The sequence below is a fragment of the Lactuca virosa genome, chromosome 4, assembly GCF_052849685.1.
Source record: "Lactuca virosa cultivar CGN04683 chromosome 4, Lactuca_virosa_CGN04683_v6, whole genome shotgun sequence".
Classification (NCBI taxonomy): Eukaryota; Viridiplantae; Streptophyta; class Magnoliopsida; order Asterales; family Asteraceae; genus Lactuca; species Lactuca virosa.
The window spans coordinates 282,490,331-282,634,509 of record NC_136429.1 but is presented as its reverse complement, the minus strand read 5'-3'; the positions used below and the strand labels follow the sequence as shown (position 1 = coordinate 282,634,509).

Here is a 144,179-nt window from a genome sequence, read left to right as displayed (position 1 = left end):
TGTGAGTAAGCTTTTTGTTGTTGGATTTGACGACGACGACGAAAACACACAGTGAGCCTAGAAAGAGCGCAAGAAAGAAGACATGGAGTGGTACATATTAACTTAGATCATATAATATACATTAGTTTAAAGGAAATCTTTAGAAAATTCTCAATATTTTGGTTATTGGTAAAAAAAATTAATGAAAAATCCTCAAAATTTTGATCAATTAATGAAAAAGCCCATAAATCTATGAAACCGGCAACAAAGGATTATTCCGAAGTTTTAGCCGGTAATCCGTCTTTTTTTGTAAACAAATATTATTTTGAGATTAAACTGGAAAATAGTCTAAAATATTGGAACTTTATTTTCCTTATATAAAAAATGAAAATGGTATAATTTTAGACCACAAATTGATCATCATGAATCAGTATCCACTACTTAGGGATTGACGATATCTTTGAATTCCAAATAAAAATAATAATGTAGTTTAAAAGAAACAAAAAAACTAGAAAACTTGTAAAACTAACAATCAAATAATTATAACCTATGAATCATTTTCCAATGGAAAGAGTTTTAATAACATTATGAGAAAAATCTTATAAAGTAATACCGAAAGATTTGAATATCCAAATAAGGATTATAAATCGGAATAAAGAGTTTCTTATAAAGTTGTTATGTCTTATTCAAGTTAGTAACCCAAAATAAAAAGAAAATTTACCAAAATCGAACCAAATAAAATTTTATTTATTAGGTTAACCGAACCAAATTACACGAAAATCAAGTAACCTAAACCAAATAACGAAAACCTTATTAGTTGAGTGGGTGTTCGGTTTCCGTTTTTATCAATGTTTTAAAAACCGGTTTGAACCGGTTGGACTGGGAACCGGAGAAGGAAACAGTTTAACTAACACCGGTTTTATGTCTATTTCTAAACTAGAATGAAACGGCCGATTTTTACAAAAATCCGGTTGAACCGGTTAAATTAAACATGTTGAACCAGTTAAATTAAATATATAATATGGACATGAATCATTTCGCATAGCAAACTTTGATGTTTTTTTTTTGACATCTATTTAGATTTGTTTGAATAAAACCCATGATAAATGTTATGAAACTTTTTAATGCGTTTGTATCCATCTAATTTGTATTTTATTTTCTTTTTGATGTACGTATATTGATGTAAAACTTATGGTTATGTGTCTTTTAATATATTTAGATTGATCTACAACTTGTATTTATGTGTATTTTTTAAGTTTAAACTTATGGATGTCTGTGTGTGTAGAAAAATAAGAAAAAATATGAAAATTATAGAAAGCAATTATACCGGCATCCAACCGGTTAAACCGGTTGAATCGGAAACCGATTATCATATCGGTTCAACTAAAAAATGTTTTTATGACATAAAGCATAATATGTAACTTTTGTAAAGCTCAAGGAGTATTAATGCAAATTAATCTCTCAAAATTAAAAATAACTCCATTTCCGGTTAGTCGTTGAAAGTGGATGTTTTTTTTTTCAAAGGGCCATAGAAGTCCAACATACACGGATTAAATTTTCGAAAATCCCTTTATATTCGTAGATGCTATGAACAGACTTCGTACAAAATTCTCTGATACATTCATTCGATTCTACGTCCTTTAATCTGCAGCATTTTCTCTCTGTCTCTCTCTCAACCATCATGTCATCAATTGCGTTGATTATTCTTGGATTTGCAATTTTCACTGGTGTGAAGATTGCTATATTCTGCGCATTTACATATCTTCGCTGAATCCATTAAAATGAGGTGATATATTTGTTCTTTCAGCTTATTATATATGTTATATGAATGGAACTAGTAAGCTTTATCTGAATAGTTATGATGTACGTTATTCAATTTTGTTGCAGACGATAGGCAAATGGCAATATCGGGTATTTTCCTTTTAAATTTGTTGTTTATAGATAGAGCTTGAGCCTGGTTCGTTTTCCGAATTCATCTTCGAATAAACATGTTAAATACTAGAGCTATTAATTGTAGAAATTCTTAGGATTGAAAAGTTAACATTTGTAACAAAATGTATTGCCAACATTAGCTATGGATCGATGTTGATTTTATTTTCTCCTTTGTTGCATATTATGGTGAAATGAATTAGAGATATTCTACAAAATTTATCACTTTTGATGTTATCAAGAAACAAGTGATATGTTTGTGATCCTAAATTGCTTCCATCCTTAAAATTACCACGAACTCCTATATCAAAACTCATGGATACATACCATGCGTCCACTATTAAGTTTGCCGTGATTACGAATAAATTAATTGTATATTTATTGTTTTTTAATGATAACTAGGTTATAACCCATGAAACCACGGTCGATATATTTAAAAATTGTATATAGATAAAAAAATAATAAATGTAGAAAAAAGAACCAAGATATTGTCAACTATAAGTAAATTATGAATTAATTTGTTAAGCAAAATAAACATAATAATGTTATTAAGATATGATTTTGTATTTTCAAATGTTAAATTGAATTTGATTTGTTACCAAAAAAATGAAATAATAAAAATCATTGAAAATGCCACGTGTCAAAAAGACATTCTAAAAAATTGACACGTGTTATTTTTAGGTTTCATTTATTAGAAGAGGTGGATGTTATGAATGTTGTTTGATATTTGAATCTATATTTACGTTTGCGGATCTATGTATAATTAATTTTTCTAACCTAAAAGTAGTTATAAAAAACATTCGTGGCTTGAGTTATAAAACGTAAATATGAATAATTTCCTAAATATCTAAAAAAATTAAGGTTCTAAAAAGTTTTTCATAATTTCAAGGCTTATATTAGCTTTAACAAAATGTGTTCTTAAGTCATATATTTATATAAAAATGAATAGTAGTAGAGAATATATATATATATATATATATATATATATATATATATATATATATATATATAAAATTGTCACCTTATGTCAAGCCTTACAAACTCGAAAACTTGATGTTTGATATTGTCGTTGGGTCACGCTTTTTAGAACCTTGAAAAAAGTTTTTTGAAGGGAGAAAATAATATTTGTTATTATTTATAGTAGCCAAAATTTCACGATTGGTCCTTGTGGTTTCTAAAAAGTGGCAATTTATGGACAACGTTAGACAATATTACACCATTGATCCTCGTGGTTTTATATTGTCACATGGTTGACCATTTGGGTGTTAAATCAAACTTTTAAACTGTTATTTTTTTAAATGATGAAATTACCGTTAGACTAAATCTCAAAAAAACAAAAGCACTAAAAGAACCATTGCTATAATTTATTCATTTAAATTATTTTAGAACAACATAAATTTTTTATTATACCAAGTAAAGGAAACAAGGAGATTGAGATGTCGATTACAAATTTAAAGCTCAATAATATTTTCTCAAACCAAAAACAATCATCCAATTATGTAACAAAATTCAAGAAAAAAATGACAAAAAAAAAACCTTTCAACCTTAAGCAAAAAGGTCAACGACACCCATTCTTGAAATGGCATTGAGCCCATACATCTACCAAGATGCAACAACCAAAACTTGACCGGTAGATAGGTAAGGGCCCCGTTTGATAGTTGCTGATTGAGAAAATGCTGACTGGAAAAAGTCTGTCTGGGTAAAAAATCATGTTGTTTGATTGTACATCTAACTGAATGTGCTGACTGATGAAAATGACAATTTTACCCTGCTGTTATATATAGTGATGGATGAAATTGCCGAATAATTATAAAAACATACAGATTGTCATACAAAATGTAAATTACACACAAGTCATTTAAAAATCCAAATAAAAATTGTCATACGAAATGTAAATTAAACATAAATCATAATATCTAAATAAAAACATAATGAAATTTAAAATAAACTAATAATTGAATGTAAAGTAGGTGAATTCATTTGCAATCTGATCATGCAAAACTCGCATATATTGAACGACTTATGGACCCTATTCTATGCCTTGTATGTAACGCCCCGACTCGCAGATATAAACTTTCAGTCTTATATTTCCAATTTTTAAGGTCGACTCGATGAGTTGGATGCCCTGACTCCTCGAGTAGGCACGGTTCTAGTCGCGGGTTTTAAGTGGCCAACTCGACGAGTCGGAGGACAGACTCGACGAGTTGGAGCTGGAGGATGAAACTCTAATTTCCGGGGTTTTGCACCCTATTTAAAGGGTCATTAACCCCCCTTAGCCTCCCTTACAGCCCCTTGTGAGTCCAGAAACCCTAAATCGCTGTTTTTCTCTCTTTTGTGTGATATTAAGCCTTGTGGTGAATTGTGGAAGGAATATCTTGAAGTACTCAAGCTTGGAATAAGAGGAAGGCTGTAGATCCGAGTTCTTCTTCATCTTATCACCGTTTTTGAGGTAACAAGTTGTTACCTTGACCTTCTTCTATCTAGATCTATGCATGTGTGAGATTAGGGCCACTTTGGCAATGTTGATATGTTATTTTGGGTATTAGGCGTGATCTGAAGTTGCAACTTCAGATCTAGGCTTATCTTGGTCTGTAAGATCATAAAGTTTCAGCCTTGAGTGAGTTAATACCTTCTTCATCCCTTAGAACCTCTCTTTAGCTTGATTTGGGCCATTATCACCTTGCATGTACGTAAAGTTTGCAACTTTACGTAAGAAGTATGACTTAAGAGCTTAGATCTGCATTATGGAGCTGTAAAGTGGCTTAAAAATCGTCTGGATGGAGAAAGGACTGAAGGGACTCGACGAGTTGCATGGTCAACTCAGCGAGTCTGATGAAGATCGTCGTGCAAGGATTTCTGCATGGACTCGGCGAGTCAGTAGAGTAACTCGGCGAGTCAGCTAGGGTTTTCCCGATATTTGTACATGCATGAACTCGGCGAGTTGCAGGGAAACTCGACGAGTCAACCAGGGATTTCACGACTTCTCGAGTTCAAGAAGGGCTCGACGAGTCGGTGAACTGCACTCAACGAGTACGGTCAACATGGACTGTTGACCTTGACTTTGACCAAGGATTGACTAGTTGACTTCTGGGGGTATTTTGGTAATTTGGAAATTTATGGAAATGGTCTTATGGTAACTATAGGTGGTGGAGTTAGTTGCGGTGGTTCGAGAGTTTGAGCTTATCATTTCAGTTCGACAGTTGTGAGGTGAGTTTTCCTCACTATGCTCAAGGGTCTAAGGCACCAAGGCCAGCACTTTTTTATTGTGACTCTGATATGTTATGCTAGTATGATCTTTTAGATTAGCATCCTGGTAGAGAGGATGGTATTATGTTGTTATGATCTGTAGATCAGTATTCTGGTAGATATGATGATGTTATGCTAGTATGATCAGTTAGATCAGTTTGTATGTCTATAGACTATTATGTGTGTTAGGTTTAGGTATACTACAACATCCTATGGTGCACATACAACCCTAAATGCCTTGGATCTATGTTTTCTCTAATTATACATGTAATGGTGTTTCCAAAGCATTAAGCCTATAACTAGCATGCAATTGACATAACAATATATAATACTAGTTAGGATGGCATACCTTTTATATAGCTTGAAACCTTGTTGTATTTGGCCTTAAGAGCTTAGCACCAACAATATGAAATGCCTCAAATGGATCACAACACACCTAGGACAAAGGTGGATCTTGAAAGAGAATTCCTTCCACACCAAAATCAACTCCATGAGCTCCAAGAACTGCAAGTGGTGATTTTGGCTATGGAGTAACCTATATATGTAGGATTCCAAGGGTCATGGGTATAACCCAAATCCATACCCATGGGTTTTATGATCCATGGTTCATGTGGCCCAACTCTTTATGTATCCATACATAAACTTGGTCCAACATTGATCATAAGCCCAACACATATAAATATAACTAATTACCATAATTAGTCCCCATAGATTTAATTAGTCTCTTTTGATCACTAAATTAATTTCAAACTAATTCTTGATCAATACTAGTTAAATCATATGATTTCATATTAATATATTAGCACTTATAATATATTTATAAACCATAAATAACCTTTTCTCAATAGTCCATCCTAACAAATTGTCCTGATGATATGCAACCTAAATGGACCATGCTACTCTCGGGTCAAGTACATACCAATTATAGTTATGGGCTTAGACACTTAATCCAACAGTCTCCCACTTGGATAAGTCTAATAACTATTATTGCAAGTACGACTCCAAAATCCCGACTAGCAATCGTAGCTCTTAAAACCGCTGTCGAACTCTGATCTAGTCAATGACGTGTCCATTAGATAAGGGATCATATATTCCTCCATTCTAGATATCATATGGACTGAGACATGGATTATAATCATTCTCGCTGTCCAACAGTTGTTTCCCGATATCCGATTTATGACGACCGACTAATTGAACAAATCAAATCAGTCCAGGCCCGACCGAGTACTTAGGGTTGTCATCACCAAATCATCGAGGGGCCCACATATATCGCTTTTATCCACATGGGGTAAAAGGAATGGATAAACTTCGACTCATATGCTTGCTCTATCTACTCATCAAATCACACACAACAATGTGTTTTATAACACCAAGTTACTGGTGCGTTTTCACATTATCAATGTGCAACCGACTTGTAGACTGCAACTCATATCTCTCTGTTTGAAGAATATAAGATATTATCGTCTCATGATCACTCGTGATAAAATCCATGAAGTGATTCAAATGAGCGTGGTTTTAGTCCAATACTCGAATCTTATTCCAGGAGTACTCATGAATACTGCAGCTATGTCTAAAACACCTAGACAAACTACAGACCCATTCATGACAGTCTTGCCTCAATACCTACTTCCAAAGTATGATCGACTGTGGATGGTTTTGAATAACCTAGTTATTCGGGAAGTCAAAACATGCAAAGTGAAACACAAGAATAATACTAATCCTATATGGCCCCAAAACTTTTGACTGTAAATAAAACACCTTTTATTTAATCACCATATTGATTACACATTATTCATTGTATAATGTTTCGAATAATCAACTTAATACTTGAATTAAAACAATAGTTATTCCATGCTCCAAGCATGAACACTATGTTTACCTATGGTCCTCTCTTTGTGAAATAGATCAATTGACAACATTTCAATGATGCTCATTTCACAATTCCAAATCCTTACAATAAATGTAAGATTACCAAATTCTTGCCATTTACTGTAATCTATTAGATTCTAAACTTATATGCAATGATCCTCTTGTAATGACTATGCACAAAAGTCACAAAGACTTGGCAACAGACATTACAAAGTATTCCAATGGAGAGCAATTCCATAGAAATGAAGTCTCACATTCAAAGTACATTCGTTTGAACATCCTTCTTGCATTAAGTTTTCTAACCTTACACAGATTTAAAGAATAACTTCCACCTATGGTAACATTTCCATATTCCCATTTTGACTATCACTTATGAACAAGAGTTGCCTCTTTTCAGAATATGTCAATATGGTCTTTCCAAAATTTACACTATACTTCCAACTGTCCATGAGCAGCCAATCTTTGGTAAACCTCAGATTGTCCTCAACAATTGCTTAATCATTTTAGTCATATACAGTTCTGGTCCTTTTTCCCTCTTAATGCCCTAGGCATTGGAAAATTCAGAACGGATGAATATCATATCACATGTAATCGATCCTATATCTGAAGCATATGGGACGCGATTCATGATTTCTCACATAAAGACATGATACTAGACCAGTCTTTTGCTATAATATTTTTCTATTTGCCATGTTCTCATAATTCGAATTATGAAAAGGGATGCCGTAATCATAATCGAATTTTAGAACGCCAATAATATTTCCATATAAAGAATTTCCTTGTGTTTAACAATTTCAACATAACATCCATATATATACTTGACTAAATTTGATTAAAATCTCAATCTAAGCTTTTAGAATTGGAATGAAGTATAATTTCTTCTCCCTTAATTATAGCAAAACAATTTTTCAAAACCTACAACTTTGCAAATTGAAAATTTTGTTTTCTATAATTAACATTGCTAACTTGCAACATAATAATCATGCTCCCACTAACATGATAATTATATTCTTATCAGCATAACACTTATGCTCCCACTAGTTTTGACATGTATCCAGAAATCAGTTGGACTTCTAGAAATCAATACTTTATTGACTTTCATTACTAAAGTTCATGTTTCTGATACGAGATGCTTCGATAAGACTTTATCTAAGCTTCCCAAAATCATACACCTTTCCTTAGATAGCTCACATGTGTGTCTAAACAATTTTAGAACTATGAAGAAGGATGTCGTAATCATAGTCTCAAATGTTTAGACCTTTGTCAGTGCTCACAATTCGAACTATGAAGAGGGATGCTGTAATCATAATCGAATTTGAGAATGCAAATACCACAATTGCTATCTCCATAAAATCTACTTAGTGAAACCGTTTCCTCACCATCATTTTCATGAATCGAAGAGAAACCTTATGACACTTAGATTTTATGGTGTATGTGTTCCTATCCATGTGAATTGTCAAACCATAATCAAAAGACAAGGTTAGTGAAAAATCCAAACTCATATGGATTGAACTAGTTTAATGTTAATTTCTTGCCACCTGCCACCACAAGGGCCTACCATTGCTTCCAGGTTGTTATGCAAACAATTGAGAACTCATAGAACTCACATGCATAGTCAACTTCAACTGGAATGGGCACAGAAATGAGAATATGTCAACACGATAGGCTATAAACCTCAAGTCGTGTGCTAGTGCTTAACAATATCCTTGATTAGTTCTTGAAACTTTTCAAGATCTTTAAGACTCCCACTGACCTCTTGACATATAAGATTCTCTTGTTAAGAGCCATTCCTTGATAAACAAATATTCAAGAGTTAGTGCGGATTCTAATCAAGACAAACACTTCACACAATTGGCCTTAGTTGGTCTTTGTTTTATCCAAAACATCACAACTTACCAATTTCAAATGTACAAGAGTAGAAAACATTTTACTCTACATTTGATAAGTGTCTTAAACCTTCTTAACACTATGTCACTCAAGGCTCGATCTTGGAGTGTTACTCTAAGACTCAATTTTGGAACGAAGTAAGATTCATCTTTTGATTTAACCATTTCAACAATTCACGATTCCTCTTCTTAGTCAAACAAATGCACTAAGATGTCCTTAGAGGATCAATTGTGATATGGTTTTTCATAATCATTAAGATGATCATAAAACATGATACTTAAGTACTCTCCCATCTTTTCAGATTGGAGAAACTTTTATCTTTCTGCCTAATTTGATTCTACTCATTCGTCTTGTCATACATTGACACTTTTCTAATGTTTCAGAATTACACTTAAACTTGTAAGCATAACCATATTTACTAAACTTTAGTAAATCATGACGAATAGCCTTATCGTTCTTTGTGGTGCACCTGATCAACGCACAACCTAGTGTACCCGATCTCCTAGTCCTTCACTTGATTCACATATACATGTGAACAAGGAATTAGTCTTAATTTCCCACAGATGAAAATTCTCATTCATCATACAATACAGGTTGCATGATTCCAAGTTTCAATCAAATTGAAACTTGGGTGATGAAAATCTTTCCTTATTTGGTAAATTATGACACTACCACAAACGAAAGAATCAAATCCATTTTCCAATAAACAACAATTTTCACAAATTCCATTGTGAGGATACTTAAAATAAATAAAATCAAAAATTTTCCTTTTATTTTAAAATTGCGGAAAGACTTATCCTTACAATGAAAATACAAATGAAAACTATGTTGTTATCCATTCCTAAGCAATTTATCATAACTCTCAGCAGCTCAAAATTCTGATCTTCAGATCATACCATTGAAATCCATCTCTTCACGATCAGAATTAGCTTATTCTTCCTTTAAGCTTCCTTTCTTTTCTTCGATTCTACAAAACATCAAAATGCGACCTAGTCACATCATGTAATAAAAATAGGAACTTAATAGAGTTAGATAGTGGACTTTACCTGAAGCATAGTCAAATTTTTGACTTTTACCATCCTAGTGAACTTCCAGGTAAACAGGCAGGTTCGCAACCAATGGTCGTTCCTTTGGCAATAGAAACATATGGACTCTTTGGTAATGGTACATGAGACTATCTCAGACTTAGCCCTTCTCTTTACCATTTGGTCAACCGGGTTGACTATGGCCCATCCCTTTCCATTGGGAAGAGAAGACTTTTCTGGACTTCCAATGTTTCCATTGTCAATGTCCATGTAAGTTTGGGAAGTAGATCTTCCAATCAAATTTGCTTTACCAGTGACCCAAATCATTGCTGATTCAGCAACAATAAGTAAATAGGTAAGATCGACAAGGGCCATGTCGTGGTCTGTCACATAGTAGTCCTTAATGAACTTACTATATGACTCAGAAAGTGATTGAAGAATCCAGTCAACAGTCAAATTCCTTGAGACTTCGACACCCAACTCTCCCAGCTTGTCAATATGTGACTTCATCTCCAAGATGTGAGCACATATGGACATTGCTTGCCAATAGGGATTGAGTGACCTTGAACTATTCAAGAACTTGTGGGTTAGGGAGAAAAGTTGGAGGAGGTAGAGGAAGTGAAGCATGATTTCCAGTCCCCTTAATTCACGATAAAGGGATTAATCTTTCACCTTAATCGCCATTTGGTATATCATCTTCATTAGGATAGCTTTATCCAAAAAGATAAAGAAGACCATAGATGTCATAATTAGACATATATGATGGAGAAATTCAAGTTTTGTTTATTTAAGTCCTTAATATAACACCCAATATGAAATTTTAAGGCTAGAACCCAACACAATATTTTATAACTTGGAAGAGGGATGCTGTAATCCAAGCTACAAAATATTTGAAGGTAGGTAAATGACGATTTACCAATTTCCACCATAAAAAATGAAATTTAACATTAGGTTTTAAAAGAATTGAAATTCCTAGATCTTTTGAGATTCATTGAACTATTCAATAGCATGTTTAAATCTCGATTGTGCCCTTCAAGTTTGTGACTGGGATGCCGAGGATCACAAACAATGAGTGAATAACCATGCAAATTAACTTGGTACACTTAATGTTACAACCACCCAATCAATGTGCCGGTTAACCACACATGCTCCATTGATCTATGATTAACATCAAGCTACCCTTTGCCACACATTGTCAGTCCCAGATTAGTGCCGGTTAACCACACACGCTCCACTAATGACTTAACAAGGTGCAAAGTGCAATTTCATGGGTTAGCACCAAATTCACATTTTCCTAAGTAACTAAGATTGGGAATTTATAAGAGTTTAGTTAATTAGTATTTATCATTATACTTTTAATGAAGGTAGAATTAATTTCATGTCCTACCCGTTCGGTTAACGACCCTACACCAGTCAAGGAAGCGGTGGGTGAGAGTGGACACCCATTAAACTGCCATTTTATAGACAGTAACCTTATACCCCCCTTATAGACCGACTTCGTGAATGAGGCCTACTAACGGTAAGACTAACTTACTCTTATACATATATATAAATATTAAACCTATAATATTATAATAGTATAAGGGTTGAATTTTAAACTTTTAAAATTCTAAGGGTTTAATTTGGAATTAAAGTATTCATGTGGGGAAACTTTAAAAATTCCAAAACTTGAGGGCAAGTTTTAAAAAATTCAAAAACTCTTAGTTTCCATAACTTATGAGTTTAATATGGTTTTTATGGAAGACTTTTCAAGTTCCATAACTTGAGGACAAGTTATGGAAGACAAAAAAACATTTTATGATGACATTAAAAATAGAGACTCTTCCATTTTCATAACCTATGAGACTTAATGTGCCTTTAAATGAAAAACTCTTCATTTTCCATAACTTGAGGACAAGTTTTGGAATTCACAAAAAAAACATTAAGATCAATTATTTCAATTAACACAATAATCAAATAATTTTCTATGAACAAGATTAAACTCATAAGCAAAGATAATTCACATCAACAATTTTCAAGAACTTAGCTAATCACATAAACTAACACAAATCTTGAAACTTTGACAATTATCCTTTATTCGGATGATTATAATAATTACCATGGCATCAAAATCAAATTTTATGAACTAAAACATTTTGTGGTAATGATCCAAATCTAAAACAGGCCAAAAAAAACTCGAAAATCGGCTGTCAGAGACTCCAACTCGTCGAGTGCAAGAACAAAATCGGCGAGTTGGATGAATTTGTTCTTGGACTCGGCGAGTCCCCCAGTGGACTCGGCGACTCCACTGTCCAGAACAGCAGAAAATCGATTTTTTTGCTCCGAAAACCAATAATAACATCAAATATAATAGAAAACAACCCATGGCTTTGATACCACTGTTAGTTTTAGGTATACTACAACATCCTATGGTGCACATACAACCCTAAATGCCTTGGGTATATGTTTTCTCTAATTATACATGTAATGGTGTTTCCAAAGCATTAAGCCTATAACTAGCATGCAATTGACATAAACAATATATAATACTAGTTAGGATGACATACCTTTTATATAGCTTGAAACCTTGTTGTATTTGGCCTTAAGAGCTTAGCACCAATAGTATGAAATGCCTCAAATGGCTCACAACACACCTAGGAAAAAGGTGGCTCTTGAGAGAGAATTCCTTCCATACCAAAATCAACTCCATGAGCTCCAAGAAGTACAAGTGGTGATTTTGGCTATGGAGTAACCTATTTATATGTAGGATTCCAAGGGTCATGGGCCCAAATCGATACCCATGGGTTTTATGATCCATGGTTCATGTGGCCTAACTCTTTATGTATCCATACATAAACTTGGTCCAACATGGATCATAAGCCCAACACATATATATATATATATATATATATATATATATATATATATATATATATATATATATATATATATATATATATATATATATATATATATATATATATATATATAACTAATTACCATAATTAGTCCCCATAGATTTAAGTAGTCTCTTTTGATCACTAAATTAATTCCAAACTAATTCTTGATCAATACTAATTAAATCATATGATTTCATATTAATATATTAGAACTTATAATATATTAATAAACCATAAATAACCTATTCTCAAAAGTCCATCCTAACAAATTGTCCTGATGATATGCAACCCAAATGGACCATGCTACTCTCGGGTCAAGTACACACCAATTATAGTTATGGGCTTAGACACCTAATCCAACAATGTGATTATCTGATATATGTACACATGTTGATTGGTTGTTGAGGCTCCTCTGCTTTATGCGAGAGCCAACAGACCTGGGCATTCCAACCCGATGGTTGTGGGCCGTGAGTATTCCATACCAAAGATGATTGGACTCGTAGTATGATGGCATTCCAACCCGATGGTTGTGGGTCTGGGTTATTCCATCCCGAGGATGACTGGACCTATAGTATGAGTGGCATTCCAACCCGATGGTTGAGGGCCTGGGGTATTCCAACCCGATGGTTGATTGGACCCATAGTATGCTGTTTGTGATTATATATGTATTGTTGTATATGTGTATTTTATGGGAACTCACTAAGCTTCGGGCTTACAGTTTCAGTTTTGGTTTCAGGTACCTCAGATGATCGCGGGAAGGCAAAGGCGTGATCGTACAGCTCCTCACATTTTATGACTATGTTTCTGGGATACTCTGATGTGGAACTATTTTGAAAACAAATTTGTAATAACTATTGGTTTCTAAATGTTTAAAAAAAAGTTTAAATTTTGCTTGATTTTTATGGGTGTTACAAGTTGGTATCAGAGCCTTGGTTTGAGTGAATCGGAGGAACACTCGTGTGAATCCAGTCTCAAACTAAGAAAAATATCTCTAAATGATTTTAAATGGTTTTCAAAATGAGAAAAGGAGGATGCAAGTGTACGATCAGCCGGAGCCAGTAAGTAAACCCCAAAATACCATGCAGTTATTTGATTATGTGATATGTTAGAACAACATTCTAGTACTAGGCTAGGGATCTTCAGGAATTGCATGATAGAATTGCCTGATTGTATGATGCATGGTAGCCTAGGGTTTTCATTATATGAAATTGACATCATTACTGTAGTTGCTTAGTGTATGCATCATGGTTGTACATAATTAAGATCTTATAACCTGGGAATGTTTGGTTTGGCCTTAGTTCATGTTCTTGTTTGATGAAGGGATTAGGTTAGGATCAGGTATTCAAAAGTCTATAGAGCCCAGCGTTATGTATGACTAGCATACACTAGTGCTAGAGGGTTGGTGGAAGTTTCATGGATGGTTGAGTCGTATGAGGTCAGTAGACCAGTTATGAGATAGTTAGCTTCCCTCTAGGAGAGAGGATTAAGCGATCACCATGCATATGTATACTGTTAGGGCGTTGTGATGATACTTGAGACAAATATGGGTAGGTATGGAAGGTAGTATGGTCACGTACTACTAAAAGCACAAGACCCATACGCATAGCAAGGAAGTCACAATCCCTAGGGTTTAGTCGGGAGTTGGTTCCCTGTTGTTTATGCGAATTATCTGATATCTTCCTGGTATATTTTCAGTATGGTGGTTACGAGGCGTTTCGTGACAGGATCCAGATCGGGATCAGGACATGGTGATCAGGGCGCTCCGACAGAGCCCGAGGTAATCGGCCAGGGTGGGCCAGTATTGACAGAGGATCATGTCAGGGAGATTATCCGCGAGGAGGTGGTCGGGATTGTCCGGGATCAAATTCTGGAGATGTTTGGGTCTATTAAGACCGCTATGATGGAGTACTTTGATGACAGATATGCAGCCCTTGCTGAGACAGCTGCCGCAGCAACTACAACGGCTGTAACAACGGCATGGGGAGGAGCTGGCAGAGCTTTTCAATATCAGGACTTCGATAACACGAAGCCCCCGACATTTGATGGTACTCAGGATCTGATCAGAGCCATGAGGTGGCTGTCTGACGTGGAGGGTTGTTTCTTCATGTGCTCATGTCCTACTGACCAGAAGGTCAAATGTGCCCTGAACCTGCTGAGGTCCGGGGAAAAGGACTGGTGGAGACTGATGACTGGGTCTTATTCAGATAATCAGAGAGCTACTGTTACTTGGGAGCAGTTCAGGGATATGTTTCAAGCTCGCTACATCCCACGGGTGGAGCGGGAACGGCTGGCACAAGAGTTTTTGGACTTGAGACAGGATGGCGAGACAGTGGCGGAGATTACCCGCATGTTTACTGAGAGGGTGATGTTATGCCCGAAGTTTGCTTCTGAGCAGGCTCAGATGACACGTTATCTGAGCATGCTTAAGACGGATATATGACAGTTTGTGGTGACCCAGCGTTGTGATACGCTTCTGGATCTACAGGAGGCCGCTAGGAGGCGTGAGTTGGAGATTGAGTTGCAGTTGAGGGAGCAGCGGCAGGCCCCGACACAGTCACAGCCGGCGACAAAGCGGTCTAAGACCGCCGATACTAGGACTGGAGGACAGTCGGGTCGCACTTATGGGAAGTGTGGAAAGGCTCACTCGGAGGTTTGCCATTCGGGGAGCGGGTGCCATAAATGTGGCAAGTAGGGCCACATTGCTAGGGATTGTAGGCACCAGACTCCAGCTCCTGGGGTTAGATTATGTTATCATTGTGAGCAGATGGGCCATATGAAGGCCCAATGTCCCTTATGTTGGGTTTTGAGCATTCTAACACTCCTATGGTGTACATGCAACCCTATAAACCTTGGATCTATGTTTTCTCTAAAATACATGCAAATAAGAATTTCCAAGGTTTACATTCTAACTAGCATGGCATGGGGAACTTGAATCATAAAATTACTAGTAGAATGACATACCTTTTAGTGGTGGTTGATTGCTTGGAGTTTGAGAGCCTAGCACCAATAGTTTGGATGCCTCAAATGGAAATCACAAATCACCACAAACTTTGGAAAACTCTTGAGAGAATAATTCACACTCATGAAATCGGCCACCACTCTTGTTCACACACAACTAGTGCCAAAGACTCCTTTATATAGTGTGGAGGATTAGGGTTACATCCATGTAAACCCTAATACCCATGACTCTTCCTTTCCAAGGATCCATGGGTTAAAAGCTCCATGGACCATCCATGGACTCCCATGCAAGCCTAGTTCATACTCAATAGGTATTAGCCCACACTAAATAAATACAAGAGCCCAAATTTAATTAGTCACCTTTTATATCACTAAATTAATTCTCAATTAATTTAAGATTAATACTAATAAAATAATATGATTTCATATTAATATATTATACCTTATAATATATTAATAAATCATAAACATACTATTCTCAAAAGATTATCCATACAAATTGTTCGGGTGAAGTGCAACCCAAATGGACCATGCCGGGTCGGGTCAAGTGCATCTCAAATATTGTTATGGACTTAGACACCTTATCCAATAGTCTCCCACTTGGATAAGTCTAATAACTATATTTGCAGATATGACTTCAGGAACCAACCAACAATCGTAGCTCTCAAAACTCTGTTGAACTATGAAGCACCATTTTAGATAAGTGATCATATAATCCTCTGTTCTCAAGATATCAGCCGGACAAATACATGGAACAACGTCGTACTTATTGTCCAGCAGTTTGTTTCCCGATTTCCGATTTGTTTGACATAGAACTAAATTGAACACATCAATTAGGTTCTGACCGGGCCCGGTACATAGGTCAAAACAAAATCATCGAGGGGCCCAGATATCGCTTCTAATCCTCCAAGGACTAAAAGGAACAGATAAACTTCGACTCATATGCTTGTTCTACTACTTGTTGAATTATACACAAAGGCACGTTTTATAACATCAAGTTACTGATGCGTTTTCGTGCAATCAATGTACAACCAACTCATAGGTAACAACTCATATCTCTAGGTTTGAAGACTTATATGATATTACCGTCTCACGATCACTCGAGATAAATTCCATGAAGTGATGCAAGTGAGCCTGGGTTTATTCCAATACTCAGAACTTATGAGCACTCATGAATGTTGTAGCAACCATTGCTATGGCTAAACACCTTTGGTCATCTACAAACGCAATTCATGACAGTCTTAATTCATACCTACTTCCGACGTATGACCGACTGTGGAAGTTTGAATAACTTAGTCATTCGGAAAGAATAACCTAGTTATTATGGAAGTCAAAACATGCAAAATGAAACACAAGAATAATTGAATCCAATATGGTCTCAGCACTTATGAGTATAAATAAAACACCTTTTATTCATCACCATATTGATTACACATTATTCTGTTTCGATTTATCAACTTAACACTTGAAGTAAAACAATACTTGTCCCATGCTCCAAGCATGTACACTATGTTTTCTAAACAATAGTCATGCCATACTCCAAGTATGCAAACTATGTTTGTCTATGAACATGATTCCAATGATGCCCATTTCACAATCCTAAATCCTTACCGTAAATGTAAGAATACCAAATTCTTGTCATTTACTATAGTCTGTTAGATTTTAAACTCATATGCATTGATCCTCTTGCAATGATTATGCACAAAAGTCACAAAAACCCGACAAAAGACATTACAAACTATTCCAGTGGAGATCAATTCCATGGAAATGAAGTCTCACATTCAAAGTACATTCCTTTGAATATCCTTATTGCATAAAAGTTTCTAACTTTCTCATAGATTCTTAAAATCCAACTACCAATATGGAAAACATTTCCATATTCCCATTTTGACTATCACTTCTGAACAAGAGTTACCTCTTTTCAGAATATGTCAATATGGTTCCTCTCCAAAATTTAACACTATACTTCCAACTGTCCATAAGAAACCAATATTAGGTAAACCTCAGATTATCCTCGACAATTGCTTAATCATTTCAGTCATATCCGGTTCTATTCCTTTTTCCCTCTTAATGCTGTAAGCATTTTGAAAATTTAGAACGTATAAATATTATAGCACATGTGATCGATCCTATACCCGAAGTATATGGGACATGATTCATGATGTCTCACATAAAGACATGATGCTAGATCAGTCTTTTGCTACAATATTTTTTATTTGCCATGTTTTAAAAAAAATCGACTATGAAGAGGAATGTCGTAATCATAATCGAATTTTGAGAACGCAATATATATAGAATTCCCTTATGTTGAACCATTCCAACATAAAATTCATATACATATATTCTTGACTAAAGATGATTAAAATCTCAATCCAAACTTTTAGGATTTGAAATGAAGTATAATCTCCTCTCCCTTAATTATAGCAAAACAACCTTTCCCAAGCGAAACTTTTGTTTTCTATAATTAACAATACTTATCATAATTGATTATGCTCCCACTATCATAATAATTATTTAGCACAACAATTATGCTCCCACTAGCTTTGACATATACTCAGAAATCGACTTCTAGAACTCAATACTTTATTGACTTTCATCACCAAAGTTCAGACTTCTAATACGATATGCTTCGACAAAACTTTATCTAAGCTTCTCAGACTCATACATATTTCCTTAGATAGCTCACATGTGTGTCTAAACAATTATGAAGAGGGATGCCGCAATCATAATGTTTAGCCTTTTTGCCATTTCTCACAAGTCCATGTTAGTGTGCCGGTTAACCACACACGCTCCACTAACGACTTTGAGAATGCAAATATCACAATTGCTATCTACTTAAAATCTACTTAGAGAAAGCGTTTCCTCGCCATCATTTTCATGAATCGGAAAGAAACCTTATGACACTTAGATTTTATGGTGTATGTGTTCCTATCCATGTGAATTTGTCAAAACCATAATCACAAGACAAGGTTAGTGACAAACTCAAACTCATATGAATTGAACTTTTTCAATCTTGATTTCTTGCCTCTTGGTAGCACAAGGCCCACCATTGTTTCCAAGTTGTTATGCACACAATTGAGAACTCACAGAACTCACATACATAGTCAACTTTACCGGAATAGGCACAGAAACAAGAATTATGTCAACACGATAGGTTACAAACCTTAAGTCGTGTGCTAGCGATAAACTATAGGTTTTATCCTTGATTAACTCTTGAAACTTTCAAGACCTTTAAGACTCCCACTGTCCTCTTGACATATAAGTTTCTCTTTGTCAAGAACCATTCCTTGACAACCAAACAAATATTCAAGAGTCAGTGCGGATTCTTATCAAGATAAACACTTCACACAATTGGTCTTAGTGTGTCTTTTTTTATCCAAGACAGCACAACTTACCAATTTCAAATGTTCAAGAGTAGAAAACATTTTACTCTACATTTGATAAGTGTTTTAAACCTTTCTTTTTGTCACTCAAGGTTACCATCTTGGAGTATAACTCCAAGAATTGTTTTGGAATGGAGTATGATTCATCTTCTTGATTTTAACCATTTCAACAATTCATGAATCCTCTTCTTAGCCATACAAATGCACTAAGATGTCCTTAGAGAATCAAATTGTAATATGGTTCCATAATCATTAAGATGATCATAAAACATGATACTAAAGTACTCTCCCATCTTTTCAGATTTGAGAAACTTTTATCTTTCTGTCTAATTTGATTCTTCCCATTCGCCCTGCCATACATTGAAACTTTTTCCAATGTTTCAGAATTGTACTTAAACTTGTAGGTACAACCATATTTACTAAACTTTAGTAAATCATGACGAATAGTCTTATCGATCTTTGTGGTGGACTTTGACCTGCACACACCCAGTGTACCCGATCCTTTAGTCTTTCACCTGACTCACATAAACATGTGGTCAGGGAATTAGTCTTAACTTTCCAAAAATGAAAATTCTCATTCGTCACGCAATACAACCTGCATGATTCCAAGTTTCGGTCCAATTGAAACTTGGGTGATGAGAATCTTTCCTTATTTGGTAAATTTAGACACTACCACAGATGAAAGAATCAAATTCATTATTGCTAGAAAAATACAAACATTAACTTTCCATAAATGTCATTGCAAGGAGATATAAAATAAAGTAAAACAAACATTTTATTTATTTATAAAATGCGAAAAAAACTTTTTCCTTACAATGCAACTTTAAATGGAAACTATGATATTACATATTTCCTAGCAATCTATCATAACTCCTAAGTAGTAGCTCAAGAATCTGATCTTCGAACCATGCGATTGAAATCCATCTTCGCGATCAGATTCAGCACACTCTTCTTTTAAATTTCCTTCCCTTCGCTTGATCATGCAAAACATTAAAATGCAACCCAGTCACATCATGTATTAAGAATCAACAATTAGGAACTTAACAGAGTTAGATAGTGGACTTACCTGAAGCAGAACCACACATTCTGACTAAAGATCTCAGGTAGTCAGGGCAGCTTCGATTCCAATGTCCCTTTCCTTGGCAATAGAAACACACATGCTCATCTGAGCCAGCACATAAAGCAGTCTCAGAAATGGCCTTTCTCTTATGATCATCACTTTTGACCATGGCCAATTCCTTCCCTTTAGGAGAAGGAATCATTTCTGGGATGTCCATGTCAGCTTGGGAGGCAGACCTTCCAATCAAATTTGCTTGATCATTACGCCAAATCATTGCTGATTCAGCAGCAATTAGCAAATAGGTAAGATCTATGAGGGTCATGTCGAGATCTGTCACATAGTAGTCTTTAACAAACTCACTATATGACTCAGGAAGTGACTGAAGAACCCAATCAATAGCCAACTTTCTTGGGAACCCGACACCCATCATCCTTAGCCTGTCAATGTGTGCCTTCATCTCCAACACATGTGCACACACTGGCTTTCCATCCTTGTGTTTACTATCCAGTAGGACTTGAGTGAGTTTGAACTTTTCAAGTCTTCGAGCTTGTAAGTCGGGGAGAATAATTGGAGGAGGTGGAGGAAGTGAAGCATGATGTTGTGGGACATCATCTTCAAGAGGAAAGCTTGTTCCAAGAGATTTAGGAAGATCATACTTGTCTGAACCAGACATCTACAATGGGAGAGATTCAAGTTAGTTGATTTAAAATCCTTAATATAACACCCAATATGAAATATTAAGGCTAGGACCCAACACAATATTTTATAACTTGGAAGAGGGATGCCGTAATCCAAGATATAGAATATGTGAAGGTAGGTGAATGACGATTCACCAATTTCCACCATGAAAAACGAAATAATATATTAGGTTTTAATTGGATTTGAAATTCCTAGATCTTTTGAGATTCATTGAACTTTTCAATGGCATGTTTCAATCTCGATTGTGCCCTTCAGATTTTGTGACTGGGATGCCGAGGATCATAAAACAAGGTGTGAATAACCATGCAAATTCACTTGGTACCCTTAATATCACCTAATCAATGTGCCGGTTAACCACACGTGCTCCACCAATCTATGATAAACATTAAGTCACCCTGTGCCATCCTTACTAGTCCAAGTTAGTGTGCCGGTTAACCACACACGCTCCACTAACGACTTGGTAAGGTACAAAGTGTAAATTTCATGGGTTAGCACCAAATTCACATTTTCCTAAAGTAACTAAGATTGGGATTTATAAAAGGTTTAGTTACTTTATATTCATCATTATACTTTTAATGAGAATTATAGTCCTTGTCCTACCCGTTCGGCTAACGAACCTCCACCAGTCAAGGAAGCGGTGGGTGAGAGTGGACACCCATTAAGCTTCCATTTTATAGGCAACAACCTTATACCCCCCTTATAGACCGGCTTCGTGAATGAGGCCTACTAACAGTAAGACTGACTTGCTCTTATACATATATATATATATATATATATATATATATATATATATATATATATATATATTATTAACTTATAATACTATAAAGTATAAGGGTTGAATTTAACTTTTAAAACTCTAAGGGTTGGAACTAAAGTGTGTGTGAGACTTTACAAATTCCAAAACTTGAGGGCAAGTTTTGAACAATTCAAAAACTTTTGGATTTTTCATAACTTATGAGTAAGGTTTAAAAAAAACTTTTAATGAATAGACTCTTGGATATCCATAACTTGAGGACAAGTTATGGAGTCCATAAAACTATTTATGATGTAAAAGACTCTTCAACTTGTGTAACCTATGGTTTTAATGGGCTTTAAAAGAAAAATTTTGGTAATCCATAACTTGAGGACAAATTATGGATTTCATTAAAACACATCAAGATCAAGAATTAACTAACAAACAATTTGCAAATAATTCCTATGATCTAACAAAACTCATAAGTTCATGAACATCCATAACAACAATTTTAAGAATCATATGAACACATACAAAACTCGAAATTTTGATAATAGCCTTTGAAATTGGATTAGCATAATCATTACAATATCAAAAATAGGTTTTATAAGTCCAAAACAGTTAAGTGTAATGATTCTAGTCCAATTCCAGCTAAAAAAACTCGAAAATCTGCACTCAGGGCCTCCTACTCGTTGAGTACATGAACCTACTCGACGAGTAGGATGAATATATGCTTGGACTCGACGAGTCCCCCCATGGACTCGGCGAGTCCACAGTTCAGTGGGCAGAAAATCGACTTTTTTAGCATTTTGCATCAAGTATTCAAGAACACAAGCCTAGGCTCTGATACCACTATTGGGTTTTGAGCATTCTAACACTCTTATGGTGTACAGGCAACCCTATAAACCTTGGATCTATGTTTTCTCTAAAATACATGCAAATAAGAATTTCCAAGCTTCACATTCTAACTAGCATGGCATGGGGAACTTGAATCATAAAATTACTAGTAGAATGACATACCTTTTAGTGGTGGTTGATTGCTTGGAGTTTGAGAGCCTAGCACCAATAGTGTGGATGTCTCGAATGGAAATCACAAATCACCACAAACTTTGGAAAACACTTGAGAGAATAATGCACACTCTTGAAATCGGCCACCACTCTTGTTCACACATAACTAGTGCCAAATCAAGTGCCAAAGACTCCTTTATATAGTGTGGAGGATTAGGGTTACATCCATGTAAACCCTAATACCCATGACTCTTCCTTTCCAAGGATCCATGGGTTAAAAGCTTCATGGACCATCCATGGACTCCCATGCAATCCTAGCCCATACTCAATAGGCATTAGCCCACACTAAATAAATACAAGAGCCCATATTTAATTAGTCACCTTTTTTATAACTAAATTAATTCTCAATTAATTTAATATCAATACTAATTAAATAATATGATTTCATATTAATATATTATACCTTATAATATATTAATAAATCATAAACATACTATTCTCAAAAGATTATCCATACAAATTGTTCGGGTGAAGTGCAACCCAAATGGACCATGTCGGGTTGGGTCAAGTGCATCTCAAATATTGTTATGGACTTAGACACCTTATCCAACACCTTACAAGCCGCCAAGTCGGCGCAGGCTCCTGCGCCGGCTACACTGAGGATCACTGACGGGGGTCAGGGTCGAGCAGCACCCTCGAGGGCCCAGGGACACGCCTTCCAGCTTACAGCAGAGGAGGCCAGAGCAGCGCCAAACGTGGTTGCTAGTATGTTTTATTCCCTTATCTTACTGATTATATTTGCTTTATGCTTATATGTTTGTACCTGTGATTAGGTACGTTTTTAGTGAACTCCTTACCTACTTTGGTATTATTTAACACGGGGGCGAGTCGGTCGTTTGTTTCTCAGTCTTTCAGTAGGGAGTTCGGGTTGCCAGCGGGAGAGTTGGAGTGTCCGTTGCGATTCTCCATCGCCAACGAACACGGAGTTTCTGCTTCTTCGGTCTATCGGGGTTGCGTATTGGAGATTTTCGGAGTATCCTTCCGATAGACCTGATTCCTATTCCCATGGGGGAAGTATGTGTGATTGTGGGTATGGACTGGCTTAGTCGTTTCAGTGCCATGATTGACTGCGAGGGTCAGCAGGTAGTAGTTCGAACCCCAAGTGGGGGAGAACTGATTGTTTACGGCGAGGGCACCAGATTGGGATCAGGGTTTTGTTCGGTTGCCAGGGCTCGACAGTACATTCAGCACGGGTGTATGGGTTATCTAGCGTATGTGGTGGATACGCGGGTCAGGGATCGAGTTTCAGTGTCAGAGGTCCCAGTGGTCAGAGAGTTTGCTGACATGTTTCCGGAGGAACTCCGGAGAGGCAGGTCGAATTTAGGATCGACCTAGTGCCAGGTGCGGCCCCTATCGTCAAGGCGTCGTACCGATTGGCACTACCAGAGATGCAGGAGCTGTCATCACAGCTGCAGGAAATGCTGGGTAAGCAGTTCATTCGTCCGAGCAGTTCTCCATGGGGAGTGCAGATACTCTTCGTCAGGAAGAAGGATGGTTCGCACCGGATGTGCATCGACTACCGGGAATTGAACAAGTTGATGGTGAAGAACCGTTATCCACTCCCGAGGATAGATGATCTTTTCGATCAGTTGCAGGGAGCATCTTGGTTCTCCAAGATAGACCTGAGGTCCGGGTACCATCAGGTCAGGGTCAGGGAGGAGGACATGGAGAAGATCGCGTTCCGAACTCGTTATGGACATTACGAGTTCGTGGTGATGTCGTTTGGGCTCACCAACGCGCCAGTAGTATTCATGGACCTGATGAATCGGGTCTGCAGACCGATGCTCGATCGCTCGATCATAGTGTTCATAGACGATATATTGGTATATTCCAAGACCCGAGAGCAGCATGAGGAGCATCTGCGGGATTTATTGGGAGTTCTGAGGTGAGAACGGCTTTATGCCAAGTTCTTGAAATGCGAGTTTTGGTTATGAGAGGTCCAGTTCCTAGGACATCTCGTTAACCAAGAGGAGATTTTGGTCGATCCGGCCAAAATCGAGGCGGTTATGCAGTGGGAGGTTCCGAAGTCTCCCTCAGACATCAGGAGCTTTTTGGGATTAGCAGGGTACTACCGGAGATTCATACAGGATTTCTCCAAGATTGCAGTACCCCTCACTCGTGTGACGAGGAAGGGGGTGGATTTCCGGTGGGGCCCCGAGCAGTAGAGGGCGTTTGAGACCCTCCGACAACGACTATGTGAGGCTCCAGTTTTGACTCTCCCGGAGGGAGTTGAGGATTTTGTGTTGTTCTGTGATGCATCCATCACGGGACTAGGAGCGGTCCTCATGCAGAGATGACAGGTGATAGCCTACGCATCGCAGCAGTTGAAGCCACACAAGACGAGATACCCTACTCATGATCTGGAGTTGGGAGCGGTGGTCTTCGCTCTCAAGATTTGGAAACATTACCTCTATGGGGTCCGTTGTACCATCTACACGGACCACAAGAGCCTGAGACACATCATGGATCAGTCGAACCTGAACATGAGACAGCGCAGATGGTTAGATGTAGTCAAGGACTACGACTCTGAGATCATTTACCACCCAGGTAAAGAGAATGTGGTTGCGGATGCTCTGAGCCGCAAGTAAGATGGATCTTCTACTCCAGTAACATGCATGAGGATTTCAGTGGATTCTCCACTTGTGGGCTTGATCAGGGAAGCCCAGGCTGAGGGTATGCATCAGGAGAACTGGAAACTTGAGAGGATCAGGGGTGAGAACACCCGGTTTGTGCGAGATAGTCGGGGATTATTGAACTGTTGCGGTTGGGTCTGGGTTCTGATGTCTGGTGGGGTTAGGCATACTATATTGGAGGAGACTCATAAGTCTCGCTTTTCTATTCACCCGGGGGCCACCAAGATGTACCGGGACTTACGATTGAGTTACCGGTGGTCGTGCATGAAGCGAGAAATCGCTTGGTACGTTGAGAGGTGCTTGACTTGCCGGATGGTCAAGGTCGAGCACCAGAGGCCGCATGGCAAGTTGAAGCCTCTGGAGATTCCCATGTGGAAATGGGAGCAGATCACGATGGATTTCATCACCAAGCTGCCGAGGACGGCGAAGGGGTTCGACGCTATCTGGGTCATCGTGGATCGATTGACCAAGAGTGCTCATTTTCTGCTCATTCGGGAGAGCTCATCGGCCGAGAAGCTGACTAATGTGTATATACGCGAGATTGTCACTCGCCATGGGGTTCCAGTGTCTATCGTCTCAGACCGTGATGTTCGGTTTACCTCCCGATTTTGGCAGAAGTTCCATGAGGAACTGGGCACACGGCTGCATTTCAGTACAGCCTATCATCCGCAGACGGACGACCATAGTGAGTGGATTATACAGACTCTTGAGGATATGTTGAGAGCATGCGTTATTGACTTCGGTGGGAGCTGGGACTCCTACCTACTACTTGTAGAGTTCTCCTACAACAACAACTTTCACTCCAGCATTGGTGCTCCATCGTGTGAGTTGTTGTTTGTGTGGAGGTGCCGCACCCCAGTCTGTTGGGGTGAGGTGGGTCACAGGGTGATAGGTCAGACCGAGGTAGTCCTGCAGACTACTGATATGATTCAGCAAATTAAATAGCGGTTGCAGACCGCGCAGAGTCAACATAAGAGTTACGCTGACAGGCGCCGATCTAAGCTGGAATTTCAGGTTGGTGACATGGTACTCCTGAAGGTCTCACCATGGAAGGGTGTGATCCGCTTCAGGAAGAGGGGGAAATTGGGTCCCCGATACATTGGACCGTTCCAGATCATTGTCAGGGTTGGCAAGGTGGCATATAGACTCGAGCTACCAGAGAAGCTTAGTCAGATCCACAGTACTTTCTACGTTTCATAGCTACGGAAGTGTGTTCTGGATGAGGAGGCGGTGGTGTCATTAGACGATATTCAGGTCGATGAGCGTCTGAATTACGTCGAGAGGCCGATGGCCGTTCTGGAAAGGAAAGTGAAGGTTCTACGGAACAAGGAAGTACCTTTGGTAAAGGTACAATGGGAGCACCGGAGGGAATCTGAGTGGACTTAGGAGCCGGAGGCTGAGATGCGGGAGCATTATCCAGCGTTGATCACCGCAGCAGATTTCGAGGACGAAGTCTAGTTCAAGTGGGGGAGAATTGTAACGCCCTGACTCGTAGGTATAAACTTTCAGTCTTATATTTCCAATTATTAAGGTCGACTCGACGAGTTAGATCCCCTGACTCGTCGAGTAGGCACGGTTCTGGTCGCGGGTTTTAAGTAGCCGACTCGGCGAGTCGGAGGACAGACTCGACGAGCTGGAGTTGGAGGATGAAACCCTAATTTCCGGGGTTTTGCACCATATTTAAAGGGTCATTAAACCCCCTTAGCCTCCCTTACAGCCCCTTGTGAGTCCAGAAACCCTAAATCGCTGTTTTTCTCTCTTTTGTGTGATATTAAGCCTTGTGGTGAATTGTGGAAAGAAGATCTTGAAGTACTCAAGCATAGAACAAAGAGGAAGGCTGTAGATCCGAGTTCTTCTTCATCTCACCGTTTTTGAGGTAACAAGTTGTTACCTTGACCTTCTTCTATCTAGATCTATGCATGTGTGAGATTAGGGCCACTTTGGCAATGTTGATATGTTATTTTGGGTATTAGGCGTGATCTGAAGTTGCAACTTCAGATCTAGGCTTATCTTGGTTTGTAAGATCATAAAGTTTCAGCCTTGAGTGATTTAATACCTTCTTCATCCCTTAGAACCTCTCTTTAGCTTGATTTGGGCAATTATCACCTTGCATGTACGTAAAGTTTGCAACTTTACATAAGAAGTATGCCTTGAGAGCTTAGATATGCATTATGGAGCTGTAAAGTGGCTTAAAAATCGTCTGGATGGAGAAAGGACTGAAGGGACTCGACGATTTGCATGGTCAACTCGGCGAGTCCGATGAAGATTGTCGTGCAAGGATTTCTGCATGGACTCGGCGAGTCAGTAGAGTGACTCGGCGAGTCAGCTAGGGTTTTCCCGACATTTGTACATGCATGAACTCCGTGAGTTGCTGGGAAACTCGACGATTCAACCAGGGATTTCACGACTTCTCGAGTTCAGGAAGGGCTCGACGAGTCGGTGAACTGCACTCGATGAGTCGGGTCAACATGGATTGTTGACCTTGACCATTGACCTTGACTTTGACCAAGGATTGACTAGTTAACTTCTGGGGGTATTTTGGTAATTTGGAAATTTATGAAAATGGTCTTATGGTAACTATAGGTGGTGGAGTTAGTGGCGGTGGTTCGAGAGTTTGAGCATATCATTTCAGTTCGACAGTTGTGAGGTGAGTTTTCCTCACTATGCTCAAGGGTTTAAGGCACCAATGCCGACCTTTTTTGATTGTGACTCTGATATGTTATGCTAGTATGATCTATTAGATTAGCATCCTGGTAGAGAGGATGGTATTATGTTGCTATGATCTATAGATCAGTATCATGGTAGATAGGATGATGTTATGCTAGTATGATCAATTAGACCGGTTTGTATGTCTATAGACTGTTATGTGATTATCTGATATATATACACATGTTGATTGGTGGTTGAGGCTCCTCTATTTTGTGCGAGAGCCAACAGACCTGGGCATTCCATCCCGATGGTTGTGGGCCGTGAGTATTCCATCCCAAGGATGATTGCACTCGTAGTATGAGGGCATTCCAACCCGATGGTTGTGGGCATGGGGTATTCCATATCGAGGATGATTGGACCTATAGTATGAGTGGCATTCCAACTCGATGGCTGAGGGCCTGGGGTATTCCAACCCGATGGTTGATTAGACCCATAGTATGCTGTTTGTGATTATATGTGTATTGTTGTGTATGGGTATTTTGGGGGAACTCACTAAGCTTCGGGATTACAGTTTCAGTTTTGGTTTCAGGTACCTCAGATGATCGCGGGAAGGCAAAGGTGTGATTGTACAGCTCCTCACATTTTATGACTATCTTTCTGGGATACTCTGATATGGAACTATTTTGAAAACAAATTTGTAATAACTATTGGTTTCTAAATGTTTTTAAAAAAAATTTAAATTTGGCTTGATTTTTATGGGTGTTACATTGTATGTTTTCTCTATAAATTCCCCCATCTTGGACGTTCAGAGTAACCATAGTGTTCTCCTTAAATTTTGTAAACAAGTCATCTTCTATATTGTATTTCCTTATAAAAATTATGGACCGCGACACAGGCAATGACTATGTCTCTTTGCACTGTAAAAGGATAAGGAGTAATTTGTTTTAAGATAGGGAATCTCGCCTTCAATACACCATAAGCACGCTCAATAACATTTCTAAGTTGTGCATGAGCATACTTGAACCTTTCTTCTCTAGTTAAAGGTCTGCCTCTTCGAAAATTGGCTAACCAATACCTAGTATTGCGGTATGGAGCCATAAACCCACGAGTGTTTGTATATGCGGCATCACAAAGGTAATATTTATCTGTAAATGAGTGTGACACATATTATATAAGGAAGATAGATAATAAAAGTTATGTAAAGATTACAAACCTGGTGGAGGAAATGGAAATCCAAAAGTCGAATTGAATGCAACTTCTTTCAAAGCTCTTAAATCATGTGTTATACCCTCCTATCCAACCCAAACAAAGGTGAATATCATATCAAAATCATAAATTCCTATTACATTATGAAAACATTCTTTCCTCTTCCCCTATAACGAGTTTGTTGATCAACGGGTACAACCTCATTTACAAGAGTTCCATCTAATGTACCTATTGCTTCGGAAAAAATCTCTTGTAACCGTTTATGTCGTTCTGAGTTATGTCTTGTTGGATTAGGAGTTGTTGGTACTATAATTTCTTTTGCAAAACACATCATTGCAGTTAGGACCTCGTGAAAACATTGATGAATCGTTTGTGTGGAGTGATGAAATCTTCCCTTAACCGCACGAAAACGTTCATTATGTCCTATAACATGTAAGAACATAACCATCTTCTCTTCAATGCTTATTTTCCTACTAGGTTGCAAGCAAATTTTTTGGGTAAAATGGTTGCATAATAATGCAAATGCCTCTTGTGTAAGATGCATCATATCGTAACATTGTGTAGGGTCTCCGTACATCAAATCTTGCGTATACGCATACCCGCTTGAATCGTTATCTCTAATTCTATGAATTCTGATTAGCCTGCGCCGGTTTGACCTCAACCAATAAATCACAAGTAAAAGAAAAGCTACAACTTCACCATCAGAAACCATACTTGACCTGTTACACGCAATTAGGTAACATGTTAAAGTAAAAAAAAATTCATGCACCAGAAAAACTACTAAACATCATCCAAAGTAACAAAACTCATATAACAAAAAACTAGTAAATAACAAAAGTCATATTCCATATCCAATAACATATCATCCAAAGTAACAAAACTCATATAACAAAAAACTAGTAAATAACAAAAGTCATATTCAATATCCAATAACATAATATCCAAAAAAGTCATCAAACATAGCATCCAAACGTCATGCAAATAACAAAAAGTCATGCAACAAAAAACTAGTAACCATCATCAAAGGTAATCGTACTTCCTACCCGCACCCATCACCCATGACTCACAACTAGTATGCGAAAGTCGTAGCCAAACTTTCCAAACATTGGCACTTTCACCAAATAGAAAAAGAGCGGTCTTGTGCCTTTCATCTTCTTCTCCCCATTCCATTTTTTTCAATTTCTCCATGCATGCATCAACATCCTTATCCATTTCACTTCTTTCAATTCTTTAATTTTTTTTCCACTAATGACCTTGCAAGCTTGAAAATCTCCTCTTCAACTTCTAATGCCCTTGCATCTTTTTTTTCCACTTGCACCTACGTGTTGTGTTGAGGTTTCCATTGGAACATCATCATCAAAATCATGGGTACTAAACTCTTCTACAGGACGAGGGAGTGTATAAGATGGCCCCCAACTTTGAAAGTCGGTTGAGGTCGATCCTTCAAATAGTTGGGTGCAAAAATCAGGGAACAGCAGGGGTTTAGTTTTCAATGACAACAAGAACTTATTCAACTGTTTACAATTTTTATAAATATTAGTATTTTTTATAAAAATAATCATACTAGTATTTGTTATAAAACTATTACCTTCCCCTCTTCCTTCCATTGTTCATCGGTCAGATGAAATTTGTATTTTATAGGATCATATATATTGCTGGTTTTGTTTTTCAGTTTCACCCACGCAACATACTTTGATTTGTAGTAGTCAAAGTGGTTTCTCATTTTCTTCTGATCAACCTCTTTACCGTGCTCATTTATCAATTTTTCACGTATTGTCTTCCATGAACTTGCCTTAAGCCCAGAACCCTCACAACCATTAGTGGTTAGTTCGTAGATACATGCATCAAGAAAGGTTTTATCCTCACACTCATTCCAAACCAACATCCTAAAATATAAATAACAATTTTCTACCGAAATCAACATCATGCTAAATAAAGATAGCGCAATTATACAAAAAAAGAAAGAATTTCATAACAGTTGGATTCTGATTTCATAGCATAAAACAATTTTCTAACATAAAACAATTTTCTACCAATGAAATCAATTTCAGATTTCATAGCTTATACACACAAAAAAAAATCTAATTTCATAACAATAGCTTATCTAAATAGAAGATTTCAGATTTCATAGATTATACACAAAGAAATATTCTGATTTCATAGCTTATTCATAAACAAATTCAGATTTCATAAAATTAGAGCAATACACAAAAAAAATTCTGATTTTATAACAATAGCACAACTAAACACAAGATTTCTGATTTTAAAGCTTATAAGTCACGAGAAGAAGTAGAAATTAGAGGGTTGGATTCAAATTTCATAACAATAGAACATCTAATCATAGCTTATACATATTTCATAACATTAGAGCAAAAAAGGATTCAAATTTCATAACAATAGAGCAAAAACAATTCTGATTTTAGAGCTTATAAACAAAGAACTTCTGATTTTAAAGCTTATGTACAAACGATTTTAATTGTAGAACTTACCTGCCGGAGAAGACGAAGATCCGACTGAAGGAAAGAGGAGATCCGAAGGGAGGTGGCAGCGATTGGGAGGGAGCTGTCGATGGAGGCGTTGGAGGAGGCGTCTGATAAGGGACGTTGTTTCTTTTAGGTCACGAGAAGAATTTTAGAGGACAGGATAGTCTTTTGGGCGAGTCAGCAAGTTCTTTAAATCTGACCGAGTCATGCATTTGGGCCTGTCAATCTGACCGAATCAGCTTGTATCAAACATGAATGTCTGACCGAGTAAGCTGAAATATCTGACCCAAACCGATTCAGATGGGTATCAAACAGGCCCTAACATTTAAGGAGAGGCTTCACTAAAACTTGTCAGTTTTGTTAATTGCAAACCAAACTTTTGACAACAACTAATTAGCTTAGGAAAGAATCAACAACCAAATCTTAGCTTATTTAAAACACGAGTTATAGCAAGTTAGCAACCAAGTTACAACATCCATAACTTGATTCTAAATAGCACCTAGGTTTAACCCATTTGAGAATAGGAGACTAGCAGCTAACTTTTCCCCATTAAATTAATCAAATTTTAAAAATCATGCTCGTGGACTTCAATTACGCTTGAGTATATATTTCGTATTAATAAGAGTACTACAACGTCTTGAGGAAGATATAGGGAACAACACCAAAATATGAATGCTCTCGAGGGAAGTAGCAATAAATTTGTATGTGTCTTGAGAATTTGGTTGGATATAACATACCATCAGGTCTAAATAGGAACCAGAACACCAATATTCATCAAAATGGAATTCCTTGAATGAATGGATATCAATCACACATATCACACAAAAATCGACTTCAATTGAGCTCGAGTATTCATACCAAAGGAAAGATCTTTTATTCCATAGATTCAATTAATATTGAGCATTTACACACTATGACCACATCTAAGGATGGGATGCGATGCCAAATAGCACACACCAAGTGGAATAGTAATGCACACACGTGGTGGAATACGGGTTGGAAATGAGAATGGTGGTCGTCGATGTAACGGAGGTGGTCGTCGATGCATTGTCGGAAAAGACAACGATTGTTGTGGAGGGGGAGTATGGTCAGAGGCCGAAGGGTAGAATAATAAGGAATTTGGGTTTTTATTTAGGTTTTATATAATAACATATTTAATCCCTATAAAGAATTATTTTATAAAATAAAATAAGAGAGAAAAAATAAGGGGATTTTGCATAAAGAATTATTTGATAAAATAATATAAGAGAGAAAAAATAAGGGGATTTTGCATAAGGGGATTTTTTTTTGAAGAAAACAAGAGAAACAACTTGATGAACAAAACTGATGTGTTTTTTTTTTCTGAACGGCTATATGTATATAAAAAAGCTAGCAAAAACTAGCAAGAAAAAGAATTAGTTCATAAGGGGATTTTGCATCCACTCATTCCAGTTTTTACAAGCTTTACGTTTCCTATTGCAAAACCAGTTAAAAGAAAACGAAACAATAGAATCAAATAAAATCTCCTTCTTGTATTTCACATTTCTAAAGAAAATGGCATTTCGGTACGTCCATAACTCCCAAATCAAAGCAGCACAAATAGTGTCCACAATCACCCAAAAAAAACCGAGTAGATATTTGACTATCAATCCACTGCAACACGTCCAAAATGGAATGAAAACTTGGAATACTCAAATCGATCCAACCTGAGAGTTCCTGCCATAGTTATCTTGCAAGATTATACTTCAGGAACAAATGATCCACATCTTCGATTTCTTCTTCACAACATGGACACAACAAAGAATGAAGCTCAATCCCTCTTTTATCCAAATAATTCTAGTTTGTATTCTATCAAACACCAATCTCCACAAGAAAATATTAATTTTAATTGGAATAAATCTATTCCATCTAGTAAAAGAGTCACATCACATACGGTTCAAACTATCCAAATGAGATCTCACATCCTTCACTAAAAAGACGTTTTCTTTACCAATCTTCCAACACCAAGAATCATCTCGAGTAGACAATTGAACCATCCCCAACATGCCTAGTAATTGATGGAGTTGTGAAAGTAAGGCACCACCTTCAATATTACGAGAAAGTTGGATATCCCACCTATTCCCATCCCAATAATCACTAACCAACGCATCACCATATTAGAAGCTACAACAAAAAGACGGGGGAACCTAGCTTGAAACATGATATCACCACACCAAACATCCATCGAAAATCTTGCATTATTACCATTCCCCACCTGTTTACATAACACATCATAAGGAATTAAACCATTATGATGAATCTTCCACACCACCTTAACAATGCCCATCCACACCCCACTTTTAGTTCTATTAGGAGTACCCATCGAGAAACCACCATCACTACCATAACAACTTTTCATTAACTTAACCCAAAGCAAATTTTGATCATTCAAAAATCGTCATCTCCATTTATAAAGTAAAACAAGATTAAACGAACCCAAGCTCCCAATGGAAAGTCCACCATGCTCTTTATCATTTAACATAAGATCCCACTTAACCCAATGAATAATACGCTCATGATATTCAGCACGCCAAAAGAATCGAGCTCGATACCTCTCCATCTCTTTACAAATCGAAAAATAATAGATGCCCAAACATCCCAACACCGATTTGATTAAAGTAAGTCTGCCACCAACCGATAACATTTGAGTTTTCCATAAAGAGTTTTTTTTCGAAAACTGATGTGGTTTTCATTTCAATGATGAAAAAAAAAGAAACTTCAAGATCTATACTTATCATTGAAAACTTTTCTTTTAAAGTATAAATCTTTTATGTTAATGTCTATTTTTTTGTAAAAAGTTTTTCATTGTAACCATCACTGCTATCTTTAAATAAATTTAAAAGTTTGACATGTTATGAAACTTGCAAATTTTATTGGAAATAAGCATTTAAATAACGTATTTTTTTAACCGACAAATTTAATCTACTTCTAAGCTAACACCTAATTTCATCTATGTCGACGACGGGACTTGAACCCTCGACGTCAAAGAGGGAGGACAACACTTGATATCGTTAGGATATAAGCCCTTTGGTCACTGAAACACCGTTTTAATAGCAATGCTTAGATATACACGTTTAAAACTTATTTGTAAAATCAATATCTTCGAATCAGTGTTTATACATACCTCTCTGCTAATATTTATATATTATGCGAATACCAACATGTTGGTAAAAAATTATATACTTAAAAGTTCATGTTAAAATAATAATGTTATTGACATTAACCTTGATTCAACGAGGACAAAACGACAATCAATGACTCAACGAGATATGAAGATTCAAGACAGCAAAAAGACAGTTTTCAACGAGAAAGACGTATCACTGATCTATCGGCATCGTTATTAAATTCGTTACGGTTTGATGTTTGTGGTTAGTTTTATAAAATTCTATAACATTTTCTTGAACTTATATATATATATATATATATATATATATATATATATATATATATATATATATATATATATATATATATATATATATATATATATATATTCTTAAATTCTTAATAAATTATAGAATTTATCATAAGATTTTGATTTTTTAATTTTTTCTGATTTTTTTCACAATTAAAATTATTCCAAGATTGCAAAATATTACATTGTGTATAACTATATATAGCAACTGTTAATTTTCTTTAATAATAATATATAAAAGTACATTTTATTAAAGAGAAAATGACAAATTTAGCCAATTACACTAATTACATTACAAATTTAGCCAAAAAAAATTGAAATTACAAATTTGGCCACTGATTTCGCAGATGGAATAGCCCCATCTGCGATTTGGGCTTTCCATCTGCGAATGTACAAGCGTCTAAAGCACCGCTTGTACATTCGCAGATGGAAAAGTCCATCTGCGATTTACTGTAGCCATCTGCGATTTTATGCCGATTTTCTTATATAAGGTTTTTTTTTCTTCATTTTTCACTCTTCATTACAGAAAAACTCTCTCTCTCGGGGATTCCTTTTGACGATTTTTTGAAGAAAATGGAGGATTATTTCAACAATCCCGCAAATATGGTTAGATTTTAACTCTTTTAATGTTGTAATTAACATTTATTTAGTATATGTTATTATTATTTTATTATTTATTGTATTAGTTAGTGTAAAAAAAAAATTATAATGTTTGTGAAAGGGTAATTTTGTTGTATTTGATAGTTTTAATATTTGTTATTAGTAAACTTGAAGTTTAAATGTTATTTTGTTAGTGGTTGTATGAATGTACAAGTAGAGACTGCGTAGAGTGTGCATCGGGTGGTTGTACATTTAGTAAAATGGTTAGAATATGCTCATTTTTTTAAGTTATTAGTTAAATAAATTGTTAGAATAATGTTTACAATATGTTATTTGTCGTTTGTATAGTTGTTGTATAACTTGAAAAATTGTATATTCTTATCGTGTAATTGTTTTTATAAATTGAAAAATGGTTAAATTACAGTATGTGTACAATAGTCGTTTGTATATATATTTGTCGTATAAGTTGAAAATTTGTATATATTTGTTTTTGAAGTATAAAAATTTTTATAGTATCGTTAGAAATTGTTTGTATTTGTCGTATAAGTTGAAAATTTGTATATATTTGTCGTATAACTTGGAAAATTGTTAATTTAGTTGTCGTTTTATTTGAAAATTTGTTTGTTTATATGGTTAGAAAATGTTATTTTATATAATTAGAAAGATAAAAATTGTTTGTATATTTGTCGTATAACTTGGAAAATTGTTTATATATTTGTCGTTTAAGTTGAAAATTTGTTATACTATGTGTATGTTATTGTTTTTTACCGTAAATATATAAATTATTTATTAAATATTTGTATTTGCATTGTTATTATTGTTTATGTTATTATTGCACTTAATAATCATATATTTTAAAACGAAATATTTGTTTAGTTTTCTAATATGTTTTTGTGTTTTGTGCAGCATGATTTTAATTATTTCAATGTGAAAGCAATTGTAAACTTAAAAGGCTCGGGGTGTAATATATGGGAAGTATTTGAAGTGTTAGATGGTGTCAGGCGTGACATATTTAGAGATATCGTATTTGGTTATTTGTTGGATGTCCCTCGTTTACAAGGGGACGGATTGTTGTTCCATAAAATGTTCCTTCATCAGATCCGACCGGACGCTGTTTTATCTCCAGATGGAATAAAACGGTTATATTTTAGAGTAGGCGATACGAAAATGGTATATGGGCCGGAAGAGTTTTGTTTGATAATCGGCTTCAATTTTGGGGAGTATCCAAAAAACATCGGGAAAAAAGTGTCAGAAAAAATAGTAACTAATAAAAAAAGATGTTTATTGTGTGAGCGGCTATTTCCGAATTATACAAATAGTTCGGTGAAAATCGGCGACCTGAAAAGTTTTATTTTAAATCAACCATTCTTAGAAGTTGACGACGCCGATGCAGTTAGAGTATGTTTGATATACATTTTGTGTGAAGGTTTTTTGGGAAAAGAAATAAATGATCGGGTGCCACAAGATTGATTTTTTTTGGCTGAGAATTTGGATGTCTGGAATAGGTATATTTTTGTTTACGTTGAAAGTTTTATATTATTAATGTTAATTTATATTATAACTAATTTTTTTTTGTTTTGTTAGTTTCGCTTGGGGTAGCTATCTATAGGATTTTACGTATGATGACCTTGACGATACATGGAACAAGATAAATAAATATTTATCACTTCCTGAGCGTCGTCAAACTTTAAAATACTCCGTCTCAGGATTTACGGCTCCAATAAGGGTATAAAAATTTACTTATATTTAAATTGTTTTATTGTTATGTTTTTTATTTTAATTTTAACTTTTATTACTATAATTGTAAAAATTGTAGATATGGATATATGAGATGCTCCCGGCTGTTCGTGCATGTGGATTTGTATTGAGAAAAAATAGAGACATGCCTCGGATGAAACGATGGAGTGGGACAAAAAAATTGAAATGGGTTGATGTGAACAAGATTTTTGCAAAGATACAGGTTTATAAATATTTTTTTTATTATTAATAATCTTCATTATTATATTTTTATATGCATTTTTAATATGTTAAATTTTTTAGGAGGGACAACCACCAAGACAAAACATGTTACCGAGTGATGGTGAGATGACATCATGTTATTATATGTCATTTCAAGAGTATGTATATGGTGAAAGGATATCAGTTCCATCCCCAGTACGGGACCATTTTAGGAGACAAGACAAATCTTCGTCTAGTATGTCGTCCAGTGGTCGCTCTCATGGTGGAGGTAGGGGCAGTGGGAAACACAACCTAGACGAGGTGTTGAAACGGCTACATGCGCTGGAGCAGCATGTGTTTATGAACCGAGAACCTAGAGAGGTTTTTGTTGAAGAAGTGAATAATGAAGAATTTTGGAATGACATCAGTTTTGAGGAGCCTGCAGTATTCCAAACAAAATTTGATGAACGGGTTAGTTACACGCTACATTATTTTTTTAATTTTATTAACATATATGAATATTTGTGTTCATATTTTATATTTGAAAATGTAGGTTGTACAAGATGAAGTGATGAATAAAAATAATACAACTGAAAATATTTTTGGTGATATTGAAGACGACAAGGTTGTTATAGATATTACCTTTACGATTTTAATAATTATTTTTTAATGTGTCTTTCGTTAATAAGTATAATGTTTTATTTTTAATGTAGGAGTTGGAGGAGAGTAATGACAATGCGGGGAACAAATTTGATGATGATGTGTTTGATGTAAATGATTATAATGAAGCTAAAGAGGTTCTTATACTTACATTTATTTCTATTTTGTTTTTAGTAGATTGAAACATTTTTTTAATTAGAGATTATTGCTTATTAAATTAGGTGTCGGACGAAGATGAAGTAATAATTACGGGAAATGTAGATTATTATGATGATTATGGTGTTGATGGCAAAGAAGTTACACCCGATAAACCGAGGACTCGAAAACCATCACAGTATTTGTGCCCTCCTTACACCGAGGTATTCGTTTAATTTATAAACTTATAATTTTATGTTTATGTGAATTATCTGAAAGATAGAGATTTAAACATTTGAATATTGTTTTTAGTTGCACACGACACCGAAGCAAAAAAGAAGAGCAAAAAAGAAGGTTGATATCAAATCAACATGCCCCGTTCCTCCTCCAGCTTTTGCTGTTGCTCACGACTTCTCCGTGTTGCGCCTGCAACCTTACGTAGCAGGCGGTGAGGTTGTCATCCATAATTATTTATTTCATTCATATGATGTCCAGCATCGTTTGTTTAATTTCGTGTTAGATAGAGATTTTTGGAGCACCTTGTTTGGGCATACACACGACGGATGGTTGGAGTCATCGGTAAAATAATTGTTAATTTATTATTTTAAAAGTAATTTGTTTTTTAGTCAATGACAAAAGTATCATAATTTTGTGCAGCATATAACCATTTGGTATAGACTATTGATGGAGAGACGGTTTGAGGGCGACCGACATACAATAATGCCTCAAAAAAATTTTGTTTGCCATGCTTTGGAAGAAGGGCAGGATTGGAGGGCGTTTATGGCTGGTATTGCTACGTACCCCAACTTCATGGTTGCTTGGTGGGATGTCGATACGGTAAACTTAATTTTTTATATTGAAAATATTATCGTTATTGTCGTTATGTTTTTGCATTGTGATATAAAAAACATAATTTTATTTTCTGATCCTTATACAGGTCCTATTGCCGATTCATTCATCCCCTAATCACTGGCTATTTGGGGAACTACGATTGGCGTCAATGGAAGTCCATATTTATGACAGTCTCGGTAGAGTGGCTTATGAAAAATTCAAATCTGATGGAACCTTTACCAAATTTGAATCTCGGGTGGCAAATTATTTGGACAAGATTAACTATTGGGCCCGAAGGAACATCCCAAGGATTCCATTGAATATGCAATTCATTTATGAAGAAAATGTTCCCCAACAAAGTAGTCATTTGGGAGATTGCGGTGTTTTTGTTTGTATGTTTATGGAGCAATTAGTTTCAGGTCAACCAATACGTGAACTTATTGACCCAAAGAACGCAGCTTTAGAGTTTCGCCAACGGATGGCAAAAATTTATTGGGGGTCGAGTCTTGGTCCTATGTAGTTGGATTATATTTTTGTATATGTAAATTAATGTTGGATTTGATTATTAGTTTATTTTTAGTTTTAACGTTACAACAATTACAACAAATTAATGACCTACTAATAACTTATCAATACTTACAACATAAAAACGACAACAACATTTGTTTTAACGTTACAAGTACACTGTTCTAAACATAAGTACAAATACAACAATTTATTGACCTAACAACTTCAAAACTATCAAAACAATATTAAAAAGCTTACAACTTGTAAACAAGAACTGCCAAGAACAACACCCAACTACAAACCAACGCTATCTTTAACTTCTTATTTTCTGATTGAAAGAGCTTATTAGAGTTAGCTACTTTACCTATTACCATAGATGATTGGTCCTTCTCTTCATCAACCCAACTGATAAAACTGCATTTTGGTCCCTGTAAATTTAAACATTGACAGTAACAATTGTTGCCATGTAAACACGAGGGTTTAAATATGAATGACGTTAAGAACATGATACCAAATATGGGCAAGCGTAAAACAATCTTCCTGGGTTTTTAGTTGTACCCGAAATCCTAATGATACGTTCACCTCCGCAATTACAGTATGCCATTCGCCTTTTTTAGTCTATCTAATATGAATTAATTTCACATATAAATTTAATGGAGTTACATTACACCCATTTATAGAAGAAATTTTATTACAAACAAGTATCTTTGACTATGAAATGAACTGGTTTGACTACGAATTTAAAAGGTTGAACTATGAACTGCATACTAGTACATTGTCTTGTCTTGTCGGTCAATGATGTTTGACTATGAAATGAACTGGTTTGACTACGAATTTAAAAAGTTGAACTATGAAATATGAACTGTAGAGAAACACCAATTTGTATATAATTAAAATTGTATTTGTGTGATGATTATAATACACTTTCATTGCTTGTGAAAATGAGTACTTACACCGAAAGAAGCTTTACTCAGCTACCAATGTTCCTGCATAATCTACAAAGAACAAATCCTAATACCTTCACATCCATCGAGAAAACGGATACCAACCGCTTTCAATTCTGTTTTGTGGCTTTAGGTTGCGTGGTATAACATAATAGTTTTATTTACTTACTTAAGATTTCTTGCTAATGTATCTCGTGTACTCTTTACTTATCAGTAATTTATGTTTGTTTTTTTATGTAGATTCGTACCTTTCTTAGGTGCATGATACCGTTGATATATGTGGGTTATTTACCCCTTCTTGGGAGCTATCTGACAACAATGTACTTTGCAGTGGCTTTAGATGGAAATCATGAACCCCTACTCTTAGCAATTGGTTTGGGAACCTTAGAGTGTGAAGAATCATGGAGATGGTTCATGATGAGGTTAAAAGATTGTTTAGGTGAGGATACAGAGGTTGGTTTCATAAGCAACCTATGTGATAAAATAGACTTTGGTGTTCAGAGTGCCTACCCGGATTCGTATCATGGATATTGTCCTAAAGATATAGCTCGAAAAATACGTGAGTCTGTCAGACATAACGATACGGAAGTCGAATCGTTGTTTTGGAAGTCATGCAATGCATATAGCGTTCATGATTTTTACTTGTGTCTGGAAAGGTTGCAAAGTGCATGTAGGAAACCACCTTTCTGCACCTTGCTTAGGAGTCCAATTTACTGGCTTGACGATATAGCAATTTCAAAATGGACACGATCATTTTTCCCAAAAGTACGTTACAATGTTTAAATCGATTGACGTCCCTGAAATTTTGCAAATTATATCCACACGTGATTTTCCTATAACAACGATAATTGAGTTAATCAATACATCGATACAATCAAAGTATGGTGAACGGGCTGAAGTGGCGGGTAAGGGAGATTGTTATATTTAGTTTTTTTCTTGTGTTATTATTTTTCTAAAATTATCAAATTTTCCAGGGAGGTTGTCTGGTGGGTTGACCCCTTATGTTGAGAGTAAGGTTCAAAAACGTGTCAACAAGTCTTATAATTGGATGGCAAGACGTTTGTATGGGGATACATTTGAAGTCGATGATAATTTTGCCACCACCAACGTACAACTTGAACGAAGGGTATGTAGTTGTGGGAAATGACAAAAAAACGGTATACCATGTGGCCACGCTATAGCATGTCTAAGAACTCGTACGTCTGAAGCCATTCACGAAATGGTTGATTACAAGTTCACTAATTTCGTGTATCGACTTGCATATGGATCTGAGTTGGTGAATACTATACCATCACATGTGCTTTGGGAAATACCAAATGAAACGATGGTCCTGTTACCTCCCTCAATGCAGTAGTTATTCATGTAGCCCCTTTATATTTTATGTCGTATTATGTATTAGTTATTTATGTACCCCGTTTTTATTTTATGTCGTGTTATGTATTAGTTATTCATGTACCCCGTTTATATTTTATGTCGTATTATGTATTAGTTATTTATTTTATGTCGTATTATGTATTAGCGATTGAGGAAACAACATACATTAAAAGTAAGGGACATTTATTAAATAGTAACAAAACACACATACAACAACAAGCAACTTAACTAACGAAAAACAATTAACTTAACCAACATGCATATTAAAAATGAGGGACATTCTTTAAAAGATTCCATGCATCTAAGTGGGTAAACTCACTACCATCATATTCAAAACGGTATAGTTCCAAAGCCACCTGTCGGCAGAATGTCTTCATCCATATTTGCATGTTCATTATCCAACTCGTTATAAATACGTTGAAATTGTTTCACCTTTATTTCCAAATCCAGAAACTTCGCTTTGACATCTCTTCTTCTTCAATATTGAGTACGCCCCATTAAATGATGAAACAAATGACAGACACGAGACCAAAATGATCCAGCGCGAACTTGTGGGGGACCCGGTGGAAAATCCTCCTCTACAGTTATAATCCAAGCTTGAACCAAAGCGACCTCCTCTTCGTTCCTCCATATATGTGGTACAGGTGAGTCCATAATTGCAAGGGGGGACGTAATACGATACAATTAAAATGGATATTAACAAGTATTTATAGCGGCTCCTTATTTTCCCGGTGCAATGGCTTGTCAACTCAAGTAGCAGTGTATTGTGTTGTCATTCGACGGGGATGACTTGTCAACTCGAACAGTGATCTGTTGTGTTATAAGTATAGTACACTGCGTTCGTTAGTTAACTTTGACTATGAATTGCAGACATATTAGAAGATTGGACTGCGATTTTGTGTATAAACTACTATAAATTGACATTAAGTTAAATAAATAGTTTACTAAACAACCAATACAGCTGTTCAAATATTGTTTTTGAGATTTTACTCTCTTTGTTTCAATCAAAATGAGTTCTATATCATGGAGCAATGAAGAGTTCTTGGTTCTTACACGTGCTTATATTCATGTGTACGAGACAAGCAAGTTGAACGATCCAATGTTTTGGAGCCGTTTAACCAATATTTTCAACGCTAAAAACCGAATGACTACAAGAAACGATCGTGACGAACTAGACATCTTAGCAAGATGGTATGAAATGAAAACCGAAGTTCTATTATTCAACGATCTTTATACCAAAATTGACGACACCCGTTTAAATGCTACTAAGGAGGTCATCTTGGAAGCTGCTAAGGAGGAATACAAGTCATTAAGTGACGGGTTGGAATTCCAGTTTGAAGCCCCTTGGAATATTTTGAAATATATCCCGTTTGTTTAAAATCTATTTCAGTTTATTATGTGAGTACTATGTTATTTTCATGTATTTCGTATGTATTGGATGCATCTCTTATGTTTAATTTCAATTAATAAATGCCATTCCATTAGTTTTCACAATACATTAGAATACATTACTAACAAGAATTCCATGAACCATTACAAACATTACAACAATTACATGAAAAACAACGACATACTACAAACAAAGCATTAAAATAAAAAACAAGTTCATGGGTTATTATTAACGGAAATTAGAGCGGTCTACATGAAATACTGATTATTTTTTACAACCTTCCAAACTTCCTCATATTCGAAGTCTCTTCCGTCACGCTCACAGATGTAAAAATCTGTAACAACTTCCAAGAACTCTTCTTCGTCCCGACAACGAAGTTTGGTACTTTTCGCATAATTACACGCTCGATTGAACCATGTCACTTCTTCCTTTACATCCATCCATTTAGTAACAACATCTGATTGTTCTCGTTGTTGTCCTTCTCCCATCTCATGGTTGAACAAAGCTGTTATGCGAGTCCATTCATCACCTACTAGGCAATGCGGGTGAGCAAGTAACGATACACCATCCTTAACACTTAGCCAGTATCGTGTAAGAACCAACACCTCGTTTGTCGTCCATGGCCTTTCAGAATTGGAACCGGGTACTTCATTCGAAGAACTTGCTGCATTCGACGACATTTCTAAATATGGGAGTTCGTTTCGTTTAGGTGATTTGGGTGTTTGGTTTTTAGATCTTAAACATCTATTTATATAAATAAATACAGGACTATGAATTACAACTTTGACTACGAAATGGTTGCATTTGGACTACGATTTTCAGCTTTCTGCAGTGACTTATCACGTCAAACAGTCATTTATGTCTTGTCACATAAGAGTTTTGCAGGTTACTGCAGTGACTTGTGATTAATGTCTAGTCATTTCAAAGTTGGACTATGAATTAGAACTCTGACTACGAAATGGTAGCATTTAGACTAGTATGTATAAATACCACTTATAGCACCAGTTTATTATAATGTCGACTTTATTATGAGTTCCTCACACAAATTCGAAGTTTGCTCATGCAACGAAGTAGATTGTTACTACTGTGATTCAGTCGACCCTTTTGTTACACCCTCTTCAGCCGGGCCATATATGTCAGATGAAAATTTTGAAGAATTGAAGAAGGCTGAAGAACAACAAGAAGAGGACAAAGAGTCATCCCGACTTCTCACTCAACGTGGTAATGATATTAAATCGGAATGCAAACAAGCTCGAGAATGGATAGACCTCAATAAAAACAAAATCAAAGAGCATGAAGATTGGATAAAAAAGACTAAGAAGGCAATCAAAACGACTGAAAAATGGTTTGCTGAGAAGGACGAGCAGTTGATACACATTATGGTGCAAAAGGATCGTTTGGAAGACAAAATGAGAATTAGGGATGACTATATAACAATGGAGAAAGAGAAGTACCCATTGCAGTTCCCTGAGTTTAAAAATTAGTTACAAAATTGTTGTAACATTATCATGATAGAGATTAGGTTGCAAAAGGATCGTTTGTTGTTTTTTTTAAATAACATGTTTAATTGTTATAATCTGCAAACTAAATTTTATAATATAAAAGCTTCATTAATTGTTATAATCTACAAACTAAACTAAAATATGAAAGCATAGCAATGTCTTGTAAGATTTAATAAAAAAATTACAATACATAATAAGTTAACAACTCTTCATTTCAAGGTTGTTTTATATCAAAATCAGCGTCATAGGTTTGTGAGCAACTCGCTGAACCACCAATATTAAATGTCATTTCTGCAGTAGAAATTGTGTGACGTGCTCCACTACCGGACGCCCTTCCAGTATAATTGTTTCTCGTGTGTCCTAGTTGACCACATGTAGAACACTCTTTTCTAATTGGACCCTCGCCTTGGGATGGAATGCGGTCTGTGTTTCTTGGCCTGCCTGGCTGACGTTTATCCATTATAGGTGGCTTAACAATCATCAAATCATCGGGGATATCCCATTCGGATGGCTTTGGCAAAGGATTTATTGATTCCTCATACGTTTTCCTCAATGTTTTGGTAAAGTAAGCATTTAATGCATACCTCGAGTAGTCTTGGTAATTGTTCACTGTTAAACATCTTATGACATGACCACAAGGTATCCCATCAAGTTGCCAATGCCTACATGTACATGTCATATGTTGGAAATCAACAATCACATTTTGTGCCCCCTTTTTGACCTCGCATTTCGTATTTGAGATCATGCGAACATCCCACTTAGTAAAAGTTTTTTTGTTTTCTTTTACAATTTCATTGGCCCAAGGGGTAAGTATTGTTGTTGCTTCCGCTAAAAAACAGGCAAAACGAAGAAGTTAAGATCAATAACATTAAATTAATAAAACATTAATATTAAAAATTTACTTAATACCTGCAAAGTTACGTCTTTGAAACCACCATTATTGCATTGTTGCACGAAAAAAATCGATCAACATAAGTATTGGCACCTTACGTGCGTGTCTAGATAATGCATTTATAGACTCCGCACTGTTGGACGACATAAGATTGTATCGGTTCCCTTTAAAGTGTGCCCTTGACCAAGTTTCTGGATTTATACTTTTTAAGTACTCCCATACTGGTTGTTTTGTCTTTTTCATAACATCCATGGCAGCGTCAAAAGCATCAACTGTGTACGCCCTACAAGCTTCCCAAAAAATTCCTTTAACTGTGTTACTCTTCCCGAATCTAGATACTATGTTGAAATACAAATGGACACCACATATTCCATGATGAGCGTGAGGAAAAATGTTGGCAACGGATGTTGCTATAGATGGAGACCTATCAGATATAATTGTAAGCTCCTGCATATTTCCTATGCAATCACGTAGTTTTTGAAAAAACCATGTCCAAGAATCGGTACACTCATTTTTGCATATACCATATGCAACCGGTAATATTTGGTTTTGTCCGTCCTTAGTAACTGCAAGTAACATGGTACCTTTGAACTCGCCCTTTAGGTGGGCTCCATCTACTACTAGGGTCGGTTTACAATATTTGACAAAAGCGCGTACCTACAATACATTGTATATCTATTCAAATACACCAAAATAAAAATGAAATATTTAATAAAATATTATAATACTAACCGAGCAGCCGAGTGCGACGTACAAAAACTTAAAGCGATCATCACCATCTGTTTTAATATGTGTCACCGTACCCGGATTATGTTTGACCAAATTGTGACAATACGCCGGAAGTTTGGTAAAAGAATCTTCTTTCGTACCCCTTAACAACAACAATGCATATTGCTTCGCACGCCATGCCCGATGGTATGAGATATTGATATTCAGTTGAGCATTCATATCATTAATAATATATTTTCCCCGATAAACTCTACTATAGTCTTCAGCCAAAACATCAGCAAGATATTCACCCAAAACATATTTGTTTGCTTGTCGATGATTAGGTTGCAAAATTGTTGAAGAACATGTGTGTACATCAACAAATTTATTCACTTGGAAAAGTCCATCAGAATTTTTAATTGCTTTTGCTCTTAGTAACCAAGAACAATTTTTCGAAACACACACACCTTCATACCTTGATTTGGTGGATCTACTTGTCCTCGTCTGAAAGCCTTCTCGAAGACATTTTTTACCAATACATCGCTTTAAAAGTTCTTTGTTCTTAAATATACTCTCACATTCAATCTTTTGAAGATTCATGTCTACCATCTGTGTTGGGATATCTTCATTAATATCAACTGGGCATGCTGGTACAGGCGGCATACCGTAAAAAAGGTTATCGGGAAACTTAGCTTTAACTTCATCACCCAACTCATCTCTATCTGAATTACTTTGTAGGTCGGTTATATCTAAACGTACATCAGCAACATCAACATAATCCCCGTAAACATGCTTTTTTTCATTTTTTTGACTCGAATTTTTTTTCTTTTTACTTTTATCTACTACACGCCTATTCATAACTTTAACTTCTTGTTCGGCAACATCATCACAACGACCACCCACATCATTAAGATATGTACCAACATCATCATCACCAACATACTTGTAATTCTCAGGATCCACATAGTTAATAGGTGAATAACTAACATTAACATTTTCAGCAACACTGTGAAACTGAGGTACACTAGGAGTATTGAAAGTACCTATCGGATCGTTGCTCCCTTTATAGCTGCATAAATTACCAACCGACTGATTTCCACTGTGACCACCCTCATTAACCTCATCTACTTCATCAACCACCACAAACACTTTGACAGCCCTTCCTCCACTACATTTGATTACATTTATCAACATTCTAACATCCATATCTTTAACTATAGCTATATAATAATTTAATTCAGGATGATGGAAACGAAGACTAATTCTATATTTGTCTAACAAACCAATTTTGCTTCTCACCAAAGATACAAAATCACTATAACTAATATACTCAGAAAATATCAAAGCAAATTCAGAAATACCTCCCTGTGGACATACGTATTCCAGATTTGTTTCAATAACTTGCCATCTCCCACCGATTACAAGACAAACCAAATATTCAATCATTTTTTTAGAGAGATTTTAGAGAAATTTCCTAAACAAATAACAACTAAACTGATAATTTTCTACAAAAGTTTATATATATAGTAACATTATTTCGTAGTCAAACCAATTGATTTCATAGTCAAATTTAAAAAAAAATTAAAAAAAATTCGCAAATTTGCAGATGGAATACATAGTAAATCGCAGATGGACACAGTCCATCTGCGATTTTAACCCTGAAAAGCCCGTATATATACAAAAAAAAAAAAAAAAAAAAAAAAAAAAATTCAATCCACCTGCGAATGTACAAGTGGCTAAAGCACACTTATGCTTTAGCCACTTGTACATTTGTAGATGGAATAATCAAATCGCAGATTGACCATTCCCATCTGCGATTTTGAAGGCCATTTTTGCAATATCGATTTCTTTTGGCTATTTTCCGCAAAGTGATTAGGATAATTGGCTATTTTTGTCATTTTCTCTTTACTAAATACCAACATAATTACTATATATTTTATACCTAAAATCAGAGACACGCCGCATCAATATATACTTTATACCTAAAATCAGAGTCGTCAGCCTCATGCCGCCACCAGTTCCAATACATGTGGTTGCATCGGGTTGACCCTTCTTGCTCAAGACCGATATAGAAAAGTCAAAAATAGTACATAAAATCCAAACACAAGATATAAGTCAAATACTAGTTTATCATTGATATGATTGGGAGGTTTATACAAAAGATATGAATTTATTCGGTTGACTTCCTAACCCCATACACAAATACATTACATCAAAATGGCCTGAATTTTACAAACACAATGAGGACCTATACTATGCTAATATTGATAACTTTTTTTACAACGACCTTTCACATTCAAAACACATTAAACCTTTTACTCATCCATTTCATCATCATCAACATCAACCACCTCCTCAATCTTCATCCTCTTCACAGCCTGTGCAGCATCATTACGCGCCCCACCATTTCCATTTGCATTCACAATCTGAATCAACACATCAGATTTCTCCCCTGTTGCAGCATTCACCACTCCACCATTCCTTTCAGCCCTATAACTCAACTCCTCCCCATTCATCTCTGCATCTATGTACACAGTCGAATTCTCATCAATCTCTTCTCTTATCAGCATCTTCGATAACTCAGTAACCACCCTCCTCTCCAGCCACCTCCTAATCGGCCTTGCCCCATACACAGGATCATAACTCTGACTCAGTATCACATCCAATGCCGCTTCCGTAACACCCAAAGCAACACCCCTCTCCGCTAACCTAACAGCCACGTCCTTCAACTGAAGTCTAGCAACTTTCCTCAACTCATCATGAGACAAAGGATCAAAAACCACAATCTCATCAAGTCTGTTTAGAAGCTCCGGTTTAAAATGCTTCCTCACTTCTCCCATCACCATTTCCCAAGCATTCTCCATTGTCGTTTTCCCGGATAACCCTTTTAGCAAATACTCAGCTCCAAGATTCGAAGTCATGATGATGACTGTGTTTGTGAAGTCAACCGTGCGACCTTGACCATCGGTCAACCTTCCATCATCCAACATTTGAAGAAGCGTGTTGAACACGGATTGATGAGCTTTTTCAACTTCATCAAACAACACAACACTGTAAGGTCTTCTCCTCACAGCTTCAGTCAACTGACCACCTTCTTCATGACCAACATAACCAGGTGGAGCTCCGATCAGCCGTGACACCGAATGCTGCTCCATATACTCCGACATATCGATTCTTATCATCAGCTTCTCATCATCAAACAACTGCTCAGCAAGAGCTTTTGCAAGCTCGGTTTTTCCAACACCTGTGGGACCCAGAAACAGGAAGGACCCAGTCGGCTGCTGAGCCCTCCCGAGCCCGGCTCGTGACCTCAGCACCGCTTCAGCCACCGCGTTCACCGCCTGGTTTTGACCCACGACCCGTTGATGCAACCGATCGGATAATCCGATTAACCGCTCTTTCTCATTGGTTCCGAGTCGAGTCACCGGGATCCCGGTCCATCGACTCACCACCTCAGCTATCTGATCGGGTCCCACTGTTTCTGTCAACATCACATTTTCATCTGTTGTTCCTTCGAGTTTTGCTATTGCGGTTTCCACTTCTTGAACTCCTCCGAATTTCAAGTCTGCTGCTCTTGCTAAATCGTATCTTCTTTCTGCTTCTTGTAGTGCTACTAAAAGCTCTTCTCTTTTCTGTTTTAATCTCCGGATTTCATCGATTCGTTCTTTTTCCTTCTTGTATTTCATCATTAGTGGCTGAAGCTTGTCTCTTAAATCATCGAGCTCCTTTTTCACTTCAACAAGACGAGCTTTGCTTGCTTTGTCTTTTTCTTTCTCTAAAGCATGAAGCTCAACTTCTAATTGCATCCTTTTCCTTTCAAGATTGTCTATTTCTTCAGGTTGACTATCAAGTTGTACCCTAACATTTGCACATGCCTCATCCACAAGGTCAATAGCCTTATCAGGTAGGAAACGTGCTGCATTATATAAATTAACAAGCATCATCAGTACAATAGATAAATTGAGAATAATTAACTAGTTCAAATCGATAAAAAGAAAGTGAATCATTGAATCAATTCTTACCAGTTATGTATCGGCTTGAAAGCTGAGCAGCAACAACAAGAGCACGATCAAGAATCCTAACACCATGATGACCTTCATATCTCTCTTTCAACCCTCTAAGGATACTTATGGTGTCAGGAACACTAGGTTCAGCCACTAAAACCTGTTGAAAACGCCTCTCAAAAGCAGCATCTTTTTCTACATATTTCCTATACTCATCTAAAGTGGTTGCACCAATGCACCTGAGTTGACCCCTTGCAAGCATAGGCTTGAACAGATTTGCAGCATCCATGGATCCTTCTGTACGACCCGCTCCAAGAACCAGGTGGATTTCATCAATGAATAATATCACCTTCCCTTCAGCTTCTTCCACTTCTTTCAAAACTGCTTTCAATCTCTCCTCAAACTCCCCTCTATACTTGGCTCCAGCAATTAAGGCTCCCATATCCAATGCTATAACTCTTACATCAGCAAGATTACTTGGGACATCTCCTCTTAGAATCCTTTGAGCTAATCCTTCAACAACAGCAGTTTTTCCCACACCAGGTTCACCAATAAGAACAGGATTGTTCTTAGTTCTTCTTGATAAAATCCTAATCACTCTCCTAATTTCCTCATCTCGCCCAATTACAGGGTCAAGCTTCCCAGCTTGCTCTACAAGATCACGACCATATGTCTTAAGAGCTTGGAAATTAGTATCACCTGAAGCACTTTCCACCTTCTTCCCTTCTTTACCACGAAGCTTTTCTACCTCACTTTTCACCCTCGATGCACCAACTCCAGCTTCTTTTAAAAGTTCTGAAATTTGGGAATCTTCAAGAATGCCCAAAATCAATTGATCCACAGCCAAATGGGTGTCACCACGGGATTTTTGTAAAGATTGTGCACGACGAATTGTCTTGATTAGAGAAGTACTAGCTGGAACTTCATCAGGAGCAGGGGATTGGGAAGGGAGTTTCTTCAACGCTTTATTGAAAACTCTCTCGGCTGAATCAGCAGCTTCTTCACCACCGGCATTGCTTATTGCTTGCCGGAATATGCCATTAGGGTCAGCAATTAAGGCTGCTGCAATGTGTAGTGGTGTGAACTGTGCGTGTCCAGCATTCATTGCGAGTTCATGACCTGAAGCCAATGCTTCATTTGTCTTGTGGGTGAATTTGTCAGGATTCATGTTCGATAATGCCTCTTAAAAAACCTACAAACGCAACAACAAGATCATCAGTTTGTGTTTAGTAAAGAACATCAAAGTAGAAATATTGATCTTTCGGTGTCTAAACTTGAACAAGCATAGATAACAAAATTGACGAACCCGAGAAAGAGAAAAATCATCTGTTATACTAGAAATTTGCCCATTTCATTGTTAATAACATAATCTATCTTCCAATTTACCAAATTTATAGGCAGAGTAGAAGAAACATCGTCAATTTCATAACGTAGATTTTGCCCTAAGTCGTTGTTAGCGGACTAAAAACATCTAAATCAATGAGTTTCAACTTATAAAAGACATAAGTAACGATACATGATTAATCGCAGAATAAAAAATTGAGCATGGATTACGATTAAATGAATACAGAGTAAAAATGTTATCATATCAAGCAAATTCATCAAAATACAATACAGATAGAACAACTCAGATCAAAACAGGGGGAGAAGAGAATGTCTTATTACCTTACGAAACCAATCAGAATCAAACGACTCGAAGTAGCGAGTATGAGTGCGTGTTTATGTAGATTTGTTTGTGCGAATTTACTAAGGAATTGAGGATTTTTGATAACTGATGAATAACGAGAGTGATGAAACGCTTTATACACATGTAGAAGAAGGACGCGAGAGGCATCTGGAAGAAACCGGTATGGGATCTGGAACCTACTAGAAATTTTCGAGAATCCGAATAAAGTGACATTATTATTTAACCTCCGGTGTTGTTTTCGCGTATTACAAGATTACCCTCGAGTTTTCAAGAAATTACGATAACATTCCACTTTTTTTTCCAAAAGAAGTAAAAGATCATATATTTAATTCAGAATAAATCATTGAAATGGTGATTTTATATTTGGACTGTCTTTATCAGTTTTCTTATTTTTGACGGATAAAAAAAGTATATTGCGTCTATCTTTTATTTTTTAAGTTTTTTATTATTTATTTATTATTTATTAATAAAATAATGAATTAACGTGATCATAATAGCTTCTTTTCCACAAAATAGTCAAAGATAATGAAAAATGGCCAAGATAACAATAATTTTTGCATGCCACATCTACCAAAATCATAGTGGCGTGTGATTTTTTTTTTAAGATTTTCGTAGTTTAACTAACATGCTTCTCATTGGCAGTGTAACACTTTGTGTGTATTCTTGGTAAGTTGGTATTTATATATGTTCTTGATGTTTTTGTGTAAGCATCATATATGTGTATGTTCTTGGTTTGCCTATAGGTAAATGTGATTAAATTGAAGAGGGAAATCAAAGTACTTGATGAAAAGGCAAACTTAACCTTATTGCATGACACACAAAGGATCTTAACCGTTCCACCTTAACGACAGTTAGGGTGAGGGACCAACAATGCAATCAAACTATGAGTTATGAACCAAGAGTGCAGTATATGAATTTTATGGACTAAAGGTGTTACAAAAAGAAAATTAAAGGGACCAAAAGATGCAATTTACTCTAATACGTAACTTTTGTAAAGCTCACAGAGTGTTGATGCAAATTGATTTCTCATGCTCGAAAATATCTTCATTTCCAGTTAGTCGTTGAAAATTGGCGGTTTATTTTCAAAGGTCCATAGAAGTCCAACATACACGGACTAAAATTTTCCAAAATCCCTTTGTATTCGTAGATGCTATCGGTATCAACAGACTGCGTTCGAAATTCTCTGATTCATTCATTCGGTTCTACATCCTAATCTGCAGCATTTTCTCTCTCTACGATCACGTCAATGGGGTTGATGTTAATTGGATTTGCAGTTTTGATCGGTTTGAAGATCGCTATAGTCTGCGAGTTATTTGTTCGCTGAGTCGATTATAATGAGGTGAGAAATATTGTTCTTGCAGCTTTTTATGTTATATGTATGGAACTAGTTTTCGTAATTGAATTCATGGCTTTGTTTGATAGATTAGTAAGCTTTATCTGAATAGTTTTAAGGTAGGTAAATCGATTTTATTGCACGCGATGGTCAACATAGGAGGTTTTTTCGTTAAAATTGTTGTTATATAGATGGAGATTGAGCCTCGATGATTTTCCAACTTTATGACCCAACTAACGTTCATTGTCATGGCGATTTTCTGATTCTAGATTCTTCTGCTGATGATTCTAATTTCAATGTCGATGCTTAAAAGTTTTAATTAAGCTAGGGTTTATGTGAGAAATCTAACTTCAGCTGTGTTGATCTTTGTGCATTATTGAATCCATTGGAAATTGTGTATTATGATCATATATGAAATGCGCTGTTGCATAGTATATGGCTTGAATTTGATTGACGGATTCGTATTCAAGGTAAGCACTGAATACGCTATTCAGGTTTTTTGTGTTCTGAAACAAAAAGCTAAAGCTTGTGTAATTGATCTGCACAAATCTAAAACATGTGGGAGATAGAATTGAAACTAAACATAAACATTCACAAACATTGGCTACTAAGTCATGAAGCTCCTAAATGTAGAAAGTCTATAAGATTTGTAAATTGTTGCCAATATTATACAATATTAGATATGTATGTTGATTTTCTTTTTCTGTTCTTTTACAGATGTCGTGGTGAAATGATTTGGGATAAAACCAGAGCCTTCAGGTTCTGCAAATTTTATCACTCTTCATGTCATCAGGAGAAAAAGTGATTGGTTTGTGATCTTTTATCTGGTTCTTTATCCTTTTAATCTTCTTTCACTGCATTTAATCTCATCAAGACAAGATGATGGAGTCAATTTCTGGAGATGAGTATGAATTAGATGATGAACAAGAGTCACCTGCACATGAAGAGAAGATCTTTGTCGCAGTGAGACTTAGGCCTTTAAACGAAAAAGAAATTGCAAAAAACGATTTATCTGATTGGGAATGCATAAACAAAACCACTATCGTATACAAGAGCAACCAATCAGATCGACCAATGTACCCAAACGCCTTCACTTTTGGTAATCTATCTTTATACTATCTGTCTTATAAATTATAATACATTTCCTTCTTTTTAATTTTAGTCCTGATTGATGAATGTTCTTGAAAATAGACCGAGTATACGGATTTGATAGTACAACAAAACAACTGTATGATGATGGAGTCAAAGCAATTGCTCTTTCTGTTCTTAATGGCATTAATTGTAAGCATCTTTCTCATGTTATCACATTCTATATCATTATATTTATATGATATATCAACAATTATGCTTTAATCCAATAACTATTACTCCAGCAAGTATATTTGCCTATGGGCAGACAAGCAGTGGGAAGACATACACCATGTCTGGAATTACTGAATTTGCAATAGCAGATATATATGACTACATAAACAGGGTAATTGTTGAATTTTTTTTTCTAAATTCTTAACACCAATTCCCTTCTAAACATGGATTTTTATGTTTCAGCATAATGATAGAGAATTTGTGTTGAAATTTTCCGCCATAGAAATCTACAATGAATGTGTCAAAGATCTTCTCAGTTCAGATGGAACCCAACTTAGACTCCTTGATGACCCAGAGGTTAGAATTGTCATTTGTCCAATTAATCAAAAAGTGTTAATTCATTAATCTTTATGGCTTGTTCTTTTAGAAAGGGACAGTTGTAGAAAAACTAACAGAAGCTAATTTGAGAGACTGCAACCATTTAAAGGAACTTATCTATGTGTCAGAAGGTAAATACTAAATATCATTCATGTTCTTTACTCATTACACAAAAATATGTTTGATAATATAATGGAAGATGTAAAACATAGCTGAGAGACAAATTGGGGAGACTGCATTGAATGAAATGAGTTCAAGATCTCATCAGATTTTACGACTGGTATATATTCTTTTCTTAAACTAACTTTCAAAACCATGAATAAAAATACAATTTAGATTAATCTTAATCATTCACAAGATATTAAATCTTTCAGACAGTTGAAAGTTCAGCCCTTGATTATAGAGGAGGTGATAGTGGAAGAACTCTTTCAGCTACTGTGGTATGCAATATGGATGTTTTTTTTTCCTTCTAATAATCATTACCTTATATTTTTTATTGATTTTATTTTTATAGATATTAAAATGACCAAAAGATTAAATAAAAAAAATGGTTTACTATGCAGAGTTTTGTAGATTTAGCTGGAAGTGAGCGTGCTTCTCAAACATTAGCAGCTGGCACTCGACTCAAAGAAGGCTGTCACATTAATCGCAGTTTGCTAACTCTAGGAACTGTTATTCGTAAACTGAGGTCTCCACTTTCTAATTTCTACTTTTATTTTTTCTTTTTGGAGTTCCTAAAATGACAAAAGTGCCCCTAAGCCATAACAAAGTTGATCCCAATGGTCTTATGTCAGTCACCTAGTGGTTTGTGTACTTGATTTACATCTCACCTGACATATGGGTCATCTAGGGTTTGTTTGAAAAATAATCTTTTTGTAGAAATGACACAATTACCCCAAAGGGTGTAGCATAGTAGGGGTCTTTCTCACATGATGGACTTGGTGTAGGACAGTGTGGGCCAGTTCAGGGTTGTGTCTGTCTGATTGACAAGTTTTATGACTTGGATGCAGTAAAGGAGGAAATGGGCATGTGCCTTATAGAAACTCGAAGCTAACACGCATACTACAAAACTCTCTTGGAGGCAATGCAAGAACTGCAATACTATGCACTGTGTGCCCTGCACATAGTCATGCTGAACAATCAAGAAACACCCTTCTTTTTGGTTCTTGTGCTAAGGATGTTAACACAAATGCACAAGTTAATGTTGTGATGTCAGATAAAGCATTAGTGAAGCAGTTGCAACAAGAATTAGCTAGATTGGAACGCGTGTTAAAAGTTTCTCCTCCTTCAAATGACTCTACATCAATAATTAGAGATCTTGAAATTCAACTTGAAAAGGTAAGAAATATGCAATCACCTCACACTTAGTACATTGGACATTCATGACAAAATAGAACAACAGATAACACATATAATAGATAACACATATAATACAGATAATATAAACATTCGATTTAATGACATGACATGATATGACATTACATGACATGACAGAACAAATAATACAGATAATACAAACATCTATTTCATGACATGACATGACAGATAATACAGATACTGATTTTGTATTATGTAGATGGAGGAAAAGATGGAAGAGCTGACTGAGCAACGTGATCTTGCTGAATCTCGCCTTGAGCATTTAATGCAAGTAAATGGAATAGGTCGAAATTCTTTGCCATGGGTATGCTTTGAGTAATCTTTTCATTTTAGTAAAAAAGAAAGACAAAATATGTGTTCAATCACTAAAATTATCAAAAAGAGTGGGGTTGTATTACAAATTAACCAAATGTTATGTGAAAATTACTAGCAAAATGCCTTTTTCTACAAAATGAAATCATCATTTCGTTAAAAAATTAATGCATTTTATCAAAATGTTTTAAAAAAAATTAGTGGGTACTATTCATAAAGAAATTTCTTCAAAAGAAAAAACCTTGAAATCTATTTTGCAAAATCGGTATTTTTTTTTTTTTTTGAAAAAAGTTCAAAAGATGGTAGTTTTGTTAATCTTTTAAACTAAAATATATAGTTATTTGTTTTTATTTTAATCCTTCCTATTATGTAGGAGGAGGATAAGGACACATATGAGGTAGTTGAGCCTCCTAGAGTTGGTGCTTCATTGCGCATACATGGTCAAGAAAGTCAACGCTCTCCTGATGAAAACTCCCCTCGGATATTCTTGAAAGAATATTCCGTACCCGACCCATATCAAGAAACGGATAACATTTATCAAAAAATAAGAATAAATCCAGAAGACATCGAGAAAACATCAATCACATACGATAAAATCAGAATAAATTCAGAAGACGACTTCAATGAAGATGAACATATCGACAACACAGATTACAAATTCAGAATACATCCAGAAAGGGGTTTCAAGGAAGATCAACATTTTGAAAAAACACCATTCATAGAAGATCGAGACTTTGAGGAAATTTCAATCAATGACGATGACGTCACCAATGAAGAACAGGCAAAAATATCAACCATAGACAATGACGTCACTAGTGAAGAAAACGAAAACGAGAGAAAGTCAACCATAGATGATGACGTCATCAATACTCAAGAAAGTGAGGACATGAATGAGATAAAATTAGAACAATCTCATTCTCATTCTCATTCTCCATCTTCATCTGATTCAGAAGGGATGATCAATGGTTTCACAAGAAGCAAAAGCTGCAACGAGTTTGCATCATCAGCTCCTCCATCTGATGATGAAATGGTGATTGAGAGTAGAAACAGTAACGAATCTGAAAAGGACTTTTCTGTAATTATACAAATTATACCAAAATCAAAATCAGAAGCAGATGTTAAAACAATAAACCTGAAAGAAGACACTCATAATCCTCTCACAATCATTGATGAAAAAGAAATAGAAAACAGCATCAAATCATCAAATGAAGGAGATGTTTCTGATCACAATTCTCCAACTGATAAACCAATCAGGAAACTAGAAGATGTATTCAATGATGAAAGGGTATGCATGCATCCATCTTGTTTAATTTAATTTCTCTCAAATTTTATAAACTACGTAAATATAATCACATTATTTTAAGAATGAAGTTTTGTTTATATAAATTGTAATGACATGTGTAGGAGGCTGAGCTAAAAGGTGATGAATCAGGAGATGTTAATAATGACGTCATGGCTATAACACCTTATAAAGATTGGTCAATGGTGTTTGAAAAACAAAGAGGAGATATAATTAAACTTTGGGATGAATGCAATACGCCTTTGATTCATAGAACTTACTTTTTCTTACTATTCAAAGGAGAACAATCTGATTCGGTGTATATGGAGGTGGAGCTTAGAAGACTATCTTTCCTCAAAAACACGCCTTCTCTTGCCACTAGGTACATTACATATTCTCTATGCAAGAAATAGCAACCTACTTTTGTTTATTCATTTTTTATAGCATCTTACTTTCATTTCTTTCTACAACATTATACATTAGTTTTTTTTTTTTCTTATTAAGACACTATACTTTGAATAATTTACCCAATTATAACATTCTTCTTCCAATTGAACTTCTCATTAGTACATCATGCTTTGAAAAATCTACTAAATTACAACAGTGAAAATCAGTCTTTATTTAAACGGGTTAATCTCATAAAAGACCTTATATATTTGTTTTTTTTTCTGGATTAAACCTCAATTTTTATTTTTTCCTGAAAAATACTTTACATGTTTTTCATTTTTTTTTTCCAAAAAACCCTTTATTTTTTATATTTTTTCCGAAAAAACACTTAACCTTATAATTGTTTCTGGAAAAACCCTCGATGTTTTTATTTTTTTTTATTTTTTTTTTCCGTAAAAACCCTCACATTTTACAAGGAAAAAACTACTAAAAGGGTCATACTGAAAAAAAGGTTAATCTCATAAAAGACCTTATATTGTGTGTTTTTTTCGGATTAAAAATCAACTTTATTTTTTCATGAAAAAGACCTTGCATTTTTTCATTTTTTCCGATTTTGACCTTTTAGTCATTTTTCTCCAAAAAAAAGGTTGTAAAATGTGAAGGCTTTTTCATGAAAAACTAAAAAAGTTGAGGATTTATCTGGAAACATTTAGAAAGTCGAGGGGTTTTTTCCAGGAAAAAAAAAAGACAGTTGAGGGTTTTTTCGGAAAAAATGAATAAAAAATATATATAAGGTCTTTTTCGTGAAAAAAAAATAAAGATGAGATTTAATCCGGAAAAAAAACACAAAATATAAGTTATTTTATGAGATTAACCCCCGAAAAAAATGGAAAAATGCAAGGTCTTTTTCAAAAAAATAAAAATAAAATAAAGTTGAGGTTTAATCCAGAAAACACACAATATATAAGGTCTTTTGTGAGATTAACCCTATTTAAACACATTTCTATAGTTGGGTAGATGTTAACATTGTTGTAACACAAAGAATAAAAGTAAAATGCTATAATCAACAAACGAATAAAAGTATATTGCGATTTCTTCCATTTTATTTCTAGGTTCCTTGTGATACTAAATTGCTAATACTATTACTACAAATTGAACAGTGGAAGGGCACTTAGTCGCGAAAGAATAATGTTGAGCAAGAAACTCTTAAAAAAATATTCATCAACTCAAAGAGACATCATTTTTCGAAAATGGGGGATTCCATTAGACTCAAAACATAGAAGGGTACAATTGTCACGTTTACTATGGTCAAAAACAAATGACATTGATCACATCAAAGAGAGTGCGGATATGGTTGCAAAGTTAGTTGGTATTGTTGAACTAAACCAAACGCCAAAAGAACTGTTTGGGTTAAGCTTTCTTCCTACGCCTGACCACATTAAGACCTCCTTTTGGAAAGCTAGCATCTCCTTTACATAGCTATGTTTCATTTTCATATTGAAAACTATAATTTTTGTTGTAAATAATTACTATAAGATCTTTTGGATCGCGTATAATCTTGTACATTACATATAGATATGTGATTTGAGGTTGAAAATTGAGCCGAAAAGTTTCTTGATTGGACGTTGGTTTTGTAACATATGCAAGTTTCTTAGATTGTGTTTAGTGCAATGGTTGAAAAGCTAGATTTTGCCTGATAAGCGAGCTGGTAACTGATAAAGTAATAATGTTTGGTAAAAAGTAGATTATATAAGCTAGATGGAAAATATAAAATGAAATTTAAATATATAATTAAAAACTAACGTTATATTTTATGAAACATTATTAAAATAAATCGTAAATTTCTTTCATATTAAAACAATTAGTAATAAAGAGTTTTCTAACCGTTTTTTTGCATATAAAGATAAAATGGTTATTTACTCTCGTGCATATTAACTTAATGAACTTAGGGACAAAACATAATAGTTTTTAGATATGAAGACATTTTTATTTCAGCATTATTTTTATGCATAAAGATAAAATGGTAACAAGAGAAGCTCTATTTCTTCGTACAACACTTTATCAAGACAACATCATCTATCTATCAATATTTTACTCATACATAACTTAATAAAGAAAAAAGAAGAGATGCATATGTGTACTTGATTATATATTTAAGGTGTTTTTTTTAGGGATAATGACTCAAAAGAGTAACTTATTTTTTGATTTGTACATATTTAGTCACTGAGTTTTTTTTTGTCCATATTTTCTCATTGAACTATTCAAAAAACATCCTTATGACCTGCTATCGAGGTTTAGCCGGTTTCCGGCATGTTTGACAGCTCCGGCGAGGCTCCGGTTATCTTCTCCGTTAAGTCTCCGACGTTCATGATTTTTCCAGCGAACTCAAGAACTCGGGTCTATTCTCTCCCGTTTCTTTCTTAGATCTGAACAAATTTCGAACATAAACACATATGGGTGTTCGATTTTCAAACTCAAGAACTCAAACTAAAAAATCAATTCTTCATCTTCTTATGTTCAAACTCAAGAACACACACAAAAGTTCTGATGTGTTTGTTCATCGCGTTCTTGAGATCTTTATCTAATTCATGAGTTGTTCATTGTGTGTGTGTTAGATCAAAACACGAAGAACACAAAGAACACAAGAGCTTTAGATTTGAGTGTGTGTGTTAGATCAGAACACGAACCAAATCGAAAAACGAACCCACCCATATCTTCAAGCTCAATTTTTGGGTTTGAAAACCCTAACTCGAGTTCATCTTTAAGCTCGTCAGACCTTCAAGAACTCGTCATACCTTCAAGCTCGATTTTGGAAAACCTCTACATGTGAGTGTGTTCATCTTCAAGGAACCCAAAACACACAAAATCGATTTCTTCTTTGTTCTTGGAGATCATTTGATTTCAGATCTGATGTTCGAGCATGAACACATACACACACACACACTTACTTTTGGAGCTCGTTTGGTTTTTGGGAAAAAGATGAACATGATGAAGACGAATCCTCCTGAAATCGACGAACACAACTGAGGGTTTTCAAGGGCAACTTCGAGCATCATATTTGGGTTAAAGACGATGAACATTAGATATGGGTTGGAGGTTGAAGACGATGAAGAGGTTGAAGATGATGAACATCAGATCTGGAACAACACTCTGATTTCAAAACCAATAGACCAACTTCGCGTGTGTTCTTAAACTGAAACCCAAAAATCCCAAAGCTCGATTCTAGTATGAACTCCATTTCATACCGCCGGAAAAATCAGGAAAGTCGGAGTCTTGCCGGAGAAGATGACCGGAGCATCGCTGGAGTTGTCAAACACGCCGGAAAACCGGCTAAACCTACGATTGAAGGTCATAAAGATGTTTTTTGAACGGTTCAACAAGTTCAATGGGAAAATATGGACCAACAAAAAAAAAACTCAGTGATTAAATATATACAAATCGAAAAATAAATTACTCTTTTAAGTCATTATCTTTTTTTTTTTTTGCACTAGAATTAGTTGTGTTGTTATACGTAAATTTTCAAATTCTTTATTGCTATTATATATTATGAAATTCAACATATATTTTTTTATGTTTTCATGGATTTTACTTTAACAAGTTTATGTATTCGAATCCTTTTCTTATTGAATTATGCAACTGAAAAAACAAAATAAAACCGATCCGGTTCAACAAAAAGAGGGAACTAAATTGGTTGTATAAGTCTTGAAGCTGCTTGTTTTATGAGTTTGGTTGTATTTGTAACGTTTTTTACTTTTACTTGTACTATAAAAATACGTCAAAGATATTTACATATAAGATTTAGTTCTGTTTTGCCTATTTCAACAAAGAAAATACATGTCCTCCATAAAGTTGACGGCTACTCTTTCTTTGAAAATCGAAAACGAGATAGGTATTGATACTTTTGTTGCAATCTAAACTTTTTTTAATGAATTTCAACTTTTATCCCAACTTAACATATTTTACATAAAAATGTTATCATTTATGAAGCTTTGTCTACCTTTAAGCACATGTGCTTTTTTTATCTCCAATTAAGTCGAACAATCTATAAATTAGGACCTATGCAAGGTATTGGATTATATGATTTCATCATTGTTTTAAGATTATTGATGTCAAGGTGTACAATCAATGATTTTTTTATACTTTAGGTTTATCCAACACGATTTTTTTAAATGGGTTAATACTGTTATTTTTTAGATAAATTATTTTCAATAATTTTAAGTTATACCGAACCGATTTATTATATAAAAAAGACAAAATTTCAAGATTAGTCTTTATGGTTTCGGAAAAGTAGCATAGAAGATAACGTTGGAAAGTGTTGCATGGATAGTCCTTGTGATTTCAAAATCAAGTATAGTTGGTCCTTCAATTGTTAAAACTAACTTTTATCAAGTTAATTTTTCTAAAATTACTAATTTACCGTTATACCAAATCTTAAATATTAAAAATAGCACAATGATCATTTATGTGATCTAATTCTATTTTCATTTTGTATTTTTTTTGCAACTACATTAGATAACTCAAACTATACGTCACACTTTGATCTCTTAATTAACTAAAACTTACAAACTTACTTAAGACATCGTGATTAAATAAATTAAGTCTCAACATACGATACAATTTGGGTTTCCATTAGTTTTCCTAACAATTCCTCATGTATCTAGTTATTTCAATATACAAATATACGAGATGTGTTTAATAGATTAGTACTTTTCTTTTTTCATTTCGCGTCAAAGACCATAAATTGCTTCATAACATCTATCATCTACTAGGTTAAGTTTCTTTTTTTTCCTTTTCTTCCATTACAAAGTCGGAATCAGGCATACACAACAAAATTCTCAGAGCCGAACTCTGTTCATACATATATTTATCCAAAAATAAAAGAAATCTATTTCCACATATATTTCTCTATCATTCTTTTCTTGCTTCAACCCAAAAACTTTCCAAAAACATATATTTGTTGTTTGTGTATTTTAACGCAAAATCATTTTTTCCGCATTCACTTTATCAAAAATCTTATTCTTTACTCTCCTCATGTTCGCCAAAAACCTTCAAAGATGAAGTGACTAACCTTGGTAGACAAATCAATGTCAGATTTTTTTGATGACATCGTCAAAACAAAATCAAAGGGTGAAGTTCATACAAAGTTCATACCATATTGAAGAAATCTGATCTCAATCGACTTTTCCCCGTTAGAACCCTAGAAATTGAGTTCAAGACAAGATGTCACTTCAAACCTTCACGTTCACCGGTCACTTCATGTATGCCATGTTGGGTTTATTAGCATCAAATACACATCAAAAAGGTACCGGAATAATCTAATGATTTACCTAAGTGTACATGCACCATAGATCTAGGTTTTAATAGTTTTAGCAACGAACTTTAAAAACAAACTGAAAGAAGGATAGAACACTAACATCTTGATCCTTAGATCTTGTGATCAACAACCTTACAATGGATGAAAATCCTAAAGTAGAACTCCGCTAATGTAATCAGACCCATGACTCCAAAAGCATAACAAGGAAACACCATGTTAAAGGGACAAGTTGGAATTTCAATATCCCAAGAGAGGGGATATAAATTTCGATCCCTATAGAAATATATGTTGGATTAGATGTCTAAGCCCATAACTAAAATTGGTATATATACTTGAATTGATAGTAGCACAATCATTTTGGGTTGCCCTCAAACCTAGCAATTGGACAGGATGACTTTTGGATAAAGAGGTTAATTTCTTATTTGATTAATAAAAGATTTTTATTAATATATTATGAAAATAATATATTAACAAAAGGTTTGGGAAAACCTGGTGAGACATATAGGGTTTTCAATCCCACAATGCTTTAATGATAATAAATCATATATATATATATATATATATATATATATATATATATATATCAATCATTCAAAACCAACTGTTATCAAACAATATAGATATATCGTATGACAAAACAATCTACCCTTATCATACATCTCGTCGATTCTCACATATTGATCAGATAACAATGATATCTTGAGATTTAACATGATGGATCATTGTAGGCAACATGTAGACTCTACTGCTTTGGGGATTCCTCAACAATATAAGTCAACAACGAGGGAGATAGAGTACCCGAATGAATATACAGTTCATTTTCATTGGATACGTATAGTTCATCAACACTTACAAACTATAAGTCTGCTAGCGTTCCACAAGACGATTTGTCTGTGGTTGTCATCTTACTCTAGCAGATGACTAGACATACCCACTAGTAGTATGATACAGACACACCATTTTCTGGCTGTCTAAAAAGAGGGGGAATACTAGTATAGTACTCTGGTATGTAACTTGTACATCGACATGCAACAATGTCAGAGAACAGAGCTCTACTCTCTGTTCCAATCTCACATACACCCTTAGTATGATGCTACCCAATATCCAACTTAATTGAACTAAGCATCCTTGACAAACCTTACTTTGTAACTAGACCAACATAATACTTGTAATTCACTTTCAATACAGTCTTTCTATTCATGCAACACTATCACAATATAAGGTATGACTACACATTTATTCAACATACTTAGAACAAAACATCCTTTATATGTATTAGTTTAAAAGTAGACAAACAAATATATCGTCAACACATTAAGTTTGAACCGTTACTCTCGAAAGAATCATGGTCAAAACTGGAGGGGGGCTTATAAGGGTATATGACCTGATATTATGCATATACCCTCACCAAGTTAGAATTCTCCCCCAATGACATAACCACGTGTAACGCCCGTGAATTCGAGATAGACATTTAAGATATAATAAATAATCTTATATAAAGTTGAAGTAATCGCGATGATGATTTCAGGAATATAAGGAACACTTGAATCAAACTTCGTATGAAAAGTTATACTTCATTGAAGTTTCGCGTCCAACCCTATACGACAAAGTACGTCACAATATATGAATCCGAGATAGGTTGCTTATTAGCCTAAGTAATATAAATGAAAGTCATAGTATTCGTTAAAGTGAGAGCGTGCATATAGAGAACATCCAAATCTTACTTCATATGAGGGAGTTGTGATTTTTCAAAGTTTCAGCACAACAATGTGGACACAAAAATCGAATTCAAATCGATAAAGTGTTCGTCGTTACAATTTAAAAGAGAGTTAAAGATATCGTGAATAGAATTCCGTCGATGTAAAGATAATCGAGAACGGATGTCGTATGAAAGAGTTGTAATTTTTATACGGACTTTAAGAGTTTATGCCTGTTAAAAATATAACTTTAAAAATAAAGTGAGAATTAGCCAACGAAGTGTTGAAGACTTTTGGGCCGCGCATATTTTTGGACCAACTCGACGAGTTGGTGAGGGAAAACTCGACGAGTTGATGGCTGATTAAGAAACCCTAATTTTTAGGGTGTTGCACCCTATTTAAAGGCCTTATACCCTTTAGGTGGCCTCCTTATCCGTCTCCTCTGTCCAGAAAACCCTAGTTCGTGCATCATCTCCCATATTTGTGTGTGAGTGAGCTTGAAGAGTGATTTCTTGGTGCTCTTTTAAAGGAGCTTGAAGTTTGAAGTGGCTTGATTGAAATGAAGGCTTTAGATCCAGAATCTACTCTTTTGTTGCAGCCATTTTGAGGTATAAAGTCGACACCTTGCTCATCTATTGCTTCGATCTCTTTCTTTGAAGTTTATTGTCATATTTGGCTCATTTTTGGGATTGTTCATGGGTTGAGTATTTCATGAAGTTATCACTTCAGATCTGGACGTCTTATGGCCTCATTGGACTTAAAGTTGCAAGCTTTATCGAGTTTTAGGCCTATTTCATGCTTTAGGTCCCTTATTAAGCCTTTCTTGAGTTTTGGAGCCTCCTTGTGCCATGCATGGACGTAAAGTTAGCAACTTTACGTGGGTTTTCAACCCTTGAGTATCATATCTACATTTTTTTAAGCATTAGATTCAATAAGAAGGGGTTGAATGTGTTAAGACTGGGAAAACTCGACGAGTTGTCCTGACAACTCGGCGAGTTGGCTCGGGTTTTCCGGCTTCCTTGGATACTGTAGGAACTCGACGAGTTGGATTGGGTTTTCCCGCTTCTCTGGATAATGTAGTAACTCGACGAGTTGGTATGTGCACTCGACGAGTTGGGTCAACATTGACTGTTGACCTTGACTATTGACTTTGACTTTGACCATGGTTGACCAAGTTTGACTTTGAGGGCATTTTGGGTATTTCGGGGTTTTGATAGAAATGGTCACATGGTGGTTGTAGGCATGTGAGTCCGAAGCTGAGTCTTGGAGTTAGATTTTACCGGTTTAGCACTACTTGTGAGGTCAGTATTCCTCACTGTACTTGTTGGGTTGAAGGCACCAAGGCCGACCCTTCGGATTGTTATCATGATTATTGTATATTGAGTACTGTAGTAATCGGTTAAATCTGAATCTTGGTAGATAGGATGATATTATGCTTATTGATCTGTATGATCTGTGCTTGCCTGTTGATTGATTGTGTGTTTTTGAGTTATGTATATATCGACATGTGTGTGTGTGGTCGGGTTGAGGCGGTCCTGCTTTGTGCTGAAGGCCTGACCCAAGGCGGCCCGGATAGACTGAAGGCCCTGCGAGGCGGTCCAGTAAGGCCGAAGGCCCAGCGAGCGGTCTGGATAGGCTGTAGGCCCTGTGAGGCGGTCCAGTCATGCCGAAGGCTCGGGAGCGGTCCAGATAGGCTGAAGGCCCCGCGAGGCGGTCCAGTCAGGCTGAAGGCTCATTTATGCATGATGTTGTCTATTATGTTTATGTGGTGGTATTTTGGGGAAGACTCACTAAGCTATGTGCTTACAGTTTTTTATTATGTTTCAGGTACCTCAGATGATCGCGGGAAGACGAAGGCTTGATCGTGCACCTAATCATATTTTGTGTTATGATTTCTAGGAAAACTCTGATGGGAAACTTATTTTGAAAACAATATGTAATAAATGATGGTTTTTAGATTTATTTAAAAGTTTTAAAATTTTCAAAATTTTAAGGGTGTTACAAGTTTGTATCAGAGCCTTGGTTTGAGTGAATTGGAGGAACACTCGTGTAAATTCAATCTCAAACTAAGGAAAAGATTTTCAAAATGATTTTCAAAATACTAAAGGAGGATGTGATGTGTACGTCAGCCGAAGCCAATAAGTAGACCCCAAAATACCATGTTATTATTTGATATTGTGATATGTTAGAACAACATGCTAGTAATAGACTAGGGGTCTTCAGGAATTGCATGATAGAATTGTCTGATTATATGATGCCTGATAGCTTAGGGCATGTTTTTAATGAAATTGGCATCATTATTGTAGTTGTTTAGTGTATGCATCATGGTTATATATAACTAAGATCTTATTGCATGAGAATGTTTGGTTTGGCTTTATTTCCTGTTCTTGTTTGATAAAGAGCTTAGTGTAGGATCAGATATTCGAATGTCTATAGGGTCCAGTGCTATGTATGGCTAGCATACACGAGTGCTGCAAGGTTGGTGGAAGTTTCATGGATGAGTCGTAAGGGGTCAGTCGGCCAGTTGTGAGATGTTTAACATTTTCGCTAGGGAGTGAGGACTGAGTGTTCGTCTATGTTTAGCATACACGGTAATTTTTTTTATTTACTTTTTTTGGATACAAAAAGTGACGAAAATAATATTTAAAAAAAATCAAAAATTTTCAATTATTTTGCTTTTTAAAAAAATGTTTTTTTATCTACAAAATGAGTGGGTAGGATTGCGTCTCCCTGTCTCACAAAATATAATGGTCTCACATGAACCTAACCTTTTATATATATATATATATATATATATATATATATATATATATATATATATATATATATATATATATATATATATATATAATTTTTTTATTCACATATTTGTTTTCTCACCATTAGGGGTCCCTTTTAAGTGACCTAATCCCTACCACTAGAAAAATCTCAACCTCATAGTGTTTTATTCCCTTAAGTCAGTTTAGACTTTAGAGAGATTGTTATTGTTAATCTTTATAATTCTCACTCGGGTTATGTATAATTGGTGGCTGTTGTACTCTTTTACTACGATAATGGATTGTGTTGTTGACTCGTATTTGGTTTTTGTGTCGTTCCATGGTGGGGTGTCCGCAATAATATAAAAGCGTTGGTTATTCATTTAGTATCACTTTCTTTTCTCAACAAGTGGCATTAAAACCAGCACCTCACCAATCACCATGGACCCCAAGTTAAATTGAAATGGCAAGATCAGTTTTGTATTTGGAAATCCATATGCAAGTGTTACTCACGCATCATGAATTGAAAAGAGCCCAAAGGGAATTAGGGAAATACAAACAAGTTGGCAGCCATTTCAACTTTCAACCCCTCATAATATTACCTAAAAATAGCAATGTATTTCCATGGGAAGTTTTCAACTCATAATATAATTGCTGGAAATCACAGCTCTAATTTGCTCAAAACATAAAATATTAAAATTACCCTTGATGGGTGTGCACATCAACTCGCGTCGTCATAGTCACTAACAAGAAGTGTCATATACGTGATAAACATATAGAAGGTTTTTTGCCATAACTTTTTACTTTTTTTTTTTTTTTTACTTGGATTATCTATATTCTATAATATTGGGGGAAAGAAGTAAATCGTATTTATTTTGAGACGTAGCATGAATGAAGATTGTACGTAGTGCAATAAATGATGTACTGTGACATGGAAAATAATGGTCATAATGAGTAGTCAGGCTATACGAGTGATCTATCCTATCTATTTTTGATGCTTATTCCCATTCCCATTTTTTTATATACATTTCATATTTCAGATTAACAATTAAAATATATCATACAAATAAAAAATAGAAAAAAGGTACCCCTTCTTCCATTTATATATCAATTCGTACATTATCAAAGAGAGCGACGCCCAAAAACACACAAACACCCAAAACACAGTCTCCCTGTAAATCTGTTTATATATGACGATTTTTTCGTTTTTCTCCATTGTTTCTTCTTGCCATGCCTGCTAACTTACGCTCTCCACCATCCCTACCACATTCCCCATGCCAACGGCTATTTTTCTCATTCTTGCACTGGTCACCACCGTGCTCTTCTGCGCCACTATCTCCACCACCGCCATAACGGCGGAGATACAAGCTCTGATATCCTTCAAAGAAAATGTACGCGATCCCCTCGGCGCGTTGGACGCGTGGAATACGTCTACGCCGGCTGCCCCGTGTGACTGGCGTGGGGTTTCCTGTAGCGACGGCAGAGTTCGTGAAATTCTCTTGCCTCGGCTTGGTTTATCTGGCCGGCTGTCTAGCCGGATATCTGAGCTGAGCCAGTTGCGTAAGCTGAGTCTTCATACGAATAACTTCAATGGCTCCATTCCGTCGGCTCTGTCGCAATGCTCCCTTTTACGAGTTGTTTATTTACAGTATAACTACTTCACCGGCGTTTTGCCTCCGGCATTCGGAAACCTAACCAACTTATTGGTACTTAATGTCGCTCATAACCTTCTCTCCGGCGAAATTTCCGGCAACCTACCTCCTAAAGTTCGATACCTTGATGTTTCTTCCAATGCATTGTCAGGAAACATCCCGGGGAATCTCTCCGTTGCTTCTGAGATCCAGCTCATTAACTTATCGTTCAATGCGTTATCCGGCCAGGTTCCACCGATCATCGGCAACTTTCAGAACCTCCAGTACTTATTCCTCGATTCGAATCAGTTATACGGTACGCTACCGTCGGCGATAGCTAACTGTTCGTCGCTGATTCACTTGAGCGCCGATGATAACCAACTTCAGGGGCTAATTCCAGCGAGCATCGGCGATCTTCCCAATCTTCAAGTTCTATCTCTGTTCGGAAACACGTTATCAGGTTCAATTCCCGCTTCTCTATTATTGAACACTGATAATTCAATAAGAATCATGAAGCTAGGGTTTAATGCGCTCACGGGTTTAGTCAAACCCCCAAATTCGACAGCATTCTCAAAATCTATACAAGTGCTAGACCTTCACGGGAATCACATTAATGAAACGTTTCCAATTTGGTTAACAAATTTACACACACTTACAAGTTTGGATCTATCTGGAAATTCTTTCGTTGGGAAATTGCCGCCTGAAATCGGAAATCTATTAAATTTGGAGGAACTCAAGGTGGCTGATAATTTGATTACTGGTGAAGTTCCAAATGAGATTCGAAAATGCAGCTCGTTAAATGTGCTTGATCTTGAAGGGAATAGATTTTCAGGTCTAATTCCTGATATTTTTGGGGAATTGCAGAGGTTAAAGGTCCTCTCACTTGGAAGAAATCTTTTCATTGGGGGGATACCTTCGAGTATTGCTGGTCTCTCGGAGCTGGAAACGTTAAATCTGAGCAACAATAAGTTAACCGGAGATTTGGAACAAGAATTAACACAGCTTCGCAACTTAACTTCTTTGAATTTAAGCAACAACAACTTTTCTGGAACATTCCCGATCATCATTGCGGATTTCCCGGGAATAATTGAGTTAAACATGAGTGGTTGCAGGTTTTCCGGCGAGTTTCCGGCAGCCATATCAAAGCTGCGAAGTCTGAGTCTCCTTGATTTAAGTAAGCAGAGTTTCTCCGGTCAATTACCGGTTGATTTTTTTGGGTTGCCAAATCTGAAAGTCGTTGCTTTGGAAGAAAATAAATTTTCCGGCGACGTTCCTGAAGGTTTCAGCAGTTTGTCAAGTTTGGAGCATCTAAATCTCTCATCCAATTCCTTTTCCGGCCATATCCCACCGGAGTATGGCTTCCTTTCATCTCTCACTTTTCTTTCTCTTTCCAACAATAGAATTACTAATTCCATTCCACCGGCGTTAGGGAATTCTTCTATTCTTCAAGTTCTAGACCTTGGTCGGAATCTTTTAACAGGTACAATTCCGGCGACTCTCTCCCAACTTTCTCATCTGAAAAAGCTTGATCTTAGTCACAACAGATTAACCGGTGAAATCCCGGAAAACATTTCAGAAATTTCTTCCCTCAATTCTTTGTTACTAAATTCAAATCATTTTTCCGGCCACATACCGGAATCACTCTCAAACCTCTCCAACTTAACAGAATTAGATCTCTCTTCCAACAATCTCACCGGAAAAATTCCAGCATCTCTTTCCATGATTCCAAACCTGAAACATTTGAATCTTTCAAGAAACGATCTTCAAGGTGAGATACCGAAGCCATTAAGTTCTCAATTTACAGATCCATCAGTGTTCGAATTCAACAATCGTTTATGCGGGAAGCCATTAGCAAAAAACTGCAAGAAAAAAATTTCTTCAAAAAAGAAGAAACTGATTCTCCTCATTTGTTTGGCGGCTGGTGGCGGTTTGTTTTTGTTACTTTCTTGTTGCGGATATGTCATTCTCCTCCTCCGGTGGCGGAGAAAGCTGTCAAAAATGGGAAAATCCGGTGAACCGAAGAAACCGAGCCCTGCCCGGGGAAGCTCGGGCAGAGATCATAGCAGTGGAGGAGAAAACGGGGCTCCAAAATTAATCTTCTTCAAGAATAGAATCACGTATTCCGATGCCCTCGAGGCAACAAGACAATTCGATGAAGAAAACGTGTTAAGCCGTGGAACATTCGGGCTTCTTTTCAAAGCCTCGTTTCCCGACGGAACCGTTCTTTCCATCCGTCGCCTTCCGGACACTTCCGCACCGGAATCCACATTCCGGAGAGAAGCGGAATCACTCGGGAAAGTCAGACACCGGAATCTGACTGTCCTCCGTGGGTATTTCGCAAGCCGATCCGATAACGTACGGTTACTCGTGTACGACTACATGCCAAACGGAAACCTAGCCACTTTACTCCAAGAGGCATCGCATCAAGATGGGCATGTTTTGAATTGGCCAATGAGACATTTAATCGCGTTAGGAATCGCTCGAGGGTTAGCTTTTGTGCATTCCATTCCAATGGTTCACGGAGACATCAAACCGCAAAATATTCTCTTTGACGCGGATTTCGAAGCACATATTTCCGATTTTGGGCTTAATAAGTTAACCGTGGCTACACAAGTCGAACCTTCAACATCCACGACCGCGAGTCCGATTGGGACACTGGGTTATGTGGCCCCTGAGGCCACATTAACCGGTGAAACGACGAAAGAGTCTGATGTCTATAGTTACGGGGTTGTTCTGTTAGAGATTCTAACAGGTAAAAACCCCGTAATGTTTAATCACGATGAGGACATCGTGAAGTGGGTGAAGAGACAACTACAACGGGGACAAGTTTCGGAACTTTTGGAACCGGGACTTATTGAGCTTGACCCGGAGTCGTCTGAGTGGGAGGAGTTTTTGTTAGGTCTAAAGGTCGGCTTACTGTGTACAACAAATGAGCCGGCCGAGAGACCTGGAATGTCGGATGTGGTGTTTATGCTGGAAGGATGTCGGGTCGGACCAGATATGCCATCGTCTACCGACCCGACTTCCCTTCCTTCACCTATTTAAATAATTATGTTATCGAAATGAATTTCACTTTTTATTACATGATTTGTATTTAATTTAATGTGTTGGTTTATGATGGGGACTTCGTTGGTGTTCTTTTGCTGATTTGGAGGGGTCAAAGGAATAAAGAAAAAAGTTAAAGAATTGCCGCCAAATGATATATATATAATTATAGATGGGATTGATTTTTTAATTAAAAAAATGGGGATATGATAATGAAAGTAGCCGTTAATGTGCATGAGGCGGAAGGTATGAGGGGGGTTTTATTGTTTTGGGAACTGGTGAAAAAGGGCGCTTGGTTTCGTGAATTTGTCGGGGTTCGTGGGTCCACGTGGCACTCATCCACGACGGATTTCAGGGAGCGAATATGGTTGGTTAACTGCAGGGTGGATCCCACCACGTATAAATATTCAGTAGTTCATTGCAATTGCAATAAGTATCATTATTGTTATTTTTTTTTTTTTGGTGAAGTCAATTATTTATTTCTGTAATTTTTATTTTTAGAAATGCTACTTTTGGTTCTTTTCATTTTATTACCCGTGACCGTCAATGAGGGTTTCTGCCATGCCTGACTACCGGCTACCCCCTCCATTTGGCATTTCCTCGCCTTTTACCTTTACAATACATTGTGAGAGGAATCTTTTCATAATGTATGAGGGAAAACTACAAATTTTAGCCACTTTTTGATATATTAAAAATTATATTCAGTTTCTTAATATTCAAGTTTTATAAAATTTTATGCTAACCTATCAATCAATAATTAAATTTTTACACTAGTCCATTTGGTCATGTAGATTAGTGATTCAAATACATGAGACATAGCCTCATGTTCACATCAGGAGATTAGTTGGTATTCGAAAGTTGGTCCGGACATTTTTTTTTATATAAAATTCTCATCTTGAACCAATATTACTTGGTATAATATGTTAAAGTGGTCAACAATATAAAATTTTGACACAACTTTGATTATAAATATTCCACTAAAACTATTAAATTTTAACAAAACTTATCTTGACCACTTTAATCTGTTGTATCAAGTTAAAATGGTCGAGATAAAAAAAAATTGTCAAAGTTTGGTGACTTTAATCGTCAAAATTGAACTATAATGGTTAAACTACAAAATAACCAAAATATAGTGACTTTGACGTATTTGCCATATTTTTTTTATTTTAGAACGACCACCCTACACATCCTTTAAATCTTACTACTAAACTTAAGGAAAAGATATATTTTTAAACATTTTGATATAGACCAAATGTTTTTTAAATCTATAACATTACATGTAGTTATATATATATATATATATATATATATATATATATATATATATATATATATATATATATATATATATATTTTCACATATTTGTTTTTTCACGATTAGATGTCCTTTTAAGTGACCTAATCCCTACCACTATATAAAATTTCCCAACCTCACAGTGTTTTATTCCCTTAGTTTAGAGAGATTATTGTTGATAAATATTGATAATTCTCATTTGGCTTATATATAACTGGTGGCTATTGTACCCTTCTACTACGATAATGGATTGTGTTGTTGACTCTTATTTGGTTTTTTTGTCGTTCCATAGTGGAGTGTCCACAATAATTCGAAAGCAATATTATTTTTGTATTAAAACCACCTCAACAATTCAAGATTATTTTTGTATTTGGAAATCCATATGCAAGTGTTACTCACGCGCCGTGAATTGAAGAGAGCCGAAAGAGCAAGACAAACAAGTTGGCAGTCATGCCAATTGTCAAGCCCTCATAATATTAATGCTGGAAATCACAGCTCTTAATTGCTCAAAACATAAAGGGTCCTCCTATTCGCAAGAAACGAGTCGTGTAATTGTTTTGGTATTTGTGTCTGTAGTTTGAAAACTGACAATATGTCACAACCGCTTTATATATGAAAATGTTATTATATAATTTCTCATTAATCTCTTTATTAATACACAATGTTCATATTTCATCCTATACTTTTTCGACTTTTAAAAATTCACTATATTAATCTATTCTATTAGAAATATGCTCATATGTGTATGATAATATTTAAAAATATATACATAATTTTTAACCTATAGTATTAGTCTAATTCATTTGTAAACTCAATTAACATTTATAAATTAGTTTTTAAAAACTCAATTAGTATTTAAAATTAATTAGTGTTTTAAAAAATTAGCATTTAGAGTTGGTGTTTAAAAACTCAAGTAATGTTTAAAATTAACATTTACAAACTCAATTAACGTATTAGAACTCAGTTGGCGTTTAAAAACTCAATTAGTGTTAATTAGAAAATAACACTTACATAAGTTTAAAATTATACAAATATTGAAGGATCATAAACCGTTATTAAATTAGTGTTTTTTTCTAACATGGGAAATCCATCGGCATTTCGTTTTTTTTAATATGTATATAAATAAAAAAGAAAGCTATAAATAAAATGGGAAAATACAAATCTAGCAATTTTTGTTAATTATTTATCAAAAAATAGCCAAAAAAAATAATACTTAGCCAAAAATAGCCCTTAAAAACGTAGTCAACTTTTGGTTGACTACGGTCAACGTTGTTGACTATTATTTTATGCCTTAAAGTAGTGTTTCGCGCTAATAGGCTACTGTTTCACGGACCCGTTTACTTTTTCGTGGCCCATTAGCCCAAAGTATATAATAATTTTTTTTTTCAGATTATGTCATTTTTCCTATTGTTTTCTTTGGTTTGGCTACTTTTTTGTCTCAATGGAGCACCCGAAGAACAACCAGGTTTGTCTACTTTTCATCAAAATTTTACCGTGTTTGTGATTAGGAGTAGGTTTTGTATATGTGGTTAAACTCTTTTTGAAAAAAATCGAAAAAAAATATATAAAACTGTAGGTTTCATACTAAACCTACGGTGTACAAGTGTCGATGATTAGACTTCAAGTTTGTTGCACAACAAGTGTGTTGGTCAACAACTTTTGTGACTTGGAAAGCAGTAGTCGATTTGATTCCCCTTGCCCTAACCATCCAAGAACAATTTTCTACCAAACAAACCACCTCGAACCTCTCTTTGCTCGATCTGGTAGTCTTATACTGCTTACCTTGTTCCATGCATTGTCTTCCAATTGCAAGCTTGAGCAACTCTTTGTCATAAAAAATGTCTAGAACCTTAATCTCTTCATTTATATCCAGCCTCTGACATGGAATGTTCACATCATCGTTTACAGGACACGAAGGCAATGGGGGCATACCATGAAACATGTTATCTGAATAAATAAGTTTAGGTTCATCATCAAATTCTTCTCCGTTAGAATCACTCTCTAGGACGGATATATCCAACTTATCATAATCCGCAAACTCGCTATATCCTTTTAGTTCACCATAATTGGAACATATTAAGTAAAAGGTTTAAAATAAAATTTTGAAAAACAAAAGGTAAATTTTAAAAGATAAATAAAAGCATGAGGACAACATTTGAAAATTAAAATAACATTATATTCGGGATATATATATATATATATATATATATATATATATATATATATATATATATATATATATATATATATATATTGGGTGCTCCTATATACACGAATAAAATCGTGTAATTGATATGTGTATTAATATGTGTGCCAATCATTCTATCTCAATTATTGTATTAATATGTGTGTCAATCATTCTATCTCAATTATTGTATTAATATGTGTGCCAATCATTCTATCGATAAAATGTAATATTACAATTTTATACCCTCAGTTTACGTTGTAGTTTTAAAAAAGACCCTAGATTTTATCAATTTAAATCTTAAACCCTTAAAACTTTATTAATTTTGAAAACTAACAAATAGAAACATATTATTTATTCATAAAAGTTGTATAATTAAAATGATCTCATTAATACATTTACAAGAAGAGTAATAATGAATATTATTAAATATTAATAGAAAAAAATTAATTTGTTAAATAAGAAATATAAACTATGAAACATTAACAAAAATAGAAGGGATAAAAATGAAAATTTGGTTACAATTTCTTTCTATATATAGATTTTCTTATATGTTAAACTGAAAGTGACTTGCAATGTTATTTTGAAAGTAACTTTCCTTAAAAGCAAACATACGATACTTGTTATAAATATAGATTTTATTAAATGACAAGTTGGGAAGAATGGATGGGTGACACACATTATGAGGTATTTGTACTTAACCTTTCTTATTATTATTATTATTATTATTATTATTATTATTATTATTATTATCATTATTATTATTATTATTAAATGTATGTTTTTCTCTTTGTTATGTTTAGAGAGATGATATTCATCCAATGGAGACAAATGAAGTAGATGAAAATAATAGCTTCAATGAAAGTAACTATTTTTTCGACGACACATCGCCATTCGAAACGGATATTCATCCAATGGACACAAATGAAGCAGATGAAAATGAAAGTTTGAATGAAAGTCGTTATTTCTTCGATGACACATCACCATTCAAAACGGATAAGGTATAAATTCATTAGTATGTTGTTACAGTAATGTTAGCATCGAGTGGATTTGTTAGCTACTGATAATAATATAATTGCCAGGTGTTCAATTCTCATCAAGAATTGATGGATTGGGTGCAAAATATGGCAAATACTTTAGGTTATGTCATCGTCATAAAAAATTCGAAACTTAACTTTAATGTTGTATTTCAATGTGACCGTGGAGGTACATACAAAAGCACAAAAATCTCTAAAAAAAACAGGGACAAAAAAAATTAATTGTCCATTTAGCCTACAGGGTAAATATTCGTCAGTAGAAAATTCTTGGAAGATAAAAATGATATGTGAATTTCATAACCATGAGCCGTCATTATATTTGGAAGGTCATCCTTATCCACGACGGCTAACTGAATATGAATGTCGAGTAGTGGAAGATTTGTTGAAAAAAAATGTCAAACCAAAAGATATATTATCTGCACTAAAAAACCTAAATCCAAAAAATGTATCTACTCTCAAAACTATCTACAATGCAGACGAAAAACTTCGACGTAGGGAGAGAGAAGGTAAAACTCAAATGCAAGGTGTTATGGAATTTCTAGATCAAAATGGATATGTTTATTATAGTCGTGCAAATGTTTTGACAAATAAGTTAGAAGATTTATTCTTTGCTCATCCAAGATCATTAGAAATATGGCGTGCATTTCCACATGTCTTGTTAATGGATGCAACATATAAGACAAACAAGTACGGGATGCCTCTATTGGAGATTGTTGGTGTAACTCCAACAAATATTACATTTTCCATTGCATTTGTGTACATGCATGAAGAAAAACAGTCCAACTATGTTTGGGCTTTAGACTGTCTAAAATCGGTAATGGAAGGATGTATGTTGCCGCGTGTTATTGTGACCGATAGAGAAATGGCTCTCAAGAACGCATAAGCTATTATATTTCCAGATGCTAAAGGATTACTTTGCAGATGGCATATAAATAACAATATCATGAAGAAATGCAAATCATGTTGGGATGTTCTTTAAACGTCATGGACGAGGTTGGTTAACTCTGAAACAAAGGAAGCATACAACAAGAATTTGGCACAAGTTGAAAAAATTACGAACAATTATCCAGGTATTTTTAAATATACATTATAATATGTTATAATTCATTACATCAACTGAAATTTGTTTATGTATTTCAGATGCATTTTCTTATCTAAACAAAACATGGTTGACACCACACAAAGAAAAGTTTGTGTCTGCATGAACCGATAAGTTTCTTAACTTTGGCAACCACACAACTAATAGAGCTGAAAGTCAACATGCCAAGTTAAAAAGATATGTCGAAACATCGCGATCAGATATCGCCAAATCATTGAAGCGTATTGCTGATGTTGTTGAGTCACAATACACAGGTATAAAAGCGAGTCTTGCGCATAACAAAATTTTTATTGTACATCGGTACTACGAAATACCACATCTAAAACCATTGTGTCGTTTCGTTTCAATTTATGCACTTGATATCATTTTCAAAGAATATGAGCGGTCCAAAGAATTTGGATTTGTTTATGAAAATTGTGGATGTCAAGTACGTACAAGTTATGGGCTGCCATGTGCGCATGAACAAGCTATATTTGTTAAAAAAGGTCATTATGTACCGCTTCATTCAGTCGATAAGTTTTGGAAGAAACTTGATTTATTAGAATGCAAATCGTTAGAAGATGACAATTTGGGTTGTGCAGTTGAGGTAAATATGTTTAATGCTCATTACGAAAAACAATCAAGACCTGTTAAGTTAAGTTTAGCAAGGAAGTTACTAAACTTAATCACGCCGTCAACAACTTCAGTTTCTGAACCTTCTACTCACAAAAATACTCGTGGGCGCCCCTCCTTAAAGAAGAAACTTTTCAAGAAAACCCATATCGATTTAAACCAGGACCCACCAACTCAAGATCCACCACCTCAAGATCAACCAACTCAAGCGCCACCAACTCAATATCCATCTCGACGCAGCATTTCTACTTATACGCCTGATTATATGCGGTCTAATTTGTTTGATCTAAACCAGGAACCGGATAGGCACAGTACGTACTCGTTCCGAGAACCTCCAATGTTCAACTCAACTTTTAATCAGGAACAATCGATGCATAACTCGTACTTCAACAAAGAACAAGTAATGTATAATTCAGATCCACTTATGAATGAAATTACGTATGAATTTCATCCATATGTCACAAACATACAAAACGTGAGGGGAGATGGAAATTGTGGATTTCGTGCAATAGGTGCGTGTCTCAGTTATAGTGAAGATAATTGGCGTCAAATCCGCTTAGATTTACAAAATGAGTTGTTAGCACACCCAGCTGAGTACGCACAGATTTTTGATTACGATTTAAACACCATACATCACTCATTGAATTTCAATGGATCACATTTCGCACCAAAAGATCGTTGGTTGATTATGCCGGTCACTAGCTTTCTCATTGCTAACAAGTATAGTGTAATAGTTATTTTTCTAAGCAAAGATAGTCCATCAACATGTTTTCCACTATGGCTTGGTCCCCAAGGCATCTCAACTCATAGAGTTGTTGTTGTTGCTCTTGTTAGAGGTGATCATTATGTGAAAGTTGATTTACATGGAGCATATCCAATGCCTACTATTTTGCCACTTTGGCGTCACAACAGATCATTACGGTCTGCTGGATGGGAAACTGTTTATGCTGCTCGCCTGAATTCATACATTTCTCCATTTGCAACACACAGTAATTGTAACAATTCTACAGTTATAATATCTGATAATTAATAAAATCAAGTTTATGTTTTGTTGTTTATAATTATTAAGATCTCTATAAATAAAAAAAATTGTTTTTTTTAATTTAGCAAACATATACGGAGTCTAATTGAAAATTTACGTCACAAATTCCATAGTTATTTGGCTTTAGCTACGGAATTTCATGTTTTTGCTATGAAATTTTTCCGTATCTAAATCGAAAATTTTTTGTAGTGTATATAGAAAACAATACATATTTTCTAATTATATATTTTTAATAGAGATGCGTATTGGACGGTTTGGTTTGGTTATTGGCCACGGTGAACCTTATTGCTATCAATAGGAACAATCATGAGATTATCGGTTAACAATAATTACATAAAAAAAATAATTTTAACAAACCATGTAAATCTATATTAAATTTATTGTTTACATATAATTAAATATATAAGATTATTGACTCGGTTTCCTTGTAAAACAAAAGTATGAGGACAAAATTTGACTTGATTATGTTTTTATGCAATTTCTTAAAAGGTAAATTTTGAACGATAAATAAAAGTATGAGGACAAAATTTGAAAACATAATTGGAACATATTAAGTAAAAGGTTTAAAATAAAATTTTGAAAAACAAAAGGTAAATTTTGAAAGATAAATAAAAGCATGAAGACCCTCTTTGAAAATTAAAATACCATTATATTCCGGATTTATATACATGAGATTTGATTGATGGAAGACTGCTTTGCAATAATTATTCGTGCATATAGATATTTATTAGTGTCTTTAGAATTACCCAACATAAAATATAAAAATTAAACTGTCGCCCTTGATGGGTGTGCACATCAATTCTCGCTATCATAATCGCTAAGCTAGAAGGGTTATATACATGATAGCATTCACTGCCAAACGCAACTCATTATCAAAAATCGACTAAGGATTTTTGTTTCAGTTTTCTTCACTATTTTTTTAATAGAAGGCTTGTTAAAATCTTAGATAATATTTTCCAAACATTCTGTGTCAACTGCTTGGTTTTGTAGGCTCGCATTGGGTGTAACCTTTATTACAAGGGCATTTTCATTACTATTACATATCTTTTTTTTATGCCAAAATAATGTACATCCATCTCCGTCACCATTTCATTTCTTGCACCATTTTGACGTGAATGAATAGTATAACACCAAATTTGATATTATGCTATTCATTTACACATTTTGGTGTCAAACTTTCAAGTATTATTTTTAGCACCCCGAGTTTTACATTTATTTATTTATAGTTTATAACAAATGTCTAAATATATTGTAAATGTGAAAACTTATTAATTATAATATTACGTTATATATTAAATTGATACTAAGTAGTAATTTAACAATAATTTGCTTGACTATAATTTGTAATAAGTTATTTTATAATGTCATTACAACCAAAAGAGATTATAAAATTTTGACAATTGTTATAAGTTATAAACAAAAAATATACTATGGTATATACTTTTTCGTATATGAAATGGTAGTAAAAAATAAAACAGGGTTTGAATTGAAATATTATTTGCAATATTTTTGGTGTTAAAAGATAAAATTCGGTTGAGAACTCATATTTTTCCGAAAACCCGAGAACTAAAAGTGGAGCGTTAGATCAAAAGTAATTCATTAAGGACATGATCGTCATCTTACCAATCTCATTTAATGTTTATTTTTTTGTGTTATTTTGATATATTAATATAAAAGTCTAAAAATTTACATCATAAATCAAATTTTCAGATTTATTTTAAATATAGTATTTTTCGTTTTTTTTTAATGCAAATTTTTTAATTTTTATTGAAAACATGATTTTTTGAAAAAAAAAACTGAAAAAAAAGATATTTTTTAAAAAAACTGCAACTTTTTCAATAAACTGCAATTTTTTTAAAAAAAAAAACAGCATTTTTTTTTTCAAAAAAACTGCAATTTTTTAAAAAAAACTGCATTTTTTCAAAGAAAACTGCTTTTTTTTTCAAAAAAAAAACTACAATTTTTTTAAAAAAACTGCATTTTTAATTAAAACAACTGCAATTTTTTCAAAAAAAACTGCAATTTTTTCAAAAAAAAAACTGCAAGTATTTTAAAGAAAGTTACATTTTTTTTCAAAAAAACTGTATTTAAAAAAAAGCTGCAATTTTTCAAAAAAAAATTGCATTTTTTTTAAAAAAAAAAAGTTAACTTTTAGGTGCATATATGCATATTTTTTCAAATGCATATATGTATATTTCTTATACTATAATATTCGTAAGTAAATCACAAAAAATCTCATTTTTATTAATTAATCTATAAACATAATAGTACAAGTATTTTATTTGATACAAAATAAAATATAAAAAATAAAAAATGCTACAAATTTCAAAGCGTTTTCATGTCTTCGTGTCAATATTTACTTATTTTCTTCAATTTATCATTTTTCACCTCTTCAATATTCACCACAATTTCTTCCAAATCTACAAAAAAAATTAAAAAAATAATGATTGATGCAAAAACACTCACAAAAATACATATGTGATTTACATGTAATTCATATGTAAATTACATGTGATTTACATGTGAATCACATGTAATTCATATGTGAATTACATGTAATTCATATGTGAATAATATGTAATTCATATGTGATTTACATGTGAATCACATGTAATTCAGATGTGAATCATATGTAATTCATATGTGATTTACATGTGAATCACATGTAATTTATATATGAATTACATGTGATTTACATGTGAATCACATGTAATTCATATGTGAATCACATATGATTTATATGTGAATCACATGCAATTCATATGTAAATTACATGTGTATCACATGTGATTTACATGTGAATCACATGTAATTCATATGTAATTTACATGTGAATCACATGTAATTACTAAAATATTTTATCAGTTCACACAAATCACATATTATTTGTAATTGATTATTGCCTATGGGTGTTAGCATTACTTTTCAATATTTTAGTTTCACCAGAAACTAGACTTGACAAATCTTGAAAAGATTATTAACATTAAAGTCAAATAAGCGAGCTTTACTTAATATAAGTAATGGTTCCTTTTTTAATCAACCATAAAAATGTAGGTTGGCACCTTTCGATATGAATGGAGGAGACTTCTTTCCAACTTCTTGTCAATCTTTTTCACACTTAACCCATTACACATATATTTTTTATATTATTAACAAGTGCTTGATGTTGGATAAAATAATTTTGAACAATTATCACATTGAGCCCACTATTCTTGTTCTTGCTCCCTGAAACATATAAGAATATAATATTGCCAGGTTAAGTAATTTTTTTTTATAATTACATGAGAAAAAAATGTTTAATTGATTGCTACCTAGAAGAGCGGGCAGTGAATATACTCTCCCTCCCATGTATATTGCAGCTCAAGAGCATCTTGACTCTCAATTAAAAGTCTTTTACTTTTTGAATTAATATTTCAGCTTCTTTTTTTGTCTGGTTGAAATGAGTCAGGCCTTGACTTGCTTCCTTGCTTATCATTTGCATACCAGTTGGCATCTCTAATAGCCAAGTTCATATTTCTTGACAAATGGATTAAATGGGAATCTGTGTTTCTTTTTTGTGACTCAAGAAGACACACACACAAAATAAAATATATAATACTATAGCAATTCGATCCCCATAGCTAAGTGAAATGGATTCTGTATTCAGAAAAAGAAACTTCCTGTCAAAATGGAAATGGACTAGTCAACCACCAAATTCTGTTTTCAATCATATCGTCAAACCTAGGTTAGCAATATGATAATGAGTACGATCCTTGATCAGACATTTGAACCAAGGTTGTAGAACTCGCTACTCGGTACCTGCTCGGCCGAATGGGGAGTAGCGAGTACTCGGGGAGTACTCGGATTCGGTAATTCATGTAGAAATATTTTTTGGAAAATTATATATGTCAAAATCATAAGTTAAAATCATAATTTGATTGAAATATATAACCAAAATTAGATACATGTGAATACATAAAAACTGAATACACATAATTGTCTCACTACGTGGATAATTACTGAAAATTTAAGATATATATGTAGTAATAATCACATGTTTGTGTTAAATAATAAATCATTAAGTGCATTATACATATTAATCTTGAAATTCTTGATTTTTTTCTCTTTTATGACAATTTTGACCCTTACGAGTTTGACCGATTTTTGGCCGATTTTGACTAAATCCGAGTTTTTTGGCCGAGTTGACATTACTCGCCTCGGTGGAGGGCCGATTCCGAGTAATCGGCCGAGTAGGCCGAGTTTTGCAACACTGATTTGAACTATCAGTATACAGAAATTTCATAAAAAAAATCCTATGTATCCAAATTCTAAATGTTTAATATGTTAATTATCATTCCACTTCATGAACTATGTGAGAAACTATTTTCACAGCAACAAGCCAATAACAGTTGATGCTGAACAACTCTAATTTGATACTATTTCAACATAACTGGTGAGGAAGTTGAGAATTATGTTACATCATGATTCAAAACATCCAGAACATGCCTAAATACATTATATCAATGCCAAATACATAATTCAGAAAGAAATTGTGGATCGGGTTAGGGTTTTGGCTCACCTTCATCGAGAAGACTAGCCGATGTACACTTCTTTGACAATCTATCCGGATCGGTTCAATTGAGATCAAGTGAAGTGAACCTCAGATGTAGGAGGGATATAGAGATCCAGAGAACACTTTAGTCGATTGAGATAAAGGAAGGAGATGAAGTGGTCATCAAACCGAATCGATGTAGGAGAGATACATAGATCTACGTGATGAATGCACGACGACTGAAGGAAGAAGATAGACATCCAATAAAGGAGCACGGAGTGATCGAATTAGGTAATCCTCCACATCAAATCAGATGTAATTGAATTAGGTAATACTCTAGGATCGTGACACATTCTCACAAAAATCACACAGGTGCAAAACTCATCGATTTCAACAGCTTCTTCATCATCTCTCGATTGCATAACAACACTTTCCGATCTATCATCGATTCCAACAGCTTCTTCATCACCTCTCAATTGCAGAACAATACTTTCGATCAATCTGTCGATCCAAATCATATTTTCGATCTGTTGATTCTTCGATTCATCGTTGACGAGCTGGAGATTAGAGAGTGTGGACGGTCGGAGGTGGGATGAAAGGAAGAGAGAGACGGGATGAAGAAAGAGAGGGTAGGGTGACGTGATTCACTCTGATAAGGGGGTATGGATTATGTTATCTCTAAAATGCCCCTGTTTGATTTCAAAAAGGTGCCCCCGTGTATTTTTTCAACTAGGTATTTACAAATATGCCACAAAGCATCCTAACTTTCAATTAATTTGATCTAACGGTCGTCGTTTAGTTCTCGGGTTCTCTGGAAATTTTGAGTTCTCAAATGATCCTTCCTATATATATATATATATATATATATATATATATATATATATATATATATATATATAAGCAGAACCAATCAAAATTAACATCACCCAACATAAGAACATGATAGTCAAAATAATCAATTTCAAAAAAAAAAGGATAACCTTTTAAAATATAACAACTCATAAATATAGGATTAAATAAACATTTTGGTTAAGAAATTTCTAATACTTTTTGATATATGAAAATTTTGAAATATCTTTGGTGGTTGTGAATTGTTATATTCATGAAATTCAAAATGATTCAACCAGTCTATATTCATGTGAGTTGAGTCAGAATATATTACATGACTTGTAGAGCAAAAAAGCATAAGACAAATGCATTCAATTTTACCCGATCAGGTAAAAGGGTTTATATACACAGTCAAAATATTCCAAGGCTACAAAATAATCTCCATCTACGTTTCAATTTTATATAAGAAAACAAATCATTAACTAAACTTATAATAATAATAATAATAATAATAATAATTATAATAATAAATAATACTTTAAAACTAAAATTTTACTAGATGGAGATAACACCTTCGGCTAAAGGATAAGCATTAGGATCTGATGTGAGAAACCTTCTGCAAGCATGTAACACAGCTGAGTGGAATCCATTTGCATTGTCCAAAAACACAAAATGACCAGCCTGAAATCATATCAACAAAACCATTTACAAAGGAATGGAATTGACAGGGTAACGGAATGAGTGATTCCATTCCATGATAGAAAAGAAAATAGAGGTACATACCTTTGGGACTCGAATGATATCACAAGGGACAGACATGTTCTTGCGTGCATCTATTGCCCCTTGGTAATTCATCCAGTCTTCAAATCCATATATAAAAGTTGTTGGCACTTTCCATTCCGCAGCTCTGTAATCCAAAAATTCCTAATTTTAGAATTAAAGGGACCAAAAGTGTAATTCCGTAAAGTAAAAACTACAGGGACCAAAACTGTAATTAAGTCATTTCCAGACAATATATAAATAACTGTAAATAGAGACAAATAATCACACCTTTCTAACAGAGGACTTCGTGCATATGCCCCAAATGAAAAGATGTACTTTAAGCAAAGTTCTCCACTTCCTTTTGCAGCCAAAGTATGGTATATGTAATCTTCATAAAAACAACATCAATTATTACATAAAAAGTTAAATGGAGGAAATCAAAATTAATATTACATTTACATATAGTATATAGTTTTAACAGATTGAAGTAAAAAAGAAAATCAATTACCTGTAAATAATATGGATTCTTTATCAGTCAACACATCTCCACTTGCATAGTCACCAAATCTTGCACTTGTATACCTGCGGACCAAATCTGGGCCCCACGGGCCTAAACCTCTGCATCACAAAATTCCACACATCAAGGCTATATATATATATATATATATATATATATATATATATATATATATATATATATATATATAATATTATAATTCAATGTCCATATAACAATCAATAAGCAATTTAAGATTATAATCATTATATTACCTGAGAACTTTCATAGGAGTAAAATTAGATTCCCATAAATGACTCATAACAGCTCCTTTCCATGTTGCCCTGAATTTTGTAAGCCATTCTGATTTATGGTCAACTTCTGAGGTAAATCCAGCAGGTCCCACCAAAACCAGATGTTGTACATGCTCAGGATGCTTCATTTTGGTAAAAGTGTGAAATCATTAGAGATTAAATGTAATTTAGATTTGAGAAATGAAAGTTGTTTTTGTAATATTTATTATCAGGAAAGTTACCTTCAAGGCATATTTAGATACAACATATCCTCCAAAAGAATGCCCAAGTAAAATAAACTTATCAAGCTTTTTGGCTTTTCTCCATTCCTCAAGGGAATCAATGAACCAATCCTCAGTTTCTGCATTATCATTCAGAGATACAACCATTAGACACTAAGGTTTTAGGGTTTAGGGTTCAGTTATGATAATGATCAGAGAGTTCCTTTTTATTATGAGGGCATTTACGTCTTTTGCATAGATAAGAACATATTGAACTCAAAAGCTAAGCGCAACCAACCTTGGGTACTTTTGCAAGTGAAGTCAGGTCTGCTTGATCCTCCCCAACTGCTCAAGTAAAAGATAAAATATATTTAAAAAAAATATCATTCTAAAGGTCCAAAATGAAGTATTTGATGTGTTGTGTGTATAATGGAAAAGATGAGAAACACAACATATTGAACTCACCCAAGTTGATCCATTGCAATCACCCTGAAATGTTTTGTGAGAGCATCAAAATTTCTGAAGAAGAAGCCCTGGGCAGCTGCATATCCATGAACCATAACAAGAGTTGGTGAATCCTCCTTGCTGTCAAAGGTAATAGTGTTGATAAATCTTGGTTCATTGCTGGAAGAACGAAACCATCTGATCTTTGACCCTGGTGGACCAGTGCCAATATTGACATTTTCTTGAGTGTATGAAGTCCTGGAATTTGAAACCAATAGATTATAGAAATGCCACTTTATGATTTTGATTGTATTGATATCAAATAAAAAGTAACAGATAGCTATAGTCATCAAACTCGATTATGGAAAGTAACATGTGGAAGTTCATTCAAGTCACTTTGTCATGATTTTTTGTGTATCCACATGAATCGCTTAGTATTTGGGGAGTGTTTGGTTTGTTTGATAGACAAATGCTGATTCAAAATTTCTAGTATCAAGTTCAAGCAATCGCAAGTCGAAGAGGTGTTATTGAGCAATAAGCAAGTTCAAGTTCAAGTGTTTAGTTCAAATCAGTAAAATGTACACCAACCACATCGATCCTAGGGCTAAAACATTTGGATGATCATCAAAAACACATATAACAAAGTATAATAAACATGATTTTTTAATAGACTATGTATTTCGATAGATTGAACAAGACAATAAGCAAACAATCAGCGATACAATCATACAATGCAAATAAGGAAAGGTAAGGCGGTTGCTAATTACTTGACAATAGACAGCAGGCGCTTTTCAGCGGCAATTATGTGATCGGTAGAGCTTGGTATCCAACGAAGAACAGAAGGCCATAACGACTTCTTCGTCCTTGGTGTCGCCGCCGGTGAGTCCATTTCCCCCGCCATAGTGTTCGCTGGGAAACTCGAAATTGAGCGAGTGATTGGAGGAATTTGTGGTGGGGGTTAAGTTAAATGAGTGGGCCGCCGACGGACTGAAGTCGTCAACTATGAATGGCGGAAACCCTGACCGGATTCCTTGTCCATCAAGAAAAACGACTTATTTATTAAATTTAGAAAAAGTATATATTAACAAGGGTTATTTACCCTATATTTTGATTTTTTTTAGACTTAAAACTTTTTTTAATATCAAACTTTTATCTATTATTTATTATTTTAGACCTTAAGGTTACCAAAAGAGAAATTAAATCATTTTATAAAAAACCCTATATTTTGTACTTTTTTCCAGTTTAGACCTAAAATGTTTTTTTATTTCAAAATAAACTCAACTTTAAAATTGATTACAACCTTTAACACTAGTTGTATAAGGTACTTAACTACACCGATTTAATGAAGCTTAACTTCGTTCATACATAAAAACGTGGTTTATATCCTTTCAAATTAAAATGAAATCTTAAATTTTATTTTGGTAATTATTATGATTATCCTTAAGAATCAATAACAGGGATGTTAACATTTTTTAAGAAAGTCTCAAACTTGAATCTCATATATCTAAAGAAACTAATATGAATGTTTAGGATTAATATTTTTATGTATTTATTTGATATAATTATAACATATTATTTAATAATGGGCTAATGCTACAAAATATTATATGACTTTGGTTTAGGAGTATGATAGTGAACGCGTTTGTTAACTATTCTAAAAAAATTGATTCAAAAATTTGGCCAAAAAAATAATATAGAAAAGTGAGAGAGGGAAATATGTCCAAACTGACCAAATAAGTTAATAGACAAACTAAAAAAATTATTTTGTATACAGTTTGTTAAATTATATGGTATTTATTTTTTTTACAAATAAAAAATTTTGTTATTATGCTAAAAGATTCTTCTTAGCCATGTATTATCCATGTTACCAAAAAATATTAAATTAACATCAAACTTTTTATTAGCGGTAATAATAACATTTTCTATAAACAATATATCAAGTTTAATGATATAATATATATCCAAGATAAAGTTTAATTATATCTTTTAGACAAAAATAAAACTTTGCAATTCTTTTAGGTTATATTCGCTCAAAAGATAATAGATTAGATAACATTTTTTAGTGTATACATGTATACTTTCTTTTTCCGTGTAGTCAAGAAGTACCTTATATATTTGGTCTTGAAGATTATAACCAATTTTAAAGTTGAGTTTATTTTGAAAAAAAAAAACATTTTAGGTCTAAAATAGAAACAACTACAAAATATAAGGTCTTTTATGAAACAAAAATACCTAATTTACCTATTGGTGACTTGCTAGGTCTGAAATAACAAGTAACACATAAAAGTAAAGTCTTTTTCGGAAAAAAAAAATAGATTTAAAAAAAAGTCAGAATATATGGTTTTTTATGGAAACAACCATATTAACAAATAAAAGAACCTTCTTGGGCTCCAAGCAATTAATTCTTTTTCATCTTTCGTTTCTATTTATGTGGAAAAATTAATTATTTTTCATCTTTCGTTTCTATTTATTTCCTACTTATCAAAAAATAATGGCACAAAAGAATTTATTAATTTTATCTTTTTTTTTTTAATTCCCTGATAAGATATTTGATTTCTCAAAATCTATAAAAACAATAAAACATCAAACAAACACTTGAAATATAAGAAAATGTCATTGTAGTCCAACTATTAAACACTTAAAATATGGAAAATATTATTGTAGTCAAACCAACTACCAAGTTTTGTTTTAAATGGTCTTTTTTTTGCATTATAAGGGCATAAAGTCCACTTTAACATGTTTATTAAGGACATATGACTTGTTTAAACCGGTTTCCACCCAAATCATGTCTATGTGGCATTTTGAGGCCACGTGTGAACTACCATCACCTAGTGCTTGTTCAATCGTGGGATTACCTTTGAAATATATGAGTTTGACTGCATTGTGAATCTGTTTCTTATAAAATAAATATGTTTTCAAGAAACCTTAACAATATCTTTTTATCACTTAGGGGTCGTTTGATAGTTGTTGACTGAGTTAGTGCTGACTGAGTTGGTACCGACTGAGTTAGAACTTCTGACTGAGTCCACATTTGACTGAAACCATGTTGTTTGATTATATCTCTGACTGACTGTGATGAATGATAAAAAATGACCATATTACCCTTATGTTATATATATATATATATATATATATATATATATATATATATATATATATATATATATATATCAAAACTAGACTATTCTTTTTTAATTTTCTCAATTACTTTGTAATTGTCAAATTTAATTTTTGTATCATATGCATTAATTTCATTTATGTAATTAATAAGAAAATGTTTTCAAGATTTTTGCAATAATCTCAAACAATGTAATATATCACTTCATTAGAATTATACTATTTTGACCAATCATAAAATACGACCCAATAAACACATAAGTTATATATTAAAAAAATGAACACTCTATCTCACTCGTAACTTATAAGCCACCTAATTATGCAAATTCCTAACACCATCACAAATGATGAGCAATCAGGTGGTGATTAGCATACCAACCACATTGAGCCACCACCACCCCTTGTAAGCTAGGCTTTGGCTCCTTAATTATACATCCTGCAACTTGATATATTTAATTCCCCAACTGGATGTGATCCTCATGCATGCATGTTCCCTTGTGGTTTCCTTAAAATGCATACAAGTTTCTGCAAACTAGTTGTTCAAGTGAGCCAAAATTCTGCCCCAGTTACAGAAGCTAATAATAATATAAATATGAAATTTGACAGTAAACTTATATTAGAAAGTGAACAATTTTATTCAAACATTTCAACAAACATCTAACAAGCATGTTAAAGAATCATGTTTTGATAGTTAAACTGATTCACAACTCCATTGTTAATAGATTTAGTTTTCACATGGAAAACAGATCAACAATTGATAATAGACCAACAAAGAAAAACCATAAGGTCCCAATTCAACAATCGATATTATCAAATACACTCACAATCTAGTAAAACATCAAGAAAATCTTACCTTACCAATTGCCAATTCAAATATAAAATTGATCTGGAACATTGAATTGGAAGCGATTGGAACAAAATTTGCGATCAAAACGAACTGAAAAACAAATTTAGCGAATCACTTTCTTATTCCATTTCTGTCGAGGCGATGCTTAGGGAAAAACCAGAATAATCAAATTCTACAAACATGAATATTACCGAAATAGGCTCGATTTCAAAATCGATATTATGACTCGCTTTTAAAATCGATTTCATTAATCGATTAAAGAGGACGAGGACCATTGGTGATGGAAGGAGAAGCTGTATATGGATTGAAGAAGAAGGAGAAAGAAGAAGTCACGTAGAGGGGCAAGAAGAAGGAGAAGGAGAAGGGCAAATACGAGAAATTGGTACAAATAACCGAGTCAGGTAGTTTTTCTTTGAGGACCGAATCAGAGGATTTTGACCGAATTCGAAGTGCAAAGAAGCCTAATCAAACAAGCTGATCCAGTTGATCCGGACCGAGTCCAGAAAAACTTCTGATTTGACCCAGACAGACAAGCATCAAACACCCCCTTAGTGTGTAACATGGATTTGTATCGGATTGAACTTATTTGCAACCAATACAATCAAACTCAATTTATGAGCAACAAAGTATAGGTCGATATGAACTAGTATGAATCGCAAGACCCATAACACCAATCGACAACAAAAAGATAGAAATAATGGTAGTGATTATATGTGTTTCAGGTACTTCTCAGAATCACGGGAAAACACCGGCTTGATTGTACACACATGAGTTGGAGATATGTTTTGGAGGATCATGGATTGTGTTATAAACAATTTTGAACATGTGTTTTGATAACTTTATATTTTGGGGGTTTTTGTGATTGTGCTAATGAGATTAATGTGATTTTAAATAAAAATTTTGTTTGAAAATTTACGGTGTTATATTTTATCTAAAAAACCATGTTTTTTTTCTCAGAAAAACCACTCATATTTCCTAAAATTTTCAAGAAACCACTCATATTATTTATTTTTTATTTTAGAAAAAACATCATTTATAAGAACTTTTTTTATCAGTAATTTCTAACCATTAAACAAAGTTTGTTAACAACTATTGGTGAGAATTGATTCGGGCTTGACTAAAACGAAAACCGAACCAAAAATTTCAGTTTTTGACTTTGAATTTTTTTTTTTAATTTGAAATATTTAGTTTCAAAATACAATGTAGTTTTGATATTTTGGTTCGTTTCATTTTTTCCGATTTTATATATAAAAAAGAAAACTAAAATCAAATAATCGATTTTTCAGGGTTTATATATGATTTTTTTTCTAGAATACAATTTTTTTTGGACCATGAACAAAATTTGTTAACCTCTAGAGTTGGAACGGTTCGTTTTTTTTTAATTTTTTATTATTTTATTATTATTATTTTATTATTTTTATACTAAAATTAAAACAAATTGAAAATTTTGGTTCTTGAATTTTGGTATACAAATTATCAGCTTTTCGGTTTTAGTTTCTTGTTTTTTGTTCTATAAAGTTTTAGAGTTATGGTGTTCTTGTTGTCAAATACATGGTTAATAAACTTACATCATAATGCTTATATTTAAATATACATCATGAATATCTTTGCAAAACTATTATATCATATTTTTATATAAAACTTGTTGGTGGACAATATGGTTCACAGACAAACCAAAACCATACCAAAAACAAAAATGAAAAACAGAAACTAAACAAAAAAAAGATTGGAAACAAATTATTTCGGTTTGGTTTGCTTTCTTGTAGTCTGGGAAAAAAGACGAACCAAACTATTTATTTGAAAAGCCCATTATTTAGAAAAAAAAAACGAAACGAACCAAAATACCAAAAGTAAAAAATTTCAAGTAAAAAAACCAAAAAATTCAAAGTCAAAAACCAAAATTTCCAGTTTGATTTTGTTATTGTCAAACCAAATCAATTCTCTCATAGCTAACAAAAATTGTTTAATAGTTAGAAATTACGTTATACTCCATAAAAACAAATTCTTAAAAGATGATGTTTCTTTTGATATATATATATATATATATATATATATATATATATATATATATATATATATATATATATATATATATATATATATATATATATAGAGAGAGAGAGAGAGAGCTAGGTTCAAATGTTTCTAGCAACTATTATGTATATGTATGCACCAATGAGAATTCAGGAATAATAAATCATTAAATAAATTAAAAAATGGTATAATGGTAAACTTAGTATATCTAATTATGGTAAAAATAATAATTCAATTAATCTCTCATTAATTAGTTAAACCCTACAAAACCAACATCCCTAACCCTAAAGAGTACGACGGCTTCCTCAAATCATTGATACCTCTGTTCCTCTTTTCCACCAGAAATCGATACCAGGCATCTGAGCACCAACGTCGCATCTCCATGAAACACCAACGCATACTCCATTGACGCCATCAACGAGCGTGATTGGTATGACGAAGGGAGTAGTAATTCCGTTTGGTATGAACCAGGTAATTTTTTTTTTTCAATTGGCTTTGATTTCTGATTCGGCTTTATCTTTAACGGTTACAATTTCATGTTTCACCTTTTTTTGGAATTCAATTTTGGTGTGTTGTGAAGATTTATGATTATATAGGTTTTGTTCAATTTCAATTTTTTTTGTTAAATTTATAATTTGTCGGCGTTTTTATGAAGGTTAGTTAGGTTTATTTAATTTAGTTTGTAATTCTAAATTATATCAGAGTATTTGATCGATTATTTTATATGAATATTGATTGTTGGATTTTGAAAAATTCAACCAGGCAGGGGATTCAAGATTTGCAAGTCAGTGGAAAAATGCTACTGCGATTAGCACAATATCATTTAAGTTATTATATATATTAGCAAATTTTGATAAATATGAGATTCAAGTTTGCAAGTTAGTGGAATAATTCTTTAATACTCCATTTTACATTTTCATGAGAACTCCGCATACTAAACTCCATATTCAATATGTGCACTGTTTTAGGAAATGGAATCTGAACTCTTGCAAAGTGTATTAACAACCCAATTGGTGTTGTTTTTTTAGAAGAAATTAGTCTATTATGATGTGAAAGTTGAGTATGAGGTGTGAATGAAATTGTGTGTATTCTGTCAGAATTTATTTATATAAATCTATTCTTTTAGAATGTTTGTATTCTAGCAGAATGTAGTTTATGTATTCTGCCAAAATTTATAAAACAAATCTTATCAATAATATTATTTTAGAATAGATTAGTGTTTTTCTTAGATTTTAATGGTTTTTTTTTCTTTTTAGGTTTTGAAGAGTTTGTCATTCATGTGGAAAAGAAAGAAAATATGGAGAACAAGAGTGTCTTATAGTAGAATGTATTCCGTCAGAATGTATAAAATGAATCTTAGCAACATTATTCTTTCAGAAGGAATAAGTGTTTTTTGTTGGATTTTGATGTTTTTGTTGCATTTGTGATAGGAATGGCTTGAAGACCTTATAGGAATGACGTGAAGAATGAATCGAAGATTGATCATACTCACAGTTTAAGAATGTTGTTGTTTTTTAAGAATTACACTTGTTATTCTTTCATAATGTAGTTATTATTCAAGAATGTTCTTTTTGTATGACAATCATAGAATATAATTATTTGATATATTACTAGTTCAAGAATCGATTTTGTATATTGTTTCATAATGTACTTATTCATGTTTTCTTCTTATTTATGTATTCTTAAAAGATGTCATAAACTGTTATTTTAACAGAATGTCATTATAACAAAATTTCATTCTAATAGAATCGCATTCTGACAGAATAAAATAAGTTATAATCGGTTATGATTACAAATTAAATTAGAACTGAAATTGAATTAATTTTTTAAAAAAAAAATCAGAATTATCCCTGTAATTTCGAAAATTTCTTTTTTTAAATATAGTTAATTGTCTAAAATATCATTTTAATTAAATTTAAGTGATTATATGATATATGTTAGCCTATTGTAATATCGTAGACCCTCATATCATGATCATTGCTTTTATTCATCTATTGGTCCAGAATTGTGCTTACGGGTACAAATAGATATAAGAAACAAAATAATCTAACCCTATATATATATATATATATATATATATATATATATATATATATATATATATATATATATATATATATATATATATTTTTTTTTTTTCTGGAAAAAAAACCAACGGTTTTTCAAATAAAAGTTAGAAAACTTGATGATTCTCGTGATATTTTAGAAAACTTCACTCGAGCCCACAACCTCATGCTCATTTGTTTTTGCATGTAACTTTTAAATATTGAATCACTATAAAATATTTAAAAGATATAGTAACTTAATAGAGATAAAAACAAAAAAGCTTTTTATCTATTTACTGATTAATATTAAACGCTATAATCCTCCTATTTTATTTTTAGGGATAATGACTTGAGAGGGTAACATACTTTTGCTATTGGTCACATTTGGTCACTAAACTTTTTTTTCGTGCTCTAATAGCCATTTAACTTGTTGATTCGTGTAAATTTTCCCCCTGCGACTGCTTTTTGCCGGTTGCAATGGATTGATCGATCCTACGTGTCAGTTTGATCCTACGTGGCATGTAGGGCTAATGTTATTAAAAGAGGGGTGTATGTGGTTCCTTTATTGTGCCCTAATACCCCGATGGCTTCCTCCTACAGTTTCTCATCGTCCCTCAATCGATCAAGCAATAAATCAACAATGAACGATCCAAAAACTTGTGATTGTGAGTTCCCTGCACGTATTCTAACGTCAACAACACCAAAGAATCCAGGGAGGCATTTCATGGTGTGCAATGAGGTAAGCTATTTCACTTGAATCTTCCCCCTTTTCTGATTCTTTTTTCCTAATTTAAAATCTCATTATGAGTTATTTGTGTTGAAGGGGAAATGCAAATATTGGAAATGGTTGGATGTAGAACTTGTACAAATGCCCCTATTGGAAGTGGTGGAGGGAATGAAAGCCGAATTAGTAGCATTGAAGACCGAAGTAGAGAAGGTGAAGGAAGACATGGAACAAATGAAGAAGAAAAAGTACTCTGATGCCATTGCAATGAAGGAAAAAATATATAAGTTTTCCATAGGATTTCTTTTTTTGATCATCGTGTATATGATGAAATGATGTATTGAAAGATGTTGTTTGAATGGAATGAAGACATTATCTTAACTTCTTGTTGGAATGGAATGAAGTAATTTTGACTGGAATGGAATCACAAACTAGTAATTTTGACTGGAATGGAATCACAAAGAAGTAATTTTGACTGGAATTAGAAAGAAGTAATTTTGACTGGAATCACAATGTAGTAATTTTGGAATGGAATCACAAAGAAGTATATGTTCATGTTCAAAAGATTGATTTGAGAGAAAAGGATGATTGAAAAGAAACTTCTTCTTATTTCTCTTCTGAACAACTATTGATCTATTACATATATGTACAATTAATAACATTACACATCAAGACGTCTAACTAACTTGGAACAGACTAGAAAGTAGAAAATGACGAAACTACCCTTGGTAATTAAAACTGATTAACTGTCATATTAGCTAAGCTAACAATATATGATTCCATTCTTTGACTGTAATGAATACATAAAAGTAATTTTGACTGGAATGGAATCACTGAGACAACAATGCATACAAATAACAAGAAATACTCCATTAATATTTGAAATTAAATAAATGGAAAGTTGTTTGCATACACAAAAGATAGGACAAAAGATTCCTACTAGGGACCACAAAAGAAGGGCCACCATGTGCTCAGATACCCAAAAGAAAAGCATAAATAAAACATAGTACTTTGTTTTTACATCACAACTTGATAACAAAAGATGTGCCCACCCACTACCTACACACTAACTTAATCAATGACTGCAGGGTTCTCTGCACTGCTCCCAACCCCAGATATCTTTCTCTTCAATGCCATTTTGACAATCCTTTCAGAATATTGCCTTCGTCCACTTCTACCAATTGGGGCCCTTCTTGGGACAGGCCTTGCAGCTGGTGGTGGTGGTGGTGGAGGTGGTTGGGCTGCTGCTGCTGGTGGTGGTTGAGGTGGTTGACTTGCTGATGCTGGTGGTGGTTGACTTGGTCCTGCTCTACTACCCCTGGAGGAACTTGCTGTAAAAAAAATTGAAGTCTCAATTACTTATTAAAATGATGTATTATGTTCAGATGATTGGGACATTTACCTGATGTATTTGTTTGTTGCTTAAATGGACACTTTTTCTTGTTATGGTCTGGTTCCTTGTAAATGCTACACCTTATCAGGGCTCCCCTTCTTGTCACAAAATGTCTAACTAGGCCACTCAACTCTCTTTCCACTGCATCCCTCTTCCTTTTCACTGATGGCCTACCAGGTAATCTTCTTCTTTTGGGAGGCAAAGGCTTTTGATAAGGAACTTCTGGCCACATATCACTACCATTGAGAGGGTTAATGCTATAATTGTAGCATTTTAGATAAGCCTCTTTACTGTATGATTGGGACACATATGTTTCTGCATCTTGATTTAGGGAAAAGATTGCAGCTACTCCATGTAAGCATAGTATCCCTGTAAGTTGTCATATTCTACATGCACAAGTCTTTGCAATTAGATCCATTCCATATGCTGCATTGTTGAACTTAACTTCATACTTTTGATAACCACAATGAGTAACCCCCCACAATCTGTATAAGGCAATAATGACTACAAATTAAAAACTAATAACACAAACTAATAAAAACCATTTGTTGAATTGTAAAACTACATGTTACCTCTGTTTAACCTTCAAATCTTGTATAAGCCTTCTAATACTTGGACAGATAGTCAAATCCCATTCATTTCCTTCTACTCTTTGACTGTATATCCTCTCCATCACAAATATCCTAATCTCCTCTAGCATAGTGATGATTGGTTTCCTTCTAGCATGCCTAATAGCATAATTGAAACTCTCACTCACTCCATTCTCAACTGCATCACAATCTCTTCTCTCTTTAAAAAATGCCTTAGACCAGGTAGTAGGATCTCTATCTATAAGGTATTCATATGCTTGAGTATCAATAGATTTGATCTTTTCCATTACATGTTTGAACTTGTGTTCAGTACTAGCTTTGACAATGTGACAACCCGATACTTTCTAGTCAACAAAAGTCAAAACCGATAAATAAAATTTCAAGTTTTGTTTCATTCCGTTAAGTTCGTAAGGGTTAGAAAATAATTTATTATATATAGATAATATTTATATATGTTTTCAGAACCAAAAACACTCGAAAAACCCAAGATTTTTCCCTCGAAATAGCGAAACTCGTTCAACAACCCGTTTTCGGCCGAAAACCTTCTGGCCGAAAATAGATTTCGGCCGAAAACCAAACCGTATATATATTTTTCCTTCGAAAACTTGATCATTTCTCACCATTCACACCCGAAAACACTCTCATTTTGCTCCCCATGATCATCCAAGAACATTCAAACCTTCAAGAGAAAACCTTCAAATCTTCATATTTTCACCAAGAACACCAAGAACAACCTTCATATCTTCAAGTCACCGAAAACAGCCCAGGACCAAAAACCGTGTTCGGCCGAGAACCATTTTCGGCCGAGAACTCCTTGGAACCGAAAACCCCTTTAACACTTGCACCTTTTTCGGTAACTATTCCTAACACACAAATAGGTGTTTTTCTAACACTTTAATTAATGGTTTCACTAATTTAAATACAATTATGTGTTTAAATACTATTAGGATACCGTTAGTTCCGCGTACACCAACTCGAGGGTCATCTTTTCAGTCCGCTATCCAGCTGCAAGCACACACTATCTGTGAGTTCATACCCCTACGTTTTCACTATTTTTCCAATGTTTTAGGAGGGGAATACAAGTAAAACACAACATAAATTTTGGGTTAACTTTCAAAAGATTTCAAACAGCTTTAAATCATATCAAGTCGTTTCAACTGATTCAAACTATTTTAAATTGTACTTCAAACTACTGCAAATGTTTTATACTTTTATTTCCCAAAGTACATCTTTATATATATGCCTTCTGCATATATGCATATAATCTTATTTAAATAAAGTTTAAACCCTTTTGTAACATGTCGAGCAAAAGGGTACCTATCTCATCATTTTATCGTGTTATTCAAACTGTTAAATTACTAAGACTTTCATTGCATACCGGACATACATTTAAGCTATAATAGGTATAGTTTATGGAACACTACTCTATTTTACTACTACAAGGATACACTACTAAAATAATTATTTAAGTATAATTATTTTACACTACAAAGTAATACATACAGTTTCAATTACAAGAGAACACTATAACACTACATGTAAACTAGTTAATACATGGTTGTGAGGCACTACTTCGGGTACCCACCATGGTACAGGTTCAAGTCCTATAAATTATAACCAAAGTCTCCCAGATGGAGAGCGTGAGGTTTGTGTATAGATCTATACGGGACTGACAATCCCACACCCAAACTGTTAGCTACAACTAGGCAGGCATGCCTGAGGGTGACAAATGTCATAAAATACCGATGCCTGAAGAACGTCGTAGAGGCCACTAGGTCATATTAGCATGGTTATATGAAACTCACAATAGTATAAACAAGGTTTACGGGATTAACACCACTTCACATATTTTATTTTTAAAATTAGATCTTCTCTACACTACTTTCCTAGTACAATACACTTACATTTTGGGAAATCACTCATACAAATGTTTTGATAATTAATCAAACTACAGTACACTATTTTACACTACTTCTGGTGGATTCCAGGCACTATTACAAACACTATGGATACTATAGATACTACTACAGTATAAACACTACTATTGGCACTACTGAAATTCACTATTTTCTAGCACCAAGTACACATATATAATTTACAATCTAAGTACAAGTGCAACCAGGATCACTAAATATAAGTACAATTTACTACTTTTTAGTACAAAACATACTTTTCCGAAAGAACTTTTAACTAGGGGCATACATACAAACAGGGTTGCATACATACACAACAGTAATACATCACTTTTATAAGTACGAATCAACAGAACATACATTTCATTACAACATAAAATATAGGATTTTCTGGAAGAACAAACTAAGGTTTTCAAGGAACAAAGAACATACTTTCCAAATACAAATGCTTATGAACTCACCAACTTTAATCTTGAAACTTTCAAAATCACTTGTATTCTCAGGGAATCAGTAGACAGGTACACCCGTAGGATTTTGAGAAGACGGAGCCTTTTAGAGTCGCGTCTTTTATACTTTTGCTATACTTTTTGATGTCATACAAGCTATGTTATGAACAGATGTAAATACTATATCTTATCAATGTAATGGTTGTGTTTTCTTTGATTACTATTATACAATTGTTGTGATACTGTACATGACATCCTCCACCCCCGAAGTTTTCGCCGTTCCGGTTTGGGGGTGTGACAGACAGCCCTCCAAAAAAGCTCCTGAAATGTTGACCAGTAAACCTTTTAGCAAAATTAGCCACAATGTCTCTGGCACATTGTCTGTGTTCAGCTTCTGAACACCTTTCTTTTACTTTTACTGCTTCTAGCAACCCCTACAAATAACAACATGACATTTAGTGGCACACATTTTTAATGGCATATCTTTTTTATGCCACAATAGTATGTTTTCAGTGGCATATTTTATATGCCACTATAAAATTAATAGATTTAATGGAATTTAACAACTTATGTCACTAATATTAATATTTAATAATGGCATAATAGCATTAAAATGCCACTAAAAACTCTATATTTTGTGTCATATATATTTTTATATACCGCTAAAGGTGTATGGGATGATTTTATTGATTTGTTTTGTGCCACTAAAGAAATTAAATTCACGGTTCTTATTCACCTCTCCAAAAAGAATCGATGTTTCCCCAATTTCATATACACGTCCTTTTACTTTGTAGGTGTTAGAGAGCAGGGTCTAAACAAATATTTTCCTCCCAATTTTGTCACTCTCTTTTCTTTCATATTCTCTCCCAAACCAAACACCACCACAAAACCGCCATCGCCGCTCACTGCTTCCACCTCCGACATCGCATCACCACCGCTTCTACGCCTCACTACTATGACAACCGTCAAATTCAAGTCAAAGTCAACAATGTCAAACCGGTCAAGCTTAACCAATACTTGTATAAGAAAAGATATTTTGTAAAAATGTGTGTTGGCACGCCAAGAATTCAAGTGTTTCAGATATTCTATGTGAATAGCAATGTAAAACCCTAAAAAAGGAGTTAAACACTTCAAAACACGACTAAGGACCCTATCGGGGACTTAAAACAATCATAAGCGAAGTATAACGGGGTTCACGAACCTTGCATTACGAGATTATGCGATAATAATGGCTAAGATTAAATCTCTCCCAAATCTCTCCAAATATGTGAAATCTCTCCAAGTATGTGAAATCTCTCCCAAAATCTCTCTCAAACTTTTTATAGTCATCCGGGTCATCCCAACCCTTAACTTGGTCAAAAATCACGCAAAACGGAAAGATTTCTCGAAAAATAGCCATATAGGACAGAAACCACTATATGAACCGAACCCTCTTGGAGGGAACCTCTTAGAACCGAACTGCCCTCTTAGAGCCGAAGCTTCTTAAAGGACCAAAGTCACATTCGGGTTCGGTCTATTTCGCATCAGAGCCTCCTGAGGACCGAACTGTCAAGAAGCGAACATGCACTTTCGGACCGAGACCTACCCTTCGGACCCGAGCCTCCCTTCGGTCCCTTCCTTCTCTCCTCTCGGTTCCCATCTACTCTCGGTTCTAATGGCTAGGACCGAACCTCCGACCCTAAACTTCGGATATTCGTAACTTTTACCCGGTTTTCAATACTTTTAGCGTTTTGAGCCCGTTTTTCGTGATTTTAACGCGGGATTTTCACCCAAACTCATATTTTGACATATAAGACCCTATATATTCATATTTTAATCACATCCCAGGGATTTATTAATTATAATCAATATTTTACATTAAGGAAAAGGGCTTAGGATATTTTATGTTACAAGTGGGTCAAGTGTGCCCACTTGCACTTATGTGTCAATTTCTCATTGGTCCATCCTTATCCACATCACACATATCAAGGTAAACATCCCTTCACCCTAGCCACTTTGTAACATCCGGATTTTCAGGGATATTATCGTGTAGTTTGATCTTGTGATTAAAGAAGAGACTCGACGAGTTGAGGGTCCAACTCGCCGAGTCAAGCCGGGTTTTTCCCGTGGACTTAATGAGTGGACTCGACGAGTCCGAGGAGGGACTCTCCGAGTAGGCGCTGATTAGAGAAACCCTAATTTCCGGGGTTTGGGACCTATTTAAAGGCACTTATAGCCTCATTTGCGGCCACCCTTTCCCTGGAAGCAAACCCTAAAGGTCATTTGAGCTAGAAAGTGAGAGAGAAGCTATCTTGGGATTTTTAGTGCATCATTTGAGAAGAAGAGAAGGAGATCAAGCAAGGATCAAGAGGGGGAAAGTTGGATCCAGTGATAGATCGTCCAGAGCTTCTGAAGAAGGTAAAAGTCTGCACCTTTCTCATTATTTTGGTTAGATCTCATTATTTTCTGTGACCTAAGCGGTGTTATTTCTGTTCCTGTGGGGAACAGGAGAGGTGTTGAGATTTTCGGTTCCAAGATTGGGGGTGAGCCCTGTGGGGTAGCTTTGGTTACGATCTTTCATCAGAGTATTTGGGCAGTATGTCTGCCGAGAGGTAATGTTAGAGCATGAGCAGGTTGTCAGCGGGGACTGAGATGATTAAGGACAAGGATACACCCTATTTGAGCATGTATTAGCTGCAGCAGCAAACGATCAAGAAGAGGATATTGGGGCGGTGGCTCTTATTGTCTATGATGAGTATCGAGTGTGGTAATGAGGACTCCACTCTTATTACAACCCACGTGATGAAACGTTGGTTGAAGAGTCGAGGATGAGGAATATGATAGTTCGTTATTTTCAGACTGAGAGTCAGAGCTACGACTGGACAGTTGAGATGTCCGGTAGTGGGATGGTACGAGATTCTGAAGGACTAGAGGTAGTCATGATGAGAAGTTTCTGAGGATTTCATCGGAGATTCAGGGTATTTGGAATTGCTTGACCTCCATCGGGGAGATCATCGAGCATTGCGTATCACCTTCCGAGAGTAGGTGCGATGTTATTGGTAAAAACAATCTGTGGGTTAGATTGTTGGCGAATCAATTAGTGATGGTTCGAACCCTGAGTGGGGGAGAACCGAGTACTTTTGAGGAGATCCGAGATTTGTTCAGAGCGGTTAGAGAACTGGATAGAGAGGTCTGCGGTACGGATTCCTAAGACCAGGGTTTTTGGTGGTCAAGGAGAGGTGAAGAGTGAAATAGTGCATGTGGCACGTGTTTGAGAAAGGATGAGTGTCTCCACGGCAAGTGGTCGTTGGTCGGAGACCTTATGGTGGTTAGGAATCCTTCAAGGTTAAAATGGTGAATTCGAGGTGGTTGGCTTGTGAGGATAGTTCGGCGGTTGAGAATTTCTGGTGCAGAGTATGGGCTATCATATGCAGTATGGGAAGGGAAAAAGTTGATTGGGCAACCAACTTCATGGTCGTTATGAGTATTCTTGCATGGGTTTTGAGCAATAGAGAAGGAAGTTTCGGATTGTCAACTTCGTGTCCTGAGTCGTTGGCAATTTCTCCGTGTTTTAAATTGGGGGATGTAGTATTCCGGGGTTACAAGTGGCACGAGAGAAAGACCGGTTGCGAGGTTCCGAGGAAGCAATGCGGTATCTGAGTATGATGCCATGAGTGTGAGATCAGTGGTAGAGTCAAGACACTGCGAGGCGTTGTGATGGTATTCCGGGGTATCCGAGTTTAATGTCCTAAAATCTCGGATTATTTTGAGTTTGAGTTTGAGATGTCGAGGGGTGTATCAAGTGTCTATGATTCCGGTGGGGGCCCTTCAGCTAATTGACATCAAATGGATTTATTTGAAAATGTGAATTGCAGCGAGAAAAAGAGGTTTTGTCGCGACGGTGGTCGCCCGAAGTAGTGATGATTAGCCGGATGGGTGTGTGTGTACCTATCTATGCTGGGCCACAGAGCATGAGTTAATGATCGCAGGGTGGTGTCAACCTGAGGATGAGATTGTGAGTGGTAAGAGTAAGTGCAGTAAGACTGCGGGGAGCTGCAGTTTCAATGAGTCAGTGCAGAGAGGTTGTGGTGATGCTACGGGGAGCCGTAGTACTCACTAATCAGTGAGAGGTTGTGGTGATGCTACGGTTAGCCGTAGTACTCACTAGTCAGAGAGGGGGGGTGTTGTGATGCTACGAGGAGTCGTAGTACTCACTAGTGAGAGAGCATGAGTTATGATGCTACGGGTAGCCGTAGTACTCACTAGTCAGAGAGAGGGTGTTGTGATGCTACGGGGAGCCGTAGTACTTACTAGTCAGAGAGAGGGTGTGGTGATGCTACGGGGAGCCGTAGTACTCACTAGTCAGCAAGAGGTTGTTTTGATGAAGTACTCCTTGATCAGAGCATGACGCAGAAGAGTTTAGGGCTTGGTTAGCCCTAATAATTGAGTTTTTGGGAGCCTGGCGGACGAAAAAGGAGCGAGACTGGGGTCTCCATTCTTGTCGGAAATCGTTATATTCTGAAATGAGAGGTGGTTGTCGCAACATAAGGGAATTGGAAAAGTGGAATACGCGCGGGTTGCGAATCATGATTCTTGAGTTGGGTGCTTCATTGGGACGAGTGGTTCCAATTCTGGATCGGACCAGACTCTCGATATTGAGTTTGACTCTAGTGGTGCATTGAGTAGGCGAAATGAGACTCCGGATTCTGAGATGGGTTCCATTTTGAGGAATATTGTTTGTCATCAGATGTTTTGGACCGAAGTGGGTCAGTTCGTTGGTGCGGGAGGTACCGCGAGGCGCTCGTATCTAGGGAGTAGTGTTCGACGGGGGCGATGGTGAAACAATTTTGTAGGATTGTGGAATCCGTTGGGGTAAAGAGAACTTCGTGACTTGGGTGTCACTGGGCCGAGATAGTTGTTATGAGAAGGAAGTCAGTAAGACATTTCGGGATATGTTATGGGTGACCTTTGGAGGTTCAACTGTGGAGTCAGAAGTTGACCTAGTGCTCAGTATTAAAAAGAGGGTATGAAGAACGAAGCTGGGACTTGTGATTGTGATGTCTGAGGACACTTCTGAGCGAGCCTGGTTATTCTCTTGTGTCTGAAGGGCAGAGTGTTGGGGATTCTTTGTTCGGATGGGTTCTGATAGCAGTTTAGTGTATGATCCCTGGTGGGGTGTGGACCCTTCCGTTTCTTGGCGCGTGATTTGGATCATTAGCATGTTGATATGAGTGAGCGGTAGCCGATTGTTGGATTTGGTCTTGTGAGAATCAGAGGACCAGTGAGTTATCAGGGTTTGATATTCGAGGAGCGAATATCATGGTGATCGCTTGAGTACGCGGTCTGGCGGCGGGTCAGGCCACTAGAGCTTCCGGATAGTGGGAATGAGTATATTAGCGACGAAAGAGTTGGTTCAGTTCTGGTCTTGGGAGTTTTGTGTGGTTTCAGGTGTCCATAGAGAAAGATATCGGTGTAGTATGAGATCCTTTCGGTGGTGCCTTTTTGGGTTGATGATTTCATTATGTGAGTGGTTAAAGAGTGATTTCGAGGGCGAAATCTAATTCAAGTCGGGGAAAATTGTAACATCCGGATTTTCAGGGATATTATCGTGTAGTTTGATCTTGTGATTAAAGAAGAGACTCGACGAGTTGGAGGTCCAACTCGCCGAGTCAAGCCGGGTTTTTCCCGTGGACTTAATGAGTGGACTCGACGAGTCCGAGGAGGGACTCTCCGAGTAGGCGCTGATTAGAGAAACCCTAATTTCCGGGGTTTGGGACCTATTTAAAGGCACTTATAGCCTCATTTGCGGCCACCCTTTCCCTGGAAGCAAACCCTAAAGGTCATTTGAGCTAGAAAGTGAGAGAGAAGCTATCTTGGGATTTTTAGTGCATCATTTGAGAAGAAGAGAAGGAGATCAAGCAAGGATCAAGAGGAGGAAAGTTGGATCCAGTGATAGATCGTCCAGAGCTTCTGAGGAAGGTAAAAGTCTGCACCTTTCTCATTATTTTGGTTAGATCTTATGTGTTTGGAGTTCTAGGGCTTTTACCACCTTTGGTTTGGGACTTTGAGTAAAATGGATTAGCTAGAAGCCTAGTCCTCAGATCTGGACCTTGTGAGGTCCCTAGAGTCCAAAGGTCCCAACTTTATTCATCCAAGTGAGGGTTGTTGTGCTTAACACCTTAAGAAGGGCTTGTTTTGGCATTTTGAGGCATTTATGCCATGCATGAAGGTAAAGGTCGAGACTTTATGTGTCTCTGGTGTCTTAAAGGGCTAGATCTAGGGTTTGGAATGAGAGATATGACTTTGGACGTCTGAATGAGGAATCAGACCGAGGGGACTCGTCGAGTCCATGAGTTGACTCGACGAGTCAGTGAGGGTTTGTCCCGATGAGCTTGAGCATGCGATAGCTCGACGAGTTGGGGGTCAACTCGACGAGCTGAGCTGGACCTTCACGAGACTTCTGAGGATGTGCATGGACTCGACGAGTTGCATGAGTGCGCTCGACGAGTCGGGTCAGACATGGACTGTTGACTCGAGTTTGACTTCTGTTGACTCTGAGGTTTGGTCAACATGACTAATGGAGACCATGGAGGGGTAAAATGGTCTTTTACCCAATTCAAGAGTTAGAGAGAGAAGAATAGCCCTCATTTATTAGGGTCGTGTAAAGAGTATTGATTAAAGATATTCATCTTTTGTACTAGGCGGAGGCTAGTTCGAGTTTCGGGTGCGAGGGTATTTACTTGCCGCTTGTCAGGTGAGTCTTCTCACTATACCTTACCTTGAGTGGTAAGTAGAGTTATGTGACAGAGTATCTTGTATGCTATGTATGTGATATGTTGCACTGTATTATTTCTATGTGATTTATGCTGTGTGTATTCCAGAGTTTACAGAGTTAGGACCGGAAGGTCCACAGAGTTAGGACCAGAGGGTCCACAGAGTTAGGGCCAGTGGGCCCACAGAGTTATAGCCTCGAGTGGCTAATATGTGTTATATGTGGTATTTTGGGGAACTCACTAAGCTTCGTGCTTACCGTGTTATGTGTTATGTGTTTCAGGTTGTTCTCAGGAATCGCGGGAAGGCACCGGCTTGATTGTACACACAAGAGAAGGAATTAGGTTTTTGAAGATCCTGGGTTTTTACTAAACAAATTATGGAGTTTGAATTGTAAACTTAAATGAGATTTTTGTGAAATGCATTACGAGATTCATGTGATTTTTAATGAAAAATTGTTTGAAAATTTACGGTGTTACACACTTGCTCCAACAATCCTTCATATAAAGAAATCCATAGGGATTTCCTTGATCATTTTCTTCTCCATAAAACACATATACACTCCTTAACCATCAAAAGAGCCTCTTTTCTCTCAACTTTCAGCCACACTTTTGATGTGTTCTTGAGTCATTTATTCACGTATTGGTAAATATTTACTTCTAACTCAAGTGCTATTACATGTTTTTATAACACTCTTGGATCATCTACACACATATTAACACGAAATCGTTCTTAGGATCATCCAAAAACTTCGTGTGTTCATCAAGTGATCTAGACTTGAAACTCATCATCTTCAACCTTCCATCCTTCAAGGAATCACATAAGGTGAGTTCATACCCCTACATTTTCTAGTTTTCTGTAGTTTTCAGGGGGGGAATACAAGTTAAAACACCAAAACATATTTGACAGCTTACAACAGAAAAGTTGTGACCTGTTCACGAACTGTTTTACCCAACTTAAACTCAATATCTTTCAAAACTGTTTAATATGAAAATAGTTCAGGTTCATACCTTTAAAATGACTACTTGCACATCTGCATACAATTTTTCTACAATTTATGGCGATTTTTACAAAACTGCCTATCATTTCAGAAACGAATTCGGACCAGTCTGTGAATATGAACATTTTCACACAAGTTAGGGACTTCTAAAAATCATAATAAAAATTACGAATAAACTAGACACATTTTCTAAACTCTCAGAGTTTACGGATTCAGTTTTCGACTTCGTATGATTTTTCTAAAACAGTACAGATAAGTTAAAGACTACTTACATAGCTTACCATATTAACAACACTTTGTAGTATGTTGAGCAAAGTGCATAACAATAAGTTTCTAAAGTTTGGATGCATTCTTGTTAGTTTACAATCATAAACAGAAATTAGTCATTCATGTTAAGGTTTTTCCTCTATTCATTTCGAACACATATAATAAACTACATTAAGTATAGTTTATGAATTTTCGATAAAAGCATACTACATGGAAAAGGTTTTACTCTCAAAACAAATGGGTTTTTCATATACTACATGATAAACTATAATAGTGATAGTTTATGGATTTCATATCACTAATTATTTCATAAAAGGTGATTTCACTTCCACCGCAGAAGAGGTTTTATACTAAAACTATATGTAAACTAGTTAACGTAAATTGTGAGACATTCTCCTTCGGGGTACTCTTAAGTACCACAGAAAAGTCCTGTAGTTATAATCAGAATCTCTTGTAGGGAGAGCGTGATAGTTGTGTATAGATCTATATTGGGTCTGACAAACCCGTACCTGAGCTGCTTGCAACAGCTAGACCGGCAGGTCTGAGGTGACAAGTGTCATATCATTCCGACGCCTGAAGAACGTCGAGTACGAGGTCCTCGAGTTATAGTATGGTTATAACAATTCACATAGGGAGTTAACAATCTTTCAAGTTTACAAGGAAAATTCTACTTTGAAAAGGGGTTTTATCTATTTAAAACTACTTGAACATTAATAGTATAAAACACACACACATTCTCGGCCTTGGGATTTAAGGCTACATAACTTTTTATAAGGAAAATATTGGATTTTCTTTGGAAACGCACTACGATCATAAACATCATAAGTACAAAACACACACTCATATTCTCGGTCTTGGGATTTAAGGCTACGTAACTTTTATAAGGAAAATAAGGGATTTTTCTTGAAGTATACATGACAAAGTACCAGATTTATTACTAAATGGCTTTCATGATATTAACAACTACGTTTCATCTAGAATTGTTAGACTTCAGCTATAATTTGCTAAGTGTGCATGTTAGAGTTATATATGAATTTAGTCGCAATCGACCTAGAATTGGTGGGCCCGCCTTACTTCCTGTTCCTTGTTTGGTTGTGGACCTAGGGCAGACCCATTATATTCGACAGTTTATTTAACTTCAATTTTATATAACTTATATACACTGGGTGATTATAGAAGGAATCTACAGGTCTTTCTAGGGTACATTATTGCATAACATAGGAGAGTTCATTTCGCGTTTAATAAAGAAAATATTGAATTTTCTGGAATCATACTCTATCGGTTTTTACAAGGAAAACGGCTTCTTTCTCAAATAAAACTCTTATGAACTCACCAACTTAATTGTTGACACTTTTTCAAACTACTTATATTCTCAGGAATCAGTGAAACAGGAAATCAACCGCTTTTGAGGATGGGACGTTAAATCGTCAAACATTTCATTTTATCATCATAGTGTAATTGATTTGAAATATGTAAACACATACTATGGTGTAACTTTTTCGATTATATCCATGATGGTTGTATTTACTTTGAGCACTATTATACTCGTTGTTGTGATACTATACATGAAGTCCTCCACCCCCGGACGTTTCTGCCATCCTTGGTTTGGGGGTGTGACAACTACTATGCACCGAATATTTTAGATTTCGGCCAACGAATCTCCCTCTATTCTCCACTCGACTTCAATTAAGTACTATTTTATTCAACCCTCTGTATGTGTCCCGAGACGACTCAGTTCTCAAATTATCAAACCCTAGCATTCTCTCTTTCTCTCTCTAACTTTTCTCCGCCATGGCTTCACGGAGGCTATCTGCCTCCCTCATCCACTCCTCCCTTCATCGATCATCAACTAGATCTCCATTTACTCACTCCACCAGAGCCGCACGCGCACTATCTCAATCCCAACCTTCTCCTACCAGTTACTTCTGCCGTCGCCGCTCCGACCAAGCCAGTTGCAACAACCCCTGGTGAAGGATCTAACTATGGAAAGATCACCGACGAGTTCATCGGAGCCGACACGATTGGACAGGTGTGCCAGGTGATTGGTGTCGTCGTTGATGTGAGATTCAGCGAAGGATTGCCGTCGATCCTTACGGTGTTGGAGTTTTTGGACAACTCGATCATATTAGTTTTGGAGGTGGCGCAACATTTAGGGGAGAATATGGTTAGGACTATTGCTATGGATGGTACCGCAGGGCTTGTCCGTGGTTAAAGAGTTCTCAACATCGGTTCTCCTATCACTGTAAGTTTTTTCTCGATCTCAAAAAATTTAGATCTTTTTAAGAACACGATCCGATTATGTCTCGATTTCTCTTTTGAGATCCAGTACTTTATCATTATTGTAGCCTGTTGGTTTATGGTTCAGATCGGTAAAGTCAACATGTTTAATTGTAGCCAAGTTTTTTGTATGTCGTTGTAAGGTGATGTAACACTATTGTGTAATGATCCATGGAGCTAATAAGCTAATTCAATGTCATTGTAGGTACCTGTTCGTAGAGCAACCCTTGGTCGTATCATTAACGTCATTGGAGAGCCAAATGATCATAGAGGCGATATTAGTAAGTGTTGCATGCCTTTCATCCTTTCCTCATGTATTAGTAATTTAGTATCTTAACTTTTTGATTCTTTTAACTTTTTTCGACTCTTGAAGCATTTTCCAATTTCTGAATGTATCATTTGATGTGGAAGGGTAATTGATGAGACAAATAATTTTTGACCAGTCTTTTGGTGGAGAAGAAGAACTCATTTTTGCAAACAAATGAAATTTATAATTTTAGAGGAGCATGGAAGTTTGGTATGAAGTTCTTATGTTTTTTAGATTTTTTATATAAAGTTTTGAAGATGCAGAAGGTGTCACATTTTGTATTTTCCTTAGGTATTGAGACATTTTCACAAGCGACCAAAAGATTTTCACAGGCCAACAAGCAACACAAATTTTTGTAATTAAGTCATTTCAAGTACGAGATTCATGATGAAAATGGACTGAAACAATGTTGTTAACATCTCATTCTTGTTAGAAGATCACTCCAGGTAAATTCTCAAAACTTCTAAAAGATTTTACTCTTTTAGTAATTGTTTATATTTTGGTTTGGCTAAACATGTTTGTTGAGATGACTATGATATATTAAATGGGAAACCAATTAGAGTTGCTATAGTATATATATATATATATATATATATATATATATATATATATATATATATATATATATATATATATATATATATATATATATATGTCAATATTTTCATCGATGCTAAATATACATTTGAGTGGGCTTTTTAACTATTTTTATAAATCTCAAACATATGTATAATTATGAATAAACCTATCACATTTGATTTGTAACAAAAAAAAAGATAATTATGAATAAACCTATCACATTTGATTTGTAACAAAAAAAAAGACCATAATGCCCATTCCTTCTATGCTCATGAAAGAACCAGGTATAAATATCATAGCAGTTAATATTACACCAGCAACCTTCTTGAAAAAATATCCAACTTGTAAAATTCCTTAAACTTTTATTGCACCAAACTTGATCATCATTAAATTGACTTATACTTTGCACTTGCTAGCCATAGCCTCGATACTTCATATAGACATGAGAGAGCCTGTCGTAGTTGACAAGAACAAAAAAAAAAAAAAAAACAAATTGCCCTTTATTCCTTTATCTATACTAAATTAAACCACTTCTGGTGTCCTTTATCCACATAACCTAATCTCATTCAATATGCATCCAAAATCAATATTGACACAAGTAGGACTAGATTAATTAGTAATTTAGTATGCCAAGTCTTACAACATCAGATTCCAGAAAAAGACCAAAATACCCTTTTAAATCTTTATTACACCAGGGCTTAAAATAGTCAAACCACATATTAATATCCTTGTGCCATTCTTGTTAGTTTGAGCATATCAAATAGATTTGACATAACCCCAAAAAGATCATTTTGCCATTTTTTTTTCTTATTTTTGCACCATAACATCGGGCCTTTGTTGTTCTTTAATCCAAAAAGGCTAAAGCCACATCCAATTGCAGCCATGGTAATAGTTGCAAAATTAAAAGATAACAAATAAATTTCTTGATTTAAGATTATAAAGAACATGAAATAAAATTACAACATAATGAGGGTGAATCTTGATAGCATCATAATTTCATCTTTTGTGTTGCCAACAAGCTTTAAACTTGTTCCATATTTTGCATGTGTAAGCAGATTCCTTTCCCAATCCTCGACATTTGTTTTAACTTTCTCTAGTATACTTAATGAAGCTTTATTTTTGCAGCTTATCTTTCTGTTGTTTTTGTCTCTAGTTTGTTCTTATCGACATGGTTTTATTATTTATTTTAAAAATTGTCTTATTTAACTGTATTTTTAATCGTCTTTGTTTATTTTTGGATAGGAAATTGCTAGTATTGATTCTAGAGTATGAGATAACACGATTTATTCAACCTAGTATGGAGTTTGGGGATGAAGTTTATCTACGATTAAGTTTCAATTTTTTTTTTTACTTTTATTCGTTACTTTATGTTTAGTTGTACTTGGTTCCACATTTAGACATAACCGATTCAAAAAGTTTAAAATATTGATAAAAAACAAGGGAAATTTTATTATTTTCTATGTGCTACATATTAATTATTCTATATTTTATATTATAGATAAGATTATATAGATATAAGTAACCTAAATTATAAAATCTCTTAGAGTATTTATGGGTGTAAAAGGTGCTACAAAATAGTTTTTGTATTATGGAAAATAATTAAGTGCCACTAAAAGTCTTAAAATGTGCAATTAAAAGTAGCATGAAATGTTGAATCAAACGAGCATTCAATGGCACAAAATATGTGTCACCAAAAACTTTTCTTCTATTGTGACGAATAAATAAGTGTCACTAAAAGCTTAAAAACCTATAGCGACAAAAGTTAAAAGTGCAACTAAAGGGTTTTAGTGGGAGCATTTCTAGTGACACTTATTATATGTGTCGCAGATTCTCTTAGAAGCCTTTAGTGGCATTTTTGGGGTTTTTAGTGGCACTTTTTGTGTGCCACTAAATGACATAATGTTTGTAGTGACAACAAAATTAGTGAAACATGCATAAAAACAGATGTATAAATATGAACCAATGCTCACCTTGTGTTCATCAGTCAGAAAGAAGGGTATTGCCTGCACCAAGACCACCATCAATGTCATCCGTGAGGAGATCTATCAACCATTTCCATGTGGCCTTGTTCTCAACCCCAACTACAACCCATGCTATAGGGTAGATGTGGTTGTTTGCATCCCTCCCTATAGCTGCCAAAACTTCTCCCCTAACAATACCCTTTAAAAAGCAACCATCAAGGCCAATCACAGGCCTGCACCCTTCCTTCCAACCATCACTTACAGCTTTAAAGCAGACATAGTACTTAGAAAACAAAGTTGTGGAATATGGCATGATGTCTACATCCATCCTCACAGTAGACCCAAGGTTTGTCCTCAGAATTTCATGACCATATGACCATAATCTCCCATAATGTTCAATTAGACTTCCTTCAATTTCTTGTAATGCAAATTTCTTTGCATTTCTGCATTGCCCCACACTCACATTTATATTGAATGTTGTTGAAACTTTAGCTTTCATCTTCCTAACACTCATTTTTGGTTTCTCTAGAATTTCACTCATAAACTGTTTGTCTAACCACTTATAAGTTACTATGGACCCAAACTTAAACACCTTGCTACAATTATGTTCATTAACTAGAGATTTTATCTGAAAAGTCTTTTCTTTAGTCATCCAAGAGGCCCAAAGTCTAAACGGACAAGTAGGCAACTTGTTTTTTTTTTTTTTGTTTTTGTTTTTTTTTTTTTTTTTGCAACACTTAACTAACAACCTTTGGGAGTCATTTTTTTCAAACCAAAGATCATATCCATTAGCAACTGCATAGTTGCTCAACATGTTTTTAAGCTCATCAGGGTTAGAAAATCGCATACCTAACAATGGTTTCATCTGATTCCATGGTTGTCTATCATCATGCATAGGGTATTAAGGTTCAACATCTTCATATAGATCATCTACATTTACTGTATGTAGACAAAGTTTGTTTAAGAACCTGTCACCCATGGTTTTGTTGGCTGGGAATGGATATTCAGCATCATCTTCTTCATGGTCAACAGAATAAGTGTCCGACAAGACTGAGTCTTCATCCTCTTCACAGTTGTAGTCTTGATCTTCATTTTCCTTTTCCTCAATCCATTCGAAGATTGGTTCATTATAGTGGTCCATATACACCTTCATTCTCCTCTCATTTGCATAAGCCAAATCCAAAAATTCTTTGTAATCACCGTCATTCACCAGTGTATGAATTCCCTGACTTAAAGACTCTTGTGGAAGGCAAAAGTAGATGTCTTTGCTTCTACTTCTGGTGAGCTTCTGAAGGAATTCCATGAACTCCTTGTACTCAAATGGACTGAAGTCAACATCTCGTACTGATTGTTTGTCGGGATCAAAGTATACTAATGGGTTGGGCGCAAACGTTCCATTGTAGTGGAAATCCACTACAATGAAGTTTTGATCAGTGGGACATTGTGATGAAACCATTATAGAGACCGATTGAAGATTGAAGGAGACAAAATCAGGGGTTAATGAGACTTCGTGCCCTAATCGAATTGAAGGACCAAATGAGACTTCACTCTTAACTTTAATGAGGAGGGGAGGCAAAATCGGGGCCTACATGCCCCCTCATTGGCCACCTAGGATAAAAAAGCCACATCAGACCGATTCAACCGTTGAAACCAACTATAATCGGTCATAGGGGGAAAATTTACACGAATCAACAAGTTAAATGGCTATTAGAGCACGAAAAAAAGTTTAGTGACCAAATATGACCAAAAGCAATAATATGTTACCATCTCAAGTCATTTTCCCTTATCTTTATTGAAAACTACTTTTACTTTCAATAAACTATTCAATGATTATTTTAAATTTTGTTGCCCCTATTTTCTTTTATCAATTCAATTGCAGCCTTGGCAATCTTTTAATCAGTCAGCATTCAATGCATTAATACAACCTCTCTGAACAAGTCTTTGAACACATGAAAAGCCTCCGAAAAATCTCTTAACCATTAAGAGAACGAATACTAAATGTTTCAATTTTATCAAATTGTTTTAATGATCTAAAAAGCATAAAAAAATGTATTGTGGGATGTTAAAACAGTTCTAAGACACCTTACAAGAGTTATAAGGAGGCAATGTCATCACAAGTTTAAACAATAAGTGCAACAAAACCAAAATCTTGACCATAAGATAAAAAAAGAGTTACCAACAAATTGCAAATGTGGGATAAATCTCCAAAATTATCTATTTCATGTCCAAAATCGAAAAATAATATACGAAAAAGAGACGAATCTTATTATAACAAGAGAGCTAGAATTTGGTCTAAAACCTACCACGTGCACCAAAGAATTGGTTTTGTTTGTAGCAAAACCAACAATTACAAAGTGGATGATAATCATATGCTTTTAATTAATTAATTAATAATAATGGAAAGACAGACACACCACCTCAGTATATCCTTCTAGTCTGCTCTTGATTGGCCAGCTCTAGAAGAAAGGATGATGCCAACAATAAGACCATACAAAGCCAAAGCTTCAGCGAAAATCAAAATCAAAATCATCCCAACAAAGAGTTTTGGTTGTTGTGCATTTGCCCTACAACACACATTAAAATACTGTTACCGATACCGATACTGCTACTGCTACTGATAAGCTTAATGATATTAATAATGTTATAGATATTTCATGGGAAAGGAATATTCAAAATTCTAATAAAGTTTAAAATGCTTTTTAAGATGTAGAAGGTATAAGAGTCACACAAGCAAGAAACTAAATGAAACTAAGCAAACCAGATGAATGTGATTTACATGAGATACATGTGCTAAATGATTTCATGACATGTTAACATGATATTAAAGATATGGTTTCTTTGTTTCATATCATAGTTTATTAGAATGTAAAGACAAGTGTAGTCATTTGAAAAATCTAGAAGGTCATTAATCATGATAAACATGTGCTCAATCCACATGTTTTTGTAATGTTTTTCATTGCAACCATGTTTAAAGTATGGTGAGAAATTAAATTCCATGAATGACCATCTAGAAATCAACCCAAATTTGCAACTTAATCATGTCATATGCTAGTTTGCTTGTCCTAACTGACAACCAGAAAATAGACAAACATGGCATGAATTTTTTTAGTGTTATTTGCTAAGAGGACGTACATATAGCCAACAAATCAAACTGAACATAAAGCATTAGGACAATCACCAATTTGTATGTCAAATTGTCAATGCGTTCTGACTTCTGATAAGTCTCATGAAGATATTTACTCAAAACAATCAAAGCTAAAAGGGTCAAATCACATGTATACAACCAATCTATTTATCCTCTATTGGGTTATAAGTCCTAAGATATATATACGAACATAATCACAATGAAACAGTCATAAACAGATCTAGAGAGATAAAGATCAAGAAGATTTACCTAACACCAGCATCACCAACAATTCCGATAGCCATACCAGCAGAAAGGCCAGCAAGGCCACAAGCAAGACCAGAGGAAAGATGAGCGTATCCATCAAAGAGATAATAAGATTTGGCTTTTGGGTTAATCCCGGTACTGATAATCACAGCAATAATCAACCCGTAAATACCTAACACTCCAGCCATAACCACCGGCACAATCGACTTCATCACCAACTCCGGCCTCATCACTCCCATCGACGCCACACCAACGCCGCTTTTCGCTGTCCCGTATGCCGCTCCCATGCCTGTACAAAAACAACCAATGAAATTTGTTGAATCGTAGATCGTGTTTCTCTGTTAGCCTTTTCAAATCCAATTCTATCATATGATATCGAATGGTTAACTACGTATTTGATTACGAACGACTAAGCTCTACAATACTAGATCGATGTTAACAATCGACGATCAAACCGATGTTGAATTTAGGTGGATGAATTTAGGAATTTAAGGGATCTACATGATTGGTTTAACTTACAGGAGAAGACCAGGGCTGCCGCAGCACCGAGGAAGCCGAAGAACGGAGCCGTTTCATCGCCGGCGAATGTTGAAGACATGATGATTGAATTTGGAGTGTAGATCTGCAGAAAAATTGATCGGATCTGAGGATTTTGTTTTTCTAGATATCCAAACTCCACAGAGAAGAAGAGATGATGGTATTTATACACGTTGTACGGACTTGCTTTATGGTAAATAGCACGGGATTCATGATTGGAGTGGGTAACAAAATTATCCCTCCACTTGTCTTAAACTAAACGATAGTCCCTAAACTTGTAGTTTTTCATTTTAGTAAAAGTCATTACAATTTTTATCAATTACTTAACTTTTATACTAAAATACTATATATTATACTAGAATATAGCAAGTTTCTAAATAACGTAAGATATGATTTGGCGGCAATATCACGTCTCAAGCTTTTTGAGTCGTGGCGAACCACATCGTGTGTAAAACGTGGCTTTCAACGACAATTTTGTATATATATATATATATATATATATATATAATTCATTTTAATATACATATGTGACTTAAGCCGACATTTTGTTAAAGTTTGGCGGCAAATACAAGCCTTGAAGCCATAACTAGCTTTTTAGAACATTGGAATATAGGCATTTTGCCCATTTTTTTGCGGTTTAGGTAATTTTTTTAAGAGTTTTTGTAATGTTACTTTTGTGGATTAAGGTTTTGGACTAAGGATTGGCATTTAATTACTATTGTTCACTATGTTACATCTTATGGTAGTTTATGTGGTTTGTGTTGCTGATTTTTTTGAGGATGTAAGTGTGTAATTGCTCAACTTCTTCATTCATGTGAGTTTTCTCACTATAATATGTGTGACATTAGATGTCTTGGATTAATAGGTTGTCTTCGTGACTTATTTATGAAAGATTGTGGTTAGACCATAGTAATTATATGAAAGACAATGGTTTGACCATAACTGTTGTATGAAAGACTATGGATAGACCATAACAGTTGAATGAAATAATATAGTTGGACTATATTAGTTAAGACCAAGGTTGTCAAGATCGGGATCCTACCTAGGATCGTTTTTGGGTTTGCAAGATCGGGATCGAGATCCTAAGATCCCACAAAATAAAATATAATTTTAATTTATAATATTTAATCATGAAGAATATTTCAAACATTTAATTTTTTGTTCAAAAGTTATAAAAACTTCAAAATATTAGTCATAAGTCACAATAAAAAATGATAAATGGTAGATTGGTAAGGGTAAAAGACATAACGTGGTAAAAAAAAATTATTTGCAAAAAAAAAAAAAAAAAAAAGGAAAGGTAGGATCGGATCGGATCTCGATACTACGATCCTACCTACGATCTTACGATCCTACCTGCGAACCTATCCCAAATACGATCCTTTTACGATCCGGATCGTTTTTCATACATAGGATCGTAGGATCGTACGATCCTACGATCAGGATCGCGATTTTGACAACCATGGTTAAGACTACTATAGGTAGTTAAGACTACTATAGTTGGATCATAGCATGCAAGACTATAGTTGGACTGTAGCAACAGAAGTTAGTGAAGACTATGGTTGGATCCTAAGATTCACATTAAATGATTATGGTAGTCCAAAGACGGGAATTGGAGCTTGAAACGTAGCAGCGTAAGAGGAACCAAGAACTATATACAAATACACATATATACATATACCAAATACATATATACACATACATGTATACCAAATACACATATAATGATACATATATACATAAAAATATTCATTCTTACCAAAAACACATAAACATATACATATACCAAATATTCACTGTTCCAAAATACACATACACATATACCAAATGCATACATATATATGAAATACACACAAATGTTTACCCTTAAACTGATACACATAAATTATGAACATAATTGACAATAAACTAACCTGAAAACAGAATGTTGGTTTTGTGGTGGTGGTAGTCACTTGAGAAGGAGAAGGAGCAGTGGTAGTCGTCGGAGAAGGAAAAGGCAGTGTGTAACAAATGCTAAAAGTAGGTCAACGTTCGCCGATCAAACCACCACGAACCCTCTTCTAATAAGACTTATTGTATAATATTCCTTATTTTTTTAATGCAATTGAATTCATTATACCCACATTGCATACGAAATACTATATGTGTCTCCAATTTGGGACAAACGCTAAAGAACAAAACTCTATTCTAAAAAACATACTATTTAATGCGTTAAAAATAAAATGTGAGCGTTGAGTATACTTGTAAGCAATTGAAATTGAAATTGGATAGAACATACTCACATGACTTCATGGATATATAGAACATCGAAAACGGAGATCATACATAGAAGTTATGCCATTTTTACGAATGCAAATCAATTATATAACCGATTTTCCCATAAACAAATGTCGTATCACATCGTTGGGATAGCTGCACATTTCGTAAATTGTTTCTGAGAATGTTTTTGAACTTAGACCTTATACTACTATTTGATTTCATATTCAGAATATTTTTAGCTCAAAATTATAACACTTTCGTAAAAACAATCTGTTAACATATCCCACTAGGAATACGTTAAAAATAATATAACTACTATCTTTAGGATGACCTAGCTAACGGTCGTGAATCTGTCCTAGCGCCAGACCCGGGCCCATCATAGAAGATGGAAACTTCTTGTTGGACATTAAGATCATGTTGAGGGCAACTTCTAAGCAAGCCTTTGTATCTCTCCCATGCTTCATACAATGACTCCCCAACCTCTTATAGAAAGTTAGCAATCTTCTTTTTAAGCTTTGAAATCTTCGACTCCCCAACCTCTTATAGAAAGTTAGCAATCTTCTTTTTAAGCTTTGAAACCTTTGTTTCACTGGTAAATGTCATCAGAAGCATCCTTAGTAGCATGGATTCTCTTGGCACATTAGGAACATTGAAGTAGTTTGAAATGTCCTTCACTTCATCAATATACTTAATTGTGGAAGAAACGTAAGGATAGACAATGTACTTAATTGTACCATAACCTATCAATGATATCAAAGAAAAGATAATTATTATATATATAAGGTTAAGTGTATGTGTATATATATATATATATATATATATATATATATATATATGAAATAAATTTTTATTAAGGAAATAACGTTATATCTTGATGTTATGCTAGACCATTTCTCTAGGCATAACTATAATGATAATAAGTCTTCGGCATATATATATATATATATATATATATATATATATATATATATATATATATATAAAAGTAAAAAAGGACCCAGATCTGACTAGACATATATATATATATATATATATATATATATATATATATATATATATATATATATATATATATATATATATATAAGCTTTAAATTGTTTGTAAATATATAACGATTAAAAGTCATTTTTATTAACAAATGATATATGTTAATGCTTTGTGAGCTTGTATATTTATTTGTATGGTTGGTTTTATATTGAGTGAAACCTGGTTTTGGTCAAAACGCACCCGTTATGTTGCCCGATTTTTATTAGAAAACTTTGATATAGTTTTAAACAATAAATGATTATCAAGTCTAATAAACTTATTAATATAATGTTTAAGACTCAGATTTACATTTTGAGCAAGTTGAACTCGGTGAACGAATAATAGTTGATTAAACTTTTTAAGTAAACATTTGGACTTGAATTCACACACACGTTTAGATCTGTAAACTCGAGAATAAGTATATGAGTTGTTTCTTCATTAATTAAAGATAAAAACTTAGTAATGTCCTATGTTCTATAATCATTAATCTTTGTGAGCAAAAACTTTGTGCATAGGTCTATACAGGCTGACAGCCCCACCCGTGGTTGCTAACCACAACCCTTTGCCCGACGAGTCATGTCGGGTGACAGTTGTTTATTGTGTGTTTTTCATGACGATAATGAAACGTAGTGATATTTTTGGGCACAACACTTGTAGTGCCAGACGGATGCTTGTTCGTCCAGTAGCTTGGTTATAGGCTCATGGATAAATCCCAGAGTACATTCTAAAAGCAATATGTTAAGTGGGTATGAAACTTAACTGAATTATTAAACACTTCTACGGAGATACAAATATATTTATATAAGTTATTACGGAGATACATACATACATACATACATATATATATATATATATATATATATATATATATATATATCATATCATATCATATCATACTATACTATAAATGAATCATTTTTCCTTTCACCACATCAATTTGAAACTCCTAACTCTTCATATTTCCATATAATTTACTTAATTTATTAACTTAAATATGTTGTTAGTCATAAACATTATCATAAATGAAAGACTTCTTGAATTATCAACATGATATACTAAATTGGTTGACTTAAATATAATGCTAAATACATAACCTAAATTAATATATTAAATAAACTTAAAAATATAGTGTAAAAGTTAAAACCTAAACTAAAATATCAAATAAAGTTTTAAAAATTCAACTTATATTTTTTAAAATAGTTAAAAGGAAAATATTAAATACGATAAATACTATACTATAAAGGAAACATTTTTTCTTTTACCACATCAATTTGAAACTCACAACTCTTCATTTTTCCATATAATTTACTTAATTTATTAACTTAAATATGTTGTTAGTTATAAATATTATCATAAATGAAAGACTTCTTTAGTTATCAATATGATATACTAAATTTGTTGACTTCAATATAGTGTTAAATACATAACCTAAATTAATATATTAAATAAACTTAAAAATATAGTGTAAAAATTAAAACCTACACTAAAATATCAAATAAAGTTTTAAAAACTCAACATATATTTTTTAAAATAATTAAAAAGAAAATATTAAATACGACAAATATAAAAATCTTAAATCTAAAAGTCGAATTAACTAAAAGATGTCCAAAAACTATTTTTTCTAATAACTAAAACTCAATCAAGTTGTTAAATTAATTTATAATAATAATAAAAAATAACATAAAGTTATAAATTAAATTATGTTCCATTACAAACAGTGGTTGATAATTTAAATAATCCAGGAAACATTTTTTCTTTTACCACATCATTTTGAAATTCCTAACTCTTTATATTTCCACATAATATATTTTATTTATTAACTTAAATATGTTGTTAATTATAAAGATTATCATAAATTGAAGATTTCTTGAATTATCAATATGGTATACTAAATTTGTTGACTTCAATATAGTGTTTATTGCATAACCTAAATTAATATATCAAACAAACTTAAAAATATAGTGTAAAGTTTAAAAACTAAAGTAATAAAAATCAAACACATGTTTTTTAAAATAGTTGAAAGGTTCCATTACAAACGATGGTTGATAATTTAAATAATCCAGGAAACATTTTTTCTTTTACCACATCATTTTGAAACTCCTAAGTCTTCATATTTCTACATAATATATTTAATTTATTAACTTAAATATGTTGTTAATTATAAACATTATCATGAATTGAAGACTTCTTGAATTATCAATATCGTATACTAAATTTGTTAACTTCAATATAATGTTAATTGCATAACCTGAATTAATATATCAAACAAACTTAAAAATATAGTGTAAAGGTTTAAAAACTAAAGTAATAAAAATTTAATATATGTTTTTTTAAAATTGTTGAAAGGAAATTACTAAATACGATAAATATAATAACTAAAATTAAATTAAGTTGTTTTTAAATTAATTTATAATAATAATAATAATAATATTAATAATAATAATAGTTAAAAATAACATGAGATTATAAAATAAATTATGTTACATTACAAACAGTGGTTGATAATTTAAATAATATTTATGATGAAATTAAAACATCATCAAAAAAATTTAAAATTTAATGAATTATAACAATAGTTAAATAAAATAGTGAGTAATATAACTATTTTTTTTTTCTGGAAAGAGAACTTCCTTAACGAGGTCCATACCCGAATAACCCCTCGACGCAAATATAAGGTTATGCATAATGCCCTGGATTAGTGCGGTAATTTAAATATGGGTCAATAGTTTATTGATCATATCTTCCACATGTCTTACTAAGTCATCACAACTAATTTTATACACACGTAAATCGTGAGCAGAGACCATTGAATGATTTGATTTTCATAAGTGTTATATTATTTATTGTTCAAATTAATTACAATTTTGTATCGACTAAATGTAATTATTATTAGTTTATAGTTAATAAAAATGACATAAATATTTTCAATAACGTATGATTACCAAAAATTTAATCGTATAATTTTATTTCGCGCAACACGCGGATATTCGTCTAGTATATTTATATAAGTTAGTAAAAGAACTTATGATCGGAACAACAAAAAGGTTTTTAAGTATACTTTTGTAATAAACTAAACAAGTAAACACACCCACACTTGTAGGGTTACAACTTTATTTCCTTTCTATAAGACATGTGTTAAGACACTGTCGTGCACGCCTTAAACAAATAAAAATCACTGCTTGGTTGCACTATTTGGTAGCACACAAAAGTAGGGTCGAATCATTAGGGACACAACCTAAAAGTCAATGCTTTTCACATAAGGCACATTCTAGTCATAAAATAGAAAATGTTAAAAAGTGATTTTGTTTATTCATTAAACTAAAAATAGCAGTGAAAATAAACTAAATAAAATTCAATAAATAAAAGCGGATTCAGTTCTGTTGCGACTTTTCTAATAATGCAATCAACATTGACCTGGTTATTCAAAATGATTTTTTTATCTAAACTGGTACCGAAAACTATTAACAAGCTCTAGTAAGTTCTCTTTTACCTTGTTAAATTAACCAAAACAAACTCTTCAGTTAATCTTAACTTTTTACTAACTTAATTAAACAATCAAATTAGAAAAGTTGCATTATGATTTGTGTAAAATTCTCAACAATATTTAATACTTCTCACAAGCTCAGAATCGTAAAAATATGAAATTTCAGTTAGTTTATATCAGAATTAAAGCCCAACACGGGAACCAAATACTTGTTATTTATTACCAATTGATTAGAACAATTACAGATTCCTTTAATTGATTAACTACAATGATTTAATCCTAAATTAGGTGATCAGGCTAAAAAGAATCAAAATCAATCATTCACTAAGCAGAAAATTGAAAAATCTAGATAGAATTACAAATCAAAAACCAAATGATTAATTACATGAAAAATACCGATCTGTGCAGAACTAAAATCTTAGATTTTAGCCAGACGTGACTAAAATCAAATCTAGAACAATGAAAAGAGAAATTAAATGACTAATCTTACTAAACTAATTGATTGAGATGATCCACAGTCGTTAGATCTTTAGGAATTGATGAAAAGTGCAGAAATCGCCTCCGAAAATCATTTTTTCGTCGTCTGATAACGTATATAGTTTAAATTGAGCATATAGGAGGTATTTATATACGAACCATCAACAAAAAACATGAAAACGTGAAAAATACGATCATATTTTTTGAAAAAAAACACGATCGTTTTGATAGTGTTTTTTTTCTCAGAAGTTCCGAATTCTCTGCTAAATGAAGTGCGTTGCTATATCTGACATAAAACTCAAAAACACAATCGTGTTTTATGGAGAAACACAATTGTGTAAGTCCTTCAAGGTCCCAAAACTTGATTTTTATCTTGGAAAAGTTGTGAAGATAAAACACGATAAAAACATGATCGCATGTCCAAAAACACGATTGTGTAAACTAAAAAAATGCACGTTTCGGACACGTACTCTTTAGTTTCAGCAAATCTAACACAGGTTCTAGTTTCCTCAGGTATTTTAGATCCATTAAGCTCCAAATATGCATCGAAGCTGCTTCCAAATCCCCGCTCCACTTGAAATATTTGAAAACGACATAAAAACATGGGGAATTCTGACGATACACATGGGCTGAACATTACTTAAACTAATGCATATGAAATAACATAAAATTTGATGCAAAATGTTAATAAAAACTACGCTAAAAGATACATAAAAGGACATCTATCAACGGGTAAACACTTTTACACTCAAATATACACTTTTAGTTCTAAAAGTATTTTAAGTTAAAATCTGTGGAACTCACCAACAATTTTTCTTGATGTATCTTTAAAAACATGTATTCTCAGGAACTTAAAGAGCTGGAGTTTCACACTCTCAAATGTTATGGATCTTTTATTTCGCACTTTTGATTTGCATATGTGTTAAGGCAACTGCTTTTTAAATTTGAAGTCATGCTATGATGTATGTTGGGTTTTATTTCAAAAAATAGTTTCATAAACAAGAAAAATATGGCAACGGAAGACTTTAATTTTTTGAAATAACATAAACATTTTATACCCACCAAGGATCTTCTTGTAAGTTATAGAAAGATTAAACACCAACCAAAGGAAGGATGAAGAAATAACAACCTTTGTAGTTCTTTGGGTCCTCTTGGGTGGCTTGGAAGTTGATGAAGAATGTGGAACCTTTGAGACACCAACAATGACTCAACTTGATGTAGATGCTAGTATAAAACTCTTAAACCCTTAAGCTTGAAGTTCATAACCAAAGTATGAACTTCAAGAGAGTTAATACAAGTAACTTCTAACCTTCTAACACTTTTACAAGAGAAGAGTGAGAGAGATAAAAGAGATTTCGGCCATTTCATCATCCACTAGCCTTAAGCAAGCCCCTTATTTATATGCATAAAGTGAAGGTATTAACCATTAAATACTCCCACTTTAGACAAGCTTGTCCCCTAAAGCATACTTGTCTTCCCATGCTTTTAAGGCATGCCTTCTTTTCATTATTATATGCAAAAGCCTATGACTTCCATCATAGAAGCATGCCCACGGTTTTTCATAATTGGTAAATTTTATAAACTCTTTTATAAAATATAAACCTTAACTCTTTGGTAAAAGACAAAAGGATTCAACTAGTCCAAAAGTTTGTACATGACTGATTAATTCATACATTATGAAATAATATGTTACTTGCTAATGAAAATTAATTATTTCCTAGAAATAAATAATTTCCAATTTAATTATAAGAGTTTTATTGAATATTTATTAAAATCAATTTCTAATAAATAATCAATTGTATCAAGTTGTTGTTAGTGTGACCCATTAGTATCATATGTTATTTAGCAATATCACTTTAATATGACTCTTGAGCATACTATATCTTTCAATCTCCCACTTGTGCAAGACTCATATTAGACTGATATAGACAGTGGTGAATGTTTAGCAACATTTCACTTCCCCTAAGACCATACAAATGTTTTTTCCATTCTATCAACGCGCAATTCCAAAAAAGCTCAAAGCTACAATTGGTGTATAAGGTAAGTTTATCAGTTATCCCTTTGCTACAGACATCATGTTGAACATGAGATTCAGATCGCGATCAATCTCATTAGTCGTTCAACTTTTGGTAAGGTGCCTTAGATGTCTAACTCTCAACACATACGAGGAACAAATCCCATCTTGACTACATAAGCCTCTTGCATAGTTCACACCATACCTGAAAATGGATTTTATAACTACCCGGTTAAGGAACAACATTTGACCATATCGAAGCATAGTACTCCCTACACTCAAGTCCGACTATGTATCTCAGGTGTTAAGGATACAAAGATAATACCTTTTAATCAAGTATCATTCATAACAACGATCCATGAGATGATCTTGATGCGGGTCAGTTCAGTACTAGTTCTCTGACAAGTACCTATCAAACTTGGTTACAACCACTTGCCTACTTTCATCTAGTGAGAGTCAACCAATCCAATTCATATTAGTCTTAATTCATAATTGCTCCCACAATTATAACTGACTATGGACTTTTAGAATAATAACATTATTCATGGATTAAACATGTTAATATAGAACACAACAAGTATTAATGTGATGACTATATCCCCATATATCATAACATTATCTAATAGTTGTTATAATGTTCCAATATCCAAATACTAAATCCAAATCAAAAATCCATTTCTAGAATAATAAAGTCTTATAGCTGAAGTGTGACCATTCATACTTAGCTCAAAAGAATGACTTTATTAATGGATATGTCAAAATTTAATTTGTGTGAATTCTGTGAATACTATCATCTCCAAACTTAACTTTACTGCAGGTATAGTTAAATATCTTGGAGAATATGATTGGTGTTCTTTCGTGACATATAGTCTCTTAGCTTGATTAAGTATACTCTCGAAGTCACAAAGATTTCTATGTGATCCTTGAATGACATTAATCAACATAGTTTTTCAATGATCCCATTCATCCAATCATATTTGAATTCAACTTCTAAAGTAGTGTATTCTTATTCTATAGTAGATTGTGTCATTATGTTTTGCTTGGACCTTATTCCAACAAAACTTATCCTTCATTCCATAATTAAGTCAAAATCCAATTATAATTCATAATTATTTATATATGTTTAGAAATTAACATCTTGTGTAGCTCTTTCCATAAAGATCCTTTCTAAAAATATTGTCTCATATACATTCTCTTAGTTCTTCTAAAGTACTCTTAGAATGCTCTCTTAGTCATCTAGTGACTTAACCATGTATTCAATTGGTATCCTATGCCATGCTTACAACATGATCAAATACCATGTCCTGTCCATAATATGGCGTAATGATGAATTCATTTTCCAAGCAAATAGAATATAAATCATTTCATCTAGTTCAAGCCTATGAGTTATGTACTTTTGAGGGTAGCTCAAAATGATGCCATATGACAATGCCAAGAATTCTCTAAAATAATCTTGTGTCTTGATCCCTTTCAAGATATTGCCAATATATGTGTAAGGACATAAAACTTTTAACATTCATTTTATGTATCCCTTATAGATTTTACATTCCAAGAATGTATCTTCTCCTTCCTAAGTCTTTCATTTTAGAAACACTTTCCGAGTCAAGGTGAAAACGACCTTGCTTAGTCAGAATGTGATTTCAAATTATTAAGTATGTCTCATTAATACAAGATTAGGAATTTCACTATGCTCCCACTAGTTCTTAGTAAACACACATGTTCTATTCATTTCGATATAAAAACATGCCTTGTGGTTTTGTATATAATGATGATTATAACATTTAGATGTTTGCTTTATATCCACAAGTGGATCTCAAGCTCTACACATTTTGTTAGAATAACATGGATTAAGAAAACCTCAAGGATAATCTATATATATATATATCTTCTAGTAGATGTCTATTAAGAAAAGCGGTCTTTCCGGAAATCTATTTACTATATCTCATATTAAGAATATGAATTTATAGTAAATAATATCCTTATTGATCTAGTCAAAGCTACTTGTGAAAAAGGTTTGATCACAGTCATTGTCATGAGTATGATGAGGACCATAGTCAATGATATGAGTATGAGAAAATCCTTTTATAACAAGTCTTACTTTAAATGTGTATGATTATCCATGTAATTTATTCTTTCTAGAAGAATCATTTTCTCCTTCTAGCCTTGCTATAGGGATAAATCTTAATCAAGCCCATACTTGATTCTTATACATGGATTACATCTCATGTTCATGACGCTAAGTCATTTATCAGATTCAAGATCTGACATAGCATCTTGGTATTTGATGGATTTTCCAGAAAACATCAATAAAAGTTCATCAATGAGAGATTCCATAACTCTCAAGTCATAGATGATTTCTACCATTAATGCGAACAATTTGTGTTTGTGAATAGCTATTATTCAAGTTTAAAAATCCTTGTTAAAACCAGTGTCAACTAATTTCTACATAAGGTTATGGTTCTTGAGCTGCTTCAAGTTCCATGTACCTCCCACTTGCTTTGTCATTAGAAGCTTGCTTTCTAGTAACTTAGCTTTCACAAGAATAAGAGAACTTATTCTTGGTGGGTTTGCATATGATAATCTAAGCCACATTTAGAGTATTATACAAATATGTATTTAGTAGATTATGGGTTTAGAAGCTTTGCTCCAACATCGGCTTCAAATCCACAAAACATTAAGTAAGATGAGGATGGATCCATTCCATACTAAATCTTATAAAGTGTTTAATCTACTTATTAGTTGGTATTTGTATTCAAGATACAATTAATAGTGATTGAAGTATTATCCCAAAGAGATTAAAGGAGGATATATTTCTACCGATTAGAAAGTAAATCATACCAAGTAAGATTTAATTCATCATTTATTATCATTAAGGCCTTAGATGGTTCTTACAGGTTTGCATCTCAACTTTTGAAACCTTCAACAAGATTTCACAATTATGCTTTATCACGTAAAATATAATTAAAACTACTATAGTTGTTAATAAAGTTGATTTGGTATCTTGTGCTTAATCTCAGACTTTCATTAGAAAGGAAGTCATACAGCAAAGTGTATAGTTCTTTAATTAATTTTCTCTACACTTTAGTGAAAATATCAATAGGAATCCTTTACATATAAATAAGGTTCACATATGTCAAATAAACTATATTATTTGCCTTCAAAGATCCTTTTCTTGAAGTTGGAATATGTGAATGCCATTTATATAATAAAGATAACAATGTCAAAGATGAGTTTGATTTAAAACAAGTTTAAGTCAAAACTGCTTGTATATAGAACTTTATTTTGTTTATAAAAATGTTAATATTTACTTTACAATTCTATTAAGAGATCTAGTCTCATAAAAAGAAGTTAATTATTTCTGAATATGAATATTATCGTTATGACAAACGATTAAGTAAATGATCAAACATTTGAATAAAATAACTGAGACATAAATTTAGACATGCTAAATTAAAACATACATTCTTCCAAAACAAATATTGTTTTACATTACAAGTAATTTATGTTCTAAGCATAAATAATAAACTAAACTCCAAGAGTGTAGTTCCAACTTGAATGTGCTCAGCTGGTTACTCTTCAATAAATATTTCTACGCCATTTACACATATTAGATTAACATTTAAGTACCAAGTACCTAAGTGTTATATGAAAAGAATGAGTTCTATCTAGTAGATACTAGAAGTACTAGTCTCTTCTAGACTTTATTTCTAAATAAGAGGAGTAAATCCTTTTCCAGTGTCCAGTTTCTTCACAAAAGAAACAATATCCATCTATGTGAGCTTTAGTAGATTTCTTGGGCTTAAAGGTGTTCAGTCTATAAAACATGGGCCTCTTGGATCACACATGGTGATTCTTTTAGCCTTGCATTATTCCAATGTTTAACCTAGCTTTAAATGAAATATCACTGTATTTATTGGAATATTGCTTGACCTGTTATATCATCAGATATATGTTTAAATTATCCAAGACGTTCTAGAAGTCCTGAATAACAATTCCTAGCTTGATGTTAGAAACATCTTTAGCGTCACAATGATGCCTTTACTATGTATTATGTTCAGGTTCATTGCTCAAAGAAAAATAGTTTAGGACTAGGACCTTTAAGTGTATACAATTTCATATCTCTCACGAGATTGTCTCTTATGACATGAACCCATTCATTGAAGTTGTATCTAGTGAATGTTATTGTTTTATTAAGTCATTAAAGAAAATGACAATTCATGATAATGAGAATGGATTATATAACTACAAAATTTTTTAACAAAATTCATTTAGTATTTTCAATATTTAATCTTTAATAATTAATACCCTTTTAGTTTCCAAAAACATTAATTATCAAAGTCTAGGATCCAAGTTGCAAAACAAATAAATGGTTAAGTATCCTTTATCCCATCCATTTGAATTCAACCCAGTAGATATCGATTATCAATTATATATTACTATATGCTTCCTAGATTTATGGGATCGCTAATAACAAATTTAATTAGACATGTTTGATCCCATCTACGCCTCAGAACTCTCTTGCTTAGGTATCCTTTATCACAAAAGATTTCCGATCAAATCATCCAATTTGAATTACTTGTGTAATCGGCCTATAACTTGGTTATAGAAATCGCGAAAACACCCCGACCATCAAAAGATAATACTAAGCGGTTAGGTATCCTTTATCCCACTAGTGCATACAAGAGATGTGCGAGTGTTCTTCAAAAGGATTGCATAGATTTGAGGTTTGTGTAAAGGGTCTTTTATATGTTTTATAATTCTAGTTTAAAAACATATGATATCATGGTTATTACATGCATATAATGAACCATGGTATCAATTTTTAAAAGAAAATCACTTTTAAAGGTTCCATATAAAAAGCTAGTTTTTATATAATTTGACGCAATTCAATTTTAATAACCGATATTAAATTTGAGTGCATTTGAACATTTTATATCTTTAATAAAACTTCATTTTATTACTTATATATTTGGAGTTTGTATAAGTTACAAAAATCACCATTTTAAAACTTATAATCGAGTATTTCAAAATTTGCCGTTATTAACGATTTTATAAAACTGGGTTTTATTTTTTAAAATAATAACTTGTTACATCTTATGTCCAATTTTGAAACAAACTCCATGTGATGTTTATTTTGTCCAAAATTATTTTTGCTCGTGAAAAACTAATTTATCAACCACACAAAATAATTGCATAAAATAAACAACACAAACATGCATAAAAAGATATGTGCATAAACATAACCAACTAATGACATTTTTTTTTGTGAGCCAACACAAAAAAAATGTCAAATTCATTCCTAAAGGGACATTTAAAGGGACAAAAAATCTTCATGTAATGTTGTTGAAGTAGCTCCCACTTGAGTAAACACCAATTGCTTGCAAAAGATAGGAAAAACTTCTTGAAGGCTAAAATTCAGCAACTGTCGCTAAAAGTCCAACAGCCCTTTGTAAATAGCATTAGCGACACTTTTCAGAAAATGTCACTGAAATTTCTGCACACATTTTAGACTTGAAAATTGCTGTTTTGTCTTCAAAAATGCTTGAAACTTCATTTCTTGTTACATTTTTGTACAAATAAATTATTCCTAGAAACTAATCTATTGCTTTACAAAAATAAACAAGAAAACTGATCTATTTAATTTATTACATACCATATGAATAAATAAATTATTACAACCAATTTTATAAAACAACCAACACAACAACACAACAAACACAATGATCATTGGCTAGTTTATGCACATCATATACAACAATATACACATAAAACAACCTTTGTTTTTCTAAGACAACTTTAAATGACAAAAGATGCATGAAACTTTTATCACATAAAAAAATAACAATTATAAAGTTGTCATAGAAAATATGTATGAACTTATTTTTATACAAAAACAAGTTATCCATATTCTCCAAAAACTAAGATTTCCAAAAATCAAAAAATCTAACCAAACTTGCAAGATAGCTCTGATACCAATTGTTGGGTTTTATTTCAAAAAAATAGTTTCATAAACAAGAAAAATATGGCAACGAAAGACTTTAATTTTTTGAAATAACATAAACATTTTATACCCACCAAGGATCTTCTTGCAAGTTATAGAAAGATTAAACACCAACCAAAGGAAGGATGAAGAAATAACAACCTTTGTAGTTCTTTGAGTCCTCTTGGGAGGCTTGGAAGTTGATGAAGAATGTGGAACCTTTGAGAACCAACAATGACTCAACTTCATGTAGATGCTAGTCCAAAAATCTTAAACCCTTAAGCTTGAAGTTAATATCCAAAGTAAGAGCTTCAAGAGAGTTAATACAAGTAACTTCTAACCTTCTAAAACTTTTACAAGAGAAGAGTGAGAGAGATAAGATAGATTTCGGTCATTTCATCAAGCATGAGAATGAATCCACTAGCCTTAAGCAAGCCCCTTATTTATATGCATAAAGTGAAGGTATTAACCATTAGATACTTCCACTTTAGACAAGCTTGTCCCCTAAAGCATACTTGTCTCCCCATGCTTTTAAGGCATGCCTTCTTTTCATTATTATATGCAAAATCCCATGACTTCCATTATAGAAGCATGCCCACGGTTTTTCATAATAAAAAGAAGTCAAACTTGGTAAATTTTATACACTCTTTTATAAAATATAAACCTTAACTTTTTGGTAAAAGATAAAAGGATTCAACTAGTCCAAAAGTTTGTACATGACTTATTAATTCATACATTATGAAATAATATGTTACTTGTTAATGAAAATTAATTATTTCCTAGAAATAAATAATTTCCAATTTAATTATAAGAGTTTTATTGAATATTTATTAAAATCAATTTCTAATAAATAATCAATTGTATCAAGTTGTTGTTAGTGTGACCCATTAGTATCATATGTTATTTAGCAATATCACATTAATATGACTCTTGAGCATACTAGATCTTTCAATGTACTGGATGATGTAATACTTATTTTATAATATTAGAAGTTGTAATATTATATTATTTTATATTGTTCAATGTATGCTTTGACTGTGATCTATTCTCGACATCGCTCTCCCAACGTTTCCGATGCCGGCCGGGGTATCACAGAGTGGCGGTGTGGTATGCCCTGAAATCACAAAGAACTTGAAATTAAACTGGAATTCTTGGTTAAAAGTAAAGAGAAATGAGGGTGGAGAAGCACAAACTTCACCAGTGATTGTCGAATTTGTCATCAGAAAATCAATTTTGTCGGGGTAAACTAGCCCTCGATGCGGTGTTGTGGAGTGTTGGTGATAATCGATGAGGAAAAGCTCTCTATGTAGTTGAAGGGTTTTAACAGACACAAACTTTAACAACGACATGTTGTAGTAAATAAAGGGAAAGTATCGCGGTCGTTTTTTTAGAGTATTAGCGGCGACAAAGTTGCCAGTATTGTTGTCGCCGCAAATGTTGTTGTATGAGAACTTAAACTGAAACGTTGGATATAGGTTTGTGATCAACGGATGTGATGCTTCCTAAAACCATCACATGGATCGCGGTTACCAATATTACCATTACTGGCGCCACTAAGCTAATAGCGGCGACACCATTAATATTGTCGTCGCTGCTAACAATGGTAGTTCTTGTAGTGTGAAAATGTACATAAAACCATAAAATGACGAAGGAAATACGAGAGAGGCTTAGAGTGCACAAAGAGAAACGAGTAAAACACACACATAATATGTCATCCCTATAGAGATTATAATTGATACTAGAAGTGATAATTTGTATTCATAGATACATATGCCTTATATAGGCTAATTGTATAATTGAGTCATCCTTATATACAAGAGAATGAATAGCAACTAAACTAGGCATTTGACAATACTCTTGACTAAGTATTTACAATGTGATTTAATCTCTTTATTTGTGTGTGTGTCTAATGGATCAGATAGTCCCTTATCCTTAATACGCCCCCGCAAGATGGTGGATACGTCGAAGACACCAATCTTGGACCTGTTGCGGAGGAATGGAGCACGTGATAGAGGCTTGGTGAGCATATTAGCCAATTGATCTGGTGAGTGGACATGATGAACACGAAGGAGGCCAGCAGAAACTTGTTCCCGAACAAAGTGGTAGTCAAGTGCCACATGTTTCATCCGTGAATGGTAGACTGGATTAGCACACACATATGTCACACCTATGTTATCACAAAACAGAGTAGGAATGTTTTTAATGGTAATTCCAAGTTCATTCAGTAAATTCTTTAACCAACTAAGTTCGGCTGATGCATTGGCTAGAGCTTTGTATTCCGCTTCAGTTGAGGAGCGCGAGACCGAATTTTGTCTTGTAGATTTCCAGGAGACAATATTGGATCCTAGATATAATATATAAGCTGTAGTTGACCTACCTGCATCATTAACACCACCCCAATTGGAATCGGAGAAAGCCGTGAGTGTGATAGGAGAATGGCAATTGAGGAATAACCCATAGTGAATGGTACCTTTGAGGTACCGTAGAAGACGTTTGAGGGCTTTCCAATGAGATTGGCGATGTGCATGCATAAACTGGGATAATTTGTTTATGGCATAGGATATGTCCGGGCGAGTGAAGGCTAGATATTAAAGGGAGTGTACAAGTTGTCGATAAGGAGTAGCATCAATTGTAGGAGTGGAGTCAAGGAAAGTAAGAGAATCAGAGGTGCTAAGAGGGGTAGTGACGTCTATCGCACCATCCATATGGAATTGAGTGAGAATGTCTTGAATGTGGCGATATTGAGAGAGGAATAGGCCAGAAGAGGTAGGGATCACCTCAAAACCAAGAAAATGATGAAGTTGACCAAGATCTTTTAGAGAAAATTTGGCACTTAGGGCTAAGATAAACTGAGACATGAATTCAGGGGTGTTTCCAGTGAGAACAATATCGTCTACGTACACCAGGAAGTAACATATGATGCCATTGGAATTGTATATAAACAGGGAGGCATCAGCCAAGGATTTCCGAAATCCAAACTGAAGAATAAAGGAGGCTAACTTGGTGTACCAGGCTCTAGGAGCCTGTTTGAGGCCATATATGGACTTTTTGAGTTTGCAGACGTGGTTAGGAAATTATGGGTGAGTGTAACCAGGTGGTTGAGTCATGAACACTTCTTCATGAAGTGTTCCTTGAAGAAAAGCATTGTTTATGTCAAGTTAACGGAGCGGCCAATCATTAGAAAGGGCATGGAGAGTATTGTGTGAATGGTAACAGGTTTGGTAACGGGACTAAGGTGTCAAAATAATCCTTACCGTATTGTTGGTGAAAGCCTTTGGCTACTAAGCGGGCTTTGTATTTATCAATTGACCCATCAGGTTCACGTTTGATTCTAAAGACCCATTTGCAGTCAATAGGATGATGAGATTTCGTAGGGACCAGCTCCCATGTTTGGTTATGGATAAGGGCATTGAACTTTGCCTCCATAGCTTGGCGTCATTGTGGATCTTTTTGAGCTTGGGTGTGGGTGGTAGGTTCAAGTGTATTGGGAATTGGGTGAAGTGTAGTGGTGTTAATGAAGTTAGGGTTGTAATATTTGTTGTTGCGTTTGCGGTTTCGATGAGATGGTAAGGGGCTGGAGGGTGGAGTTTGTGGTGGAGAGGGGCTGAATTGGGTTGTCGGTGTGGATGGAGGTGAGGATAATGGCGAATCGGGTGTGGGTGAAGAGGGTGAGGCTTCTGCTGATTAAGGAGAGGATGGTGCTGAATTTTCAGGCAAGGTGGTTGGTGTGGTGGCTGTGGAGGATGACAGTAGGAATGGGTATAGTGGTTTGTAAAAATCGGGTAGTAGTGGGTGTGTAGGTGGTGGAGGGTGCTGGTCCAACAAATTCATCAGATGTGGGAAGTGTGACAGCTTCGGTAGAAAGAGTGTCATAAGGGAAAGTGTGTTCAACAAATTCCACATGACGGGAGTGATAAAGTTTATGGGAGGTTGGATCATAGCATTTATAAGCTGATTTTGATGGAGAGTAATCGAGGAAGATGCACTTGGTGGAACGAGGGTCAAGTTTAGTGGTGGCATAAGGGCGGAGCCATGGAAAGCACATACAACCAAAGGGTTTTAGTTTGGTATAGGTGGGTAGGGAATTGTATAATTTTTGGTAGGGAGACATGTTGTTGAGTATGGAGGTAGGAAGTCGGTTTATTTGCTAGACATCGGTTTGGAATGCATGAGACCAAAAGGAAAGAGGTAGACGAGCATGATGGAGTAGAGATAAACCAGTCTCAACAATATGACAATGTCGCCTCTCTGCAACTCCGTTTTATTCAGGTGTGTGAGGTGGAGTTGTACAGTGAGACATTCCCTGTTCTTGAAGATATCGGGTGAGGGCTACATACTCACCACCATTATCTGTGCAAAGAGAGACAAGAGAGGTGTTGTGATATTTTTCAGCGAAGGTTTTGAACTGAGGAAATAATTCAGAGACATCAGATTTACGTTTCATGTGATATAACCATGTGTACTTTGTGTAAAAATCAACAAAAATGACATAATAGCTATAACCATCATTTGACTTTTGGACAGGACCCCAGACATCAGAGTACACAAGTTCAAGTGGTTTGGAAACAGAAAATGAATTACTACCAAATGGTAGTTTATGACTTTTATTAATGGAACATGTATCACAATGAAAAAAAGTAGTAGACACTTTATTGGACTCTAATTTTAAGCTTTGGATAAGATGCTTAAAGACTTTGATTGATGGATGACCCAACTTGTGATGCCATGAATGAAGTGAGTCATGGGAAGTTGTGAGAGTGTTTATTTGAGGAAGCTGCCGAAGAGATCTAATTGCAGCATAGTAGATGTCATTGACGTTCACCCCCGCATTAGACACACCCCCGTGCGTAGATCCTTGACAACAAAATGATATGGAAAGAATTCAACAGACAAACGGTTAGTTTTGCAGAGTTTGGTTACTGAAACAAGATTAGTACGTAATTTTGGAACAAAGAGAACATTGTTTAACTTTAGGGAACGAGTATGAGTAGGGAGAGATGTTTGACCAGTATGGGACATTGGAAGACTCGTACCATTGCCTAGCACTATTTCATCGGGCCCTCCATATTCCGATAGGGTGTGAAAAGAAGCAGGATTGGTTGCCACATAATGAGAAGCCCCGATGTCAAACATCCATGGAGGTGTTGGTGAAGTCGATCCAGCAACAGTGGTGTTGACTATCGGATATGAGGCTGAGATGGTGATGTTGTTTTCCCTGAGAAATCTTGCTAGTTTCCTGAAATCCTTGGTGTTGTGACCTGGGATGTTATAGTATTGACAGTAAGAAGAATTTCTATTACCACGATTTGAGAAAGTATTGCCAATAGGTGCAGATTGAAATAGATTTCCTGAAAAGCGAGATCCAGAGTTGTTGAAACTGTTGAATGAGAGATTGTATGAGTTCTGTTTTGGATGTGGTGCGATTCTGAAATTTTTGGGTGTTGTTGACTGTGGCTATAATCGGTGAGGATGAGGTGTCTTTTAACGTTCTGTAACGTCCCAAAAATCATTACCAAAATTTTTTGTTTTTAAATATAATACTTATAAAACCATTTACTGAAAAACAACATCATTATCATTTCAAGTCATCAACCATAACCACATGTATCAAAAATCATAAGAGAAAGTAGTAATAATGTCAGAGTACAAATCCCATGGATCTTAAAATGTGGAAATCCGCTGCTACCGTGCCGGCTCCTTCCCCTTCGACGAAGAGGTACCTGAAACCAAAACTGAAAACCGTAAGCACAAAGCTTAGTGAGTTCCCCCATCATACCACATACCAACAACATACATACTGCCGGGAGATTCTGGGTGTTGGGTTTTTGAGCATTCTAACACTCCTAAGCGTACATGCAACCCTAAATACCTTGGATCTATGTTTTCTCTATTATACATGAAAATATGAATATTCCAAGGTATTACCCTATCTAGCATACAATCCTTGATACTTGGGTAATATAACAAGTTAGAATACATATCTTTTAATGAAGCTTGAAGTCTTGAACTTTAAGAGCTTAGCCCCAATAGTGTGGAAGCCTCAAGTGGAATCACAAATCACCAAAACACCTTGGAAAACCTTTAGAGAATATGGATACTTGGCTCACACTTATGAAATCGGTTATTGCCCTCTTTAGTGTATCCACACTAGCCACTAGCCTTAATTTCATGAACCATAAGACCCTTTATATAGTGTGGAGGATTAGGTTTAAACCCTAATACCCATGACCTTTCATTTCCTAGGATCTATGGGTTAAAGCTCCATGGACTATCCATGAAGACTTAGCCCAACCTAAATGAACTTGGCTTACTACACATATATATCTAAGAGTCCATATTTAATTAGTTCCTTTTGATCACTTAATTAATTATAAATTAATTCTTGATCAATACTAATTAAATAATATGATTATATATTAATATATTAGAACTTATAATATATTAATATAAATCATAAATATACTATTCTCAAAAGACTATCCATATAAATTGTGCCGGTGAAGTGCAACCCAAATGGACCATGCCGGGTCGGGTCAAGTACATACCAAATATAGTTATGGACTTAGATATTAATCCAACAGTCTCCCACTTGGATAAGTCTAAAACTATTATTGAGTATGACTTCAAAAATCAACTGGCAATCGTAGCTCTTAAAGCCGCTGTCGAACTCTGATCTTGTCAACGAACTCTGACCTTTGTCAATGACTTGTCCATTAGATAAGGGATCATATATTTCTCCATTCTAGATATCATATGGACTGAGACATGGATTATCAATCATTCTCTCTGTCCATTTGTTGTTTCCCGATTTCCGATTTATGATGACTGACTGATTGAACAAATCAAATCAGTCCTGGCTTGGCCAAGCACTCACATGTGTCATCACTAAATCATCGAGGGGCCCACAGATATCGCTTTTATCCTGAAGGTAAAAGGAATGGATAAACTTCGACTCATATGGCTTGTTCTACTACTTGTTGAATCATACACAAAGGCATGTTTTATAACATCGAGTTACCGAATGCGTTTTCGTGCAATCAATGTACAACCAACTCATAGTAACAACTCATATCTCTAGGTTTGAAGAATATAAGATATTATCGTCTCATGATCACTCGTGATAAAATCCATGAAGTGATTCAAATGAGCGCGGGTTGAATCCAATACTCAGAACTTATGAGCACTCATGAGTGTTGTAGCACAACTTTGTCCACCAACTTGGACCTCTACAAGCCAACCCATGACAGTCTTGATTCATATCTACTTCCAACATATGACCGACTGTGGATGGTTTGAATAACTTAGTCATTCCGGAAGAATAACCTAGTTATTATGGAAGTCAAAACATGCAAAGTGAAACACAAGAATAAATGAATCAAATATGGTATCAAACCCTATGAATATAAATAGACCACTTTTATTTATCACAATACTGATTACTCATTATTCATTGTTTCGGTTTTATCAACTTTATACCTGAATTAAAAACACTAGTTGTCCCATGCTCCAAGCATGTACACTATGTTTTTCTAAACAATAGCTTTTCCATACACCAAGTATGCACTCTATGTTTGTCTATGATCCTTTTCTTTTGTGAACTAGATCAATTGAACATAATTTTAATGATTCTCTTTTCACACTCCCAAATCCTTGTCGTAAATGTAAGAATATCTAACATTTATCGAAATCTGTTTAGATTTTAAACTTATATGCATTGTTCCTCTTGTAATGATTATGCACAAAGCCATGAAGACTTGGCAACAATCATTACGGAGTATTCCAATGGAGAGCAATTCCATGGAAACGATGTCTCAAATTCAAAGCGCATTGCTTTGAACATGCTTCTTGCATTAAGTTTCTTTAACCTTACACAGATTGCTTCCACGTATGAAGACAACTCTATATTCCCATTTTGACTACCACTTCTGAACAAGCGTTGCCTCTTTTCAGACAATGTCAATATGGTCCTTCCAATATTAACAGTATACTTCCCACTGTCCTTGAGCAACCAATCTTTGGTAAACCTTAGATTGTCCTCGACAATTGCTTAATCACTTTAGTCATATCCAATTCTAGACATTGTTCCCCTTAATGCCCCAATGCATTTGGAAAATTCAGAAAGGATAAATATTATAGCACATGTAATCGATCTTGTACCCAAAGTAAATGGGACACGATTCATGATGTTTCACATAAAGACATGGTTCTAGACCAATCTTTTTCCATAATAATTTTTTGTTTGCCATATTCTCAAAATTTGACTATGAAAAGGGATGCCGTAATCATAATCGAATTTTGAGAACGCAATATATAGAATTTTCTTAAGTTGAACCAATCCAACATGAAATTCATATATATATTCTTGACTAAAGCTGATTAAAATCTCAATATAAGCTCTTTAGAATGATTATATACTCAATCTAAGCTTTTTAGAATTGAAATGAAGTATAATTTCCTCTCCCTTAATTATAGCAAAACAACTTTTTCAACCCCTGCAACCTCACGAATTGAAACTTTTGTTTTCTATAATTAACATTGCTAACTTGCAATACTTATCATAATTATCATGCTCCCACTAACATGATGATTATTAGCATAACACTTATGCTCCCACTAGCTTTGACATGTATCCAGAAAACAGCTGGACCTCTAGAAGTCAATACTTTATTGACATTCTTACCAAAGTTCAGATTTCTGATACTAGATTGCTTTGATAAGACTTTATCAAAATCATACACCTTATCTTAGATAGATCACAGGTGTGTCTAAACAATTTCAGAACTATGAAAAGGGATGCCATAATTATAGTCTCAATTGTTTAGACCTTTTGCCATTTCTCATAAGTCCATGTTAGTGTGCCGGTTAACCACGCACGCTCCACTAACGACTTTGAGAACTGCAAATATCACAATTGCTATCTACTTAAAATCTACTTAGTGAAAGAATTTCCTCACCATCAATTTCATGAATCGGAGAGAAACCTTATGACACTTAGATTTTATGGTGTATGTGTTCTTATCCATGTGAATTTGTCAAACCATAATCACAAGACTAGGTTAGTGACAAATCCTAACTCATATGGATTGAACTTGTGCAATCTTAACTTCTTGCCACCTGGCAGCTCAAGGGCCTGCCATTGCTTCCAAGTAGCTATGCAAACAATTGAGAACATGTAGAACTCAAATGTATAGCCAACTTAACTGGAATGGGCACAGAAATGTCAACACGATAGGTTATAAATCTTTAGTTGTGTGCTAGTGATGAAATAAAGGTTTTATTCTTGATTACTTCTTGAAACCCTTTCAGGATCTTTTACACTCCCACTGTCTCCTTGACCTATAAGACTTTCTTGCCAAATATTCAAGAGATAGTGTGGATTCTAATCACAAAAAACACTTAACACAATTGGCCTAAGTTGCTCTCTGTTTTATCCAAAACATCACAACTTACCAAATTCAAATGTACAAGAGTAGAAAACCTTTTACTCTTACATTTCACTAGTGTTAATAAACCTTCTTTAAGATGTGTCACTCAAGTTACATTTGTGGTGGGCTTGATCAGTGCACAAGAATGTGTACTCGATCCCTTAGTCCTTTACTTGACTCATACATCCATGTGAACAAGTAATTAGTCTTAATTTTTCAATGCTTGAAAGTTCTCATTCATCATACTATACAACTTGCATGATTCCAAGTTTCTATCCAACTGAAACTTGGGTGATGAAAATCTTTCGTTATTTGGAAAATTTAGACACTACCACAAATGAAAGAATCAAATTCATATTTCCACTCTTGCTATTAATGGAATCATATAAGCAACAATTTTTTTTTCCTTTTCACAAATGCCATTGTAAGGATATTTTAAAATAAATAAAATCAAATTTTTTTTCCTTTTATTTTAAAAACTTTACGGAAAAAGCTATCCTTACAGTGCAAAAGCACATGAAAAACTTTGTTGTTATCTATTCCTAAGCAATATATCATAACTCCTAAGCAACAGCTCAAAATTCTGATCACAGAACCATGCGACCGAGATCCATCTTCGCGATCAGAATCAACATATACTTCCTTTAAGTTTCTTCACTTTTCTTTGATCAACATGTGACCCAGTCACATCATGTAACAAGAATCTCAGAATAGAAATTTAACAGAGTTAGATAGTGGACTTTACCTGAAGTAGAGTCAATCTTCTTGGCTTGATCAACCTTATGATCTTTCAGGTAAATAGGCTGCTTCGCAATCAATGCCCCTTCCTTTGGCAAGAGAAACATAGGGACTCTTTGGGAATGGTACATGGGACTATCGCAGACTTAGCCTTTCTCTTTACCATTTGGTCAACCTAGTTGACTATGGTCAATCCCTTTCCTTGGGAAGAGAAGGCTTTTCTAGATATCTAATGTTACCATTGTTAATGTCCATGGTAGCTTGGGAACTTGATATACTAATCAAATTTGCTCTCCCAGTGCTCCAAATTATTGCTGATTCAGCAGCACCAAGCAAATAGATAAGATCATTAAGGGTCATGTCATAGTCTGTTTCATAGTAGTCCCAAAGGAATTCACTATGTGACTTAGAAAGTGATTGAACCACCAACTTTCTCAAGAGTTTGACGCCCAACTCTCCCGGCTTGTCAATATGTGACTTCATCTCCAAGATGCGATCACACATAGACCTTGCTTGCCAATAGGGCTTGAGTGACCTTGAACTTGTGGGTTAGGGAGAATAATTGGAGGAGGTGGAGGAAGTGAAGTTCCAAGAGATTTGGGAGGATCATAGATGTCTGAACCAGACATCTTTTTGGGAGATATTCAAGAT

At 34.5% G+C, this 144,179-nt stretch overlaps 6 protein-coding genes and 1 non-coding gene across 7 annotated transcripts; 4 read left to right on the top strand and 3 right to left on the bottom strand.

Moving 5' to 3' along the window:
* The first annotated feature begins 40,734 nt into the window (after nt 1-40,734).
* On the top strand, nt 40,735-41,884 carry LOC145105931 (uncharacterized). Its single transcript, XM_079042993.1, has 4 exons — nt 40,735-40,878; nt 40,978-41,502; nt 41,618-41,642; nt 41,712-41,884. Exons 1-4 carry the CDS (start codon nt 40,735-40,737, stop codon nt 41,882-41,884), a joined length of 867 nt encoding a protein of 288 aa, XP_078899119.1.
* A 6,830-nt stretch (nt 41,885-48,714) lies between these two features.
* LOC145108336 (chaperone protein ClpB1-like) lies at nt 48,715-52,450 on the bottom strand. The gene is made up of 3 exons (XM_079045351.1): nt 52,273-52,450; nt 50,626-51,799; nt 48,715-50,519 (listed from the first exon to the last, which is right to left on the bottom strand). The coding sequence occupies exons 2-3, from the start codon at nt 51,773-51,775 to the stop codon at nt 48,919-48,921; spliced, it is 2,751 nt and encodes a 916-aa protein (XP_078901477.1). The 5' UTR covers nt 51,776-51,799; nt 52,273-52,450; the 3' UTR covers nt 48,715-48,918.
* Nucleotides 52,451-53,523: 1,073 nt separating this feature from the next.
* Nucleotides 53,524-60,249, top strand: LOC145168858 (kinesin-like protein KIN-7E). The gene is made up of 14 exons (XM_079087530.1): nt 53,524-53,633; nt 54,345-54,726; nt 54,819-54,908; nt 55,001-55,101; nt 55,173-55,286; nt 55,357-55,438; nt 55,520-55,587; nt 55,682-55,747; nt 55,871-55,995; nt 56,318-56,645; nt 56,884-56,988; nt 57,370-58,281; nt 58,401-58,657; nt 59,823-60,249. The coding sequence occupies exons 2-14, from the start codon at nt 54,507-54,509 to the stop codon at nt 60,139-60,141; spliced, it is 2,787 nt and encodes a 928-aa protein (XP_078943656.1). The 5' UTR covers nt 53,524-53,633; nt 54,345-54,506; the 3' UTR covers nt 60,142-60,249.
* A 9,323-nt stretch (nt 60,250-69,572) lies between these two features.
* Nucleotides 69,573-73,158, top strand: LOC145108335 (uncharacterized). The gene has a single exon (XM_079045350.1). It carries the CDS (start codon nt 69,704-69,706, stop codon nt 73,103-73,105), a length of 3,402 nt encoding a protein of 1,133 aa, XP_078901476.1. The 5' UTR covers nt 69,573-69,703; the 3' UTR covers nt 73,106-73,158.
* Nucleotides 73,159-86,072: 12,914 nt separating this feature from the next.
* On the bottom strand, nt 86,073-88,991 carry LOC145108333 (putative 1-acylglycerol-3-phosphate O-acyltransferase). Its single transcript, XM_079045349.1, has 9 exons — nt 88,717-88,991; nt 87,971-88,207; nt 87,804-87,850; nt 87,527-87,645; nt 87,267-87,427; nt 87,004-87,113; nt 86,784-86,883; nt 86,517-86,640; nt 86,073-86,414 (listed from the first exon to the last, which is right to left on the bottom strand). The coding sequence occupies exons 1-9, from the start codon at nt 88,848-88,850 to the stop codon at nt 86,289-86,291; spliced, it is 1,158 nt and encodes a 385-aa protein (XP_078901475.1). The 5' UTR covers nt 88,851-88,991; the 3' UTR covers nt 86,073-86,288.
* Nucleotides 88,992-116,371: 27,380 nt separating this feature from the next.
* LOC145108332 (V-type proton ATPase 16 kDa proteolipid subunit-like) lies at nt 116,372-118,289 on the bottom strand. The gene is made up of 3 exons (XM_079045348.1): nt 118,110-118,289; nt 117,594-117,879; nt 116,372-116,763 (listed from the first exon to the last, which is right to left on the bottom strand). Exons 1-3 carry the CDS (start codon nt 118,186-118,188, stop codon nt 116,631-116,633), a joined length of 498 nt encoding a protein of 165 aa, XP_078901474.1. The 5' UTR covers nt 118,189-118,289; the 3' UTR covers nt 116,372-116,630.
* A 2,503-nt stretch (nt 118,290-120,792) lies between these two features.
* On the top strand, nt 120,793-120,899 carry LOC145110117 (small nucleolar RNA R71). Its single transcript, XR_013709498.1, has one exon. It is a non-coding gene; the product is annotated as a small nucleolar RNA R71 (small nucleolar RNA).
* Nucleotides 120,900-144,179: the final 23,280 nt, after the last annotated feature.

What these genes read in the sequence shown, in the direction of transcription:
- LOC145105931 (XM_079042993.1), top strand. Translation starts at nt 40,735, where the DNA reads ATGAGTACTTACACCGAAAGAAGCTTTACTCAGCTACCAATGTTCCTG. An exon ending in TTGTGGCTTTAGGTTGCGTG is followed by an intron (nt 40,879 to 40,977) that starts GTATAACATAAT and finishes TTTTTTATGTAG; the next exon opens with ATTCGTACCTTTCTTAGGTG. An exon ending in TGAACGGGCTGAAGTGGCGG is followed by an intron (nt 41,643 to 41,711) that starts GTAAGGGAGATT and finishes CAAATTTTCCAG; the next exon opens with GGAGGTTGTCTGGTGGGTTG.
- LOC145108336 (XM_079045351.1), bottom strand. Translation starts at nt 51,775, where the DNA reads ATGAATCCTGACAAATTCACCCACAAGACAAATGAAGCATTGGCTTCA. An exon ending in TTCAAGCCGATACATAACTG is followed by an intron (nt 50,520 to 50,625) that starts GTAAGAATTGAT and finishes TATATAATGCAG; the next exon opens with CACGTTTCCTACCTGATAAG.
- LOC145168858 (XM_079087530.1), top strand. Translation starts at nt 54,507, where the DNA reads ATGATGGAGTCAATTTCTGGAGATGAGTATGAATTAGATGATGAACAA. An exon ending in GACTCCTTGATGACCCAGAG is followed by an intron (nt 55,287 to 55,356) that starts GTTAGAATTGTC and finishes TTGTTCTTTTAG; the next exon opens with AAAGGGACAGTTGTAGAAAA. An exon ending in TTGAAATTCAACTTGAAAAG is followed by an intron (nt 56,646 to 56,883) that starts GTAAGAAATATG and finishes TGTATTATGTAG; the next exon opens with ATGGAGGAAAAGATGGAAGA.
- LOC145108335 (XM_079045350.1), top strand. Translation starts at nt 69,704, where the DNA reads ATGCCAACGGCTATTTTTCTCATTCTTGCACTGGTCACCACCGTGCTC.
- LOC145108333 (XM_079045349.1), bottom strand. Translation starts at nt 88,850, where the DNA reads ATGGCGGGGGAAATGGACTCACCGGCGGCGACACCAAGGACGAAGAAG. An exon ending in ATTGCAATGGATCAACTTGG is followed by an intron (nt 87,851 to 87,970) that starts GTGAGTTCAATA and finishes TTACTTGAGCAG; the next exon opens with TTGGGGAGGATCAAGCAGAC. An exon ending in ATATCATTCGAGTCCCAAAG is followed by an intron (nt 86,415 to 86,516) that starts GTATGTACCTCT and finishes ATATGATTTCAG; the next exon opens with GCTGGTCATTTTGTGTTTTT.
- LOC145108332 (XM_079045348.1), bottom strand. Translation starts at nt 118,188, where the DNA reads ATGTCTTCAACATTCGCCGGCGATGAAACGGCTCCGTTCTTCGGCTTC. An exon ending in GGCAGCCCTGGTCTTCTCCT is followed by an intron (nt 117,880 to 118,109) that starts GTAAGTTAAACC and finishes GTTTTTGTACAG; the next exon opens with GCATGGGAGCGGCATACGGG. An exon ending in GTTGGTGATGCTGGTGTTAG is followed by an intron (nt 116,764 to 117,593) that starts GTAAATCTTCTT and finishes TGTGTGTTGTAG; the next exon opens with GGCAAATGCACAACAACCAA.